This window comes from Panicum virgatum, chromosome 9N (assembly GCF_016808335.1).
Source record: "Panicum virgatum strain AP13 chromosome 9N, P.virgatum_v5, whole genome shotgun sequence".
Lineage (NCBI taxonomy): Eukaryota > Viridiplantae > Streptophyta > Magnoliopsida > Poales > Poaceae > Panicum > Panicum virgatum.
In genome coordinates this window covers 8,922,953-9,061,376 of record NC_053153.1, presented here as the reverse complement: position 1 = coordinate 9,061,376, position 138,424 = coordinate 8,922,953, and the positions used below count along the sequence as shown (strand labels likewise).

General features: G+C 47.7%; 17 protein-coding genes and 1 long non-coding RNA gene across 21 annotated transcripts; 9 read left to right on the top strand and 9 right to left on the bottom strand.

Annotated features, from left to right (window-relative positions):
- The first annotated feature begins 104 nt into the window (after positions 1-104).
- LOC120692455 (BEL1-like homeodomain protein 4) lies at positions 105-9,928 on the top strand. Its single transcript, XM_039975760.1, has 5 exons — positions 105-578; positions 881-2,235; positions 3,671-4,056; positions 5,244-5,304; positions 8,839-9,928. Exons 2-5 carry the CDS (start codon positions 949-951, stop codon positions 9,346-9,348), a joined length of 2,244 nt encoding a protein of 747 aa, XP_039831694.1. The 5' UTR covers positions 105-578; positions 881-948; the 3' UTR covers positions 9,349-9,928.
- A 5,814-nt stretch (positions 9,929-15,742) lies between these two features.
- On the bottom strand, positions 15,743-17,368 carry LOC120692917. Its single transcript, XM_039976307.1, has 2 exons — positions 17,081-17,368; positions 15,743-16,069 (listed from the first exon to the last, which is right to left on the bottom strand). The coding sequence occupies exons 1-2, from the start codon at positions 17,233-17,235 to the stop codon at positions 15,994-15,996; spliced, it is 231 nt and encodes a 76-aa protein (XP_039832241.1). The 5' UTR covers positions 17,236-17,368; the 3' UTR covers positions 15,743-15,993.
- Positions 17,369-25,509: 8,141 nt separating this feature from the next.
- Positions 25,510-26,269, bottom strand: LOC120691259 (protein MIZU-KUSSEI 1-like). The gene has a single exon (XM_039974294.1). It carries the CDS (start codon positions 26,267-26,269, stop codon positions 25,589-25,591), a length of 681 nt encoding a protein of 226 aa, XP_039830228.1. The 3' UTR covers positions 25,510-25,588.
- An 11,196-nt stretch (positions 26,270-37,465) lies between these two features.
- LOC120688684 (glutathione S-transferase T3-like) lies at positions 37,466-39,998 on the top strand. The gene is made up of 3 exons (XM_039971074.1): positions 37,466-37,971; positions 38,521-39,271; positions 39,354-39,998. Exons 2-3 carry the CDS (start codon positions 38,522-38,524, stop codon positions 39,996-39,998), a joined length of 1,395 nt encoding a protein of 464 aa, XP_039827008.1. The 5' UTR covers positions 37,466-37,971; position 38,521.
- Positions 39,999-40,588: 590 nt separating this feature from the next.
- Positions 40,589-41,793, bottom strand: LOC120688683. The gene is made up of 2 exons (XM_039971073.1): positions 41,418-41,793; positions 40,589-41,345 (listed from the first exon to the last, which is right to left on the bottom strand). Exons 1-2 carry the CDS (start codon positions 41,768-41,770, stop codon positions 40,589-40,591), a joined length of 1,110 nt encoding a protein of 369 aa, XP_039827007.1. The 5' UTR covers positions 41,771-41,793.
- A 15,542-nt stretch (positions 41,794-57,335) lies between these two features.
- On the top strand, positions 57,336-59,619 carry LOC120692253. Its single transcript, XM_039975514.1, has 8 exons — positions 57,336-57,391; positions 57,486-57,827; positions 57,905-57,952; positions 58,570-58,662; positions 58,785-58,838; positions 58,923-58,997; positions 59,079-59,324; positions 59,409-59,619. Exons 1-8 carry the CDS (start codon positions 57,338-57,340, stop codon positions 59,427-59,429), a joined length of 933 nt encoding a protein of 310 aa, XP_039831448.1. The 5' UTR covers positions 57,336-57,337; the 3' UTR covers positions 59,430-59,619.
- Positions 59,620-61,909: 2,290 nt separating this feature from the next.
- On the bottom strand, positions 61,910-62,867 carry LOC120692759 (STS14 protein-like). The gene has a single exon (XM_039976140.1). The coding sequence runs from the start codon at positions 62,773-62,775 to the stop codon at positions 62,176-62,178; it is 600 nt and encodes a 199-aa protein (XP_039832074.1). The 5' UTR covers positions 62,776-62,867; the 3' UTR covers positions 61,910-62,175.
- A 147-nt stretch (positions 62,868-63,014) lies between these two features.
- Positions 63,015-64,884, top strand: LOC120692643. 2 transcript variants are annotated; one of them, XM_039976021.1, is made up of 3 exons: positions 63,015-63,471; positions 64,267-64,365; positions 64,463-64,884. In XM_039976021.1, exons 2-3 carry the CDS (start codon positions 64,272-64,274, stop codon positions 64,603-64,605), a joined length of 237 nt encoding a protein of 78 aa, XP_039831955.1. In that variant the 5' UTR covers positions 63,015-63,471; positions 64,267-64,271; the 3' UTR covers positions 64,606-64,884. The 2 variants fall into 2 exon arrangements, with proteins under 2 accessions (XP_039831955.1, XP_039831954.1); XM_039976020.1 differs by having other exon boundaries at positions 63,130-63,471; positions 64,253-64,365.
- Positions 64,885-66,985: 2,101 nt separating this feature from the next.
- On the bottom strand, positions 66,986-71,399 carry LOC120687834 (zinc finger BED domain-containing protein RICESLEEPER 2-like). 2 transcript variants are annotated; one of them, XM_039969875.1, is made up of 2 exons: positions 71,194-71,399; positions 66,986-69,648 (listed from the first exon to the last, which is right to left on the bottom strand). In XM_039969875.1, the coding sequence occupies exon 2, from the start codon at positions 69,612-69,614 to the stop codon at positions 67,308-67,310; it is 2,307 nt and encodes a 768-aa protein (XP_039825809.1). In that variant the 5' UTR covers positions 69,615-69,648; positions 71,194-71,399; the 3' UTR covers positions 66,986-67,307. The 2 variants fall into 2 exon arrangements, with proteins under 2 accessions (XP_039825809.1, XP_039825808.1); XM_039969874.1 differs by having other exon boundaries at positions 71,198-71,399.
- Positions 71,400-72,610: 1,211 nt separating this feature from the next.
- LOC120691977 (GRF-interacting factor 1) lies at positions 72,611-76,238 on the bottom strand. Its single transcript, XM_039975187.1, has 4 exons — positions 75,870-76,238; positions 74,165-74,241; positions 73,496-73,580; positions 72,611-73,376 (listed from the first exon to the last, which is right to left on the bottom strand). The coding sequence occupies exons 1-4, from the start codon at positions 75,969-75,971 to the stop codon at positions 72,954-72,956; spliced, it is 687 nt and encodes a 228-aa protein (XP_039831121.1). The 5' UTR covers positions 75,972-76,238; the 3' UTR covers positions 72,611-72,953.
- A 10,844-nt stretch (positions 76,239-87,082) lies between these two features.
- On the top strand, positions 87,083-92,619 carry LOC120687557. The gene is made up of 2 exons (XM_039969571.1): positions 87,083-87,415; positions 92,027-92,619. Exons 1-2 carry the CDS (start codon positions 87,143-87,145, stop codon positions 92,393-92,395), a joined length of 642 nt encoding a protein of 213 aa, XP_039825505.1. The 5' UTR covers positions 87,083-87,142; the 3' UTR covers positions 92,396-92,619.
- Positions 92,620-92,778: 159 nt separating this feature from the next.
- Positions 92,779-94,048, top strand: LOC120688682. The gene is made up of 2 exons (XM_039971071.1): positions 92,779-93,270; positions 93,352-94,048. The coding sequence occupies exons 1-2, from the start codon at positions 92,779-92,781 to the stop codon at positions 93,970-93,972; spliced, it is 1,113 nt and encodes a 370-aa protein (XP_039827005.1). The 3' UTR covers positions 93,973-94,048.
- Positions 94,049-94,348: 300 nt separating this feature from the next.
- On the bottom strand, positions 94,349-95,851 carry LOC120688681 (protein ALP1-like). The gene is made up of 2 exons (XM_039971070.1): positions 95,530-95,851; positions 94,349-95,420 (listed from the first exon to the last, which is right to left on the bottom strand). The coding sequence occupies exons 1-2, from the start codon at positions 95,805-95,807 to the stop codon at positions 94,349-94,351; spliced, it is 1,350 nt and encodes a 449-aa protein (XP_039827004.1). The 5' UTR covers positions 95,808-95,851.
- Positions 95,852-99,216: 3,365 nt separating this feature from the next.
- On the bottom strand, positions 99,217-103,439 carry LOC120691587 (endoplasmic reticulum oxidoreductin-1-like). Its single transcript, XM_039974685.1, has 10 exons — positions 103,129-103,439; positions 102,884-103,015; positions 101,756-102,011; positions 101,551-101,661; positions 100,951-101,069; positions 100,754-100,858; positions 100,433-100,635; positions 100,223-100,346; positions 99,686-99,850; positions 99,217-99,590 (listed from the first exon to the last, which is right to left on the bottom strand). Exons 1-10 carry the CDS (start codon positions 103,315-103,317, stop codon positions 99,579-99,581), a joined length of 1,416 nt encoding a protein of 471 aa, XP_039830619.1. The 5' UTR covers positions 103,318-103,439; the 3' UTR covers positions 99,217-99,578.
- Positions 103,440-121,794: 18,355 nt separating this feature from the next.
- LOC120687255 lies at positions 121,795-122,542 on the top strand. The gene is made up of 2 exons (XM_039969243.1): positions 121,795-122,020; positions 122,115-122,542. The coding sequence occupies exons 1-2, from the start codon at positions 121,912-121,914 to the stop codon at positions 122,324-122,326; spliced, it is 321 nt and encodes a 106-aa protein (XP_039825177.1). The 5' UTR covers positions 121,795-121,911; the 3' UTR covers positions 122,327-122,542.
- A 136-nt stretch (positions 122,543-122,678) lies between these two features.
- On the top strand, positions 122,679-127,369 carry LOC120691148. The gene is made up of 3 exons (XR_005682120.1): positions 122,679-123,083; positions 127,110-127,190; positions 127,304-127,369. It is a non-coding gene; the product is annotated as an uncharacterized LOC120691148 (long non-coding RNA).
- A 524-nt stretch (positions 127,370-127,893) lies between these two features.
- LOC120691147 (folate transporter 1, chloroplastic-like) lies at positions 127,894-134,356 on the bottom strand. 2 transcript variants are annotated; one of them, XR_005682119.1, is made up of 11 exons: positions 134,037-134,356; positions 133,863-133,942; positions 133,209-133,285; positions 132,920-133,005; positions 132,561-132,654; positions 130,594-130,671; positions 129,791-129,901; positions 129,341-129,412; positions 129,220-129,240; positions 129,039-129,106; positions 127,894-128,438 (listed from the first exon to the last, which is right to left on the bottom strand). XR_005682119.1 is itself a non-coding variant. In XM_039974138.1 (11 exons), exons 1-11 carry the CDS (start codon positions 134,164-134,166, stop codon positions 128,306-128,308), a joined length of 954 nt encoding a protein of 317 aa, XP_039830072.1. In that variant the 5' UTR covers positions 134,167-134,355; the 3' UTR covers positions 127,894-128,305. The 2 variants fall into 2 exon arrangements, 1 of the variants encoding a protein (XP_039830072.1); XM_039974138.1 differs by having other exon boundaries at positions 130,594-130,667; positions 132,912-133,005; positions 134,037-134,355.
- A 1,062-nt stretch (positions 134,357-135,418) lies between these two features.
- On the top strand, positions 135,419-136,001 carry LOC120692034. Its single transcript, XM_039975242.1, has one exon. The coding sequence runs from the start codon at positions 135,547-135,549 to the stop codon at positions 135,835-135,837; it is 291 nt and encodes a 96-aa protein (XP_039831176.1). The 5' UTR covers positions 135,419-135,546; the 3' UTR covers positions 135,838-136,001.
- The last annotated feature ends 2,423 nt before the right edge of the window (positions 136,002-138,424 follow it).

The following is a 138,424-nucleotide window of genomic DNA, read 5'->3' as shown; positions in this document are numbered from 1 at the left end:
ATGAAAACAAGCGTACGACATCACCAGCAGCAACAATAATAACTTAACCACAACACAACAACGACCCCGATTATTAAACGCGGTACAAGCAAGGAGCGCAAAAGAAAAAGAGGATCCCAAAGGAGCAGCGAGAGGGAGAGGGACAGCGACGTCTTCCTCCACCCTCTGGCCTCTGGGGCTGGGGCTCCGCCCCAATTCCAATATCAGCAGCCGCGCGCGGCAGGAGGGATCAGCAGCAGCAGCGCCGGGCGCCTTGCTTTGTTTTTTTTATACACCAACCGGCCTCCCTCCCCGCGCGCCGCCCTCCTCCCTTTCGGAACCGGAAGGCGATTGCACAAGGCCGCCCCCGACCGGACAAGGAGGGGGAGGGGGGAGAGGGAAAAAAAATATAGTTAGTCACACGTAGCGCACAGGAGGGGGGAGGGAGGAGAGGGATTGTTTGGGAGATAAAGAGATTTCGGGAGACAAGGAGAGAGGGACAGAGATGGAGAGGAGCAGACGGTCTCGGAGGCAGGCCCTTTCACCCCCAAGCCCGGATAACGATGTGCTTGCTAGTTCCTTCTTCCTCTTAGGTTAAGGTAAGCGCAGCCAACGGGGAGGAGCTAGGGGGTTCCTCATCGCTTCGTCTCAGTTCGTTGCCCCGGCCGACCGATCGATTGCTCCGATCGATTCGGGGATGTTTGTTCATGCGATTCTGGGAGTGAAGGAGGATTTGTTTCTTCTTTTTCGATTTGGTTTTTTGGGAGAGTGTAATTCGCCGGTTCATCGGGTTGTTGGATTCTTTTTCTTTCTTTTTTTTTTTTGGTTTCGTGCCTTTTATTTCTGGTGCGTTTCTCTGATACGAAGCTGTTGCGGTTGCTGGTGGTGGTGAGCTGTGCAGGTAGCTTAGCTGCGGGAGGAGCTCGCGGACGGGATCCCGCCGACGATGATGACAGTGGCGCCGCCGGCATGGGCATAGCGGCGCCACCGTCTCAGCCGGGACAGACCACCACGTACGTGAGCCAACCCACCAAGAGCAGCGCAGCGATCTCCGGCCGCCCGGCCACCGCGAGTTCTATGTCCCACTCCCAGGGATTCCACCAGGGCAGCAGCGGCGTCTTCGGCTACCCCTCCGGTGGCTTCGACCGCCCGGACTCCAGCCAGGACCACCCGCAGCAGCACGTGGCGCAGCAGAGCCGCCGCGACAAGCTGAGGGTGCAGGGGTTCGACCCGGCAGCCGCCGCCGGGCACGGCCTGCTCCCCATCGAGGGCGACGAGCACGCCGAGCCCGGGGCCATGTACGAGCACGCGGCCGCCGCCGGCGCATCCAACATGCTCTCCGAGATGTTCAACTTCCCCGCGCCGCCGTCGGGGCCCTCCGCCACCGAGCTGCTGGCCAGCCAGATGAACGCCAACTACCGCTTCGGGCTACGGCAGGGGCCCGGAGCGGTGGCCGGCTTGTCCGGCGACGGCGGTTGGTTCGGTGCTGGCGCGGCGGGCCGTGCTGGCTTGGTCCTCGGTGGGGCCAACATGGGGTCGTTATCGTTAGGTGAAACGTCCTCCTCGAAGCAGCAAGGCAGCATGGCTGGCCTGGCCACCGACCCGGCCGCCGCGATGCAGCTCTTCTTGATGAACCCACAGCAGCAGCAGCAGTCGAGGTCGTCGCCGACGTCGCCGCAGCCGTCGGACGTCCAGCAGCACCACGAGGCGTTCCAGGCGTTCGGCGGCGCCGCCGCGGCCCCGTTCGGCGGCGGCGGCGGCGTCGTGGAAGGGCAGGGCCTGTCCCTCTCGCTGTCGCCGTCGCTGCAGCAGCTGGAGATGGCGAAGCAGACCGAGGAGCTGAGGGTCCGGGACGGCGTGCTCTACTTCAACCGGCAGCAGCAGCAGGGCCCGTCGGCGGTGCAGCAGCAGCTGCCGATGGCATTGCACGGCCAGGTGGGCGCGCTGGGGCAGCAGCTGCACGTGGGCTACGGCCCCGCCGGCGTTGCGGGCGTGCTGCGCAACTCCAAGTACACCCGCGCGGCGCAGGAGCTCCTGGAGGAGTTCTGCAGCGTGGGGCGCGGGCAGATCAAGGGCGGCGCGCGCGGGGCCTCGGCGTCCAACCCTAGCGCGGGCAAGGGCGGCGGCGGCGGCGCCTCCAGCTCCGGCGCCGCGCAGTCCCCGTCGTCGGCGTCCAAGGAGCCCCCGCAGCTGTCCCCCGCCGACCGGTTCGAGCACCAGCGCAAGAAGGCCAAGCTCATCTCCATGCTAGACGAGGCACGTCCACCACTCGTACCACCGTCTCTCCCCCTTCCCCCTCTTGCATGCATGGCTGCATGTTTGCTGACGCCATGGCAGCTAGCTAAGCCCCGGCCGACGACGCCGCCCCTCGGTGGCGGCGCGGCGGCGCTAGCTAAAGGTAGTTGCGGCCGCGGCGGTAGGTGTGGGCAGTGAGATCGAGCTAGTAGTACGTATCAGTACAACCGATGATCCAGAAGCGGCCGGTACGGGAGCTTGTTTTTTACCGCCAGGTCAGTCATCCCTGGCAGGTGGCCGCCAATGGCATGAAGGCTGCAGCAGCGGCAGGAGCAGGAGCCGCCGCCACACGGACTCCGAGAGGGATATGAATCTCCCAATCATAGTAACATCGATCCCGGCCCGTCCCATATGGCTCCATTTCTTTTTGGGCGGTTGTTGGTGCCGCTGCATTCATCGCCTCCATTTCTTTATGCTCCGCCTCCCCTCCGTCCTCTTCTCTCTCCGTATCCCCACACACACACTCTCTAGCTCTCTTTCGTAGCTTCTCCCCCCATTGCTATCATCGCATCTCAACATAGGAGTTATGTTACTGGCTGCTAGTAGATTGTGGTAGTAATTGTTTATGCCTGCCGTGCGTGGTCACTACCTAATTTTTACACGTAGTATAATACTCGGGTGAAAGCTGCAGTCATGCATCGATCCATGTTAGCATCAGCTTCTTCGAGCTGAACGCATCACGCCATCACATAAGCTAGCTGGTGCATGCATGCAGCTATCTCTATAGCCTGGAACAGCAGTCATGAATTACAATTGGCGCCGCTGCAGGGAGGAAGTACGAGAGGTAGTAGCTGCTGCTACATGTGTCACAAGATCCTATACTAGCAGCTGGTACTACTAGCTAGTACTACATGATTGGCGAGCTAGCTCGGGAGCTCATCAGCATCAGCTGGAGCGGCGGCTTGTTGGGCACATGGTGCAAGCAGGTCACGCGCGCGCACCGGTAGATGCGTCGATCTGGTGGCTGGCCGGCTCGTGCATCGATCAGCAGCAGCTCGGCTGTTGCCAAATGCCGGTGGGCCTCGGCTGCTTTTGTTCCTTCTACGATCCCCCCATTTCCTCATAATTGTGCCAGCGACACATGCAACGCCACGCCCATGCCTTAACTGCCGCGCCCGATCGGGTTTTGTTTCTTGCACTATTCGTGCTCTCTCCTCCATTGCCTTCTTCCATCCATCCATCGTACGTGCTGCTTAGCTGCTATGCTATGCTAGTAATAACTAATAAGCAGCCGCTCCAGATCGACCACCGATCCATTTTTCTCTCTTTTTTTACTATAAATAAGTTTTTTTTTGCTTGATGATGTTTGGAGAAGTATATAATTTTTGTTTTCCTCCATGATCTTGCTGATGATTTTATTAACAATAATTTCCGTTTGCTTATTAATTTGATATAGGTGGACCGTCGGTACAACCACTACTGCGACCAGATGCAGATGGTGGTGAACTACTTCGACTCGGTGATGGGGTTCGGCGCGGCGACCCCGTACACGGCGCTGGCGCAGAAGGCCATGTCGCGGCACTTCCGGTGCCTCAAGGACGCCATCGCGTCGCAGCTGCGGCACACCTGCGAGCTGCTGGGCGAGAAGGACGCCGGCACCAGCTCGGGGCTCACCAAGGGTGAGACCCCGCGGCTGCGCGCCATCGATCAGAGCCTCCGCCAGCAGCGCGCCTTCCACCACATGGGCATGATGGAGCAGGAGGCCTGGCGCCCCCAGCGCGGCCTCCCCGAGCGCTCCGTCAACATCCTCCGGTCCTGGCTCTTCGAGCACTTCCTACACCCGTACGTTTCTGCTTACTTCTTCTTCTTCGGTCTTTCTCTTCATGCTGATCGGTATCGATTGATCTCCATGACTCGATCCATGCATATGCATGTACTAGTAGTAGCTAGCTAGTCGATCCATGAGGGCATGCAGCCAGCAGTGCTCTCCTAGGTAGTCTCTCCCTGCCAGTATCACGGGCGTCTTCTGCTTTGCTTTTCCCGGCCCTCTGCTAGCTGGGAACCCCGTCGGCCCTCCCTCTGGCTGCCGGCCGGTTCGCTGCTACCTGTATGTGCTTTAGCAAAAGCAGTAATTTTTTCGAGATCCACGCTAAAAAACGCCATGCATGCCGGGGACTGTGCGCCTGTGCATATTCCCCCCCTTTTGCCCCCCTCCGGCCCGGGGTGAACTTTCCCGTCATTGCAGAAATTTACCTTTTCTTGGTTTTACTGCGGTGGTCAGTGCCCGCCCGCCCGCCTGCATGCCGAGATCCTGCTGCCTGCCGGACGCCCGCCCGCCCCCGCCTGCAGTCCATTCCATCTCGCCCTCCGCCGCTCGAGATCGAGAAGGCTGCCCGGCTGCTCGCTTTCGCGCTAGCTGCACGGATCACCGAGGAGCCTTTCTGCCGCGACGCATGGGCGGCCGGCGAGCTGGCCGAGATGATCGGGCAGCCGGCGGCCAGCCTCAGCTCCTTTTGCTCTCGCTCCATGCATGCCGGGCATCGGAATCCCGGATCCCGCTGCCGTGCTGCCATTGCCGCCAGCGCGAGGTCAGAGCCTCGCTCACAGAGAGGGGGGAATATATCGGCCTCGGAATCCGCTTCAGCTGCATGCGGCATGCAGATCGCTGGTGCCTGCGTGCATGGGTATCAGCGCCCGTCCGCGCACAAACATACGATCACAAACATAATGCGCGTATGTTTGGTGAACAGTGCAGCGCGCGGTGTTCCTTCCTGCGCGCGGCTTCTGCTGCTGCCGCGCGCGTTCGGGTTCAGCCCGCAGCAGCTAGGCTAGGCAGAAGATAGTGTGCATGCTGCCCAGCAGCAGCAGCAGCCAGCAGCCTTGGCGCTGGTCCTTTCCTATGTGCGCGGCGGTCGCTGCAGGTGCAGCTAGCGCAGTGTGTTTGGCGTGGTGTGGGAATGATTCTCTTTCTCTCTTAGCTTCTCATGTGTGTGCATGGCTGCTGCCCCTCTCTCTCTCTCTCTCTGCAGGTACCCGAGCGACGCCGATAAGCACCTGCTGGCGAGGCAGACGGGGCTGTCCAGGAACCAGGTGAGTTTGTACGCTTGCGCCCGGCCCATGCACAGTTGTTGGAGTCAGGCAGAGCTTGGATTTCACCGTGCTCGCCTACCTAGACCTAGCTGCTTGCTTGTTGTTTGCTGGAGATACGTACCCTACGCACACGCATGCACGCATGAGGGAGTGCCTATCGCCTACTGTTGAGAGTGGCAGTGGTTTACCTGTTTGTTGTACTCTTTGTTCTTGCTAGTTTGGATGCGCTTCTTTTTGGCATCCACTCGAGATAATAGCCCATATGTAGCCGTCTGCATGCGCATTGTCGTATGCGTTGATAGCTAGCGTCTCAGAGCTCTGATTGCGACCACTGGAATACTTAGGCTGGATGATCTGATAGAGTTACCTGAATGCTGTTAATTAATACAACTAATGCTTCAGATTAGTATATATAGCATCTCTTCTCGTATTTATAAAAGCTGTATAGCTGAAATGAGCATTTACTTGCTGGTAATAATTTGTCGACACCTTATCAACATCTTGGAATATGCCACTTTGGCCACCTTGTTGGAAATTAAATGGTTTCAAATAATATTGTGCATATGACACAAAATTAGATTGGAAATTAAATGGTAATAAGTCGATAACCCCATGCGTGCAACAACCTCTTACAAACTGACTAATAAATTTTATAGAACGACAGAAGGGACCCATTTATTTTCAGATAGTTTCTAGAAACTAACTAATATACGCATGCATATACCTAGTCTATATATAGATGCTACACATATAGCATATGACTGTACAAAACTCTTGAACTTAATTGTATCGAGAACTCGATTTAAATTGCTACAGGAAATTATTGAAATGCTGCATGAGTGTCCACATATTTAGTATGCACGATGCATTCGGCTGAACCCTACCGTACCCCAGCTCCTCATGTTTATGTTTTTTTTTATATTTCAGCTCTCTCTCTCTCTCTCTCTCTCTCTCTCTCTCTCTCTCTCTCTCTCTCAGTCTCTTTTGTTTCTTTCCTGCATGCACCTACGTGGTCCCTCCACAAGTGCCCCTCATGTCTACCAACTTAAGGGCACTGGGTCATTATCAACCGATGGCTGCATCGTAGAAACATTTCCTCCTCAGCACTTGCCCAATGTGACAGCGCAAACCTGGCCCCTCTTCAGCTCCCTTTGTCCCGCTATCCCTTCCTGCTGTCATCTCGAGTGAAATCTATGGGTATGGTGATTGGGTAACATTAATTTGTTATACATTAATTTGTTATAGTCACTTCATGTATCTAGGGTACAATAATACACATACATTATTGGGCCCGCTCCTTGAACAATTTTTTTACCTTAGATTTTGACACCATCCTCATGAACAAAATTAATTCCAGCAGCTTCACTTGTTGACGGTTATATATCTACTAATGTAATGGGAAAACTAAGTTTCTCCTTGCTTTCTACAAGGTGGCAACTGGCAACTCTTCTATCATTCGAACTTTCGAAGTCATCCAAAATAACCTATCATGTTACCTAGCTATATATATGCACAACATATGATTTCCATCCATTTTTTTATGCTTCATGTGGCATATTATTGTCGATATGGAAAGCAACTACACATGATGTAAACAATAGCTAGCCGTTTCTTGGAAGAAGTTAGTAAGGATCACCCCTTGGTTGCACCGTATGGACATGCTATATGCCACATATGTGTCCAACCATCAGTAGGTACACCATCTATTCCAAAGTTCAGATCAGCTAGCTAACTTGTTTAAGTAGCTAGTAATTGACCAGTCCACCTACTTTGATCCATATACAGAAAACTTTTCCTTATTAAATTTATCAGTTGGTCTAACTTTCACAGCAGATTATATTGTAGTTTTTAAGATGCTATCATTGATTGTGTCAACATTGTTGACATCGTTTAAACATCTATACTACCAACATAGCATTTAAACTAACGTGCACCTAATGATGGTACCTTTTCATGTAACCAACTACTATGCATGTCTTTCATCTTGAAGCAAAAATAAAAGTTAAATTGTTTGTATATTTGTCGTTGTGTATGTATATGCCTTTAATGCCATCTAATCTTGTTTCTAAATTTCTTGTTTTCAAACAATTGAATTCAACTACATCTTATGAATTTTGTTCGGGTGCAACTCATTAGATTTTTTTAGACACAACACCTAATTGTATTTTTTATAATATACAGTTAGTAAAATGCAATTTCTTCATGCATGTAAGCATATATTATAACAGTATAGCTAAGAATATATATAGTGATGTATTCATTATATAGTTTAATAATAATTGTAGTGTCTATATAAGTAATAAATCTTCAAATTTTTAAAAGGTGTGGATCCTTCGTCATTTCTTTCTCAATCAATGGTTCCTGGATCTTCTGTATGATATTGGATTTGATAAGTTGAAAACAAAGGGGCTAAATCCTTTCTTTGAGTATATTTTAAATATAAGTTTGAAGTTATTTCTGATGACTTGAGCAAAATATTCACCCTGAACCCATTCTAAGTTGATTCACTATCCTTGTTCGACGATTCATGCACAATGCTAACATTTCCAAAAAAAAAAAGTAAAATCAGCTAATGCATGTTTCATTGCTGCTCGTATGTGTAAATTATTGTCTTTTGGAGCTTTTGAAACTATTTTGCACCTGAAAGGACCTACCTGCTGAATATTGGATATGCCCCACCATCTATGCATTCCCCCAACATCATATAGATCAAATTCATACAAAATTATTTTTTCTACGATATCAATTTTAGTTTATCTAGTATTAGTGAAACCATCATAGGAGAGTACATACAGCAAACAAAAAAACACTACTAACAAACATTCTGCTTCAAGGAACATGTAGATCACAATATCTTTTTGCTAAGAACTATATAAGAGCGAACAAGAAAATCACTAAAACAAAGAATGTTCTGATAATTTTCTGCATTTTAAAATAATTTCATGATTCCTAATTTGATCTGACACTTTAACAGTTGACTTAGTTTAACATGGACTGTTTCAATTTGTTCAATTATAGCATCATTACTAACTAGTATATAGCATGGCTACAAAATAACTTGTGTTGACATTCGCACACAAAACTATAGCAAATGGAGCTTAATTAAGAGAACAAACTAGAGTGTAGTGATTCTCATCCAAAATATGAACTGTAAGAAAAAATTAAGAGTGTAGCATTATTGTAAACCCATGGTTATTATGTAACCATGGCTAATTACTTTATGTGTACTAGCTCTTCATTTAACCATGTGCAGGACATATGTACATACCCAGAAATCAAAACAAAGGCAAACCTGTGCAATATTACAAAATGAAGTAGCTAGATCCAAAACATTTGGACACAAAAGAAACAAGACAATGGCAGGATAAACCTGAGACATGACAGTGAGGACCGGGTAGCTAGAGCTAGATAAGCAGCTCCCTAGTAGCCCTATACGTCCCTGCAGCTAGCATACATGCACGCATGGCACCACAGGCCGTGCATGGACCCCTGTCCCTGCAATAATTTGTTTGCTTTCCTTTGGATCAACTCCAGGTCTCCAACTGGTTCATCAACGCCCGTGTCCGGCTATGGAAGCCCATGATCGAGGAGATGTACCAGCAGGAGTGCCGGGAGCTCGAGGGCTCCTCGGCCGGCGGCGGGGGGCCCGAGTCCGGCAACGACCCCTCGGGCGCCGACGACACGCACTCCCCGACCACCACCGGCGCAGTAGCGCAGCAGCTCCCGCAGCAGCACGGAACGGCGGTGCCCGGCATGATGCTGCACAAGCCCGACCCGGGCACCGCGGGTCCCTCGGCGGCGGACGCGGCCTTCGTCGGGATCGACCCGGTGGAGCTCCTCGGCGGCGCCGCGCACGTGGGCGGCGGCGCCGACGACCTGTACGGGCGGTTCGAGCCCGGGGTGAGGGTGCGGTACGGGCCCGGCGCGACCGGCGGCGGCGGCGGCGACGTGTCCCTGACGCTGGGCTTGCAGCACGCCGGCGCCGGCAACGCGGGGCCCGACGGCACCGGCCGGTTCTCCTTGAGAGACTACAGCGGTTGTTGATGCTTACATATCGCTACATCACCTTTCATGGCTCATGCATGCGCGCATCTATCGTGCATTTGGAACAGTACTGAGGAAAGATCAGGAGAGAGAGAGAGAACAGTAACCAGGAGAGAGAGAGAGAGGGGGAGGGGGAGAAGGGCTGAAGGAGCTAGACAAAGAGAGAGATGAGCATCTAGAAAGAGAAAATTTGCAAGGTGCTTGGAGGGTGATGCATGGGATGGGATATATGAATATGAGATCATTCACAAACCTCCTCCTCCGATCCTTCTTTGCCTAGTTCCGAGATGATTCTTAATTTACTTAGCTAGCAGATTAATTCCTTTTGTTAGGCATTATTGTTGGGGGGTTAAGGATAATTAATTTGTATACAGCAAAGGAAGCAGATAGGGAAGTGTATAATTGTTTAGTCACACTTTTTTGTTCTATGTTTTGCATTTGCCCGTTTTTGGTTCTGGTGTACCAATTTTTTTTTCTTGTACTCATTTATTTCTTTCCCTCTCTGTAACTAAACATAAGAGAAACACATGCATACATATGCATATACGTAAATACATATATTGGTAAATATTGGGATACATATAATATGCTCGATCAGATGTATGCAAAAGGCTATACAGGCCAAAAGAGGAACATATACTCCAGTACAAGTGTGGCCCGAGAGTTGGCTGGCATGTACGTCAATACGTGCAAATTGTGCGTGTCTCTTCTCTTCTGCCCCATCTTTTGGGGGAACCCATTGATGCCCCATGTCGGGGATGGATCGGAGCGAGCTTCCTTTCCTATCAGCGTAAAAACACCATAAAATCCTGTTCAGAAGACTTGAAACCTTTGGTCTTGGAAACTTCTAATTTCTGTGGAAATAGAGCGCTGTTTCCAGAGATCCACTAAAACAGAGAGCTGTCTTTTATGCAAAGAATCTTATAGAATTTCTTATTAAACTGTTAGACCATCAACCCGTGTGCCAAAAACGAGCTTGCAATATTTTTTAGTAGACATATGGATAATATATAGTATGTGGTCATCAATGGCAATGGCATGATGTTTTCTTATATATCGCGCTGCAAAGAATTTATGAGCGATAACAATTGCAGATTTTTAATTTTTTTTGTAGTAGTATTTGTGGGTAATTTAGAAATGGGTATTCGCATTCTTTTTTTTGGAAAGATCCGGACATGTTCCGGCGTTAATTGATAAGAAGAGAGCAAAGTTCGGGCGCCAGAGGTGCCCGATTTACAAACCTGCAAGAGACAGGTAGGGGCATAAGAAAAGCCCCACACCAAGACAAGAAACAGCAAAAAGATTACTCGCTAAATCGCTGATCTACTAGCACCGCCAGATGCTTGGCCCCCGCCGACATCCACATCATGGCCTCTTCTTTTATGTCATCAATAAGCTTACTTGCTGGCTTAAGGTCGCCATCAAAGATACGTCGATTTCTCTCACCCCACAATGTCCAAATGGTCTGTATGGCCAAAGAACGGGCGCCCTTGGCTTGTGGACCTGACAGCGCTCCATTCAGGTTGTGAAACCAGGAAGGTAGGTCATCTGTAGCTCGCTAATTCGCCGGATCAAAAGAGTGGCAGTGACACCAGTCCCCCACGGACTTCCACACCATGACACCAAGCAGGAGAAAGGGCATTCCGAGAACAGGTGCTGCGCCGTCTCCAGGTTTCTCACACAGAGGAGGTAGAAGTAGCTATTAGGCCATTCACGCATCAACAGGCGATCAGCCGTCCAAAGCCGATTCTGTAGTAGTAGCCACATGAAGAACTTGCATTTAGAGGGAGCCCAGATATTCCACACCAACTTCGGGAAGGTCATTAGAATGCCACCTTCAAATTGCATTTCATAAGCTGATTTGGTCGTATATTCCCCTGAAGCTGTTCGTGTCCATCTGATTGCATCCGGCTCTTGGTTGTTGCTGTCGAAATTGACCTCGTCAATGAGCCCCCACAGGTTGACAAACTCATCAAGAAGAGGTGTAGTAAGGTCATGAGACACATCTCTTATCCATTGTTCATTGAGCAAAGCATCAGCCACAGTTCGATTTTTCCTCTTGTTGTGCTTGTATAAATGAGGGAAAAGCAATGCAGGCGTCTTTCCATTAACCTAGCTGGACATCCAAAAACTTGTTGTGCGACCGTTGTTTACTGTGACTGTTGTTGTCGCCGCGAACAAGGCAACATCCATTTCATCAACCGGCAGTTCCATTCCCACCCAAGGTTTGTCCGACGCGACCAATTGGAACCAAAGCCAACGTAGCCGGAACGCACGACTGAAACAGTCGAGGTCAGTGATACCCAGACCTCCACGCTCAATGGGCCACAACAAACGCGCCCAGCTAACTTTGCATTTGCCGCCTTGGAGTTGCTGATTTCCCGCCCAAAGGAATCGCCTTCTAACCTTATCAAAACTCTTGATAAACTTCTTTGGTGGCTTGAGCACCGTCAGGAGATAGACAGGTAGGGAGCTCAACACTGATCTGACCAGGACCCTGCGGCCCCTTGGATTCAGAAGCTTGCATTGCCAGCCCGACAACTTTGCTAGTGCTTTGTCCTGCACATGTTGTATGTGCGACAATCGCAGACGACCCATCACGATTGGAATGCCGAGATAGGTAATCAGGAAGGTAACTCGCTGTCCTGGGAAAGCAGAGAGCGCACTGTCTAAATCAATATCCTGACATATGATAGGCGCCATCGAGCTTTTCTCAAGGTTGATTCGCAGCCCTGTTGCATCGCCGAAGAACTGCATAATCTGAACCACCATGTCCACATCGTCCTTGATCAGATTTATAAAAACCACCGCATCATCCGCATAAAGAGATAGGCGAATGTTGGCGTGACGCCCACGAAGTGTAGATAAGGATCCCTCTTCAGTGGCCCGCTGAAAGAGCTTCTGCAGAGTATCCATTGCCCAGATGAAAAGGTAAGGGGATAAGGGGTCACCCAGCCGTAGGCCGCGCCAGTGCTTAATCAAGGGTCCAGGGACCCCTTTAAGCAGTACCGAAGATGAGGAGGTTGTGAGTAACATTGCCAGCCAGTCCCTCCACCTGCAAGGGAATCCCCTCTTTTCCATCAATTCGAGCAAGTATTCCCAAGAGACCAAGTCGAAAGCCTTGGAGATATCCAACTTGAGCAGCAGAGCCAGCGTCTTCGTTCTGTGGTATGCTCTAGCAAGATTCCTCACATAAAGGAAGTTGTCTTGTATACATCTTTTCTTGATGAAGGCACTTTGTGAGTTTGAGATAAGTTTATCCATCAGCGGGGCAACTCTTAGCGCCAGAACCTTAGACACTAGCTTTTGGAAGGAGTGGATCAAGCTTATAGGCCAGAAATCTTTTACCCCGTCAGCTAGTTCTTTTTTCGGCAGCAAAGTGATGGTAGCCGTGTTCAGCTTGGGCAGTGGACCAGTATGCAGATTGTAGAGGCAATGGAAGGATGCAATCACTTCAGATTTTATGATAGGCCAACAGGTTCCGTAGAAAGCCCATGTGAAGCCATCCGGGCCCGGGGTCTTTTCAGTTGGCATTTGCAAAATAGCACTCCAAATTTCTTGTTCAGAGAACAGATTATCAAGGTCATTCAGTGGGAAGTGATCAAAGGCAAGTGCTTCCCAAATGAAAGTGCGAGTTATGTGCTCGTTGGAGCCCAAGGTAGAGTGATGAAAGATTACTGCTTCTTTAGCTTCATGAGACCAAAGCTGGTATCAGGAGACTTTGGGTTAATTCTTCTAATAAGGTATGCTGGTAATTTATAATCATATAGTAGGGGTATTTTGAATTTATAATGTTTGCAATAATTATTAGAAGAGCCCACCAAATCGATAGTCGGCCCCTTTTTTTTGGGAGAACTTCTCTCATTTCTAGATTATGCGTCTATAAGACGTGCGTTAGATGTAGATGTTGCATGAATGCCGATTATTCAACTTCATAATAAGACACGTACGCAGTACGCTGACATTGGAGGCACCATCACACAAGGTGGCTTTCGGTATTTATCCACATCGCCGCTTCACTGAAAGAGTACGTACTCATGGTGAATTTAGTATGGTGTGCATGACCTTGGCACCAACTTTGTACGGACGAGTGCGTAGTGAGTCCGAAGGTTTCCTACAAGTTCCTCACAGTGTTTCAAGGAGCAAAATTAAGCAAGCCAAGCCATAATCTTTTTGTCACACAAGCCAGCAACCCGTAGCAGAACGACGCGTGGGTGCCCCCAACTAATCGCAGATTGGTAGGTAGCCACCGCCATACTGGCACTGGTCGGGCTCTCCCCTCCCCTCCCCTCCCCTCACCCCACCAGCAAAATCTTCGCTCGCTTCCTCTCCGCGACCCGTGAGGCCAGAGACCGCAAGGGCACCACCGGGAACGCCGAAAGGAACAGGCGGCAGCAGCAGCAGCGTGCCGTGGTAGTGCACACGGGCACGCGCGGTGGCACAGCCCAATCACTGGCGGAGCTACAGCTCGGCCAACCTGGGCATGCACCCCGTGCCGCAAAGATTTGCAGCCGTATAAAGGCTGATCAATTGGCCGATCACCTGTTTAGCACTATATATGATCGGAGTGGCACTATCTATTTGCAGTTTTTTTTTGTTGCACGACATGCTGTGAGTGGATTTGTGTGCAAAAGGGTAGGTTGCTTAGGTTTTGATGCAAAATTGATGCAGCAAAATCTTGATGTTATCCTATTTTTTTCAACGCAAAATGATAAACTGGAGCACTTGTAGGGCACAACTTATATAAAAAAAACCAGTAGAACACACATGTGTGTACATATTAATTGTCACAAGGCAAATTGGCCCCTAGAAATTAATCCTAGCTCCGGCACTGAGCCCAATCAATTGGGACCGTCCGTCCGTTGGTCACCTCCCGCCTCGCTCTCGCGCGCAGGCCGGACGCGGGCGCGCGATCGCGCGGTGACGAGGCGTGGCGAGGCGCGGCCCGCACGGGCATGATTGGGCGGTTCAATGCTGGAAATGGTGGTTGGGCTCGGCGCCTGGGCGCCCCGTGCACTCGGCGCCCGCGGCGACGGGGCGGACAGGGATGCGCGCGCCAGTAGATTTGTTGCCGGAGGAGGTCAGGAGCAGGGCGGAGCCGTCCCATCAATGCGGCGGGGGAGGGAGCATCGGCGGGCGGATCGGCGGATCGCTCGCTCGCCCGCCCGCCCGCCCTCCTCCTTGGGGGCGCCTGGACGGCGAATCAGACGATGGATTGGACGGTCGAGGCGCCGGAGGATTGGCTGGCTGTCCGCTGTCGACAGGGAAATGGACCTCGGCGCGCACGCTAAACACCTGGGGGTTTAGGGTTGATTGGCCTGCCCTTGATTGACCCTTGCCGTGAGAGGTGACATGTCATGGGTTACCGCGCGTACGATGGCAATTGGCACTGTGTCCATGTCCGAGACCGCCGCCCTCTGAAGAGAAGCAGAAGCTTCTGATCTGAAGCGACTCTCTGGTACGGTGCCGGTGCTAGTCAAATTCAAGGACGTCTGACACAGCCTGGGTGGCGGCTTTCCATTTCTGCGCTGCACGGCGACCGGTCGTCACCTGCTTGCCCGGCTCTGAACGACAAGGCAGGCACGAACACGATCTCCTCAGATTTGCTGTGCCAACCATGCGCGCACTACTGCTCGGCGGACGGGCCTCATCGTCCACCCGCCCGCCCGTCCTCGCCGCTCCCACGCATCCACAATCATCTGCGAACCATCGGCACGATCATTGCGAGCCTAACCGAGCCAACAACCGACTTGTCCGGCGCTGAAGAATGCTAATGCAACCTCAAGCGATTCCATTCCCACGTTGCTCTCGCACAACACCACGGGGATGGTACTCCTACCCTACCTCATGACTGGATGATGCTAGGCCTTATTGTTCCTTTGCACCTTTGCAACCAGAATTCTAAAAAAAAAAACTCTGCAATGACCGTCCAGCCGAGCGGTCCGGTACCTGTCGCAGGTTGCGTCACCTCTATCGGATTCAGAATAGCCACTCGAGACGGTGACCTACCAGTCTACCACTTTGGGCAGTACTACTGCCCAGGACACCCTGACCACCAAATGTCCAAATAGGCATGTAACTTCCTTATCAATGTTTCTGTAAAGGGCAATGTCTAACAGTACAGGTCTACTAATAGGGTACCCAGGCTGCCAGGCACAAGCTTTTCACTAGGAGTACGACTTCGCAACAGGTTAGCGTTCAAAAGCACGCTTGCTTTCATTGAAGCTCTGCTTTAGCTGCACGCTTCCGATTGAGAGCAGGCGGCGGACGACCAGTAGTTGGCGTTGGCGCGACAGTTGCAACAAATGTCAGTACAGGAACCAACCAACCATATTTGAATTACAGAACCTAGTAACAATGTTTAACTAGGAGGAATCAAATAGCTACTATGTTGTTGCTGAAAGTAAAATGGCAGATAGCAAACATGCTTCATGTAAGGAAACAGTTATGTCTGCTTAAGGAATCCAAACACCAAAATTACCAGCAAACATGTAGATTAGCTAGGCACAAGGAAATCATAAAGAACATTGTTTAGCTGCTCCACAGAGGCCTACTTTCCTTATGTTCAAATGGAAACATAATTTCACCGTGCATCTACTTAAGGACTACAAGATTATATCACACCATTCACATAAACAACTCCAGTCAGTGACTGTCTTCCTTTGGCTTCTCCTTGGGGATCGTCGAGTCAAGTTTCTTTGGAGCTGCTTCTTTTGCAGACCTGCAGCGTTGTTTGATTTATGTAAGCAATCAAAGCATGAGCTGAAAGCATCCCGGTACTCACAAAAAAAAACTGAAAAAAAATCATAACATGCACAGTAACTATTATGTTAGTTGAAGTAGTATGGAACTATGGATCTTCTAGGTAATCAGGTTAAAAGAAAAAAGAAGCAATCGCTCCATGCTACTTTCAAACACCAAAGCTGCATCATACAACAGTTCCATAGCAGTAGGACAATACTAACTAAGATACACTTTTTATAAGTTGATGATGTAATGCAGTTGTTGTGTTTTCATTTTCTGAACGGTGTGAGCGACTCTAGCTACAAGTTAAACAGGTAACTGGAATTCACTATCAGAAAGCTTCAATATATCAATGGATTCTCATAAAATTGCACTATGAGATTAAGTGCTATTTTTTTGTTAGTGCCCAGCACACACATATATAATATCGTTTGATGATTCGACCAGAACCAAATGGTGGGTCAAACCCTTGGCCCAACCCAAGTTGTACTCAGCATTAGCTGTGCCAAACAAAACCCAAGCCAAATTAGAACCCCACAATAGACATGCAGATCCCCACAAAGGATTCCCAAATACAAGGTGCAACAATTCTGATCCACCACTGAAGTAACCACAAATGCAGATCCTCAGCTCATTACAATTGTGATCCACCACTGAAGTAACCAATCCATGATTGCCAGACAATTTGCAACAATCATACTAGAATCTGCCAGTCAAACAGCCATTCCAAATTCTCAACCGTCTTAATAGAACAAGCAACTTCATATTAATCAGCAACACCCATAATTTCCGATAGCTCTGGGCGCACTGCGATGTCAGAAAATTGGGGGCAGTTTGATCCTGAAATGACCCCTAAACCTAAACAGCGAATTCGATACTGGAGAGAACGCGGAGCAAAGTTAATCTCGCATTCCATATAAACCAGACTGCGGATAGCAGAAACGCAACGCCAAGCAAGAAGGGCGCGCGCACGGCGTAAGCGACTTACTTGGATGCGGCGGAGGCTGTGTCCTCCTCGAGCCACTGCCGGAGCTGGCGCGCGTTGCGGCGGAAGAGGGCGCCGGACCTGCGGATGTCGGTGGTGAAGAGGAGCATCCCCGCGCCCACCACCGCCACAGTCACGATGAAGTTGGTCAGCGCCATCGCTCTCCCGTCGAGATCGGGGGTGTTCCTGCCGGCGGCGGCGCTTACACCGGCGTGTGACGGCTCCGTGGGAGGCCGAATCTTCCGGGAACTGGGGGATCCTGGAAGGAATGGTGCTCCGCAGCGTGACTGGGCCGGCGTGACCTGGGCTGCGATTATTTTCTAGCAGGTGGGCTTCATGAGTTTCGGTTGCATCGGCCCAAAAGTGAGTGTAGGTGTATGGTCCAGGAAAATAAGCAAACCAAAATATGCGAGGGAAAATCTTAAAAGTATGCAGACATAGACACTCGTATATGTGCACGCACACTTGCTCTTATTAACGTATCCATGCAAAATCTATCCTTATAAATACCTTGAGGAGACTAGGATGGTACACCTTGAGACTAATGATGTCACCATAGTTCGACTTGCTGCGACAGGAACAATACCTACCATCGAAATAATCTGAAAGTATGAACACATGCTGAGGCAAAGATTCAAATTTGGGTGGGCAGATTCCACCATATGAAACCTAACTGAGTGCCATGGAAAAATTCATTACGAAAACTAATAAATATACTAAAGAGAATGATAAATACATTGTTGGACATTTTTCAGGATGTATATCTATACAATATATATGTAGCTCAAGTGGAATCTGCTACATATATACAGAGTAACTTTAAAACTTTCAAATCCATTTTATTTTCTGGATATGCTCCCCACAAACAGGCTGGGATATTGTGACTTCAGACAGAGAATATCAATAGGTTGGACAAATCGCTCTGGATGCATGTCATGTAGTGGCGGATCCACTAGCTCTGCTAGAAAACCTAGCATTAGTACGAGTCAGCAACACCTCTTTTGTACGGGTGGCTAACCGGTACCACTTGGCCGGCACTAAATAACACGTCATTTACTACTGGTCAAAATACCCCCCTACCTCCATGAAGTCTATGGAGCCCCCTCCCCCCCGGGGCACATGGTTCTCTGTACCGTCCATGGCCATCTTATTGATGTGTCGTAAGATGTTCAGGTGACTAATCAAGTAATCCTATGCAATGGCCAATAGCGATTGGACGTAATGTTAACTGCTCGATGGTATCAAGGAATTCCAGCCAAATTGGCTTGTCATTAGGCTTCACCAGCCTAGCCAGCTAGACCCATAAGATGATGAGTGGTTTGTTTTTTTTCCAATAACTTGTTTGGACAAGCATTTCATTAAGAATAAGAAAAGTTTGAATGTAGGAAACACAACGTACACACCTTATAAAAAGGAGAAACTTATTTATTTGATGAAGAAAAAGGAAGAATTCAACCAATTCAGACATCTACAACCGGGCCAGAGCTCAGCAACCCCTGTACACAACCAACCGGAAATATAATATGCATTTCTGCATAGATCAATGACAATGATTTTGATTAAATAAGCAAATAATTAAGCAGGCTTGGTGCGCTCTTCTCTCCTAATCCGGTTCTTGACTAGTTGCACGATGCGATAAGCATAATATTTTCTTTAATCCAAGCTTTGGTCTCTTGTCACATATTGGCATTAGAAGTCGTACACACAACCGATTTCGTTCAACAATCCCCACCTAGCCTTTTCGGTGTCCTTTTCCGTTTAGATTCTCAACCCATGCATGATTGCTTATCAAACAGCTAGCACACCTACGTACTATCATCATGCTGTTTTTTTAGACAATGACGATCATGATGCTATGAGTCACTCTAGTACCCAATTACCAGCTCTGATTCTCTTTTCTCAACCCATGATTGATTCTACTATCCCGTCAATGGAGGCTTCTAGCTAGTCTTCAGAGGCTATAGCTAGCGTGTTTTGAGATTAGCAAAAAAAAAGAAGTTTTTAGACAATATTTACGAGCTTTTTGTAATGGTTTGGGTGCATTCTCAATCTTTGTGCTCCCATCGATGCGTGGAAATTCGACGCTCCAACCAAAAATGCAAATCTTTTGCAATCAGCGTTCTGTGCTCAGATCACCTTCTCGAAATTGGCTAGCTGTTATTCATACGGGCACTTGTACTGGCAGTGCGCCATTGAGTGTCTATCTATCCCTTTCAAGCTCCTGCTGCGCCTTAAAACTGGCGATGTGACCAGCCTGTGCTGAAGATTCATCTAGCATGGTCATGGACTACAAGAATCGAGCACGTTATCGTACTGCCCCGAAGAAGACCATGGAACAGTTCTCTGTACGGTGTGTGGCGTGTTCAATGCTAGCATGGGGGGTTCGAGATCACAAGATCCATGGCCTCGAATCTTAGCCCTTGTTCAGTTGCAAAAACTTTTGGAATTTTGACATCAAAAGTTCACTGAACTTTTTCAGGCGGATGAAAAGACGATGCACAGACCATGTCGTGATCAAACAAGAGCAGCCAATGGGTAGTTAGAAAGGCGCCGCCATAGATTAAGCTATCTCCAGCTCTGCTAGATACCAATTCTTTTCGAGGTACAGGTCATCAACGCCTTGTTGTACTCATGCTTGTACTGTCTCTCCCAACTGACCTGACAGATCACACTTCACAAGCAACCCATTGACACGTACTCAGCTGACGAACGAAGCAAGCAACCCAACCAGCCTCAGCTTCTTCCCCTGCCTGTCATGTCCTGACCAAAACCAGTCAAGAGTTAGTCCGCCGTGGCAGGCCGAGACGCGAGTTCAGACGGGAAATCACCGCGCGAGGCAGGTGATCCCGCTGAAAAACTGGCCGTTGTGCTGCGTGCTCCCGACCTGCCGGCCGGCCAACGCATGAATACTGCAGGCCGGCAGGGTGGGGCGGCGGCTAGACGGAGACGGTAGCTCGCTCGCTCGCTCGCTGCCGCAAGTCATCAACCACTACCCCCTGGAAAGACGCATCGGCAAGGCAAGTCATTGGCTGGCCGGGGCCTCCTCCTCTACCTCTCTCTTCCTGACGTCCTGCCCCTTGGCCTGCTGCTGCCATTTGCATTTATATTTCCGCCCGTGCGATGCGTGGTTCCTTCGTGAGGCTCGGCCAGACATCGACGTCTCAACCATTTCCTCTATCTTTTTTATTTTTTTTTCTCATTTCATTTTTCATCTTCTCGGCTTACGTACACGTCCATTATTCGTATGGTCGTGGCCGCGCCTATTAATTCAGATTCTGAGTTTCAGACGCAGCAGCTTGCCTTGCTTTTGCTTGTTCCGTTGCTTTCTTCTCCCTTGCGTTTGCGTTGGGAGCTTGGCTGCAGCCTGCAGGGGAATCGAGAAGGCCGGCTCGGCTAGGAGGCGGCTGTGTGGCGTTTGCTTTTGCCAAGGGTTGGGCGGTTGGCTGGGAGCGTGTGATGTTGGCATGGTTCAATCAAATCGGGTGATCCTTGCGCTGGCGAGGAGGTTGTGGTGGTGTTTTCGTTTGATCTGATTGAGCCGTGCCAATATCACAAACTTCCCAAGCCTATAGCATCAGTTACGCGTACTACTGCTACTTTCTCAAGGTATGAAATTTTTTGTCATCCTGTACGCCGTGAAGTTTAGGTTTGGTGTTGCATCAAGTCCTTTGTATCATGTAGCAAGGAGAGAGATTGTTGCTGGCATTATCAGGTCAACTTACAAGCTATTAAGCTAGCAGTGTGCATGGTTGTCTATAGTTGACGACCTATGGTTATCTTTGCTATTTATCTAAGTGCGAAACAAGGCAAGATGGCATATGATGGCTTATATCAAAGTGTTGCAGTATTACAAAGAAATTTTTTCCGGTACTGTTCTTGAGATGACGATATACAGAGAGGACTGTAATCTGTGCTCGTGGTAAAATTGAACCAGAGCGTATCGAACTAGCTACCATTTCGATCGCTCTCTTCCGTAAGTAATTATAGTCCACAACTTCTCTAGAAGAGTAGGCAAAATATCTGCTAGACAAAGTTCAACTCAACAATAAACCAGTTTCCTATAACGTACTCAACAAGTACCGTAGAAAATACTTGACATGTAGGAGTTTGTGGAGCACACATTTGTATAGAAGTAAAAAACTTCTTTTGATTATAAAAGATTTCCCTAATTTGAAGACTTTGATGTCCAATAATTGTGCACCAACCAAAATGGCAGAAAATTAAAAAACCATCAATATTGCATGGCAGAACGCATCCTTATCTTACTTTCACACACAGCTACATCTCGATTTAGTAATCATTAATTTTTTCACAAAGCTTGGTGTAAAATTGAGATGAGAGGACAAGAGATTCAACATCCTGTATAGTGCCTGTTGACAGATGACTTGGGTCAAATGGCCCACCAGCCATCATTTGTATCCGTCATGCACCCAGGTTTGGATCTCAGCATGACTTGTTTTTGTTAAGTATTATTGCATATATAGTAGAAAAATAGTGCCAAGCATAGACACAACTCTGTATGTAATATGCCGTCTAGATGTGTGGACCTCAAGCGAAGACCCAACAATAATTTGTTAGTAGGCAACGATTCTAGACCTAATATATGACTAAACGAGATAATAGTAAATAGCTATGAATTTCGCACAAAGTTTCTTGCTGCTCAATAATTGTGTTAGTAAAGGGCAAAGTTGGCTGCCAAACTAACACTGTGACACACTTCTATGTGCACTCGTCCCCCCCCAAAAAAAACCCGTTTGCCTAACTACCATCACTGCCATTATGATAAAAGTTAGCCTAAAATACCCTTGTATCTAATTAAAAATTACCCACCAATGCCATTATACAAAATTAAATATAAAATACCAATTAGCTATGTATCAGTTATAAAAATATATTATTAATAAAAACTAAAGCTAACAACAATCAATCAAAATAAAAAAAATAAGAATAATTATATGCATAATATTATTAAAGCCCAACAAATCAAATTGTTATTACATGTAGATCATATTTGAATTGTTTTAACCAACAATAAGACATAATTTATGATAATGAACAGGTGATGTATGGTAAAACGATAATATAATCTTTAAATAAGGATACAACGACATGCGAATTTTTGAATTTTCAATACTAGCCGCGCAAATGCGCGGGCTATACTCCTAGTTATCTTATTATTTGGCCAACAAACGGAGCCTCCACGTTCGCTCTTAAAGCCTAGAAATTCCCACGTTAATCAGAGAAAAATAGAAAAAATAAAAATTACCCACCACTGCCATTACAATAAAAATTAGCCTAAAATACCCTTGTGTCTAATTTAAAATTACCCACCAATGCCATTATAAAAAAATTAAATATAAAATATTATTTAGCTATGTATCAGTTCCAAACATATACTATTAATAAAAACTAAAGCTAACAACAATCAATCAATATAAAAAGAAAATAAAAATTATTATATGCATAATATTATTGAAGGTCAACAAATCAAATTGTTATTATAGGTAGATCATATTTGAATTATTTTAATCAACAATAAGATATAATTTATGATAATGAACAGGATGGTGTATGATAACAAATAGTATAATCTTGGATACAATGACATGCAATTTTTTTGAATTTTCAATACTAACCGCGCAAATGTACGAGCCATACGCCTAGTTATTGTAAAGATAAGAAGGTAGAAGATTTTATTTTTTAACCTACATAGTTACACTAAAAAACGGACTACTGTTAAAAAAACAGGCCGACATGTCTGCATGTGCGTGTACTTAAGGCCCACCTGAACTCGTAACGGGCCGACGTATCTGCGTGTGCGTGTACTTAAGGCCCACCTGAACTCGCATCGGATCGAGCCGTGATCCGTCCGATGCGAGTTCACGCGGGCCTTGAGTGCATGAACACGCACACAGAGCTACTACACACAAAGCAAACTAAATTTCGTTCAACAGGTAGTCGAAAACTAGATTTTATCTACCAGTTGGACAAAAACTATAATTTCACAGATAGATGAAATCTAATTTTTTTCTACCCTAGTTTGACGAAATTAGGTTTCATCCAATGATTGGATGCAAATACTGTATTTTGTCGCCTCATTAGATGAAATATCGTGTTTTCATCCTATGGGTAGATGAAATTTAGATTTCGTCTGCCCCTAGTTTTGGTATTTCACAAGACTAGAGCATTATTACCTAATTAAAGTATAATTTCGTATTGAAAATTATAAAAATCAGAAATGATAGGCTGGGGAATGAAAAAGGCATTAGTGTGGTGCATATAGATAAAACTGTCATACTAGCAGGATTGCTTTGGCTTGAAAGACTGAAAAGAGCTATATGAACATTATATTGAACACCAACCAGCATTTTTTACCTCACCTAATAAATTCAAAAGTTTCATAACAATGCAGTTTGAAAGTTGAATGAATAAGTTCAAAGCTCACTTAGCATTCATTCAAACTACCGATCCTTATTCTAGTTTCAAAATGATCAGAATTCACTGAGGCTCTGTTTGGATGTAGATATTGGGGGGTTTGGAATTGAATTTGGCCCAATACCAAAGCAGCCATAGTATTGGAATCCTAGCAAGTAGCTCAAAGCCAATTCTTGTTTGGATGCAAAACCATGGAATTGAAATAGATGCAGGTGGGAGAATGACCGTGGGGGAGCTCGATGGCGGCGTCCATGGCGGGTGAAACTCGGCGCGGGGGAACTCGACCCTAGCCACGGCAGCTCCCCGCTACGTGTGCCGCGCACGACTCCCCCGCTGTCCTGGTTCCAGTGGAGCTCCTCGATGGCCACACGCTACTACTCCTCCGCCTCCTACAGCCGCCACGCCGCCACCTCCGACACCGCCGGCTGCTGATGCCGTCGCCGTCGCGCACCTCCTTCTCGCAGCCGCCACGACCTCCCACACCTCGTCGCTTTCCGCCCACACACCGAGGGGCGCGGCGGCGGCCGGCGCCCACTTCGTCGCCGAGGCAGGGCTTGCCTGCACGGGCGCCGTGGGGAGCTTGGGGCGGAGCCGCGACCGTCCTTCTCTGCCGGAGCCGCCGCTCACTTCCTTCTCCACGGAGACGCCGCGCCCTTCCTTCTCCGCCGGAGCCTCCGCGCCCGACCTTCTCCACCGGAGCCGCCGCGCCCCCTCGGGTCGAGCTCCATGCCGGAGGGTAGTGGAGAGAGAGAGAGAGATAGAGAGAGAGAGAGTGGGGAGGGCGATTTCCGCCCAATACGGAGTGGGGAGGCAGGACATTGCGAGAGGAGTTGTTGTGTGAAGCCGAATACCGTTTGGCATTGGAGTGAATGCCCAGCCAGCAATACCTAAGCCATCCAAACAACGGAGTTGAGGTGCCCCAATGCCAATTCCGAATTCCAGGCTCCAATATGTACATCCAAACGGTACATGATTGAATTTGTTAGCTTTGACAGTAGTTTTTTAAGTTGTGAATAAATTGTAGTAGCCAAATAGAATTTTCTAGTCCTAGTGGGTACCCACCACATTGAAAACCTCTTTCTGCAAAAAGAAAGAAAGAAAGAAAGAAAGAAATAAGGTCGATCAATACTTGTAACCTAGGCTGTGATTGCGTCCCTGTGGATTCACAAAGGCACAGTAGCCAACATATATGTAACTTCACGCCTGACTGCAACGCGCACAGCTATGTGGGGATTCGGTTGGTGTATTCGACATGATGACAGATCAGGTCGATTTGAAGCTTCATTCATGTCGCAATCAAATAATGCCTAACCTTGTCCAAGAATATGCCCCTGATGGTGGTTATTCACCCAAGTCCTTTTACGTGGTCTTGTCAGCCAGTTTGTCAGCTTCAGTTTTTGTCAAAATGCTCTAGTAAATCACCGGATCTATCATCTGCATGCACACAAGAAGCATTGACAACGCCCTAGCGTCACGTGGTAACAAAAATAAACTTGGTGCTTTTTACTAAGCACCACCCTGGAAATGAAATTAAAGAGAATAATGTTCAGAAGGAACTCTAGCTATATTCCGAAAAGGAGAGGTGTTGAAGCTGTCACTTCTTTTGGAAATTCATCTTCAAATTTTATATAGGCCAAGTCTCAGAGAAATGGATTTAATTTATAAAAGAGTCTAAACTAGTACTACTAGCTGCATTCTTGTTTGGGACTTGGGAATTTGTACACACGCAACATCAGTAGCTGACACAGCCAAAGGGCCTCTAGCTGACTTGGTTAGGGGAACCAGCGGCACTCCTCATGTCCTGGGTTCGACTCCCCGTGAAAGCGAATTTCAGATTGAGGTTAAAAAATCCCCTCGCCTGGCCCATGTCCAAAGCACGTGTATGGTCCAGCCTAACTCACAAGGCGACGGACCTTGTGTACGGGTGGGTGCAAAGGTTCGGGGATTTTCTCGGCCTGTGTGAGAAGGTCTTCTATTTAATACAATGCCGTGGGGAGGTCTTTCCCCCAAAGGTGGAGTTTTTTTTATCAGTAGCTGACATTACCACGATCTCCGATCGAAATGCTTACACCTCGATCAAATCCGATGGAAGAAGATGCTAAGGCCACCGTTGCCGCCGCCGTTTACTTCGGGCCACCCGATCGGCTCCAAGAGGTGGAAGGACTCCGCGTCGGGCGAGCCGCCGATCCTCTCGAACCTCCCGCGCAGGTACTCGACCCCTCCGCCGGGTAGCCGGCCTGCGCCGGCGGTCACGGCCCGCAGCTTCTCCAGCACCCAGCCCTCCGCGTCCGACGGCGCCTCCCGCCTCGCCGCGTACCCGACGCGCCGGCCGTTGCAGTACACCAGCCACTTGGACGAGGCGAGGAGCGCGCCGGGAGCGGCGGCGGGCGCCCACTGGCGCTGGTACTCGAGCACGATCCTGCCCGCCGCGGCGATGTCCGCGCCGCCGAGGCCGGACGGCAGGTCGAGCACGAGGAAGTGAACGTCGTCCGCTGGCTGCGGGTCCGCGGCACCCCCGTGATCCTGGAGGAAGAGGCGGACGCGGCGGTCGCCCGTGGAGGGCAGGAAGAGCGTGCCACGGACGACGGCGGGCTTGGCGGCCGACGGCGCCGGCGCCGGATGGCACGGGAGGAACGTGGACGCGAGGACGCACCGGACGTTGTTCCACCACGCGAGCCACGCGACGTGGCAGCTGTAGTACGTCGCCTCGTCCCCGGCGCCGGCGCCGTCTTCCACCGGCACGACTGCCGGCGGCATGTGGCTACGTGGGGCGCCCGCCGCGTTCCGGGGACCTGGCGCGAACGGCACTACTATATATGAGGAAGGAGAGTTTTGAATAGGGTTTTGGGGGTCAGAGTTAGTTGGGATCCATTCCGGCGGCAACAAACTCTCCGAGGTAACTAGTTGCATATAATGAGGTTTTGGTTAGCGCACAAGGACGGCGAGACGTCCGGATCGGAGAAAGGCACGCCGTGGCCGATGTGCGTGCATCCGATGGCGCGGACGAGCACACGGGCCGCAGTATTCGGGTGCATGGCAGACGGCGCAGCAATGCATGTACTGGAAACCGGAAGTTTGCCGTGTGCAGGGATCTTTGCCGAGTGCCAAATCACGGGCACTCGGCAAAGAGTCCCTTTGCCGAATGCCAGACATAAGGTACTCGGTGAAACACCGGCGCACGGCATATCCGAACTTTGCCGAGTGCCGACACTCGGTAAAGAATAAGCACATGTCAAAACAAACATTTGCCGAGTGCCGGCACTCGGCAAAGAATAAGCACATGAAGAAACAAATCTTTGCCGAATGCCTTGGGAACCGGCAAAATAGAAGCACGTGCACCACACGCGCGGCGGCCGTTCGCTGGTTGTGGGTTGGACTCACGGCGTTACTCGTTGCCATGTGCAGAATGTGAGACACTCGGCATAGCTGCTTCTTTGCCGAGTGCCACCGAGTGCCAACGTTGGCACTCAACATAGCGGCTTCTTTGCCGAGTGCCCACTGCGCAGTCTGCACACACAGCAGGGCAGGGGGTTCTGTCCCTCCATTTGTTATCACATTTCCTTTGTACCAATTCAAGTTTATAGTACTTTAATCAAATCTATAGAAAATATAGCATTTAATCAAATATATTCACTACAAAATATTTTATGGCGGAAAATATTAGTATAATACATGTTGAGTGTTAAACTGAATGGAACAAATTAATGAATACCATAGAGCAACAAAAATGCTAAAATGACCATTGATAATTTGGAAAAGTCAATAAATAGTCTAATCGTATTAGCGTGGTAATAATTTATTTACGGGTGAAACTTATTAATCAACATATGGCATGAAACAAATCGAAAAGGAGAAAAAATGATCAGGGTAACCCCAACCAAACACGATTTTGGGCTGAAATATATTGAGTCAATTCTTTCAAAGACATAATGGGTCGAATTGTGGAAAACGGACTAGAACAAAAAAACCATACAAGTGCAGTTTTGAAAGAACTCAGGGCCAATGGTAAGCTACTGATCGTTTTGATTAAAAGAAGAAAAGATGAGCGAGTGGCCGGCCGGAGGCCGGCTTCTACAGACTATGCGGACGCTAGCATTTCCGAGGATGTCTATTTATCAGGTTCTGTCGTTGGAATTAATCCAATCGCAGAGCTGAGCTGCCGTCCTCTGCCGTCACCCCTAACTAGTATCGCCGCCTGGCCGTGTCACCGACTTCTCCTCACCTCTGCCACCACCTACCACCCGCCGGGGGTCCTGTCCTGCTCAGACAGCAGCGCTCCCACGCCGCCTCGCCCTCCACCGGCCAAACCATCACCGCCGCCCGTCCTTCGGCGCTCCCGGCCCTCTCACCTTCTATGGCCGGAGATCATGGAGCCGCTGCCACCCCCGACAACCCCGAACCCTAAAGCTCTGACACCTCCCTCCACCACACCGGTCCCCGGCGACCTCACTGGCGGCCACACCCCCACCTCCCTCCTCTCCCCGGCGGCAGGCCCGGCCCTGGAGGGGGTCGAGCCGTGCGGCCGCCCCGAGCACCCAAAACATAGGGGCCCCAAAATGAATATACACAACATAGGTATTGTAGACTTGCAATTGGACTATATCCAAACTGCAAGCAAGAAGCAGCAAGCTAATCTCACACCGATCAATCGGATCAATTGATGATTGGCATAATAGATCGTTGCTCCATCACACATGACTCTGACTCCTCATGTCCTCGTATCGTCCTAGCTCTATGACTACTCGTACCGATCGGATACCAATCTCACATGTGTCATGCGATTCGCCTCTAACGCCGACTGCCGTTTGCCGATGAACTCGATATTTGTTTGCATTGCCAAGATGCACGGGCCACCGGCGACCGGCTAGGACTACGCCAGAGCCTGATGTGAATTGTGAAATTGTAAGTCGATCTGATACTAGCACCTTGCCCCCTTCATTGATCTTCCGTCTTCGAAGTTGGAATTCATCTATATGTTGTATGCATCTGCCCTCTATCTCTAGCATGATAATTTGCCTCTTTGCAATCTTCACATATCATACTGGAGCTAGAACCATTGTCCATCAAGATTCCCTAGCATTCGCTAGGGCAATACTAGAAATTATTGGATTAGATCAACATTAATGCCATCATCGATGATTTAGCATCGAGAAATGCTTGATGAAATCTTAAGGTAATATTTATAAATTGTTTGATATAAAACATTGCATTGGGCTAGTGTTATTATTAGTTCATAAGTATTATTTTGGGATGAACCTCTCCTTTTAGTTCTGCCCCGGACCTCCAAAACCTTAGGACCGGACCTGCCCGACGGCCGCTCCCCCTCCTCTAGTTCGCCGGCGACCGCTCCCCCCCCTCTTCTGGCCCAGCCCTTTCTGCGATGCTATCGCGGCATCGCGCGTAGTAGCGCACGATAAATAGACTCCACGACATTTCCAGTGTGGTTGTGGCAGGACCCGGATGGCAGGAGATGGGCTGGTGGCGAGCGTGTAGTGTCACTTGCGGTGTGCGTGACTGCGTGCTGCTGGTGCTGGGAGCACCAGCCATTTTACCTCGTTTTTTTCTAGGAAAGTCCTTGTTTTTTTCTAAGAAAAAAAAGAGTAAATTGCATGGCGGGTCTCTAAAGTTGTTCGACTGTGTCATTGCAGTCCCTGTACTCCTGACATGCGTTTTTAAGTCCCTCATGTTGGATCGGGTTGCACCCGCATCCAAAACGGGCACCCGCCCGCCCGCGACGGCCTCCACGCTGGACTCAACGTGGATCAGGCGCGGGAAAAGGCTCGTGCTTCCCCTTCTGCCAGCCCCCTGCCCCATTCACCCGCTTACCCGTCCCCCTCCCCCGCCTATCTCTGTCGTCGTTCTCTCCAACGCCCCTGCTGGTTCTGCGGTCGGCGGAGCTCGGTGGGGATTGTTGGCCATGGGTGAAGAGGAAGGTGTACCAGTGCCTTCAACCCCAACGCTACTGCAGGCGGCAGCGATTCGGAATGGCGGAGAGGTACGCCAGGATTCTGGAGAAGGCGGACCCAGCCCCTCCATATGGTAAGGTTTGCATCCTAGGGTTCTTGGAATGTTGGTCAATTCGTTGGTTAGGGTAGGGGACGACTACTCTTGTATGAAATGTAGGACCTTTGTGGTAGGGTTCTTGGGTTTAGGGTCTGAACCCTAGGTTTAATTTTGCTGTTTGATTTTGCCCTTGAAATGTAGGTGGCAGTGAGAAAATTTTCACACTCCAGTTGCATCATGGTGGTTTTTTCGTTGGGTCTGGTCAGTTGAGGACCTATGTTGATGAGAAGATTAGTTGGTTTGATTATCGCAACCTGGATAGTTTATATCCGCACTGGTTTGAGGATTTCTTGCAAGTTCTAGGTTACAGTGATTTCGGCAGTTTGAAAGTGTATTGGCTATTACCAGGGAAGGATCTGTCAGATGGGTTGAGACTGATAAAAGATCGTGCAGATAATGATGCTATGAAATCAGTTGTGGGTAGGGCCAAAACTCTGGTAGTGTACGTTGATCATGAAGGCACGCTGGCTGATGTAAATTGGGATGATGTGGTTGTGAACCCCTCAGCTGAATTACCCAAGGTTTTTAGCCCAGTGAAGGTACAACATGTTGAAAAGAAGGAAGGTGAGACACTCTCAGATTTCTACAAGAACTTGAGAAGCAGTTTGGATGAAGAACAGATTTATGAAACTGCAGCATATGACATTGATGGTAACAGTGAGGATTCAGACTTTGTGGACAGTGACAATGAGGTGGATCAGGGAGATGATGACTTGTTTGTTGATTATGTTGAGGATGATGTTGTTTTTGAAGGAGTAGGTAAAGGGAAGCAAATTGGCAGAAGGTCTAATCCTGGACCCTCTGAGCAAGGAGACATTGAATCCAGTGATGATGAAGATCTGCAAGCCTCTAAAGATGGTGTGGATGGGCAAATTAATCTCAAGATCAAGAATTTCAGAACAGAGGACATGGTTAACCCTACATTCAAGGTTGGAATGGTGTTTGAGTCAGTGGGGATGGTGAGGAAGGCAATAACTGAGTATAGCTTGAAGAATAGGGTTGATATTAAAATGCCTAGAAATGATAAGAGGAGAATTAGAGCACGTTGTGCTGATGGCTGCCCATGGTCCCTGTATGCTTCCAAAGACAGCAGAGTCAAGGCTTTCATGATCAAGACATATTTTGGGCAACATAATTGCCAAAGAGAGTGGCAATTAAAAAGGTGCACCTCTAATTGGCTTGCTGAGAAGTACATTGACAGTTTCAGAGCTGATGACAAGATGAGTATTACCAACTTTGCTAGAACTGTGCAGAAGGAATGGAATCTTACTCCTTCTAGAAGCAAACTTGCCAGAGCAAGGAGGCTAGCTCTGAAAATGATTTATGGAGATGAGAGTGAGTAGTACAAGCAACTCTGGGATTATGGGCACTAGTTGAGGAGGAGCAATCCAGACAGCACATTTTTATCTGAGAACTATTGACAGTCACTTCTCCACTTGTTACATGTCTTTGGATACTTGCAAGAGAGGTTTTCTTTCTGGGTGCAGACCTATCATTTGTTTGGATGGCTGCCACATCAAGACCAAATTTGGTGGCCAGATACTCACAGCAGTTGGCATTGACCCCAATGACTGCACTTACCCAATAGCAATGGGTGTGGTTGAGGTGGAGTCTTTGGCAACATAGAAGTGGTTCTTGCAGACTCTAAAGGATGATTTGGGCATTTTTAATACCTATCCCTGGACAGTCATCACTGATAAACAAAAGGTACCTACCCTGGACCTACATTCTTGTTGTTTTCTATTATTGTACTGATAATATATGCTGAGCGCTTATATATTGTTGCCATGGTCTCATTCCTATAGTGGAGCAAGTTTTTCCTGAGTCAGAGCACCGTTTCTATGTGAGGCATCTTTGGGCCAATTTCAGAGATGTTGGTTTCAAAGGAGACATCTTAAAGAACCAATTGTGGACTTGTGCAAGGTCATGCACAGTGATCAGGTTTTATCACAATATGGATCTAATGAAAGCAATTGATCAGAAAGCCTATAATTGGTTAGAAAAGATGCCACCTAAGACTTGGGTAAGAGCTTTTTTTTGCTGAATTTCCTAAGTGTGACTTGCTTCTGAACAACAACTATGAGATTTTCAACAAATACATTCTTGAGGCAAGGGAGATACCTATCCTTAGTATGCTGTAGAGAATGAAACAACAATTGATGACTAGGTACTATAGTAAGCAGAAAGAATGTGAGGCATTTGTAGGCAACATTTGTCCTAAGTTCAGGAAGAAGGTTGCAAAAAATGCAGAGTGGGCCAATGTGTGCTATGCACTTCCAGCAGGATTAGGTGTCTTTGAAGTGCATGAGAGAGACAAGCAGTACATTGTGGATATTGGTTCCAAGGAGTGTGCCTGTAGGTGATGGCAATTGACTGGCATCCCCTATCAACATGCCATCTCATGCCTAAGACATGAAAGAATCCCAACAGAGAGTGTTGTTCATGAATGTTACTTAGTCCAGACTTTCTAGAGAGCATATGAAAGTATTATCTTCCCTTGCAAAGATATGACAACTTGGGAGAAAGTTAATGGTCCTCCAGTGCTGCCACCTGTATATGTCAAGAAAGTAGGAAGGCCACCTAAGTCTAGGAGGTAGCAACCACATGAGGTTCAGGGAAGTCATGGCCCAAAGATGTCCAAGCATGGAGTCATCATTAATTGTGGCTACTGTAGGGGAGAACACCACAATGAAAAAGGCTGTTATCTTAAGAAAAATGTGCATAAGGCCTGAAGACTACATCCCAGATGTTCCTCCTGTTGATACACAACCCCCTCATGATGAAGTCAACTTGCCTAATGATGAGGTTTAGAATGACCAAGTCCATGAAGAGATTAGCATGGATGCCCTTGGAAGTCAGCCTAGTTTTTTCACACAAGAAGACCAACAAGGTTCAAGACAGGGTGCAATGTACACAGCAAGCACACAACATGCTTCCAGCCAGCCTGCTATGCTACTTTCACAGATGAGTTCAGGCCTATTGTTAGCGTAATAACTAGGAACAGGGGTTGTTAAGCCCATCCCTAGTAACTGCACCAAGGGTTGCCACTCTCGCGCCTTCCGGTCGATGTGATTGATGCACCACTAAACTCGATCATGGTGGATAAACTCCAATTCTCTCTAGAAGAAAACAAGGAAGAATTAACGGGGCAGAGAAGGTAGAGGAAACCCAGACACTTTTTTCATGAAGCTTCTCAATCTTGCCTTTGGAAGCATCAAACGGGCCAAGGTCACGGCCATCGTTCATATCTGCAGCCACACACAAGCATACGAAAATGTCACACCAGTCTCACCGCCCACCATCAGTAATAGCAGAGAACAACAGAAGCATCGCGGCCTGCCATCGTGGTGAGCGAGCGGCGCTGCTGGGAGGAGTGAGTAGTGAGTGACTAGGGGCAATGGAGTGCATTCCTATTGGAATGGCAGAAATGTAGAATGGCCGGGCAACGACCGAGCATGCTTACCACATATGATGCTCCTGATGATAGCGGCATACTGCGACCAGAGCGAACTCCTCTCGGAGCTGCTCTGTCCCCAGGCATCGGCAAGCTTCTTCCACCACTCCTCGCCGTCGTCAGTGGTGGCAGCAGCGTTGCACTCTGTCCCCGTGCCTTGATCCATGGTAGTGTCTCGCTTGCGAGCGGCAAATCACCTGATGGGGAGGGAATAAGGGATGCTTGAAGAAATATGTAGAGTTCTTGTGTTTTGCCGTTTGCAGGTCAGCCGTCGGTGGCTCAGACCCTAACTTTCAGTCGATTCCCACACTGGCGACATCAGGTGTAGCACCGAGCTGTTGGCAGCCAGCGACACCATCGTGGGGCAGAGCAGCGTGTGCTTAGCCGCGCTGAGCTGCACATAGTTGGGGTCTAGCTTCTCCATTATGGCGTAGAGGCCGGCGATGTAGCCCACCATGGAGTCCTCCCCCACCAGGTGGACGGCCTTGGCGACCAGCAGGGCGAGATGGGAGAAGAGGAAGTCGACAACCTCTGTCTCGCCTCTGCGAACAGCACGCACTACGTCTTCCGTTCGATGTGATTAATGCACCGCTAAACTCGATCACGGTGGATAAACTCCAATTCTCTCGGGAAGAAAACAACAAGGAAGAATTAACGGGGCAGAGAAGGCAGAGGAAACCCAGACATTTTTTCCATGAAGCTTCTGAATCTTCCCTATGGCGGCATCAAACGGGCCAAGGTCATGGCCATCCTTCATCTCTGCAACCACACACACGCATACGAAACGGAACACCAGTCTCACCGCCCACCGTCAGTAATAGCAGAGAACGACAAAAGCATCACGGCAGAAATGTAGAATGACCGGGCAACGACCGAGCACGCTTACCGCATATGATGCCTCTGACAATGGCGTACTGCGACCAGAGCGAACTCCTCTCGGAGCTGCTCTGTCCCCAGGCATCGACAAGCTTCTTCCGCCACTCCTCGCCCTCATCCCGCACTCCCTTGCCGTCATCTACGGTGGTAGCAGTGTTGCACTCTATCCCCGTGCCTTGATCCATGGTAGTGTCTCCCTTGCGAGCGGCAAATCTCCTGATGGGGAGGGAATAAGGGAGGCTTGAAGCAATATGTAGGGTTCTTGCGTTTTTCCATTTGCAGGTCAGCCGTCAGCGGCTCAGACCCCAACTTTCAGTTGGTTCCCACGCTGGCGACGTCAGTTCGAGCACCGAGCTATTGGCGGCCGGCGACACCACCGTGGGGCAGAGTAGCGCGTGCTTGGCCGCGCCGAGCTGCACGTAGCTGGGGTCGAGCTTCTCCACCGCGGGACAGTCGAGACGAGCTTGCAAACAAATGCATCTTGAAAAAATAGACTAGATTTCATTCATCTTGGGGTTTCCTCTATATAGAATAGAGGCGCAAGCACCTGCTACATCCACTGCACAAAAGCCTAATCGCTACGGCATCCTCTCTCCGATAGACATATGAGCTCCGGCAGGATCCATGCAGCGCTCGCGTTCCTTCCGAGGGTCGCGAGCATCTCCATGGTCTCTTTGTCCAGACGGATCTCCTCATCACAGAGGAAGGACGCATCGGCGCTCCGAAGTCCTCATAGTAGGGGCTCGCTGAGGATGTCTTTGACATCCATGTAGTCAAGGAGTTCGCGCGCCGGGCCGAGGGGTCCATTCAGCGTCGAGACGGAGTCGTCGAATTCACCCCGCGCGTTGCCGGAAGGGGGTGTTGGCCTTGAAGTTGAGAAGGTTGTGGCCGAGTAGGCGCTCGGAAACCGCGTACGCCATCGCGGCCCCCTGACGTACGCTATGCCTGGAAATCTACAAGATGCGGGCCCGGACGTCATACAGGCGGGACTCCAGCGTTGGCCCCTGGGCAAAAACGGAGTTGGCGGCTGCGGTCGCCGCACGCGTAGGGGCTCCATCCGTCTCATCAACTCTGCGAAAACATAAAAAAGATACGAATCGAGCAACGAAACCAAGCAGGATCAAGAAGAAGAGAAATAACTAGGAAAGTGGTTACCCACCACCCGGAGATCCGCATCCTCCTGCGCCCGAAGGACGCGCACCTCGGCCTTGGCGAGTGCCGCCCAAGCCGCGTCGTGCTCTTGGCAGAAACGGCGAGCGTCCGCGTCGGTGAAGCCACCAGCGGACTCCCCCGAGGAGCCACTCTGGCTGCTGTCGCCCTCATCGTCGCTCCCACCGCCGCCACTGCTAGAGCCGCCAGGGCCATAGACTCCCAGAGATAGGGAGATCCCCCTGCGAGAAGCACAAGATTGGTCAAAATCGATCGATAGAAGAACGAGCCCCAGAACCACAAACCCCACTCACTCCTGCTGGAGGAAACGGGAGCACTGAGGCTGGCGGGAGGAGTCCTCCTCTTCCGGATGCTTCCCACACGACATGCTTGCCTCCAGTAGGAAAAGGGGGCGATCACAAAGGCTAGGGTGAGAACGGAAAGAAGCAGGGCATGGAGGCGAGGAAGAAGGAAGAAGGCAAAGCGGGAAAGGAGCAACCGATGCCCCCCCCTCTATTTATGTTTGCACTTTTTACCATGTACAATACACTTTTTACCAACGTTGGTTCACATGCGAAGCCGGGCGGTGAAACATTTCATGAAGACGAGGAGGCGCCCTTGTGTTCACCAACATACTGTTGCATGAAGACGAGGAGTGGCAAACTCAAGCGTCGATCAACCGGTGTGCATCTTTATACTGCTGCTGCAACCCCTGCGGGAGGAGCGGCAAACTCAAGCGTCGATCAACCGGTGCGCATCTTTATACTACAGCTGCGACCCCTGCGGTACTATGAGCTGAGAGTGAAGATGGCAACCTCGATGGCCGGCGGGCTGGCGGTCGGCATCGACCTCAGTACGACGAACTCGCGTGTGGCCGTTTGGCGGGACGGCTTTGCAGAAGTCATCGCCAATGGCCAGAGCAAGAATTCCACGCCGTCCTGCATGGTGTTCACTGCCACTGGTTGCATGCTCGTCAGTGATGTGGCTCTGAAGTCCACCAACACCATCTTTGGTGAGATCTGCTGTACATATACACAGCAGTTGTTTCATCGTCACTCGTTTATACTTGCCTTCTTTTTAGAAATCCTAATTATTCTTGATTATGGATTGAAAAGGAATGTTTTTTAGCATGATTGAAAAAAGAATGTTATGATGAATGTGTGAAAAAGCAGACTGCTCGTATTAGAAAAAAAGGGAAAAGATCCTAATTCATGCAATCCTAATTATTTTAGATTTGCTGCCTCATCAATCATTTTTTCCACATCTTGAGTTATTTACAAAATATTCCATAGAGTTAAACTATGGAATGCTTTTGAGTAGTCCTCCCTAGATTTGAATTATGTGGGGTCATCTTTGGAAGTGACTGCATAAACTAACTATAGTACCTCCATTCTTTTTTATATGTTGTCATTAACTCGGCGTCCGCACAGAAGACGCTGGGCCGCGCCATTCATCGAGGTGCCGCCGTTTGACATGCTGCTGCTGCTGCTGCTGCTACTGCCGGATGATTTTATCAGCCGAATCATCCTTCACTACATTGAGGATTGGGGCGCACGAGGCTACCTGACCGTTCATAAGGTCTATCCCACCTTCCAGGCCATCTGCGACTCTCCGAAGGTTCTCCGGCACGTGTCGCTCCATGACCTTCGTGAGCTGTGCCGGCGTTGTGTGCTCGACGTCACATCGCACTTATAAGAGCTCTTCTTCCTCGCCGACCATCTAGAGGCCATATGCTACAAGGGGATGGTGAGGTTGGTGAGGCGGATTGATCCCACCATGGGGCCGGTGCTCGTCAACCAAGCCACTGTTGCCGGGGACTCCACCGTGTGGCTTACTTCTTGGCGATGTTGCTGTACCGTCGGAACCCCACGGACCCCGAAGCGCTGGCGCTGCTCCATGGAATCAGCGGCGGCCTGTTGCTCACTGACATCAGCTGCGCTATTGGGTCGTGTAGGACCTCCGCTTCATTGCGGATCGGTTCTGGCTTCGTAGCCACGAGGTAGAGCTACACGTCCAGGATCTCGACGTCTGCGCATGGGCGGAATGCAGGCGCTGGGGGAATGGGACCTTCATCATCCGGTACTGCAGCGCAGAGTGCCGCATCCATCATGAGTTCGACCTCTGGACGCAACTCTTCCGCTTGGACGAGCGGTTGAGGTACGCCATCAGCAAGATATAAGATGCAGTCATGAGTTCGACCGGAGTGAAGAAGAAAGAACTGTTAGGAGGCTTTTTACTCTTTCTATTTAATGAACTTTTATTACCTATGCACTATGTACTATATATATATATATATATATATATATATATATATATAATGTTTCCTTGCTACTTTATCATCAATCTCGTTTCAATGAACTTTGAACTTTAGTTCTTCTAGTGGATTTTTAAGAGATGTGGAGATGGTTAGACTATCCGCACCCCTCCCCTCCACCGGTACGGCATGCAGATGGAGGTGATATTTAAAGTAGAAAGCAGTGCAGTCCACAGCTCCAAGCACACCTCCACGCTCGGGAGAACTCCGGGCTACGCCAAAGCCAGAGTTGTATGCGGATCCACCCCAAGCACTGTGCTCATTTACTTTCCCCACTCCCCAACGGCTCGCGCGGCGGACTGGAGGTCTCCGAGGTGGAGCGGGCGACGGCGCAGGCGAAGGCGGACTGGAGGTCTCCGAGCGGGCGACGGCGCAGGCACGCAGGCGGAGCAGGCGAAGGCGGCGGGCCGGATCCGCGACGGGCGGTCGTCGGCGCCACATCCCTTCTCCGGGTTCGCGCGGATCCACCCTGGAGAACCGACGCAAGCGGCGGCGGAGAGCAAGGAGGGATTCGAGGCGCCGGCGGCCAGATCCAGCGCGAGCTCCAAACTCTTCGGGTGGTTCTTCTTCCTCCGGGTCGCATCGGCATCGAGCAAGGCGCAGGTACCCCAAAGTTCTCACCTCCCCCTCGACCTCCCCCACCCCCTTGCTTCATCATTAAGAGGAATGGATAACCATTCAGCACCATCTGCTTCATCAAGAATTTCTGCTCTTCCACAGAAATCCTCCACCATGTCACAGAACTTAACAATTATGGCCCCCTTTTTGTTATTTAAGACCAAAATGAATTCTAGGGAGCATATTACAATTCATATTACAATATATGCAATTTAGTATAGATATACATTCCATTTGAAGTATATTTTCTATGAAGCATCTGCTTTAAGGCTGACTGTTTCGGGTATTTTACTGATTTTCCATGTGTATCTGACTTGATGATCCGTGAAACAGCCATGGAAACTTTTGAATGGAGAGTTTAATTGTTGCAAATTACAAGCAACCGTCTTTTAAGTGTTCTTATAATACAGCTTTGGTTTTCTTGTGGGCACCTGATGCTAATAATGACTGTGAATTTTCATTCTGGATGTGCCAACTATGCCCTTGTATATTGAAATAAATCACTATGTTGAATATGTGGCCCTCTATTTTCAGGATGGATGATAACCAAATGCAGGGCCCCTGGAATGGAAACCAAGTGAACCAGCATGACCCCAGCCACACCCCTCGTGCCACTACAACTCCTTTTCAGGGCCAATGGCACCCAAGCCAGTTTAGCCAACCTGAGGGAAGGCAAAACCGAAGTGCAACTCCACCTCCTTTTCAGGGCCAATGGCACCCAAGCCAGTTTAGCCAGCCTGAGGGAAGCCAAAACCAAAGTGGCACTGCACTCAATTTTCAGGGCCAATGGTGGCCAAGCCAAAATAACCTGGCAGAATGGAACCCTTACATGCATGGGTTCATGTCCGGACCACATGGTTACTTCCCCCAAAATGCCATGCACCCACCACCAAATGCAGCTATGCGACCAACACTGCCACCTCACTTAGACAATTCAGGTGGAGATGATGAGGTTGTAGTTATTACTAGTCCAGTAGGGGCCTCTAGGAGAAAGGAGAGGGGCAAAGTGAAACAGGCAAATTTCACACCTAAAGAAGATGTGAACCTAGTTAAGTCATGGCTGGAGATAAGTTGTGATCCGGTCGTTAACACCGGGCAGAAGAATGAAAATTTTTGGGTACGTGTGATTGAGCGGTATGATACACGGCGGGGGGACTTTCCTATTAGAAATGATCGTTCTCTGCAAGGACGCTGGGACAAGATAAGAGCTGCATCGAGCAAATTTGCTGGTTACTTGGCTGAGGCCCATCGGGTGCACGCTAGCGGCACTTCAGACGCTGATAAGGTACCTGCCCTCTCGATTTGTTTTTGGGTATTGCATTGGAGAAGAACATCCATTGGAAATGATTGTTTGTCTCATGTTTCAGACTACCATGGCTGCTGCGACGTATGCTGATGTGGAAAATACTAATTTTCCATACATGCACTGCTGGGAGTTCTTGAAGGACGAGCCGAAATGGCAAGACCTGAGGCCGTCGAAAGGGAAGCCTGTGGCACAAGAAGCTACTGCTGATAACTTAACCCCAGGAGTGATTCCAATTGATGTTGAGAGGGAGGATTCAGCAAGGGGGCCGGCAGCAAAGAGGCCAATTGGGAGGGATGCGGCCAATTCTAAAGGTAAAAAGAGTTGTTCGACATCGTCATCTTCAAAGTATGCATCGAGGATGGAGGACCTGTCTTTGCAAAGAATGAGTATGTGGAGAGATGAAAATTCAAAGAAAGTTGAACGATTCGACACCATGAATGATATTGAGTCGAAGAGGTTCGACAAGCAGTGTGAATATGATGATTTCATGAAGAAGCTTGAGGTAGAGAAGGTTAAACTGCAGCGGGAATCTGTGGAGCTCCAAAGAGTAAAGTCTGCGAGGCAGGAACTCATGGAAGATGAGCGCATTCTGAAGATTGACCTTGCTGCCTGTACTCCAGAGCTGCGGGTATTTTACCGGTCTCGGCATGCGGCGATACTGAAGAAGTATGCTGCAAATGAAGGGGGTGAGGAGCCGGATAACTGATGGTGATGTAAGTTCGCAGAGCAATGTATTTGTGTCATGTTGTTTGTATGTCGGACACCAATTTATTTGTGTAATGTTGTTTGTAAGTCGGAGACCAATTTATTTGTGTAAATTTGTTTGTAAGTCGGAGACCAATTTATTTGTGTAATTTTGTTTGTACGGCGGACACCAATTTATTTGTGCTTACTTTACTTGGATTCATGGCTAATGGTGATGACCGCGCATACATATATTAAAAATACTTACTAACATACTACCATTGCTACAACAACAACATTTCGATCTTACATAAACCAACATTTTCAGACTACTAGCACATAAAGAATCCACCTTCAGTTACCTCCTTGGGAGCCTAACCTCGCCCACTGGTGCTCAATCAGGTCGTACTGCAATTGGCAATGAGCAGCCACGTTTCGAAGCTTGTGGTGCCGCTGAATGAATTGCTCCCTGTCCACAGAGTTGGTGTATGGCACTGCAAGCTCTCCTACTCGATCAAAGTTTATGTTGTTTGCACCTCGCCCTTCATCTTCGATTATCATGTTGTGCAGAATGATGCAAGTCATCATGATGCTATGTATATTATCAGCACTCTAGCCATATGCCGGACCACGCACCACTGCCCACCTAGCCTGGAGAACGCCAAATGCCCGCTCAATGTCCTTTCGAGCTCCTTCCTGGCATTTAGCGAAGTGCTTCGTCTTTGGGTCCATTGGGTGCCGGACGGTCTTGACAAACGCAGGCCATTCGGGGTATATGCCATCGGCAAGGAAATACCCCATGTCGTACGTGTTCCCATTGACAATGTAGCTAACAGGCATTTGCTGACCCCTAAGGTATGCCGAGAAAATTGGCGACCTATGCAGCACGTTTATGTCGTTGTTACTGCCGGACATCCCAAAGTAAGCATGCCAAATGTGTAGGTTGTGTGACGCAACTGCCTCTAGGATCATGGTTGGATGAGAACCACGACCTGTGAACTGTCCTCGCCAAGAAGTAGGACAGTCAATGCTACCTAGCATCCCTGGAAACCCACGCTCCTCTCCGGTGCGAAGTAGACTAGCTACATCAGATTCATTCGGCGCTCTAAGGTAGTAGGGGCCAAATTGATGAATGATAGCATCACAGAATTTCTCAAGCGCCTGGCGGGCCGTGGACTCGGCTATACCGATATACTCATCAACGGCGTCCGCAGGCAACCCGTACGCGAGAATGCGGAGACACGCGACGACCTTCTGCAAACCGGACAATGGTTCGTTCCCAAACGCGTCGTATCTTTTCGTGAAGTAGTTGTCGTAGCTCGCAACGCTGTCAAGAATCCTGAGAACAACATGTCGTCGCATGCGAAACCTGCAAAATATTGTACGTCAATTACATAAACCTACGTTATTAGTACGGCCAAATTATGTTGACGTTCCGTACCTACGCCGAAACTGGAAATCGTTGTACACAGGCTTCGCGTCGAAGTAGTGCTTACGAATCCGCTCATCACCAGCTTCATGATCACGGGGTCGGATTACCTTTGGGGGCCTCGGACCGCGCCGGCTGCTACCTTCTTCGCCCGCCTGAAGTTGTGCCAGCATTGTTGCCTGCTCGGCATCATCGTCGAACAAAAATTCCGAGTCGTCGTTCTCTTCTTCCTCCATCGTCCACGCCCTGGACATCCAACTCCTCCCTGTAAACGAGCGGCGACGCATTTCTTCTCTGTGGTTTGGAATATGTGAGCTTGATGAAAGTGCCGTGGAGTGAGCCGTCGGTGTGATGTCGTGTGCCATATATTCACTCCTCGCGTCGCAAACGACAGCGGCACGTGACACATGCACATCCATGCATCAATATGTCCCGGCACCATGCATGCCAAAACCAAAGAAAAAGCAAAAGCAAAATCAAAGAAAAAGCAAAAGCAAAGAAAAAGAAAAAGCAAAAGCACTAGATGCTACTGGCTGTTGCATGCATGCGCTGCATGCTGCCAAACGCATGCACGGCCACAGCATGCACACCGCGCCCGTGTGAAACGAAGACCAACGCGCCCGTGAAACACCCCCGCGCCTGGCGAGCCCCGCGCGCGCAGCCGTTGGGCGGTTGGGTGGTGGTTGTGGTGGGATGAATATAATATGTGGTAGTGGGGTATAGAGTTAAAATGTAGAGTTGATGGAATGCGGGTGAAGTTGGTGTAGGAGGAAGAATCTCGCTGACCAGGCAGGAATATTCCTTTTAGAGTTGAAATTTAGGGGAGATGGGGTGTGGATAGTCTTAGACTCTGTGTGTTAAAACTCCATCTATAATAACTCTTGTGCCAACCTTTATCATGGTTTTCAGAGCTCCTCCCAGTCATCATTCACCTCCGGCAGTCACCCGACCCAACAATTTCAGAGTACGCTTCTGCCATCGCGAGTAGAGTGTACCTGGCCTAACGTTTCTCCGGGCAGGCAAGCGCAAGTGTGGGCATGATCCGCTGTTCAAGTGATGATCGGGCTCTGTTGATTTTTGTATTTTGCCATGCTTACAATGGGGCGGGCCCACCATGTATTCATGGGTATTCAGTAGAATACCCAATTTTTTATGAAAAACTTTTATGTATATATATAGTCTATAATACATATTTGTATGTATAGATGGAAAATAGGAGGAACACGTTGTATGAAGAACACGTTGTACAAAGAACCAACTTTCCACTTGGGAATTCTTCAGGGATCCAAGTAGCGTCTATGAAGAACACGTTGTACAAAGAACTAGAGACAAAATAAAAGTTGATATACTGGACCAGCAAGTGTCAGAATTGGTTTTCGTAGAATCATTCAAACCAGGTGGTTATTTACACACCTCCATTATGTACTTACAATGCAAGCTGTGGAGTGAAGAGTGGGATGATAGAATTTTTTTTATCTCAAAGGGCAGTTGTAATTACTTTTCTTGTTCTTTTTTCTTATGCATGATTTACATCTCTAGAATGAATTGTTATATCTGCGAATTGTTTTTTCCCTCTTGTAGTATGAATTGTTATCTGAATCAAGAAGTGTGTTAGAGCAGGAACTTTCCCCGTATGAACTTTCAATTTTTTGTTACATAGTTCTTTTATATTGCTGAGTATTACAATAGTATATTTCTCCCGTAGATATTTATCCCTGTCATTTTATAAAAGACATTGGTTCTTGCTTGTGGTCTCTTTCAAAGAAAATTTAATTTATGTTCTTGATTCGTTGCCTGGCAATGACCAAAGAACAGCGATTCAAAGCATTGTATCAACACTGTTGAAGTATTTTGAAGAATCAAGGGCTGGTTGTGAATACGGAATAGATCTCTCAAAGTACAAATTCTATGTACCACTGGTTAAAAAACAAGGAAACATGTATTCTTCAGCTTTACCAAAATGTTCTTTGCTGCTGCTGCTTACTCACTTTTGTGGTTGAATTATTTCAGCTATGACTGCGGTTTCATGTATTACTGTACATAAAAGGTTTCGATGACGAAGAGAAGATATGTAATATTAGCAAGGTAATTCTACAAATATAGCAGTTATTTCCTACTTGTAAATCCCATTGAATTAATTATGATTTAAAATTGCAGGATATGGTGGATAAATCTGGCAAAGAAATTGCCACAGATCTCATCTACAAGCCCCGAAACTGGACCCTACCAAAGAGGGCTACACCTGAACATCATGAAGATGAACCAAAGAGAGCTACACCTGAACATCATGAAGATGATTTTTGGTTGGTGCAAGATAGCTTCGCATATGACACGGATCATTTGAACTCTATACTTGCCACCCATGGAATCAATGTTGTTGCTTGTTCCAGGAATGAGGATTATGACAAGAACAAAGGAGATGGCGAGGATACAGCTAAACATGATGAAGAGGACGATAGTCTCAGGAATAAGGGTCATACGAAGACATATGAACGTGAAGAAGATGAGGGTGATGACAACCCTGTACCTGGAAGTCATGACGATGAGTATTTCAACCCTCTACCTGATAGTCATGAAGATGTTCATATGTTTGATGAATCCAAGAATGGTGAAGATAATGATGATGACAAGAACAAAGGATGTGTCGGCGCTAGGGTATGGAGAAGCAGGAGGAGGAGAATGTGGGAGAAAAGAGGAAGGAGCTGGAAATGTCAGAGGAGGAGGAGAATGTGGGAGCAAAGAGGAAGATTGTTAAAAAAACAATTGGCACATAAGAACAAGAAGAGGAAACAAGAGGTGAAGGATAAAGATTCCTCATACATGTATCCAGAAGGTAGCAGTAGGCCTCTGATGCCTACTGATAACTCTAACAACAAGGTTCAACCGCGGCATTGGCATTCAGATTATAAAGATGTGTTCAACAATGTCATAAAATTGTAAATTTCTGGAAACTTTATGATTATATTCTTGCAGAAACTTGCTATATTGATTTGTATTATATTTTTGATTGGAAAAGTAAGGAGCAGGTTATATTTAGTAATGGAGAGGTTGAATTGACTACTTCTCAAGTAGCAAAATCATTCCAGGGCGCTGAGCATGCCAAGGATCTTCTTATAGGATTCATGAAATGCCGACAAAGTCATTATGGCGGTAAAATAAACCAGTTATTTTTGCCACCACTACAGAGAGACATGGTAAGAAAATGTTGCTTTGCTAGAAAATTTAAGAACTATAGCAAAAATATTTTGTACTTATTGTTTTCCCCTAAGTGCAGAACGACCAAGATGTGGAAGAAAAAATCTATCCTGAACTACCCACATGTACCTCCGGTCGTAGCCACAGAAATGCCCCTATGTTTCCTTACAGATTTGTAAGTTGTGCATGAATACATGTTTGTTTGTTTTTTTGGAATCCCCAAAACTAAGATGTGTTAGATATATGTTTGTTTTTGCAGATATTCTATCTTGTACTGTTCTCCGGTAATTGGGTTGTGGTCTGCTTCCAGACGAAATGTACTCTGGCACAGATTGATGTTTTTTTGCTGCAATGATGACTTCGAAAACGTTCATAGTTTCGGTTTGTCTTTGGGCGAGAAAATAAACATAGCCTTACAAAAATGCGGATACGAGAACCAGATAATAGGGTTTAGTTCAAAACCAGAGAATAGAGTATCAATTGTTCCTTACTTTGTAGAACCCAATGAAACTGTTTTTGCATGCATGAGTTTTCTTGAAGCATTCGATGGTGCTACAAAGGAAGTCAAGAAGTTCAAAGAAGCACCGGTCGGTGATGGAACTTCCATTTTAACCTGCTATGTTCTGGAAAAAAAACTGCCTATAACATCCTTTCTCTCTATTTTATTTTTAATTTGCAGATGGAGTTCAAGGACGGGATTCTGCTTTTCCTTCTCAGGCACAAGGATAAACGAATGTGCCAGAAGAATTTTCACAAAGCAGTCCTGAGTAGGTTGGTTCCAAGGCAGACTTGGTTGTGATGTGACTACTTATGCTTGTGATTGCAGACATGTAGGTTCCAATGCAGTCTTGAGTAGGTTGGTTCCATGGCAGAGTTGGTTGTGATGTTGTAACATCCTGAAAATTCACTCAAATAAATTACTCGCTAAAAATATTTTTTCAAAATCTTTTCGACGCTGAGCTCGAATCATTTCAAATTCTTCTTCTGTTCGAGATCCCAATTCCTCGAAATCCTTCCCGGCGTTTTCACCGTCCGACACTGAAATCAATCGCCACCCCCTTTCCTCGTTCCACGTGTCGCGCTGCGTATCGTCCGACCGCCGCGCGTGCTCAACTGACCCCGCAGTCGCCGCCGCGAATCCCGCCGGCGCCCTCTCTTTTCTCTTTCTCTTTTCCCTCTCCCTTTTTCTTTTTTTCCTTTTCTTTTCCTTCTTTCTCCCTTCTTTCTCCCTCTCTCCTTTCCTGCACGCGCAGCACGACGCCATGCAGAGCTCGACGTCGGCTACCCCTCTGTGCTGCTCATCTCACTGCGCCGCCGAACCCACCTGCGCCGGCCACCGGCCACTTGCCACCGCCCTGCCTGCGCCACCGTGCCCCCTTGCCGCCTCGTCGCGCTCGCCATGGCACGAGAAGAGCTCGGCGACGCCGACCATCCGGCCCCTCGGCCCCACTGACCGCTGCCCTAGCTCCACTTGCGCCTGCCCTCTGCGCCGCTGTCAACTCACCATGCTACGCGCCACCGCCCAACGTCGCCTCTGCGCCACCGCCGATCCCGCCGCCATTAAGGCGCGTCCTCGAGCTCGCCGGCCGGCCATCGCGCACCTCTTCCCCGCCTTGCCCCGGCCTATAAATAGGCCCCTTGCGCAGCTCTCGGCCACCACAGCCGCCTCCGCCACCGCGCGCCCTCTCCCCCACGCCCGGAGCGCCGCCACCACCACCATCTCCGGCGACCTCCGCCCACCGTAGTGGCCAGGCCTCCCCACTGCCTCTCCGCCCAAGGTGAGGGCAGGGATAGGATCTCCTCGACCCCCGGCACCTCACTCACCACCACGCGCCCCCTCCCCATATCCACAGCACCACCGCCACACACGCCGGAGCCGGCCGCCGTGGCCTGGCCTCCTCGCTCCATCTCCGCTCGCCTCCCTCTCGCTTTTCCCCCTAGCACCGGCCGCCGCCGCGCCCTGGACTGCCGGCAAGGGCCACCGCCGGCGCCCTGCCCCCCCTCCTCTGTTTCACGGGAGGGAGGAGGAAGAAAGGGCTATTTTACCCTTAAGCCCCTCCCCTTTCTCCTTTTCATTTATGAGTCCTCCCCCTCTCTCTATGTTCTTTTCAAAAGAAGCCCTCCATGTTTTCCCTATTTAGGAAATAACCCTCCCCCATATAGATTTAATTCTAAATAAACCCCCGCCCATTTTTAGAGTAGCCCGGATATTTTCTAAAATTCCAATCAAGCCCTTGCCATCTCAAAAATAATTACAAAGAAGTCTCTATACCCTTATTTAGCCTCTAAACCCCTCTTTGACTTATCATTTCATGCGCCAAAAATCCTCTGTTTGCCCCGAAACTTTATACGCCATTTCTAATATAGTTTCGGCCGCGCTATTAGAGAATCTCCCAAAAATATTCTTCCCATATCCATATCTTAATTTTCCCTGATTCGAGCTCAACGATAAAACCTTTATTTCTTTTTTTTATTGTGTGCTTGTTTCTGTGTGCCGTAGATCACGAAGTGACCGAGGAAGAACCCATCGACGAGCAGTACCGCGAGCAAGAGTGCGAGGACCAGTACCGCGACCCCGAACCCGAAGGACAGTACCTCGATCAGGACTTCCCGGAAGGCTTTGCGAACGGCAAGTTCAATCTCATCATTTGATGCATATTTTGTCCCAGTTTTATAAACACAACCTATTGGCCTGTTTTACAAAACTGCATATACTTTTACTGCTAAGACATGGTTGGATAGCCACCCCTTGACTTGTTATGACCATTCCTTGACCACCTAGATTGATGTCTACATACGATTCGTTCTATGTGGATGTTAATCACCGCTAGAATTGCTTAGGACCTTATACTCATTCTACTACACATTAAATATGATTATTTATAAACAAAAATGTGTGCGTGCGAAGGGAAAAGGTGGATTTGTTGAAAATAAATAAAAGATGTGTCTCGATGAGATGGATGACATTTCTGTGTGAATTGCCAGAAGGTGTGCTCGTACCTTTGTGGTTGAGCAAGAAGGTTGGAAGATATCCATCTTGTCACAATTAAGGACCGAGTTGATGTGTCATCTTGCCTAACTCAACTATCATGCAAACCACTCGACCGTTGTATGTGGCAACAGCTTAGCATAAACCCCACTAGTTAGTCTGATAGTCATCAGGCGAGCTGAGAACAATGGGTGATCAAGGAGAAGGGATAAGCTCTGTGTGACTTACACCCCGGTTAAACCTCGGTGAAAGGTCAATGACCCCTTGGTGGATTCCGTGTTGGCTAGTCAGGTCTAGCTAAGGTGGGTAATGGCTTTGTTGGGATCTGCACCGACACTAAAGTGATCATGCTGTGGTACCCCATTTGTGGGTAAAGTTGCACACCTCTGCAGAGTTAAAACCTATTCGAATAACCGTGCCCACGGTACTGGGCGAGTTATGGTTTGGTCACATGACTAGCGTTTCTTCTGGGGATGGTTGGGATGGTGTGAGTTATTTTTGAAAAGTGTCCGGCAACAGAGCCGTGTGCTACGGTGGATGAGGAGTCTGATAGCAACTCTTAAAATCTTGGATCCTGTGTGAATCAACCCCATCGGCTATAAAAGAGTTGTTTTAAGGAAAATACGGTTTCAAAATAAACCCATGCATAAAAATTTGCTTTCCGCAAATCAAACCCTAGCCTTATCCTTGATTTATCCTGTGTATGTATTCTGTTTATACCCACTCCGTGGGTGCGGTTGGACTTGCTGTGTACGTTTGTACTCACCCCTTGCTTAATTTTTACAGAGGAAGATCCAGACTTTATTTCCGAGGACGTTGAGTAGGGGTTCCGTTCTGCACCCAACCATGCCTGTGGTTAGGGTCACCCGTAGGAAGCTTCGTATGGCGCAAGACTCTGATGACCTCTTCGTAGTTAACATTCTTATTTGGGTTTTAGTTGTTATCCTCGCGATAGTGGCGCTTCATTGCCCATTACCGCGTAGAGTTGTACGGTGATGTACCATCTGATGTAATAAATGTGTTATCAGCCTCCTATGACTGATATTTGTCTCATATTTAAGTCAACTTTTATGAGGGGACGCTTCAGGTGGTATCAGAGCCGTAGGTTGGCCGTAGGACGTGACCCCTAGGATTGAGACCTTTTTCAAGTCTTCCCACATTAGAACTTTCCTTGTTTAACCCATTTTTCCACACACACACACACACACACACACACACACTCACCGTTGACGCTTGCCCTGTTCCAGATGGCTGACAACGGATGGAGTGGCGGAATCTGTCACGCAGAGCCTGGCCTCTCTAAGTTATTGCTACTCAGCCTGGAAAGCGTCGGAGTTGTGGACCCACCAGAGTACATCTACCGGGAGTACGACTCCAGGGGCACCCTTCGGTGTGACATGATGATCTTCGTGGGAAAGAGCACCCGCTATCCTGACGTGGAACCCTGGTTCATCTCCACCACTGGCTTTTGCATCCCAGACACCTACCGCAAGGCCGCCCGAAAAGCCCTGCGATATCTACGTGTGGTTTACAAACATCATCTTCAGCGGACTCCTATGGGATTTTTTCCGCCTACTGAAGAAAGAGGACGCTCATGGATTGCCCGGATGAGAGGACTTGGAAGGGAAGAAGAAGAACTAGAAGATACGGTCTCCCACCTATCCATCTACCTCACCAGCTTGGACCAACTCTACCGCGAACAGGCGGCACAACTAAAATACCAAATCCACAGGGCAGAAAAGGCAATCCAAGAGATGGTGTCACAACGGATAAGAGCCGTACGAGCCGAGAACTCCCTAGCCACTCTCCAAACCCAAAGGCAAAACGATGAGGCACTCAGGACAGAAGCTGGGTTGCTAGAAGAAGAACCTGAAGAAACCCATTGGGATAAGGGCACTCAGACCGAAGATGAGGTGTTGGAGCAGTGTCTTCCACCAAAGAAGCGTCATATCCAGATCGAGGAAGAGTCCCCATGATAGGAGAGTAGTACACCTAAGCTAGAGCCGCTATCCTAATAATCATGTATCCATGGAAAATGTACCTCACCCTGTTGTAATAATAGAGACCATCTATCCCCTTTGTACCCAAGTATCTGTGCAAAGCTTGTTCACCCTATCTTTATTTTTAGATGGCTGAGGAAGAATGGACCAAAGGCATTTGCCAAGCTGCCCCCGGCTTCCCCAGCCTTTTGATCAATGCCCTGGAGAGCCTTGGTGTTTCGGAACGCCCAAGGTACTACAGCAAGGAGTACGAGCACCATGGTACCCTCCGCTGCAGGGTGATCCTGGTCATCGCCATAATTGACCGCTACCCCGACATCCAGCCATGGAGAGTGACCACCACCGGGTTTAGGTACCAAGACACCTATCCCTTGGCCATCAGAAAGGAGCTCCGTTATCTGTGCCGGATTTTTGAGGGACACCTCGCCCCCACACCAATGAGGTTCTTTCCTCTGGACGTCAGAACCCTAGTTTGGGAGGCTCGCATGAGAAGCCTGGAACGGCGCTGCCATGAAGAGGACCCCCAGTACCAAGTGGCTACTTACCTAGCCTCCTTGGATCAGCTCTTTGACGAGCAAGCCAGCATCCTGAGGGAGCAGACCCATCGGGCCGAGCAAGCAGAGCTCGCGGTAAGAATGCATCAGATCCAGGTGGCTCAAGCCGAGGCAAGAGCCGCAGCCACGGTCAGTAGTGAAGCAGTTGCCCAGGAGAGCCTCAGGCAGGCCCGGGACCGGCGTATGCAAGAATGGACCAGAAGTGAAATGCCAGTCCCGGCAATTGGGGAAACCCATGTCCTAATTGGGACGCCCATCATAGGATGGGGACCACTTTTGGGGACCCCACAAGCCCCACCCGAGAACCCTGAAAGGCCTACTGCCGCCGTTGAAGGAGAAGCAGCTAAGCAACCCCCCGGATGCATCCGAAGAAGCACCGCATCCAAAGAAGCACGCATGGGTCCAAAGAAACACCGAGTACAAAGAACCACGCCTACATACGAAGAAACACCTCATCCAAAGATGTCGGCGGTGGAATGGCAAGGGTCTGCTCTATTGGTCCGATTGAGTGGTCCGCTCTGATATGCTCTATTGGTCCAATTGACTGGTCCGCTCTAGGTGGGTGGGCGGCGCTAGGCCGAGAGGAGGGGCGCGGGCCCAGGTGGGTGAGGCTGGCTTGGCCAGGCCGAGAAAGCGAAGGGGCTGGCCGGGCTGGGCTAAAAGAAAGGAAGGGTATGGAAGGAGGATTTTTTTACGTGCATCTCTGTCACGGCTTTGGTAACCAGGACCATGCAGCAAATTATTTCCTTGGCCCTAAAAAAAGTTTTTCTTAGATTCTTGGCCCTTTTTTCCAATTTTATTATTTGGCCTACTTTTCACTTTGGTTTGGTTATTTGGCCCTTCTGTCAGCGGCAGTGTTGCACTCTGTCCCCGTGCCTTGATCCATCATAGTGTCTCCCTTGCGAGCGGCAAATCGCCTGATGGGGGGGGGGAGTTAGGGAGGCTTGAAGCAATATGAGGACGGTCGTGGTGACCGGCAGGACGAGGCGGCAATGGAGGAAGTCGACAACCTCCTTTCTCGCCTCCGCGAACAGCATGCGCTGCGCCTTTCGGTCGATCAGCAGCTTCATGCTCAGCCCGGTAGTGACGGTGGTGCCTGCCATCGTGGTGAGCGAGCGGTGCTGCTGGGAGGAGGTAATGCTGGTCACTTCTGTATGTTGCAACCTCCATTGTTCTGTCATCAGTAATACAATTTTTTTGCATGGTGCTCACTCAGCCAGCTACAATCGTCCTCCTGGCCCTCTTCCAGACTCCTACTTCATCAGTTCTAACCAACCACTGCCAAGGCCACAAGCTGCAACTACTACCACAAAGGAAGGGAAGGCAGCGACCAAAAAGAGAAAGGCTCCCCAGGAAGGCAAGGCTACACAACCAAGGGCAAAGTCTACAAGAAAAAACAAGAAGGACGCTTGATGACATGCACTACTACAAAACATTGATATTGTAACACACTCTTGTAACACATTCATCATTGTGTTACAGAGAAGTTTAATAGTAACACAAAACTATGTGTTACAGATAAGTATTGTAACACATTGCACATGTTCTATAAAATTGTGATACAGAAAATATTTGTAGTAACACAAAAGTAATGTTACACCTAGAATGTTACAAAGATAGTACTATTTAGTAACACATACAAAATAATGTTACAATTTAAGTGTTACAAAGAAGCCCTTCAAATTTTTTCCTTTTCACGAAGTGCCATGAATGTGATGGCACTAGATATCATCACGAGTAGACAATTGAGAATGTAGAAGAAATCACAAAAAGACTCGTTTGTTGATAGCAAGATACAATTATATTTAACATGAGGTTGGCTCAGTAGATGATGATAAGGCAAGGAGTATGTGTACAAACAAAACTCATTGAAAATATGAAAATAAAGTATATTGTACTATTTTTTATTACAAATCTAGCTTTTGCACTGTGATGAAAACAAACTATGATATATCTGCAACTCATAGCTATCTCCAGGTCTCATAGTTCTGCAATAAAAAGAGAGAAATTAGTAACTCCAAGTGTCACACATGAGGGAAACTTGGTGATGGAGGAATATGAGTTGTACTATAAACTTCGCAAAATCTATAAAAGATGAACATTGGCATAAAAATCTACATTATTGGCAGAGATAACTAGCTAGTAAAAAATTGTAGTGGAATCTCGCATTTATTTTATACAAATTACTTTTTACATTTGTATTTACATGATCATTTGATTTCTATATGAAATTAAATTCTAGAGATACTACTATTTTTAAATAATGTAGCTATATTCAGATCTTTTAAAATAATGAGATAACTTCTATATTGAAATAAAGAGGACAAATTATAGAAACACAAACCGTTGAAGAAACAAACTATGATTGGTCACTCAATCCACCAGTGCTAATATCCACTGTTGTTCCCTCAATGTCTGTTCTAACCCATTGATGTCTGATCTTTGCATTATTAAACATCTCTCCAAGGTGTGTGACATGGAATGGTTCAGTTTCGATATCATCTTCCCATTCATCACAACCAGAATCATATATATCTCTTGGTTTCATCTTCATGACCACAGACCACCCAGGATTTAATTTATCTTCAACATAAAACACCTGGTCAGCTTGGTTAGGAAAAATGAAAGGTTCATGCCCAATCTTTTCTCCAGTATGTATCAGGTGTGAGAAATTGACAAGTGTGTAGCCATATTTGTCCTTTTGTATTCCTCTTCCAGATAGAACATCAACCCATTCACATTTGAAAAGAACCACCAAAAATTTTCCAGAGTAGTTCAACTCAATAATATCAATTATCCTCCCATAGTATGTCACATCGCCTAAAATTGGTCTATCATCACTTGCACTAGCATAACTAGAAGTTTTAGCAGTCAGCACTACTCCACTATTTTGTGTCACCCCATCCAATCGTTTGGGCCCAAATCGAAAACCTCGACTGTTGAAAGCACGGTACCTTTTTGCTGCTTCAACAGGACCACGGGCTAGCCATCTGATGTCATCTTTCATACCATCAATGCCATTTTCCCTCTCGAACTACATAATCTGAACAACCATAAAAGTTTAGTTTTGTACTTGAATTCTAGATGCAAAGGATGTGAGATATGACACTTACATGGCCTCTAAACCATAGATGGAACTTCTCATTTTGTATTTTCTCGACATCTCTATGGCTCGCTCGACGGCCATTATGCATAGCCATGATTTGTTCAGTATGAGCCCTATAAGATACCTTGTAAGGAAACTTGTGTCATGAAAAAAATTGAATTTATATTTCTGAGTTTGGGATATATATCATCATCGGGGAGAAGACCTCGCAAAGCAACAGGCATAAGTTGTTGCATTAGTATATGACAATCATGACTTTTTAGGCCTGTAATTTTTGCTTGAGCAACATTTACATATCTAGAGATGTTACTAGAATAACCATCTGGAACTTTTATATCATGAAGGACCTTACAGAACTGTTGCTTCTCCTCTTTAGACATGTAGTACTTATCATTAGCCCTTTTGTGGATGTAGATCTGGACGAATGTTCATTTCTTGCAAGTCTTTTTGTGCCTGTAGATTGTCCTTTGATTTTCCCTCCATTTCTAAAAGTGTGCCATATGTATTTTCACAAACATTCTTCTCAATATGCATAAAGTCAAGGTTGTGCCGAAGCAAATTATACTTCCAGTAAGACAAACAAAAAAGGCCACCAGCACCCTTCCATGTTTTTGACTTTTCAAAGTCACGAATTGATTTTATCTTTTCCAAAATAGCTTCTCCAGAACGGGGTACTAGTTTTGATCTATGCTCTTCAGTTCCATCAAAAGAATCGGCATCATATCAAAACTCATGGCCATCAGGCAAGAATCGTCAATGCCCCATATGTAACATTGCTTGTACTTCAACCATTTGTAACTTGTTTCTTCTTCACAAGAAAGACAACCCAACTGGCTATTGGTACTAAACTGTGCCAATATCCCAGCCCCAGGATAGTCACTCACTGTATATAATAATACAGCATGAAGTTGGAACACGTCATCTCGATATGCATCATATGTAGGCATACCATATTCAAAAAGCTCATTTAGGTCATCATAAACTGGTTGCATAAATGTATGAAAGTCCTTTCCAGGGTAACCAGGAATTATTAAAGTAAGCATGAGAGAAGAAGCTCTCATGCATAACCATGGAGGAAAGTTATAGGGCACCAAGACAACAGGCCAGCAACTGTGGGTTGAATTACACTTCCCAAATGGGTTAAACCCATCATTAGCTATTGCAAATCTCATGTTTCGAGTATCTAATGCAAAGTCAGGATATTGAGTATTAATAGCTTTCCAAACATCTGAATCACATGAAACAAGAGGACTAAGAAAGTTAGTTTTGATAATTCACAACCTTCCCATAAAGGTTGATCAGCATCTGTAAGCAAATCAAAGAAAGCTTGTGTATCTGCATCTGGTCCAGCTTTAGAAGAACATGCAACATCAGGTTCATTTGTGTTTAGTCCATGGTCAGCATATCCAAAAGCTTCCTGGAGTACCTGGCGCATATTAATGTTTAGATTTGGAAGTTGTGACTCTGAATCCTTGGTAGCAGCGATATATGATGTTGTTTCCCCATGGCAACCCCATATGGTGTATCCACGCAGCATTCTGTTGCACAGTAAGTGATCATACACTGTATCCGTCTTTTGTAGCATCCTGTTAACACAATTGTGACACGGACATCGGATCTTCGCATCGAGCTTCTTCTCCCTGTATGCAAACTTGAGAAAACCTTCTACCCCGGCTATATAGTCATCACTTGGTCTTTCAGAAAGCAACAACTTCTTAATAGCTCTTAAGTCCATATGCTCTGCTTCTGAAATTTCACAACCTGGAATCATTATGAAGCACTGAATTTCCATTTGTAATAGTAGTTTCAAATTTAAGGCACTAATTAATTTAGAGAGCCAAGAGTTAACATTTACATGCCTCACGATTCTTGTATGCAGGGAAAACTAAGGATGGCAAATTACTACTAGAATCATCAACTAAAAAACATTATTGTTGAGTCAGCGGAGTATGAATTCCTTATCTCGGCCACATCCCAAGTAGTATGATTATGATTAAGATACTTTCCCCTCACATACATGGTAGTAAATAACCAGCAGATGTGGTTATCAACATTTTTAAACTAGTAGAAGTTTTATTCTCACTTGTATTTAATTTGTGCATGTGTGTCAGATGGTGACCAATCCACTAGTGAGATGAAACAAGTACTTGAATAATGCAGCAGTAAAAAGTAGCTGAGTCTGATCCAGATAACAAGATCAACTTGAGTCTTCTATTATATCATTCCAGTCTAATGTAGTACTTCTACTATGCACATTTTGCCAAGGAAATCAAGAAAATAAAAATTGCATCTAGTGTTACCTTACTTTTTCTGGAGAGATATGCAAATAGCAATGAGTAGTAAATAACCAGGTAAGATTAAAGCAATGACAAGACTGATTTTCAGAAATCCAAAATATTAGAATAGTTCTCAGATATCCACCAATGATGGTCACTTGACACTGCACTGACGTGAATCATCCAATGACATTCACTGGAACTTGCCCACCTCTATGATGTCTGAAACACATGACATTCAAGGAATTTTGGAAAAGCATTATATGAAAGGTTCATTCTCCCATTTCAAAGATGAGATATGGGTACAAAGGGAAATGGACAGAGATGAGATATGCTTCTTCAACTTGGTTGTGCTGATCGAGGAATATGGGTACACATCAATGGACTATCAATATTACAAGAAAAAGGATAATTTGGTTGCACTACAATGGGATACAGATGTGATGAAAATGCTTGAAGAGAACGAGAGCAAGAAGAATGTTAGCTTGTTTGTGACAAGATAGAGAATAGCCATCATAGCACCAACCAAGTCCAACAAAGAACCATCCAAATCTGCAGCGAATAAAGCTAAAGGTACTATGAAGTCAACATTTGCACTTTTCTGTATATGTTTCAGCATCCAAGAAAATCTTATATATTATCGGAATAGTAGTTATATCAATAACTCATCCAAGAGAAGTTACACCTCATCTGTTCATAGGCATTATATGACTCTGAACATGTTTTTACTTTTCCAACATCTGTTCATAGAGAAAAGTGGCAGAAAGAAAAGGCAGTAACTGAATATAATTCAATCCAAAGAACAATATGCCAATGAGGCTGACCACCAGCTTGCTGATGATGACAATTGACATCCAAGAAACACCAGGTACATATTTGTTTGGAATACTAATCAAATACCAATGTAACTGGGAGTACTAATGTAATCCTATTTTCAAAGGTGGTGACAATAAAGTAACCAAGCAAAAGGGAATAGTTTTGGCGCATGTTTGGGACTTACCAGAGGAAAACCGAATATTAGTGAAATGTAACCAGCTTGGGCAACCTATTGGAAAAGAAGGTGGTCTATTAGGGCAATTCTTGGGCACCATATCACGAAATGGTGGTTGTTGTCCTTTACATATCAAAGATTGGAGAAAGATAAAGAATGATAATGCTGAAACCATATTTCAATGCATTCAGGTATGCTATGTTTTTAAGATATTATGATATGAGCTCCAAGTACAGTCACTACCAGCCAAATAATTAAATTTACTCAATACCTCTATCTGATTTTAGACCAAGTTCTTGTATCCACGCTCATGTGAGAAGTGGATACTGAAGTCGATCGGTAGAGATTGGAGAAAGTACAAGGCAACACTAAAAAGTAAGCTATATAATCCAAAGAAAAAAGGACAGCTTTGTACAAGATCTGTCCAGATGATATTGATGAAGATCAATGGAAAGCCCTAGTAAAATATTGGAAGTCAGAAGAAGGAAAGGTCAGTAATATGCATCAATATTTCTATCATTCTCTTTTGTTTATAAACTGAAAGAATATTTATTAATTTGTTGTATGTACTACAGGCCCTTAGTGAGAGGAACAAATTAAGTCATGAAATGAAGAATACAACACATACAGCGGGTACAAAGAGTTATGCGCGTTGGTTCGAGGACTTGGTGAGCCCCTTTTTCTATTAATCTGCTATTAGTTTGAGGCCTCGGTTTGAGAACTATGTGTCATCTATTTTTTTTTCTAATCAATTTGGTATTGGAATTTTGTCTAGAGACAAGCTGATTCTGCAAAAAAAAAAAAAGAAACCACATAGAGCAATGGTTTACTTAGCAACTCACAGGAAAAGGGTGAAGGAAACAAATCAGCCTACGGTATGATATATACAGACAATGAAGTGAAAATCATGTCTGTAAACATCCTATTTTTACTTTACTTATCATTAGATCTGTTCCTTTTCACTTATAGGTTCAGTTGGAAAATCTTATTGAAAAGCAACCAGAATTAGCACAGAATAGTGAGGGGAGAGTTGCATGGGAAGGAGATGCACTGCATCAAGTATTGGGAAAGGAGAAACCTGGACAAGTACATGGAATGGGATTGCTTCCAATTCCTAAACAAGTTTACCGCAGAACAACACGTTGTTTCAAGGATATTAATATAGCTACACTGCATGGTTCATCATCTGATGTAGAGGCTCATATGTTGGAGGAAATAAAGCAACTCAAGGAGCATTCAAGAAGACAAGATAAAGTTATTGATGAACTTATAAACAAGAATATGCACCATGAGAGTGAAGAACCAACAAAGGTACCAATGTCTTTTACTGAACTCTATGCTTCAAAATTTTCTCAAATTTACTTTATGAATTGGTTGATCATTTTCAGGCTGACCACGACAAATTTCAGAATCATGTAGTGTCTTCCAATAGAAAGGTATTTTTTTATTTTCGTGCTTGAACATAAATGTATCTCTGGCTTGTAATATTGTTTTCAAATTGCAGAGAGTTCAATGTGCTGAACCAAACAATATAGATATTATCTGGCAACAGAGGGATGAATTGGTAACTAAATATCACTCCTAATGCAAACACCTTTCATATTTTCTACATACATGAATTGTTGATCCAGTTGTGTCCAACAAAATGGTTATCAAGTTGTTGCTTGTCACTTAACAACACCTTGTTAGCAATAATCATGTGCGTTCATGAAACTGTCCAGGTTTAAGTCTAAGAGCTGAGTCTTTAGTTGCTGATTCCCAGCTGCTAGTTAGTGAGAATAATAGCCAAATCAAAGTAGTAATGGCTATAGCTATTAGATGATTGTCCTAGGCTAATTTGAATTGTACGGTTGGGATCAAATAAGAGGAAAATAAGTCAGAAAAGGCAGCAAGCATTTGCAGCACCAAAACCAGTGTGTATGTGTGTGTTCTTTATGTGTGAGATCCGGTGCTACATATGAGTCTTCTTGGCTTTCACGCCTAGTATTAGCTGATTATATTTTGAAATTTTTATCTATTGTCTTAAATTCATATGTATTTTTGTTGAATCTAGTGTCAAGGTGATGCAAATCACTTAGATTTCTCAGATCAAGAAGCACAGCCATCATCCCCACAATGCTCTACTAATGATTTTAGACAAAAAGAGGTACACTATTCTGCCAAATCATTTATATGTGTTATATTAGCTAGGCAATGTTACATCCATTCAATAATATTATTGGACTCCATAACTTTATGTAAATATAAAAATGTTCACTTTGATTTCAGGTTGGTGTGCGTACACATCCTTCAAGTGATGCTAGAATAAATAGGAAAAGAAAGGTATGTAAGAATTATACTTCTTTATGAGTTATCCATGCAAAATATGTATCCAAAATTTGGCATGATGTTGTACCTATGATAAAGGAACAACAAGGAGCACTCCAAGATAATGCTACAAGACAGAAGTGTTCCAAATATACACGACCTCAGCGAATTAAGGTGAACAAACATAATGGTCATTCTGATTGAATTATCTTTACTCAACTAATGTTTGTTGATGACTATGTCAATTCAATTTAGGATGGAACCACAGTGATACTTAAGTCTGCAAGTTATCCAAATAAGGCAATCGTGGCCTATGCAACCATTTTTAGCTCTAGTCCAAAAGCAAATGTTGGTGGAGTTGAGATAGGAAAGCAATTCTACAAAGTGTGTATCAATCATCCTATTATACAAGATGAGCCATTAGTAAGGCCCACAAGTGAATACAAGAAAATTGGTGATGCCCATGCCAAAGGAGCACTGATTGCTTGGCCTTTGATTTGTGTATATTGCAACTAGCTTTCTACATATATAATTTCTCTCGGGAGCTTGTAATGATCATTTATACAACACTCATTCTCTATGCAGGTTGAAATGATCAATGGATGAATATATGTACTTGGATATGCACACACACATGGACCGTGAAGACAAGAATTTCAAGAATACTGCTTATTTTTTGCATTTCATTTCTTGTACCAAAAATTTGTAAATATTTTCTCTTCTTAATCATATCATTGTGTAAATATACTTTACATTATGTGAACAAAGACTATGTTACATTCCTACAATCAATGCAACTTTCTATTGCTACTGAAATCCGTGATTTGAGTGATTGTGCAATGTGTCATGTTCCCTCCAAAATATATATTTAGGCTATAGTGGGTTTGCATATGAATAATTGCTATTTACTTGAAATTTTAAATGTGTTACAATAGGTACAACATGTGTTACAGACCACGTGTTCCTAAAATTCCAAACTGTATCCTCACAAAGTGATACTAGCACAATGAAAAGTGTTACTAGAGATAAAAAATATGTTATAGTACATAATTGTTGTAACACTAACAAATATTCCAATAGATAACAAATTATGTTACAAAGTAGTAACACTTTTCTAGATATAGAAGAACACATGTCTTGTGTTCCAATAGATCAGATAGTAGTAACATTGGATATTGTAACACTAATGGGATATGTTACTAGGAGATCTAGTAACACATTAATTGAGCTATAGTAACACAAGTCGGTGTTACTAAAACTATGTTCTGTAGTAGTGATGGAAGAGATCTTTTGTGAATGACAGATGAAAACTTGAGCTTTTGTAATCTTTTGTGAATGGATGTGAAAAATAGAATCACTTGTCCATATCTTATATATTGTCCATAGGCTGCCTCAGAACCTTTAGAGATGGTGATTGTGGTCCCTGATAACATTTGGAGATGATATGTATGGTCTGCATTTGTCATCTCAAAACTGAATGTAATGGTCGAAATATTTCCTGAATGGTTAGTATGGTATGCAATGCAAACTGAATGTAATGGTATAAATTTGAGTCATTGCTCTTGACAGTTATGCAAACTGAGTATCACAATTTGAGTTGAAAACACACATCGCCACTACTTCTGCCATTACAATTCAAGATTGTCAAGCATTCTTACATAAACCACAAATGATGTCAAACACAGCTAACACACATGCCAAAAGTACACATTTCAGTAACAGAACAATTTCCCTGCCTAATCCTTCCAACCTAGTCATCTTCTGCAGAATCTGATCGTGCTCAGCTTGCATTGCTTTGGGGCTTCTTGGCACTTCATTTGCCTCCTGCTCTGCTATCACTTGGCTTGGCACCAGTTTCCGATTGCTGGCAAAAACGGGCTGGTAACTAGCACCCACATGTCCTTTGCTCATCAAATACTCCTCGTACTCATCCTACCAGCGCCAAAATTGACATCCACTTCCATCCCTCTGCACGGCAACACAGCAACTCAGACCAAAATCAACACACAGAACGACAGGCAAAAGTAGTTGACTTACCTGGCGACTAGGGCACACGAAGAAGAATCGCCCGAAGTTCTTCTCTGTCGCGCCATCTTGCCTTCAGCTTCCGGCAATGGCACTCCGGGCAAAGAATCAGTGGTAGGTCCGGCATTCCGCCATGGCAGCTTCCCCTCGCGACACTAGAGCTCGAATCGATACCACTGACAAATTGGGCTAGAAGACACGGGAGGAGCGTCGGGTGGAGGCGAATCAGGCCAAATCGAGCGAGGGGGAGAGGAGATGCACACCGGCGGATCAAGGGTTCCGACCAACGGTAAGAAGGAAAAAGGAAGGGGATGGGTGGGCAGGCGAATGGGGCAAGGGGGCGGAAGGAGCCACGTCGAGTCCAGCATGGAGGCCCACGTGGGCGGGCGGGTGGCTTTTGGATGCGGGTGCAACCAGATCCAACTTTAGGGACTTAAAAGACGCATTTCGGGAGTAGAGGGACCGCGATGACATTGTCCGACAACTTTAGGGACCCGCCATGCATTTTACTAAAAAAAAGGTTTCTCATGGCCTTTTTCCTAGTTCCAGAAAACCGTTGTTGTTCGTTATCCCTGCGCTCGAGGTTTATTCGCGGGATGTCACGGAGGATGCTACTGGCCTGGCGTAGTGCCCGCCTGATCACAATCCATGCCACGGTGCTCGTCGGCGCGTGCTCCCGTGTCCGTGGCGCGCCATGCCCGTGCCCGTGCCAAGACATTAGCCATGGGGCCAGCGTGCCAACTGCCAAGCCGATGGGTGAAGCTCGAGAGGCCTCAAGCATAGCAGGGGGCGCGCCGACGGCAAGCTGAGACTGATTCTCGTCGCCCGTGTTTCATTTCTGTGTTCTTGACAATGTTTATTTTGTTGTGTGTGTGTGTGTGTGCGTGAAAACATCTTGGCAGCAGGCAGCATATGCCAACACTGTGGGTTTAACAATATACTAGCAACGCCAAAGCCACTAAAGAAATGCCAGCAATTGGCAATCCACTCGCCGGAAAGATAGGTGCCGATCAATTCGCTTTTTGCCAATGTGTCGATTGCCCCATTCACGAAGCAAAAAATTCGTAAGGAACAGGAAGCAGCATCGCATAACAAGCGTCTCCCAGTGCAACACATGTTAACCAAAGCAGTTCTGAACACCAAGAACACCACCGGATCACACACCACCAACACAAAAGGCAAACCGTGACCGTAACGGAAAGGACTAGAGGCTAGAGGTACGTACTAGGCGTCTCTTACACTAACCATGCTGCATCTCGCTCCGGCGCCGGCGGCTCAACAGGAGGGAGCACCACCAACCTGACGCTCGCCACGGAGAGCTAGTAAGCTAGTAGGGGCTCTGGCCCTGCACGTTGCCGTGCGGGTTGTAGAGGCAGAGCGTGAGCGTGGCGCCGGTAGCGCAGGTGGCCTGCGCGCACCCGACCTCGGCGGAGCGGCGCCACACCACCTGCGTGTAGGTGCCGCACTGCCGCCCCGCAGCGCACGTGTTGTTGGCGTGGGTGTAGTAGCGCCCCTCCGCCACCCACAACGCCACCACCTCGGCGGGCCGCGCGCGGTAGCTCGCCCACCCCTGGTTCGCGCCGTAGGGGCTGCCGCCCATGTCCACGAACGCGCACCCGACCTGCCGCTGCTGCTGCGCCACCACCGCCGCCGCGGTCGACGCCAGGTCCGCGCTCCACCGCAGCGGGGGCACGCCCACCGCCGAGCGCGCCTGGTTGTGCGGCGCCAGGTACTCGTCCGCCGCCGCCGTCGCGTTGCTGCCGCTGCCGCCCCCCTGCTGCGCCTTGGTGACCGCGCCCGCGCGGCCCGGAGTCAGGGCGCGCGCGGCGTGGGCCGGCGCCGGCGCGGCGCAGAGCGCGAGGAGGAGGCAGACCGTGGCCATGGTCGTGGGGAGGAGGACGGGGCGGTGGCAGCGCGAGGGCGCCATGAGATCTGGAGTTGGTGAGCTGAGTAATGGGTCAGTGAATGAGCGTAGTGCGAGTGCGCACGTGACGCGACGCGAGCTTGTGCTCGGCGTGGTGTCGGCAAGCGAATTAAGAAGGGAGCCGGGCACCGGCACCGGGTGATGGCAACGCCTGCCCCGCGAGCGGGGCCTCTCTGTACTTGGTGCCGACCGCCACGGCGTGCGTGTCCCGTGATGTCCCGTCGATCTCGCTCGCACCTCGCAAGCGGCGCGAGAGATCCGGGGGGTTGTTGGTGCGTGTCAGCGCGCGATGTCGTCGCCTCGTGGGTGCGATCTTCCTGTCCCTCAAAGATCTGGATCAGCACTGTCCGACTGCGGAGTTGGGACGCCGCGGCCGCGCAGGTGTGAAGATCGAGCAGCACCCGTGCACGGTGCACACCTTTGCCGACCTGGGCTAGTCAGTCATGGCGCGACCCTGGCGTAGTGGGCTTTGCCAAAACCTGTATTTTTTGGTCCAGGATGTTCTGGGCCGAATTTGCGAGGATTCATGTTGACTCGTCCAACCACCAGGATCCAGGAAAATCGCCCAGAATCGCAGCACACCTTCGGCCTCCATTTCTTCCCCCACGAATCCTCGCGGCTGGCCATTCCACAACTTCTGCAAGATCCCCCGCCGCCTCCTTCCGCGCCGAGCACCCGTCGATCCGGATCCAGATTAAGGTATCTTTCTTTCCTTCCGCCTCACCTCGTTGTCTTTAACCTCCCTGGAACCGACTGGAGATGCGGTACATCCGAACCTTTGTTGATTTTTTTTTTTTTTTTGGCCCGCTGAGGTGTGAGGAGAGGAGGCCCTAGCTGTTCGTTGCGTTCGGCAGATCACATTTATGGCGGATTGATTCGGTGCTAGGGGAAGGATTGTGGATGCGTTTGTAGAGTTCAAACTTTGATTTTGGTGTGTTTGATCATTTCCGCTTGCTGTTTGTTTATCTGATCAAACAAACAGGATGCATTGCACATCATTATGCTTCTACCTGAAGTACAGGTTCCATATGCCATACATGGCAGATCAATTCCGTTCACTCCAATTCCATTTACCCCAAAATGTGCGCATGTTCAAACAGAAATTACTACCGTTAAGTTTATGATAATCGTCGATTGAGATTGTAATGTGGATATATTTCTATCACGTTAAGCCAAGCGAGTTCATAGTGGCACTTCTGATTAGGATACACTTTGGATTTAGCCATTTGTGTACCACTGTGAAGCTGGTGGTCTGTTTTTTTCCCCGGGGGAAAACAGATATGTTATCACTGTGCATGCGCGTGATGCATAGAGTTTGCCTTTAATTATCTTCAGTATTGTCAATTTGGAGCATTCAGTCTTATAGTTCGGTTGGGCAATGACTTGCTACAGCCTACAATAGGTTCAGCCGTTCAGGCTTGCCTCCAGTCTCACAGATGGTTTCTGCATATTTGCCAAATTTGTTAATTTGTACTTCAAGTCATTCTTGTGCAGAAACAATGGCGGCTGGCTACATTGTAGGTTCGCTCGTTGGGTCCTTTGCCATCGCATACCTGTGTGACACATTTGTCTCCGACAAAAAAGCATTTGGCGGTTAGTGTCACAAACTCGTCTTGATGAGCTTCTTTTAGCCAGGCTGTGTCTAACTTCTTGCAAGTTTTCATCTAAATTGCTTCATTCTTTGGAATAGGTAGCATTCCCAAGACTGTTTCTGACAAGGAGTGGTGGCAAGCCACGGACGCCAAGTTTCAGGCCTGGCCTCGCACCGCTGGACAGCCGGTCATCATGAACCCCATCAGCCGCCAGAACTTCATTGTCAAGTCCACTGAGTAGGTTAGAGAAGCTGGTCCAGTGTCTTGTTTGCACCATGAAATGTAGTTGTTTCCACCCTTTATAGGTCCTAAAAATAAATAAGATGAACTAAGGTCATGATAATTGATGGTTTTTTGCTTTATCTGGGAGCAAACATTGAGGCTTTCAGCTTACTTTTCTTCAGATGGATTCTCTTTCTGTAAAGAAACCACTTTTTTTTTCTTATTACCATTTGGTGTTCCTTAGATACCCAGCTTTCTTGCATTCTAATAAATTTCTGTCATTGATCTATGATCTTTATCTTCCTATGATATTGTTTTGGTAATTATCTGTTCAAGTTTGTGCTGTCATGTGTGCACTTTGTTGGCAGTGTATTGCTTAAAATCATGCTGTTATGCAAGACATTAGTGACAGTTCAAGGTTTTTGTCAGAAGGAAAAAACATTGGAAGTTCAATTCGTCCTGTGGAATAAAATGATAAAGAGGACCTGGAGTGTGTTTTGAGTTTTGACAAGTTTCAGGCTCTGCAGTGTTGTATGGAATCAAAATCCGAGTTGTTCTGGTGTCTTGTTGATGCACGTTTTTGTAACTGTGCTGTGTCAGGAAATTTTCAGCGGTACTCTGGTCCGGCATGCTTAGGGCTACGAGAATATGGAGAGTGTTTGTTACAATCAACTGAGTTGTAAACTTGAACAGTCTTGTTTTCTGAAATGAGGCAGGGATTAGGCCTTTCATTCTGAGCAAAAATGGTGTCAGTTTATCAGATTCTGTTCGAGGGCACGTTTACGTTTATCTTAGTATAATAATATTTTCTATAAATTTTTCTTTTTTGTCTATTTAATTTGTTGTTGGCTGTAGCCTCAGTTGTCAGTTGAAACGAGTAGTACATTTTTTTGAAAAAAAAATTGATGGGGAAATACTACTACTGTACTGTGGTTGAAATGAATAATAATATGGACTAAATACAATGAGACCTGATTGATCTGATTTCTTGTTCGCGAGAACAAAGAGAAAATACGATGCAGACTATAGCTAGTACTCCGTGGTAGCTGATGATATATGGACGATCATGCATATTAATATTATACCCATCCGTTCCAAATTATAAGTCGTTCCAAGAATTTTGGAGAGTCAAACCATCTCAAAGTTTGACCAAAATTATAGAGAGAAACACAAAGATTTATGACATCAAATAGACATACTATAAAAATATAACTATATCATAAATGTTATTATCTTGTTGTATAAATTTTGTCAAACTTGAAAAAAATTTAACTCTCCAAAATTCTTGGAATGACTTATAATTTGAAACGGATGGAGTATATGCCATGACCAATACATCATGGGGCTTTGGAGGAATTTGGCCCCTTTGAATTCGAAGTACGAATAATTGATAAGCACATTATAGATCAGATGAATCGTGTGTGACAACCGTGCCAAGTGCCAAGCCTTCCTCTCTTTTTTTTAGCCAACTGGATGCGGCAACAACATAGCACCAGCATCTTTGGAGCCCGTGGGTGCGGAATCGAAGTCGCAGCTCGGCTGTACTTAGCGACGCTTGGCTCACAGACTCGCAAATCGCAATGTTGACGCATGGATGTGTTAGGGCCAGCAGTATACGCATCGATGCAAGTGATCACCGTCATCCTACACGCTGCCGGCTGCCGTCGGCCGCCGCTACGAGTAGCAACACCGACCTTGTAACTATCTGCACTTTCTTTCATTCAGTGTGTACATCTCCTCCACAGCAGCTGCAAATGCAGGCAGCCACAACATCGCTTTTTTCAACAACCTTGAGATCCTTGATTTCTGCATCAACAGGAATGATTTCTACGCCCATCTCATCCAACCTCTGCACGCCCAATCAAAAGAATTCAAGTCAGTTAGGCACATGGCCTCTTGCAACAAAAAAAGAAGTCCACAGATTTTGGGTGTTATTATCTTGTTGACGGTGGGGTTGTGGATGATTTGATTGGTAAGCCAGATGCGCTCCTCGGGGAGGAACTGCTTGCGCGCCTCGTAGACGATGATCTGCATGGAGCGCTCGGCGCCCCAGCAGGATTTCATGACTCAATGGAGTTGTCGATAGAAGGAGATCAGCCTGACATCACCTTAGCTGGGGTCGGATGCAAGAACCAATGGTTTGAGAGTCATCTGAACACAAAGGGCAACATACCTGAAAACCGATGGTGAGCATATAAAAATTAATGTAGCCATTTCTACAGGTGCATGTTCAAAATTGATATCGAACAGCTGTACATAGAAGATGGTACAGAACCATGTTGATGCTTCTGTGCATTACGAAGTATATAAACCAAGTAGACACCTATCTGCATTTATGATTAATTAGCAAAAAAGAAAAGGACTGTTTATCCAACCATGGACAGCAGCAAACAATAGAGTATGAAAAGGTAAAGACAAGAAAAGAACGGCAGAGTAACAGATGCCAAAATCTGGTATAAATTACCACCTAATACACCCCGCAAACCACACACGCACAAAGTGTGCAGATTCAGACCACAGCTCAACTCAATACATTAAAGAACACTGGCAAGTTAAACTGAGTTCGACACGGACAAATTACACTAGGGCTCTAGGAGGTATTAAATAACAGTATCAAAATCTGTCTGCAATCGCTGCCTAAAATATGCCTACCGTTCACAGCACTCATAGTTACCACAAACTTATGCCTGCTCCAACAGGGAAGCGGTAACAACAATGAACCTACGATGCTTCCGTCTTGACCATCGCAGAACTTGGCACCTCGGTTGGAGCTGGTGAATACTGGAGCCAGTCTTTCGCGCATACAAGTGCCTCCACAATCTCCGGACGAAGAGAACTTCTGTAGTCATCAAGCATGCGGTTCCCAGTTCCAGCAGAGAATATAGAGCTCCCACTGCTAACCATCGACATCGGGATGGCCAAGATATCCCGGGCCATCTTTGATAGAGTTGGAAACTTGAGCGTGTTAAGTTTCCACCAGTTAAGGATATCAAACTCCTGGATACGTGGAGTGAGGGATTCCTCCAGGTACTGCTCCAGTTCACATTTTGCAGGCTGGCTACTTTGAATCTCAGAAAGGTACATATCGAAGTCAAGAAGACCATCACTAGTGGAAGGAGGATTTCCTTGAGTACCATTCGCACTGGCAGTCACATTATTAGCTTCCCCTTGCTCAGCATAGGCAGGGGTCAATGGGAGTGGCTGTGCCACATACTCCTTATACAGCTCATGGAGAGAGTCATTTACCACCTTAACATATTTCCCAGCCTCAGCACCATAAATTTTTGAGTAACTGAACTCAACAAGCTTCATCTTGAAACGTGGATCCATGACAACAGCAACTGCTAGCACCAGGCTGCAATCTTTCCAGTATTTGTCAAACCTCTCATGCATATCCTTGGCAATGCTGCTGAAAATGGGATCCTCATGTTCTGTACCATTTGCTAGCTCTAGCTGAATTTTCCAAGCTTCATGGAAAAAGATGTTTGCGGTAGGGTTTGCTGAAGCCATGATGCTATGTGCAGAGTCATATAGCAGTTTCAGGTAAGTACAGGCAGCCTCAACTTTCTTCCAATCCTCCGCTGAAGGAGCTTCATTGTAATTATCATCACGTGTCTCTAGTGTAGCGAAAGCCTGTTTATAGTCCAAGGCAGCCAGCAGCATCAGATAAGTGGTGTTCCACTGGGTTGTAACATCTAGACAGAGTGTCTTGGTACTGGGAATCTCCAGATTCAGAGCAATCTCAGCAAACCTCTCCTCACGGCTTGGAGAAGCTTTTATGAACTTGATACTCTCACGGATGTTGTAAATCACACCATGAATCGAAGCAATAACATCCTGAGCAACTACATTCATGATATGTGCATAGCACCTCACAACAAACAGCTGTCCCTTAAGCATGAGGTTGTTCTTATTGGAGAGGTGATCCCTCAGATTTGCACTGTAAATATCATGGGAAGAGCAATCATTATCCAAAGTGATAGTGAATAGCATGTCCTTCATATTCCACTCTGAAAGGCTTGCGATAATAGCTTCACTAAGTGCATTCTCTGAATGAGGAGAAGACACCATCATGAAGTTGAGCATTCTTCGGTGCACCTTCCATTCTGAGTCGATAAACTGCCCAGCAAGCGAAACATAGCCTAGAGTCTGACTGGTTGTCCACAGTCCTATAGTGAGGCTGATCCTTCCTGGCATGGTGCTGAATGCTTGCAACAGGTTTTCCTTTGATTTCTGAAAAACAGCATACACCTCTCCCTCCATTGTCTCGACATCTACAACCCTGAAACGGGGTTGCAGACTCTGAATAAAAGTAGTGAAGGGTAGCTGTTGAACAATGTGAAGTGGGTAGTCATGCAAAATAATCATCTTCGCCAGATAAGAGAAGCTCCTTTCCTGATCAAAAGTAGCATTTGCATAACCAGTGTATCTGTAGCGCCTCTTAGAAGGGCGTTCTACAGCACCCTCACCATCATTATCAGTGCCAGGGCCTCCTGGTGGTGGCAGTGCCAACTTCCTGTCTTGGTCTTTCATAACAGGACAGGAACCAAGGGTGATGTGCCTCTTGAGATGGCTAGTGCCTGCAATTTTTGAACCAGAACTATACGCAAAGGTTTGCTTGCATAAATTGCAGCATGCTCTTGAGCTTCCCCCTGGCATGTTTTCTATAGTGAAGTGCTCCCAGACAAGCGACTTCTTCCTCCGACGTCTTGATGTGGTTTGTGGGGTCATCTCAGCATTGATCAATTCATTACTGTGGATCATCTCATCACCATTGACCATGTCGTTAACTTGAACCAACTCATTACCATGGATGAGATCATTAACTTGAACCATGTCATTACCATGGATCATCTCAGTGCCTTGAATCATCTCATCCCCATGGATCATCTCATCCCCATGGACCATCTCATTACTATGAATCATTTCACTACCATGAACCATCTCATTGCCATTGATCACCCCGTTGCCATCGACCATCTCACTGTGATGCACCATTGCATTGTCAATGCTGTTCGGGTCACCCATGTTGGGGAAACAGGCCAACGGAACCTAAGAACACCTGTCAAATTGAAATTAAAAAAAATACATATCACGTGAGGTGTCTGAGCACGTAAAAGCACTGGGTTGTTTCATAAAACCAAAGGAACTCCGCAAAATAAAATCTCATAGGTAAACCGTCAAAAATGTCATTACAAAATGGACAGACAGCAGATATCTTACACGGTTTCATTAATGACAAGATCTGATTGTTTATGGCAGCAGTACCAGATAATAATTTTGAAACCAAGATTCAGAGACCACCAGAATGCAGACTTTTTCAAGCAAATGCTGAATGCATTATATGCTGGAGAGCAGTACTCCCTCCATCCCAAAAAACAAGACATTCTAGGATTCAAAATTTGTCCCCAAAAAAAAGTCATTTCACCCTATTTAGAAAGTGCATGTGCATGTAAGAATCAATTACTGCCAAATATAAGTAATAAATAGGGGTAAACATGGTTATTTTACCTTCTTGTTAATTTGTCCTAAAATTTCTAGAATGACTTGTATTTTGGGACGGAGGGAGTAAGTCGTAACAGAAAATGAATACAAAATCTAAGGATAGGCTGTTCCCTCTAGCACAACCACAAGGTACTGCACATAAACAGCTAAAGAATAAAATACCACTGATAACACAACATTCATGCAGAAATGCAACTGTCCCATCCTCTGCACAAGCCAAGCTCCTAGCAGAAACCAGCTATGCATCGAACCTAGCAGGGCGATTGGGCTTCGAAATCATCTCAACAATTCAAACATCACTTCCATTGGCTAGGCACAAGATTAACCACCCAGCAGCTCTACATGAAGCTTAAATTCTTCAGAATTTCATGTTCCAGCGCTTGGTAACATGTACTAGTACTATCTATCTCGATATGTCAACAAGACTTGAAACCGAGACGGGTATTGAAAACCCAGACGGGTACTGTTTCACTAACAACGAAACCAAACTGTTTACTGTCGAATCTGCAGACGACAACTAAGTCCTACTACTCCACACCAATTCAAGCCATGTCAAAACATTGAGTGGTTACCCGCAAAAAAAAACATTGAGTGGTTGTCTCTTCGGAGACATCCGATAAAAAACATTTATTCCCTTGGAAAATCGAGAAGACCATTCCTACCGTGAGGCGCTCGAGCTGTGCCCCCTGATGATTCTCTCCCCGGGAGAACAGTTGATTGTGCCACATTATGGACTCCCTTAAAACACGCCGCAATTTACTCGTAACAAAATATACAAACAAAAAAACCCACAACATCATAATTTTAAGTGTCGACTATAGCACTGATAAGGCCACTGGAAAAAAAAAGTCTCCGCAAAAATTGGCACAAACAATCCGTCTTTCGAAACCATTCCCAGGAACTGTCCAGCGAAGCGCTTGCTTCCCTGCAGATCCAACGAATCCAGCCTATCAAGGCAGAATCCGTCAGACCCATCCGAAGCGCAAACCGAATCTACACCACGGAACGAATCCAATCGACGAAGCTACGCGCAGCACGGATTTAGGAGACGACGGAATAAGCGGGAGGAGGAGAGGAGGGGTTTGGGAGTTTGGGGGCTTACGTACGGGGAGGATGCAGAGGGGGCGCAGCGGAGGTGATCCAACAACCACCCCGGGGGCTCGGTGCCGGTGCAGCAGGATTAGGGCTCGGCCCAAGAAGAACGAAGGCCGACCGCGCAAACCCTAGATCCTCTTGGGGGAAGGACTGGACGAGAGCGGGTAGAGAGAGAGAGACGGGAGGCGTCTGGTGTGGTTTGCGGGCGAGCCGAGCCGCGGGTGCGGGGATTTTTATGGGCTCGCGGCCCACGGCGATGGGCCTCGTGAGCTGGCGGTTGGCGCGATGGGTGACGCTGCCGGTGGGCCAGACGGGGGCCTCCCCGCCGCGTGGACCGGCTGGGACGTGGGTCCTTGCTTTCTTTTGGGCGGTTTCTGATCTCGTGAGGAGTTTCCGGCTTGTTTGTTTGTGTGCGCGAATTTGGATCGAGGTGGGGCTTGGTGATGGCGGCCGCAACACGGCGATGGATTTCGATGGCGTCTTGGGTTGGGCCTCCAACGATGGAAGGAGTCGTTGTTTCTAGGGTTTCCATGCGGACCGCCAGATCCATATCGTACGGTCCGAGTTCAACTTACCCCGTTTGTAGGCCGGAAGGGAGGGGTCTTGCGGGCTGCGCTTTGGGCCTTTGGCAAGTTAGATTCTTTTCCATAAACAATCAGATTCTTTTTCGATTGAGCTTGCCATATTTTTCTTAAGGTGAATAATAAATCTTTTTTTCATAAAAACCTCATATTTTGCTTAAGTTACTAAACTTCGTAGCAAAAGAAAAAACAGGTCCTAGACGTTATATATTTGAGAGCTGAGATTGTACAAGATTAATGCAAATCTCGTGTACATGTCACAACACAACCCTACTAAACTAAAAGAAGCCTTGGTATGTGCCTAACCCAAACTAACTTTGTCAATGCGTCTATCGTGCTATCAAATGCTGGCAGATATTGATCGAGAACCAAGAAGCCTTTCACACGTAGGAGAACGTTCTCACGGGCGCACTTGACTTCCCAAGTAACGAGATCCACGAGTGCTTATCTCCTTTTTTTGTGAACTCACCACCAAAATTGAGCTCATGTACTCTTCAAGTTTAACTCAAGATTCTGACATAGAACTGTATTCATAGTTTGAAAATAGAGTGAGTTTCACATGTATTTGCCACTCTTTAACCTTCAAAATTCAATTTCGATCTTAAAGAAGTTGGGAACTACGCAGATTGCCTCCGACTCTGAACACTGAACTCGAGAGTTCAACTTTCAAGCGTGTCACACACACTCGCACGATCCATCAAGAAACGGGACAAAGTTTTTCCGACGGAGATGACGTGGGGGAGAACATGGATCTGCTCAAAACAGCCTAACTTTTTGCAGATCGTGAGAAACCAATAGCTAGAGGGCTCCCCACGTCAGCAACGGAAGACATCCTAATTTGCAAAGGGTTAACGGCAGCAGTATTTAAGTTTTTGGTCAAGATCATCGAGTGAGTCCATCAACACTGCATAGAGTGTTGGCGCAAGAGGGCACCAGCAATGCAACGTTCCATACTACATCATCATCTTGGGCGAGAGAACCTGCCACGCACATCCAAAACAAGTGACCCAGCATGCATGCTGATGCTGGTCACTACCACCTCCAGGTTCCCATGGGGCAAACCTACCTTACCGACCACATACTAGCTACCACTACTACACTACTACTCTCCTCAGTTCTCAAAGCTACCTGCTAATCCTGCTGCTGCTGCTGCTGCTGCCGCCGCCGCTATGCCGGCGCCAGTGTCTTAGCTGCCTTCCTCCTCGGTGCCGGCCTTCAGGTACTCCCCGTCCCCGCTCTGCGCGCCGGAGCTGCCGCCGCCCCCCCTGATGTCCACCGACAGCGAGGTCGACCCCTCCTTGGCGCCGCTGCCGCTGCCAGGGCGGCCGAAGCCCGAGAACATGCCGGCGTTCATCATGCTGTTGCCGGCGCCGGCACCCGCGCCGCCGCCCATGCTGGCCTCGCCGTGGAGGATGTTGAACCCGCTGCCGCCGCCTGGGGCCATGCCAAGCTGGCCGTGCGCCGCCTGCTGCTGCTGAAGCGGCGACAGGGACGGGTGCGCGTACATCATGGAGGACCGCGCCGCCATCAGCGACTGCGGGCTCATCATCTGCCCCGACTGCGGCCCCATGTACCGCGGGCCCGGCTGCATCATCAGGTTGGACGGGTACTGCAGATTCCAGCCATGTCAAGTGAGATCGATCGGTGCAACGTTGATTTCACTAACGAAAAAAGCTTGTGTGTTAGGTCCGCAGGGACCAAGCCCACGAGCAGCGCTAGCATCAGTACCTGTGACAGCGGTGCCGTCTGTGGCGGCTGACTATCGGCGATGGCGGCCAGGTACATGAGGTTGTGCTGGAGCTTAGCTTGGTGCCTGCAAGACATCAGGTGGCAGACACAAGAGAACACTCAGCTTACATGATATACCTACTGTATAGTTCATTGCACAACGTAAGCATGCATGACTGTTGATAGATAATATTACAGAAGTGTCTTTTATCAGTTGTCACAAGTAAACATTAGACGTATGAACATGCATGCCATTACTTGGAATCATGATTGAGAAAGAAGCATCACGAGTTCCTTCGGTTGTGGAACAGCTATAGAAAGTGTGATGTGTGACACAGACATTACAGATCACAAAAACAGTAGACTGAACAAAACCAGTGCATGGTTGGTACTACAGAGAACTAATCACTTGATTTATCACGTGAACATTAGGAAAATATATTAATCGATGCCTGAGCTGCAGCAGACAAATCAGAATCAAAGTGGCAGCTATGAGATCATCTTTACCAAAGGAGTTCAAAATAGGCTTGCTTGATGCTGTACTAATGAAGGGTCATTCTTGTTCATGTTAACACAAGTGTTATCTCTACAGTTAAGTTGCTAGCGCCTATGTGCTACTACATCCATAGTGATCACGCAAGGAGGTCAGGCCAGTACTCAGTAACTCACCGTTCGCTCTCTTCCACCTTCCCATTGTTCTGGTTGTCGAGGATGGCAAGGATCAGCTGCTTGTTCTCATCCAGGTACTGCACAGTTCAGGGTGAAACCGTATTAGTGTGTCAAAATATATATCAGTAGATTAAGTCCCTGTCATCACTAACCACCAAGGCGATCCAAAAAAACATTAACCAACTATCAAACACTTAGCAGACCCGTACACAACCATTTGCTCCACGAATGACACCGGTTGTTTTAGAAAATGGATAAAGATCTGACCTTTTGCATCATCCAATGTATACGGCCATTGTCAACTATTACATCATCATATCAACGACATATTTGAAAAATTATAAAAGTAAAATGATCTAGATTATATGATAACTCATATCATTAACATAATCTAAAGAGAAATCGTCAGCCATTCTTTGCACTGACATAGATGGCAGTTCATCACCAATCAACTGCCTTTGAGATTCAATGATTGATACACGTTGGTTTCTCACTACAAGCGTACGCTCTCCCAATCTAAGGATCAATCATTGACTGACACCGGAGCATGCAAACATAGGCCATCGCTCAAGGCCAGGACAGGCAGCCGCAGTTCGGCCCCTGGCTGTTAGCATACCGCCGTCTGGCTGAATCCTTTTAAGGGTCTAACAGCCAAACTCCAATGGGCGACAGCGCAAGCGAACCTACATTCCTACCCACATGAATATGGACCAGATCATGTTCGCCTCACCTCCGCCAATGATGGCCCTGTGAGCCTGTCTGCTACTCAAAAAATATTCCTGAGAATTAAAAAAAAGTGCAAGCAGGCAAGATATTTGGTAGTAGCTTTTAAAGATTGCAAACAGTCAATATCTATGCAAATCTCACAGCTTTTCTATGTTTCCATTGATGGAATGTCGCACATGATGCGCCTGGGCAGGCTTTAAAGATTGCTTGGCAGGAGGCAGGCGGGCAGCAGGTCTGGCATCGTTACTGCTTGCGAAAAACAGCAGTGGGGAGGTATGATCATTCACAGCAGGTCACCAACCGGACCGAGCTACAAATGGTTGGGGACTTAGATGAGGGGATAATGGTGGTATTCAAATCGTGTGGGCAACTGCAGCGAAAAGAATGGGACCAAGAAGACAGTGGCAGTTTGAACTTTAAACTGCAGAGGAAATCAGAAGTCAGGGACCATCTGAAGATACATACATCTATATAAAATAAGCACGATACTAGAGCAGAAGAGATAAAAGAATCAGGTCGGAAGGCTGAGGTCTAACCGAACCCCCATGAACCGGTATTGCTCTCCAGTCTCAACTCTCAAGCAAGATCAGACGGCGAAAAGGTGTTTTTTTTTGTTAACGATTCACCAAAACCGAAAAGAATCGGCAGAAAAGATAAAAAGAGGAAATAAACCTGAAGATACAGCATAGGAACAAAATCAGGTAAAGAAATGAGGACAACAGATAAAAAGTGAAACTTTGCTTCGCCTCCAATGTCCCGACGCGCTTCTACTGAAGAATGGAAGGAAACCGAGCGCAAGCAAAGAAAAGTACAGAGAACAAAATCAGAAACGATTGAATGAACCAAGAAAGAAGTCAGAATAATCCAAAACCGTTGGGCGAGACAAGATCACGGAACCAAACAAAAAGGAGAAGATTCAAAGACGGAGGATATGCAAAGCGGGGGAGGGAGGGTGAGATTTGGTTGGGGGCATCACGACCTGCTGGATGTGATCGGTGGTGACAGCGGTAGGGGATGCGTAGCCCCCAATCATGCTCTGGTTCATCTGCATCAGGTGCTGCTGCTGCTGCTGCTGCTGCATTCCAAAACCGCCGCCGCTGCCAATAGCTTGCCCTCTCCGGCCTGCAGCAGCCTACACGACGCCGCCGCCGCCGCCGTTTCTTCTCCTACGCAGCAGCTTCTTCCCCTCCGCGGTTGCTTTCGAGCAGGCGGCCGGCGAAAAGGTGGAGACTGGAGAGGGGGAGGCTTCGCTAGGGGTTTTGACGGAGATGAGAGCGGGGGTTTTGGGGGCAGGCCGGTCGCTTGCCCTCCTCCCTCTTCTTGTGCTGTGCTTTTGGTTCCCTTCGTTAAAAAGAGGGAGGAGGAGTGCTCCCCTTGACGTCAAGCGGCCTACTTTTTTACTATACCATGTAACAGTAACTTTTGCAACCAAAAAGCTCGGTAACTTTCTGCGCCACTAGGGCAGCACCTGTGTGATAAAAGAATTGGGCGAGCGTTGATTCTTTAACGAATGACCACTAGTATTCTAGAGTAGGGCTGGATATCAAGTCAGCTCGGCTCGTTATGGCTCGACTCGTTATAGCTCGTTATACAAATGAGTCAGAAAGCTAGCTCGGCTCGGCTCGTTAGTGGGTCGAGCTAGCTCGTTTGGCTCGCGAGGCAGAGTATAAAAATATTTACATAGAGATGATAACCGTAAATCTGTAAAAAAACACATCACATGCATATTTAAAGTGAAATAAATAAAATAATGTGAATTTTACAATGAAAAATATAAGTATGTTATCATCCATGACCATGATCAATCATTATTCGTTGATCGTTTCCACTAATTCATACAATATTTGTTATTTATCTTGGCTTGTTATGGCTCGCGAGCTAGCTCGAGCTGTCTCATTATAAAACGAGCTGGCTTGTTATAAAACGAGTCGAGCTCGAGCCGAGTTACTAACGAGCGAGTCGAGCGAGTTAGCGAGTTACGAGTTTTTCGTCCAGCCTTATTCTAGAGCCATATAGGGCAAAAAAAAAGTCAATAATGATCGGAACATAGGGTTTTTGCTGTGGTTGGGTTGTGCGCGTAATTTATGTGTGAGCAGCACGCCGGGGAGTATTTATGTCTGGTCTGGCAGCAGCGTGACAGCGCTGTCATGCTGGCATAGAGTTAGGCTTGTTTAGATTCCAAAATGTAAAATGTAAATTTTTTATAAATTGTTTGTATGGTGTACTAAATGTAGTCAAAAAATAAATCGCATTACATAAATAAATTGTAACTCGCGAGACGAATCTAATGAGCCTAATTAGGCCGTGATTAGACACTAAATTGCTACAGTAATACTACAGTAAACAAGCTCTAATGATGAATTAATTGGGCTCGTTAGATTCGTCTCGTAGCTTACAAACGAGATTTGTAATTAGTTTTATGATTAATTTATATTTAATACTTTAAATATTGAATATTCCTTTCTAAAAACACAAAAATGCAAAATAGAAAGTGAACTAAACAGCGGCTCTCCGCTGGAGGCCCAGTCCAGGGACTGCGTAATCTGGGCGATTTGTGGTCAGGCTAGATTTGGTGATGCGGCTGATTAGGACAGGACCCGGCGCTGTACCCGATGCTCATCTATTTTAAGTGCAGAGTGCAGTCGATCATTCAAAAATTACTGCTTTATGAAATACTTCCTCCGTTCTAAAATAATATAAGTGTTGTTTTAGCATCTAAATTTTGTCCATCAAAAAATATTGTTAACTTATAATGAAATTATCTAATTAAAGCAATACGTAGTAGATGTTATCTTTTTAGTTCCAATGCACATGCATTTATTAAGGATCCAGAAGAGCAAATAAATAAGGTTTTGAATCACAATTGTTAGAAGTAATTAGGGGTCATAAAATTATTTCTTAGAATAAGTAACGTGTTCAAAATTTTCTAAAACAACACTTATTTTGGAATGGATGGAGTACTGCTCTAGGTTTACATTGTGTTTTTGTTCCTCGGGAAATCGGTTTGACAATTAGTAAATTTTGATCCCTGAAAGCAGTTGCAAGTATGCCTTGTTTAGCACAACTTAGTTTTTATTTATGCCAGCTTTTTTGCCAACCACAGAAGCACGGTTTTGAAGAAATTATACAGATAGAATGCAGGGTGTTTTTACATCAAAGAAATACAGGGTGTTTAACATCCTTTTTTTTGGGGGGCTATATGATAGAACCCAAACTCCCATGTCATCGAGTGGGAAGGGAAGCATTCACCAGTTTCATTGCCACACCCGCACCCATCTCTTGTAGATCCAATCTCAATGGAGTCGACGTCGTGCCCTAACCGAAGCCACTACTTGCCGACTTGGGTAGGAGTGGAGAAAATTAAGCTCTCTCGCTACAAACTATGCGATCTGGAGGTAGCTCAAGGCGGCGGCGGTGCCTCGAGACGATCGGAGCTTGGGCTCGTAAGGTGGCGCAACATCGAGGGGGCGGTGAGATCAGCATTAGGGAGGTTGATCAGTGGTATAAGTGTGCTTATTGGTCTCATGTTAAAAGTGGAGAAAATATAAGATGCGTATTTGAAAAGGAACTAGGCGTACAGCCCGCGCATTTGCGCGGCTAGTATTGAAAATTCAAAAAATTTGCATGTCATTGTATCCTTGTTTAAAGATTATACGATTTTTTACCATACATCACCCTGTTCATTATCGTAAATTAATGTCTTATTATTGATTAAAACAATTGAAATATGATCTACTTGTAAGAACAATTTGATTTGTTGAGCTTTAATAATATTATGCACATAACTATTCTTATTTTTGTTTTATTTTGATTGATTGTTGTTAGCTTTAGTTTTTATTAGTGGTATATATTTGTAACTGATACATAGCTAATTGCTATTTATATTTAATTTTTCATAATGGCATTGATGAGTGATTTTTAATTAGGCACAAGGGTATTTTAGGCTAATTTTTATCATAACGGTAGTGGTGAGTAATTTTTATTTTTCTATTTTTTCGATTAACGTGAGAATTTCTAGACCTTGAAATTCTTTTTTTCATTTTATTTTGTTTGATTGATTGTTGTTAGCTTTAGTTTTTATTAATAGTATATATTTGTAACTGATACATAGTTAGTTGCTATTTTATATTTAATTTTTCATAATGGTATTGGTGTGTGATTTTTAATTAGGCACAGGGGTATTTTAGGCTAATTTTATCATAATGGCAGTGGTGGGTAATTTTTATTTTTCTATTTTTCTTTGATTAACGTGGGAATTTCTATGTCTTGAGAGCGAACGTGGAAGCTCCGTTTGTTGGTCAAATAATAAGATAATAAATATACTTTTAGAGGAAAATAATAGAAGCTAACTCCGCCCTCGAGACCATCTCCAACAGTTTGAAATGCTAGGCGACGGGATCTCGAGAAGGTCGGAGCTCGTCCGTAGGGTGGCGCAAGCTGTAGGTGGCGATGTGAACGTGTGATCAATCAATAGCAAGGGAGGTTGGACTTTGATTCTTTGAAGAAGGCCTACGGGCTACGGCCCGCCGCCATCACACGAGTCTTTCCTGTCGCGGTACGAGTACAACTTGGCACTTGCCGCATCGAAACCATGGACGGCGGTGCCTGATCGGCGACGTGCCATGACGCCGGGAGCGCGTGGCGACGGAGCAATGGACGTGTCCCGCCGGCGCCGCCGTGCATGTCCGCATGTGCCTCGGCTCGGACGGGTTACCCGCTCCACGTGCCCGGGCGCCGGGAGCGGCTTGATCGCGAGCGCGGGGCGCGGGCCGCGGCAACGGCACCCTGACTGCGTTCGCCGGGCCAGACCAGACGCCACCACGCCCACGCCCGCGCGCGTGGAAAATCTCGCGGCCTTGTCGTATCCGCCGCTGCCTATTTTACAGTTTTTTTTTTTTGCAAAAAAGCCGTAAACGCATTAAAGTAAAACAGAATCTTGCTAATTTGAAGTACTAAATGAAGTCTATTTACAAAACTTTTTACATGAATGGGCTGTAAATCGCGAGACGATTCTAATGAGCCTACTTAATCCATGATTTGTAACAGTGAAGCTACAGTAACCATCCGCTAATTATTAATTAAACATGGATTAATTAGCATCATTAGATTCGTCTCGCGATTTACAACCCATCTATACAAAAAATTTTGCAAATAGACTTCATTTAGTACTTCAAATGCCCTCTTTATATCTTTACACAATTTTGCAAAATGAACTAAACACCCCTTGCTACTCCGCCGGAAAACTACTCGCAGGCTGCCACCAAAGGTTAAAGTTACAGCCGGGTTACAGCCCAGCCTCAGCGCCCCTCCCCTCTACCCTAGCCGCACCGCACCCACACGCCATCTCACCTCTCTCTCATCGTCTTCCCAGTTCCCACTCCCACGCCTCACGCATGCATGCACCTCCTTCCGCCCGCCTCCGCCTGCCCCTAGCTGGCGAGAGACCCCTGCCGCGTCACCTCTGACTCCTTCCCTCGCGCGGCCGCGCACGGGGAGCTGGCGGCCCTAATAAAAAGATTAAAAAGCGGTAAAAACCGTGGGGGTTCGTGCTTACCTCTGGCCTCTGGGCCTCTGGCCGAGTTACCACTTTACGGCTGCGCTCCGGGCGGTACGTGCGGTAAAAAAAAAAGTACGGGAGCCGCTCCAGTCAAAAAGATCTTTTGCCTTCTTGTGTGCCGTCTCGCCCTCTCGCGGACGGCCCTTGGACGTAGCAGCGGCAACAGCTGGGCCGCCGCCGGCCGGGCGCCTCCTGCCGGAGCATGAGTTCCAGCACTGTCCCGAGGGCGAATTGAACAGCGCCCGTCGGGTCGGACAACGTCGTCCAGCCTTTCTTTCCTCATCGCAGCGCGTCTCGTTTCAAACGCGCAATCATCCATCAAAAAAGCCTGAGGCCGAGCTGAGGCTGAGACTCAGACACCCACGAAGGCGGGTCGAGCATGCCAGCGCCGGAGCGGAGGTGGTGGTCGACTGGTGGTGGATCCGGCTCGGCTTCGCTCGGCTGGATTCGAGCGATCGAGCTGAAAGGGACGTGCGGCCTGGGTTGCGAGACGATGGTCCCTGCCCTGCCGGCGCGAGGGGCACCGCGGGGGCGCGGGGCTAGCCTTTTGACCGCCGTCCGATGGGTCGATCGATCAAGCAGTCGGGCAGGCCCAGCGAGCCAGCCACCAACAGGGCGCGGTGGTTAGCAAGTCCAGTCATCAAAAAAGGAGGAAGCACAGGCCACTAACAGTCCCTGATCGGGACCAAAGCTAGGTGTCTGCTGGACCAGGCCGGCTTTGGTGCGCGGGTGGTACACCATGTGACACGCCATGCCGGCTGCCGTTGATGTGGTCATCATCATCGTCGTCGTCGTCTCGATGGTGTTCCGCCGCTAAGACGGCTGGGTTTGGTACGCAGGCTGTGGCCTCGCTCTGACCTGCGTGCGTCTGTCTGGTGACCACGCCCAGCTCGTGCGTGTGACCGGCGGAACGCTGAAGAGAGTTTCAAGCCGAGATGGGTTCGTAAAACAAGTGGAGCGGTGGTGGTAGTACGTGCGTGCGTGTGGGGGAGCATTGAAGCCAGTTCCGGATGGCGCCAAGCGGCATCATCATCGTCCATCAAGAGGAGGAGCCTGCCTGCCGCCTGAGCCTGAGTGCCTGACCGGCTGACCCTGACTGAAAAAGCTACTGCTAGCACGAGAGGAGGGGCGAAGGGCGATAGCGATAGGGTCGCTCTGGCTATCTCTGCTCCCTGCGCTGCGACTGACTGCCACTGCATGCGTAGGAGGACATGAGCTGACGGGGGCAATGCCAGATTGCCAGTGGCATGGCATGGCATGGCATGCCGCGCAGGCAGCAGCAGCTAGCAGGCGCAGACCCAGACTGCGCCCAGAGGGCAGTGAAGTGCAGTGAGTGAGTGTGAATGCAGAGGCGCCGGGGCCCCAGCCCGCGCCCGGAGAGACGAGACCGAATCTTTGACCGCGCCCCACCCCCTCCTCCCACGGCCGCGGCCGGACTCCGCCGCTAGGGCCTAGGGCCATGGCTCGCAGCTCTCTGGGAGGGCGCTGCACCGCGCGCCATGCTCGCAGCTCAGGCGGCAGGAGCCATCACCCTATAGGTAGCAGCTACCGGCGGAACGGGGGCTCGCGGGGGCGGGGCTGGGGCTCGCGGCTAGCAGGCTAGAAGCGGTAGCGGTATGTACCGGCCGGCCGGCTGGGATGAGGCTAGCCTGGGATTAGGCAGGCATGCATAACGGAAATGGGCAGCTGCCTGCGCGCCAACGGCTGGCCGGACCCCGTCTGCTCGCTCGGTGCTCGCCTGTCAGCGTCACGCTCACGCAGTCAAGTCACGTCCGGCGTTGGTGCCCGTGCATGTGCATGTGCATGCCATGCCGCCTACGTACGCGCAGAGACCGTAGGTCGACCTAGCGAGTAGGTTCTTCACTTGACTTCTACATACGCGTACGGCCGCGATGGAGATTCATAGGCTGCCAGGGCGCATGCAGTACAGTACAGTGATGCTGCGCCGCCTGCGAGCTAGGAGTAGCTCCTTCCCGCGTTTAGGCCACTGCTCACTGTGCTGCTGGTGCATGCATTGCGTGGGCCCGGAAGGCCGGTACGCAGCTGAATGCGGACAGCGAGCGCAGCCGGGGAAGTTGTGGATCGTGTTACTGTGCCTTTCGTTGCGTGTCAGCGTGCGGAGCGTAGTAGCAGCGACTAGGCAATTAAGCGAGCGCCGTCTGTGCGGACGCACCACCGCACACGGCGACAAGCATGGCGTACGGCCCCAGCTGCCAGCGACCTCGCTCATCTCCGTGCGGTGACCTGGGGTCAACATGCACGCACGAACGCCCGCCTCTGGACGTTCTCCTCCTGGCTCGGCTCGTCGTTGCTGGTGTGGAGCTGCGTACCTGCCGACCACCGGCGTTGTGTTCGACCGTGCGCCCGGTCGGGGGCCGTACACGTGTGCATGTCTCTGTGAAGACCCGCAGCTAGCAAAGCACGTACCGGCAAGTACGGCGAGCACACAACCGGTTACCCCAGCACGCATGCGTGCGCTGATGCGCACGTACAGTGTACACTACTGCAGGCAAACAAATTTATCCTCACTTCAGCAATGAGATCAGACATGCTGAGATGTTAAGTTCAAAAAAAAAAGACATGCTGAGATGATGACACGTTGTCAGCCGAACAATTGAACAACGGTGGATCACCGGCGTAAGTAGCAAATAAAACCGGAAGTTTTCACGAAAACATCGTCAAAATCCGCAGGAAAATACCACGAAACACGCCTGCAGATGGTCAGTTTTCCTCCGGCATTTTTTGCTCGACCCTGGGGCGAGCAAACGCCGACCTCTGAATGAATTGCTCGCGCGCTCCAGATTACTGATGAACTGGGCGCCCGCGGCCCGCCCGTACGCCGTGCTGCGGAGGCAACTCGCGACCCGATCCCACTCGGTTCAGTGCAAAGCACGCGCAGACCAATTCCCGGTTTGACAATTCCATGTCCTTTCTTTTCAAAAACAATTCCCTGTCCTAGTTTATAATTTGTGTAAGCAACTTGATTTTCTGAACTTGTACAGGTAAGTTACTACTTTTAAGGAGAAGCTTGATTTTCCAGAAATTTGATGTTCTGTATTCTAATTTGATTTATTAATTTATTTGTGAGACAATAGTTAGAATAGGATATGGCATCTGTCTCAATTTGGGAGACTGAGCACCTCTGCATTCTGCAATAGTTCTCAAGGGAAACCTTTTCTTTTGGTTGGCACCAATGGACAAATGATCAAATCGAAAATGAAATGGAGATTGTGTTAGATACTGTGAACAAGCTACGATCACTTCGGCCATCATCAGATACGTGTTAGCATTGCATGACAGATGATGTGCCATAAAAAATGGTGTGACATTTGCTACTCTGTCGAAGGCAATGGCACTGGTTAAATGGTGTTCTACCATATCCTGGGCGAAGATGACCCAACTCCTCTTGATTGCGCTACACATATCGTCCATATGTGGGAGTGGGCTTGTGTTGGAGAGGTTAAAAATGCATTGGCTATCTACCTCGCTTTTCAGGTGCTTGGTGCTCTGGTTGGTGCTTGGTTCCATGCGCCGCCGCCGGAGCACGCGCGCAAGCTGCCGCCGCGGCCGGCGTAGCCTCTGCAGCAGCCAATGCGTCGCCGCCGGAGGTCGCGCGCAAGCTGCCGCTGCCGCCAGCGCAGCTTCTGCAGCAGCCCATGCGCCGCCGCCGGAGGACGCGCGCAAGCTGCCGCCGCTGCCGGAGAAGCCTCCACAGCAGCCCATGTGCCGCCGCACGGAGCACTCGGGGGAGCGCCCGCCGCCGCAACCTGGATCTGCGCTGAGCTCGCGCGCCCATAGGGTGGCATTTCCCGAGAGTGAGAGGAGGGGAACGGTGGCACATCCTCGGCGAGAAGAGGGCGACGGCCGAGCGGCGCAATCTAGAGGGACGGGAATCAGCAATGCGGACTGTCGCTGGTGGAGGCTGCCGTGACGTCGGGTGCGAAAGGTAGGGTACCTTGGAGGTGGTGGAGCAGACTCCGCCCTGGTGAACGTCGTGAGGAAGGATGAGTTTTTTTTTTTTTGCAATCCGGAAGTCGAAGAGGGCGACAGTGATTTTCGCTGGATGGGAACTGGGATGCGGAAGGGGAAGGGGCACGAACGGTTTAATTGATTGCGACTGTTCTCGATGGCTGTAGAAGTGGGTAGAGGATATCAAGAGTTGTTTGGTTCCGTCCGATTTGAATCCAACGATAGGAAATTTTTTTGATGACGTCGCCTAACCACAGCTCGGGGAATAACCTAGGTTTCGATTGTTAAATATACAAGCTCAAGCGAGACCGTTGGAGTACTAGCAGCCTGTTGCACTGCGAGAAGCCCGTTCGATCGGCAGGTGCGTACGTGCTGCGGAGGATCATGGCAGGCGTTGGGAAGCTGGGGCCGGGCGCGAAGCTGCTGCTCGTCGTGGTCCTCGTGGCGTCGGCATCGGGCGGCTCGGATGCCTCGAGGCCTCTGAAAGGGGGCCCAACGGCAGCCGGCGGGCAGCACGACTCAAACGGTGGTGGCCTTGCGGCGTCGGCGAAGCTGGCCGTGGTGAGCAAGGCGTCGGCGGGGCATTCTGGCTGCACCTTCGACCCGAACAACAGCGGAGGGCGCTGCCCGTGAACATACAGTACACTACCCTCATTGCCATCGTATTCGCATGCACCTGCTTAAAATTAAATCACAGTGTTTCTCGCAGCACTAACGAGCTGCTACGTCATGCCTGATTGAATTGATTGATTTGTTGCGGTTGTAAACTCGTTTGCTCGGTAATAATTTGAGTTGTTGGGCTTGTAAACCCTTTTTCATTTGTAAACTTTTATAAGGATAATAAAAATGTATACTGTAAATGTGAAAAAAATGGATGTATTGTTTTGAGGGAAAAAAAGAATACATAGGAGGGTACATTGCATCATGGTCCACGTCCACAATAAAACTAAAATTAGATGATACCCCGCGTGTTGCCGCGGGAATTTTTAAACAGAATTTTAAAGTGAAATTTGAAATTAAAAAACAATAAAGTGATTGCATGACAACATTCTTTAGCATAGATGCTATTAGTCATAGAAAATCGCTGCAAGATATAAATAGATGGTCCTAGTGGATGGTGATATGACGTCTGATATAGTGGGTTCCTAAATGATGTGGATAGTTTGCATGTTGAGATAAATAGAATTAATGACTTTAGTGGGTGGCATCTATATAGTATATATAGATAGATAGGTTTTCCTAATAGTACCGTACCTGTAGTTTACCTCTTGATCTTTTGTACAAGTCCAGATGGAATGTTGAGGGGGGCATTACCAAATACCAACCACGTGGCCGCGCTGAGTCAGTGTCGTCGCTAGAGTCTCCGAGCACGCTGTTCATGCGTGTGCTCGCACATAAGTCCCGAGAAATTCCTCTCGAAGTTGTGCGCCCATGACACGAGATAGGGGTTGTTTGGTTCTGGAGACTAAACTTTAGACCATGTAGAATTTTAGTATTTAGAAGTATTAAATAAAGGTTAATTATAAAACTATCTGCAGAACCTTATGGCTAAACTGGGAGACGAATCTAACGAGGTATATTAATCCATGATTAGCGGATGGTTACTGTAGCATCATGTAGCAAATTATGAATTAATTAGGCTCATTAGATTCGTCTCGCGAATTAGCACTCAGCTGTCAAAAAACATTTATAAACAGATTTTATTTGATACTATAAAATGATAAGATTTCTTTTGATGTGACAGGAACTTTAAAAAAATCCCTGTAACCAAACAAGCCCATCACCGATCCATCACATCTTGGGGGTGTTCCATACAAGAGGACAAACAAGTAAGGGTGTGTTTAGATCCGCGAAAATATAGTAGAAAAGGTCGCATCGGATACTGTAGCACACTGTAGTATTTTTTCGTTTGTTTGTGGTAAATAGTGTCCTATTATCGGCTAACTAGGCTCAAAAGATTCATCTCGCAACGTACATCAAAACTATGCAATTAGTTTTTTTTATTTACCTACATTTAGTACTCCATGCATGGATCATTTGCTATATTTAATATTTCGATGTGATGGAAAATTTGGAGAAATTCGGGGGAAGTGAACACAGCCTAAGAAAAAAACGAGGGAAATTTCCATCCCATCTGCAGAACCACAACAAGAATCCCCGCATAAACAATGCAGTTTAAGGACATGATGACACTGAGAAATGATCCTCACAACTTGCTTGCTGTTTGCATAGGAATTAGGATAGCCAGCCGGAGACCTGTGTCCCAGAAGGAGAGAGAAAAAAACACACAGTGGGCCCACAGATTCTGCATGAACTCCAGCTCCAAGGGTATCAGGACATGGATCACGTTGCCCTACCATTTTCATTATCGTAGCGAAAAGATCTCCCCCTCTCTCGAAAGCACACTGTGCTCCCACGGCGAGCACCACCATTTTGTGGCGTAGCATCCGAAGCAAAACTGTTTTTATTTCTGGCGCATGAGCCGTCGCCTTCCATGGCTTGTCAATGTCACGAGCCCGCCCAAAACATGCTGGTCCAGCGAGTAGTCCGTCAGAACATCACCGCCCATGACGATCCTGGGCTGGGGCCCAGGGGATCTAGCGTGTTTTAACCACTTCAGGGTCACAGCTCCATGCATCAACACAACACCTTGCTGCCAAGCGAAGCGGTGTGGGCAGCTGAGGCTTTCTCCAACAGCCGACGCATACGGGAACGCAAAGGCAAAAATGCATTTCGAAATGTACTGTAGCAGTATGCATCAGCCTCCAACAGAGGATGCATATGAGGGATCCATTTTGCGTTGGAGGAGACGACGCAAAAATGAGTACCCTCTCTCCTCGACGCATCGGCCTCCAGAGCAACGACCGCGCTGCAGAGATTTCCCCTCCGAGGCGGAAGAGGGTCTTGCTCCGAGGACAGAGTCGGAGCTACGGTGTGGTGCGGCGGTGCGTGGTCCGAGCAACGGTGGCAGGCTTGTCGGCGAGAAGAAGAGGAACGAGGTACGGTTGTTGTCCGTCTTCTCCATTCTTTTCCCCCACTTGTAGATTTGTTTGTTGATAGGACTATGGGATGTTTGCGATTTGTTGTTCCTGCCCTCGATTCCATTGATTATTGACTCGGATCGACAATCCTCTACTGATTTCACGATGCATTTTGGTACATGTGGGACGGATCTGACGGATCTGCGGCTAGAGACCGAACTATCCCTTGTTCCTCCCTTGGCCCTTCTTCGTCACTTCGTAGATCCAGGAAGCAGGCACCGAAATTGTAGTGCTGCTTGAATCTGGCTGCTATTGAACGCATGGTGGTTCGATTAGCCCAACGCAGCAGTAGATGGGTCATTATCGCTGTCGGTACCCCAGGACTGGGGTACCCCCTCTTGCTGTGTCTGGGCAAGGATGTTGTAGTTATCCTTAACTACAACCAAACAGCCGGACCCCTGCGGTCCAAGTCCTGTCCTCCCGACAATGGACCGGACCAGTTCCACGGCCGGGGAAGGTCCGGGGACGCCACGTATCCCAGGAGAGACAGGCGCTCAAGCGCAAGCAGCCGGGGCTCCGGACCCCCCGCATAGCAATCGGACCCCTCTCCAAGGGAAGGTTTCGGCGCCCCGCCTCAGGATGGTCCGGGGCCGACACGTGTATGAGGCCCTTGGTCTCCATATTGAGGCCCACCTACCTTCGCATTCATTGCGGTAGGTGGACGTCCGCATTGATATAGCAGAAGCCGAGGCGTTCGACTAGCCAGGGGACACTATTGATCGCGTATTACCAAGGTAGTGGGGGCACTGGCGCCGCCCACGCCGCGTCTGCCAGTCTGCCGTAACAGATGGATACGACGGCTCGGCTTCGCCCTTTATGACACTACGTAATAGCCTCAGCAGGCCACGCCGCAAGCTACGCTACTCCAACGGACACCTAGCTGACGGGACAAGAGAAGACCCCCCCTGAGTCAGAAGAGCAGCAGTACGCCTATCGGAGGAAAAGATTCGCTACCGCAGTAGCCACAGTCACGTTGGGCCCACCTGTCGGGGCTCCAACATCCTATGTATCTGCTCCCCCTTTGATCTATAAAAAGGGGGGGGGGGCGCTAGAAAACCTCAGGCTGGGCAAGAGCCAAGGCCAGCGGAGGATAGGTTCATACACACCACCAAGAACAATACATCTCCCAGTGGACGTAGGGTATTACGCTCCGGCGGCCCGAACCACTCTAAAATCGTGTGTTCTTGAGTCCTTGTCTCAGCGTAGATTCAGCCCCATCGCCTAGTACTTCCCCGAGTACTCCCTCTCCGGGAATAGGCGGGTGCGCTCCGCCACCCGGCTGTGGGTACCCCTAGAAACCCCACGATATTTTGGCGCCGTCCGTGGGGAGGACAGGCGTTGGCTGGATTTTCGGGCTTCTGGGCCGTGTTCATCCTCTGCAATGACGAGCGAGAAGATGAAGGAAGGCAGCGCCACACTCACTTCACATGCCATAGCACCGGCGCTCCAACGCCCTCGGTGCGGCGGCGCACGGCAGCGACGCCTGCTGTGCGTCGCCACTGCGACACCTCTGAGCCGGCGTGGCAGCGCGCAGCGGAGGCGCCGCTGCGCGCTGCCGCCCCTACGTCGACTCAAGGTTTTCTCTCAAGCAACGGCCACGCCTCCTCTGCGGTGGCATGGCGTCGACTCAAGGCTTTCTCTCAACATGGAGCCTGGAGCCGACGGCCATCCCGGAGGAAGTTGACCGTGTCGTCCTGCCGTCTCCAGCGCCGGGGATCCACCTCAGCGTTGCTCGGCGCTGCTGCAGACAGGACCCCGCCTCCTCGTGCGGGGGCCCCTGGCGCTAGCACCAAGGACAAGCCGGCGAACGACCGCACTTCTCCACGCGTCGCGCCGGTCCGTCTGCTGCGCAAGCGCTCTGGTTTCCATCGGCAACGGCGACAGCAGGGGGAGGGGGCCTCTTCCATTCAAAGCCAAAGAATTTGTCTCATGCCATGTAAGCATGTGACAGCTCTCAGGCAAGAAGGGGTCCCCCGAGCTCCCGAAGTGATGCTGGATGATGCGGTTCAGGCACGTCCAGGGCGCCTTCACCTCCGAAGAACACACTGTATAGCATGCAGCCGTAGGTTACTCCTAAGAAAAAAAAACTAAGAGAATTCCTCCTTTGTAATAGCGTGGCGTCTACGTGTGTGTCCAGAGCGGTCAAGGTCCGACCTTGTAAACCCGACCTCTGGCCCTATCACACAAAACAGGCAAAAGCGGTCCGGAGCGGTGGAGGTCCGACCTCGTAATCCCGACCTCCGACGTATACCGTGACAACCACAATAATAAAGGAGACTCTCTTTTTTAGTTTTACCTAGGCTCCACCCTGATTACATCTATTCGCCTTGGTTTAACTATTCTTCTCTCTTGACCGGAGTTTCCCTTATTGCTAACAATCCAAGTTAAGTTGCTGGCTTGTGGTCAGGTGGAGACACCCCTTCTAGCTGGAAGGCGGTCCGGACCCCTAGGGACCTGCTCTGGGGAAGTGGTATTTGTATCCTGGGGTAGAGAAGCTCCGCGTGGCTTAGCCTGGTAATGTACCCTAAAGTTTACGTACTTCACTACCCTGTTACAAGTACTCTAGTATCCAAGACTGCTGTCTTTAGAGGTCCCGGGCTCTCTTCTAGTATAAGGCTTGGTTTCTTTGCACCTTACTATGAGGTCCGGTAACAAGCTTCATCGGATTGTCAGCAACGGTCGCTCCAAGTCCACTCCGGTGGCCCGCTCCGTCGGAGACCGCTCGCCACGGTCGCTCCAAGTCCACTCCGGTGGCCCGCTCCGGCGGAGACCGCTCGCCACGGTCGCTCCAAGTCCACTCCGGTGGCCCGCTCCGGCGGAGACCGCTCGCCACGGTCGCTCCAAGTCCACTCCGGTGGCCCGCTCCGGCGGAGACCGCTCGCCACGGTCGCTCCAAGTCCACTCCGGTGGCCCGCTCCGGCGGAGACCGCTCGCCACGGTCGCTCCAAGTCCACTCCGGTGGCCCGCTCCGGCGGAGACCGCTCGCCACGGTCGCTCCAAGTCCACTCCGGTGGCCCGCTCCGGCGGAGACCGCTCGCCACGGTCGACAAAAGCCAGGTCCGGGAAGCAGTGCTTGCTCCCTGGGCGATCCGAAGTCTGTATAGCCGCTTAGCTTGGTTCCGTACCCTAAGCCTACACCTTCGTCGCCCCATGGAGAGCGCTCTAGTACCTAAACCTAGCAACGGGCATACCGGCCTCAGGGGTCCGGGATGCCCGCACTCTCCATGAGCTCACCAACGCAATCAACCTGCGAAGGAGCTCATCACGATGGTGGCCCCACCTACGGGTTCGTACCTCACCCGAGGTGGGCCCGGGGGCCACTGTCGGTACCCCAGGACTGGGGTACCCCCTCTTGCTGTGTCTGGGCAAGGATATTGTAGTTATCCTTAACTACAACCAAACAGCCGGACCCCTGCGGTCCAAGTCCTGTCCTCCCGACAATGGACCGGACCAGTTCCACGGCCGGGGAAGGTCCGGGGACGCCACGTATCCCAGGAGAGACAGGCGCTCAAGCGCAAGCAGCCGGGGCTCCGGACCCCCCGAGGAGTCCGGACCCCTCATAGGGTCCCGGACCCCCCGCATAGCAATCGGACCCCTCTCCAAGGGAAGGTTTCGGCGCCCCACCTCAGGATGGTCCGGGGCCGACACGTGTATGAGGCCCTTGGTCTCCATATTGAGGCCCTTGGTCTCCATATTGAGGCCCACCTACCTTCGCATTCATTGCGGTAGGTGGACGTCCGCATTGATATAGCAGAAGCCGAGGCGTTCGACTAGCCAGGGGACACTATTGATCGCGTATTACCAAGGTAGTGGGGGCACTGGCGCCGCCCACGCCGCGTCTGCCAGTCTGCCGTAACAGATGGATACGACGGCTCGGCTTCGCCCTTTATGACACTACGTAATAGCCTCAGCAGGCCACGCCGCAAGCTACGCTACTCCAACGGACACCTAGCTGACGGGACAAGAGAAGACCCCCCCCTGAGTCAGAAGAGCAGCAGTACGCCTATCGGAGGAAAAGATTCGCTACCGCAGTAGCCACAGTCACGTTGGGCCCACCTGTCGGGGCTCCAACATCCTATGTATCTGCTCCCCCTTTGATCTATAAAAAGGGGGGGCCGCTAGAAAACCTCAGGCTGGGCAAGAGCCAAGGCCAGCGGAGGATAGGTTCATACACACCACCAAGAACAATACATCTCCCAGTGGACGTAGGGTATTACGCTCCGGCGGCCCGAACCACTCTAAAATCGTGTGTTCTTGAGTCCTTGTCTCAGCGTAGATTCAGCCCCATCGCCTAGTACTTCCCCGAGTACTCCCTCTCCGGGAATAGGCGGGTGCGCTCCGCCACCCGGCTGTGGGTACCCCTAGAAACCCCACGACAATCGCTGTAGTAGCGTAGTGTAGTTACACAATGGGCATGCTGTGTGCAGTAGTGCGTATACCATAATTTTGCTTGATTTAACACTACATGTTGCATTAGTCTCTAGCACTGCACCCAGTTACGGTTCTTTTAGTTGGATTATAGCAGCAGTTTACGCATTGATATAGGACTTACCTCCCTGCTTCGTGTAGATGGACAATCACCGGGATATTCTGGACTTGACCATTCGCATGATGCAAAGGGCCTCCATTCACCTGATGCGTTTGAGTGAAGAACTGCTTGTGCCTGGGAAGGTGCTCTCCGAGGTCGAGCTTGTGGACCTCAAGTTCCGCATTGAGGTCATTGCAGATGGACTGGACAAGGACTCCCTTTCTTGCCAGGCCGCACTTGACGACGTGAACAAGGCTACTGACGATGGAAATCTGTCTGAGCTTATACCCAGCGATGTGTCATCACCTATCTCTCCACCACCACTCGAGTACTTGTCGGTGAAGGATCACATTGAGGAGTTCGGGGGCGTCGACTACGACAGTGACGCCATGCCCAATTTCAGTGACTAAGGCTGCTAGTGTACTTTGTTGGGTTGTAGGATTGAGAAAGTAGTATCTCCTCATGAAATAGGCACAAGTACATGTGTGGCTATGTAATCCCACTATAATAAAACTTGTGCCGTAGTGTTTAGTTGTTTCTGTGCTGAACCATATGGTTAGTAGTTGTGGACCTTGATCTGTTTAAACCTACGTTTGAAGTGTTGAGCTTAATGTCATGGCTTGCTTATTTGAATAAGCAAATATGTTTGTGCTATGTGGTCATTTAAATGCATTGACATTGTTTATGAATGTTTTGGCAAGGATGGAGAACCAACACTACAATAATGACCAGTGGGCTTATGATCTTGTTGCAAATATTGACCATCAACTTCCAAACTGTCAGGAGAGTCCGCATGTATGTTGCCAAGTATTTTTTTTGTTTGTATTTCCTTCTGTATGACCAAGTAATTTTCATATATGTTGGAAATTTGTCCCAGTTGGGTGCTCATAATGGGGTTGGCAATGAGGGAGGGACTGACACCTCCAATGCACCGGTTGTTGATTTGGAAGAACAAACACCAAGGCAGTCTCTTAGGAAACCACCAACGGTCCTGAAGAATGTCTCCAGAAGGGGAGGTGGTTTCACCAAAGAAGAAGATGCAATTATCTGCTCTGCTTTCCTGAATGTCAGTAAAGATGCTATTGTAGGAGTTAACCAGAGTAGTGGTGGATACTACAAACGAATGCATGAATTTTTCGAGGCCCACAAGCCACTTGGGTCCAACCGTAGCCAACTTGCAATTAAAGGGCGATGGGGGGTAATCCAAAACGCTCTTAACAGGTTCTCTGGATTTAAGTCAATAATTGATCGAAGGAATGAGAGCGGTAAGAATGAGCAGGACAGGGTAAGTCCATGCTCATTTAACATCAATTTATTTTTCTGCTGTTTACCATGAAATTAATATTGGATTTTGTCCTTACTTCAGATTGATGAAGCTGTGAAGATGTTCGAGGTGAAAGAGCCATTCAGCTTCATGCATTGTTGGTGGATTCTACGTGAGGAACCCAAGTGGAATGATCGGTTACTGGAATTGAACAACACACCACCGGTACATGTCGCCGATAATGGAAGCCCTGTGCAAGGCGATACTTGCAATGAAACAGAAGCTCCAGTCAGGCCAGGAGGGAGAGATAAGGCAAAGAAGAAGAGATCCAATGCCCTGTTCGACACCTCATATTCAAGCACTGCGGTGGAGATGTTGCAAGAGATGACCACCAGCCGACATGCTCGCTTGCAGAAACAAGATGTGCAGATGGCTGAAATTTTTAGCAGGAAGGATGAGAAAATCAAGATTCAGAAGGAGATGCTTGAAAATCAGAAGAGGGGAATAGAACTGCGACAGAAGCAACATGAAGAAAATCTCTTGGCCACGCAGAAGAATCAAGAAATTAGGCTCATGGAATCAGAGGCTCAGCTACTAAACGCAGAGGCAGGGATTATGTCCATGGACCTAGATAAGCTGGCACCTCATATTCGTGCCTACTACACTGGCATGCAGAAGCGTATAATGGAACGTCGTGGATTTGGGGGTTCATCAGAAAATTGAGAAGACGAATGATGTCTCATTTGTGTTTGTAACTTGTGAACTATGTTCATGGACCATTTGATCGTAATATTTGTGTGTAGACCGTTGTTTGTGAACAATTTATTTCTAATATTTGTTTGTGAACAATGTGACAGTTATGTGGCATATTAATTACTTTTCTAGGAACATGGCTACTAAATTCCAGTTGCTTGACAAAATACAGTTGTGTGACAAAATACAACTTCCCATGCTGTAACGTTATAGTCCAGCTACTACTAGTTGTGCTGACACTACCATCACCACCTAATCCACACCTATGCTACTACAACATTATAGTTTAGCTGCAACCAAAAGCCCGAACTCAAGCTGGACTTGTGCAACAATATTTCCCTTCCTCTCAATGCCCGTGCATCCTTGCAAAAGGTCCACTTGAAGTACCATACAACTCCCAAATGTGCTCCACAAGATCATTGCGTAGACTTGCGCTTGTTTCCTTGCTCTTGATGACACTGTATGCATCAATTAGCTGGGCTATAGCAGGGACGTTCCTGTTTTGGTTGATTGGAGGGTTGGCTGCTCCTGGCCACTCGGAGTTATGAAGCTGTGCCACATCCTTCCCTCTCTCATCTACAATGATCTTGTGGAGTATAACACAAGCCCGAACTATTGAATTGAGATCCCTCGGATTCCACAATCGAGCTGGGCTATGTAAAATCTTCCATTTCGCCCGCAGCACACCAAAGGTTCTCTCCACATCTTTCCTGCAAGACTCTTGTCTCCTTGCATAAACGTTGTGCTTCTTACTAACAGGAGCACTAATACTCTTGACCAATGTAGCCCAGTTAGGGTATATCCCATCTGCTAGGTAGTAGCCCATCGAATAGATGTTACCATTCACAGTGAATTCAACTTCAGGGGCATTGCCATTGGCAAGATCATCAAAGACAGGTGATCGATGCAGGACATTGATATCATTGTGAGACCCAGGGAGCCCAAAGAAGGCGTGCCATATCCTCAAGTCTTCTGAAGCAATAGCCTCTAGAATCATTGTAGGCTTGCCCTTATGTCCCTTGTAGACGCCATGCCAACCGCTTGGGCAATTAGCCCACTCCCAATGCATGCAGTCGATGCTTCCAGTCTTGCCAGGGAACCCTCGTGCTGCATTTGATGTCATCATCTCTTCAATTTCATGTTGTCTTGGTGGTCGCAAGTACTCTTCCTGATACACAGAGATCACCGTTTTCACAAATACCTTCACACATTTAAGTACCGTGCTTTCCCCCATCATGAGTACATCATCAACTGCATCTGCTGCTTGTCCATACATAAGGACTCTCATTGCTGCTGTGCACTTGTGAATGGGAGAAAAACCCTTTGCTCCAGCTGCATTCCGTCGCTGCTTGAAGAAAGAGTTTGCCGTTGTGAGTTCATCAACAATGCGCAGGAAAAGAGGCTTCCTCATTCGGTACCTGCCACAGAATCATTCGACACTCCCTAATAAGTTGGAATTCAACTTCAGGGGCACAAAACCATATCAATTATATGATATCAATACAGAAACCAAAAGCAACCCAATATCTTCGGCGAAATTGATCATCATCGAATATTGATTCTTCATCAAAATACTTCAGCATCAAAAGGCGCTCTGCAGCCGCCCGGTCACGCTTGTATATCTTGTGACCAAAGACAGACCCTCCCCAACAACGTTTCCTACCCATGGATGCTATGATTGCTGCAGCTTGGAGGTCTTCCTCCTCACTTTCCCCTCCCGATGAACCAAACATGGACTTGCTCAAATACCTCCAAGCCATAGCTATTAATCGTATAGAAACCAAATCATTAACTCTAGTATACATCGTGCAACCGAGCGATTCCACATCTAGTTCTTCGCATAAATCAAATGCATACCGTTCTGGTGCTAGTCTCCCGGCTGTGATGATGTGCGGGACGACGTCGGCGACTGCGGCTCTCCGGCCGACGAGGCGACGGTGTCGACGATGCACGGAAGGACCCAGCCCCGCCAGGTTCCCGCGCGGCAGCAACGCCCGCGCCAACACCAGGCGCCGCGGTAAATGCGTCCGAGCGCGGGAAAATACACTTGCCCCTGGTAAAAGCCCGCCAACCAACCGTCTCCCTCGTTTGCCTCTCCGTTTGCGTCTTCCGTTGGAGTGCATAATATTTGCATGCCGCTATCCACGGACACAGAGAAGTCATTCGTACAAATGGATACTCAAATATGCATTTCATTGTTGGAGAAAGACTGAGTTCAGGTTCAGCTGCGGTGGCATGGCACCCGGCGACTTTGTGCTCTGTTTTGGGGAGGGGGCAATCCTGGCGTCGAGCCCGTGACAGTTTCGAGCGCTGAGGTGACCATTCGTTCGGAGCAGGAACTTTGAAGGATTCTTGTGGATAATATAGTAATCGTGAAATCCATGTGGGAAAAAAAATCCTGTATTTTCGAGTGACTTTTACTTAGGGCGTGTATAGATGAAACACAAAATTTTTTTGCGATAGAATCTTACTAATTTGAAGTACTAAATGAAGTCTATTTACAAATTTTTTTGCACAGATGGGTTGTAAATCGCGAGACGAATCTAATGATACTAATTAATCCATGATCAATCCATAATAGTGGATGGTTACTGTAGCATCACTGTTGCAAACATGAATTAAGTAGGCTCATAAGATTCGTCTCGCGATTTACAGTCCATCCATATAAAAAGTTTTGTAAATAGACTTCATTTAGTACTCAATGCATGTGTCCAAACATTCAATGTAATGTTTTTTTTGTGTTTACGAGATTTACGAGTTGTGATCTAAACAGGACCTTAGTAGTGTTTTCTGTTAATCACGGCTAGCAGCAGCGCTGCGTCGTGCTGCCAATGCCGCTGTTTTGTAGGACTGTGACCTGCAGCCGGTCGATGCCAGCACGCCTACCCCCCGGGGCGGGCCTCCTGTGTGTCCCTTGCACGGCCGCGCACGTACGAGAGGCTGGCCGTCGCCGCCCGTGAGCGCGCTGCCGCGATGGGCCGTCGTCAGGAGGGTCACAGGGCCGTGCGGGCGCACCCGCTGCGCCGACACGCGCTCCGGACTCCGGTGGGGAGGGTAGGGGCCGTGGCATTGACCGGCTGCTGGGTAACGCGGCGTCGCCCGTGTCGGCGACCGTCCGGCTGGTCTCCTGCGGCGCGCGGCCGCCGTGCCGGCCGGCCGTTCACCGGCGACGCTCTGTCGCCGTCCGGCTTCCTCATCTGCCTGCTGGCTGCTGCGACTTCCGGAACTGTTACTGTTCTGCCATTGTTGGGATCTTAGACGCCCAGACACTGAACATTATGAAGATGGCAATAAAATTAGGTGATTAATTCCCCAATAATAATCAGAAAATTCAACACTTTACACTGTGGAGAGATGGGCTATTTATACCCGTAGCATTCGGCCGGATTTTACTAAACTGCCCCCTTTCAACTCATTTACAGCTCACTTACAACTGGTTTCAGGGTAAAATTACAAGGTTCGAGGTGTACAACTCCGACCTTCTCACGTAATCAGGTGTACAAACCCGACCTTCTCACGTATTCACATTTTTCACACACACTTGCATCATGCGAAGGTCTTCGTTTCCTTCGGGGAGTTCCGGGGGTCTCGGCCCTGAAGGTTCCGTCAGCGAGCGATCAGCCATCACCTTTGTTCCCGAAGGCGATCCCTTTTCCCGAAGGTCCCGGTCTTCGAACTTGCGCCTCTGAGCAACTGTTCGTCACCTTCGGCCGAATGAAGGCGGTATCCTTCGTCATCGAAGGTCTTGGTCTTTGCGCTTGCGCTTCTGGGCGACCATTCGTCACCTTCGGCATACCGAAGGAGTCATCCTTCGTCTCCGAAGGTCATGGTTTTTGAGCTTGCGCTTCTGAGTGTCCATCCGACACCTTCGGGTGTGCTTGACTTCCTCTCATTGGGACCTTGCAAACGAGTTAGGGAGCATTTCCGAGGGTGAGGGCTTGACCCGAAGGTCCAATCCCCAACAGCCATTACCAGAATACTAGTGCAGCTAATTTTTTTAACAATATTGTATACACGAAAGCTGTGTTTAGATTCGTAAAATGGTGGTAAAAAGAGTCGCATCGGACGCTGTAGCACACTGTAGCACCTTTCGTTTGTTTGTGGTAATTATTGTCCTATCGTGACCTAACTAGGCTCAAAAGATTCGTCTCGTCATGTACATCAAAACTATGCAATTAGTTTTTTTATTTACCTACATTTAATGCTCCATGTATGAGGCAAAAAGATTTGATATGATAGGTGAATAGTGAAGTTTGGAGTGAGAAATTTTGAATCTAAGCCTTGTTTAGTTCGTTTTACATGTAAACGTAAAATTTTTTTGTGTGAGAATCTTGACAATTTGAAGTACTAAATGAAGTCTATTTACAAAAAATTTTGCACAGATGGATTGTAAATCGCGAGACGAATCTAATGATGCTAATTAATCCATAATTAATCAATAATTAGCGGATGGTTACTGTAGCATCAATGTTGCAAATCATGGATTAAGTAGGCTCGTTAGATTCGTCTCGCGATTTACAGCCCAACCATGCAAAAAGTTTTGTAAATATTTCATTTAATACTTCAAATTAGCAAGATTCTTTTGCACTTTTTTGTGTTTACGGTTTTTTTGAATTTACGGGGTGGGAAATAAACAGGGCTAAACACAGCCGTAGGGATTTCTCGGAACAGTCTTTTTGCGACTGCATCAGTGGTGTTTATCTCTGCTCCAGATGTGACATATATCTGTGCAAAAGTGGCAGTCATATCTGTGCAAAAGTAGCCATATACAAGGATGCCTTCTGCGCCATGACTGACTACTGTGTAACCCACTAGCTCTTCCCTGCGACACAGCCGACATGTGCCAGGTCCATCGCCACGCTTCAACTCAGAAGGAATCTACTGTGCTGCCGGTGGTGGGGCTGGGACATCAACGTCTGCACTTCAAGCACCTCAAACATATGATCATCAGATCATGCTCATGTTGTCCGGCTTATGATTTACAGTTCTGCACAGAAGATTTAATCGACCATCTGAAAAGCAACAGCTAAACATTTTCCATCTGCATATGCACTGCAAAAGCGTTTAGCTACCTGAATCTCCAGCTTATTTTCCCCCTCTCTGCTCTGTACTGTGCCAATTGATACAACTACACCATCTCTCTGAATACATGTTTACACCTGCGGCCAGCACTTGGGCAATACCTCATGCAGAAGTCAGGGACTGCATCATATCTTTTCTAAAGGATTAATTCATATTTCTTTGAGATCGATTCACTGGCGGTTGTGTCATCACATTTCTTTTCACTTCTTTGAGATTAATTCAACAGAAGTGAAAAGTGTATGTTGCCATGTTGGGTTATCCTCTCTTCATCATGACGGTGAGAACCTTACAGCAAATGAGGTAAACTATACATCGAAAATTTTAAGGGCCGGAGCGAAGAAAAACTGGGTTAACTCTGTCATTGTATTTAGCTCCCAAGGGGTCTGTATCTCATTGTCTTGTATAGGGCTGCAACAGAACCACATAGGAATACATGTTGCTCTCTCGGTACATGGCCGGCATGTTCATGTAACTACAAATTAAACTCCTACATCTCAGACGAAGTCCTGCAGGCGAATCAAATAATGCAAGTTTACGAGGGGGGAATGTATTAAATAATAATGTGATATTGATGTTGGGGGGGGGGGGGGGGGGGGGATACCAGCTTAAGCTTCGGCTTGGGAACACCCTTTTGAACAGTTGGAGGGCTCTGCTCCTTAATGACCTCTTCAATTGATGATCCTTTTTCATGTACAAACTTCACAGATTCTGACAGCCTATTCAGAAGATTGAACAGTGCAATGACCTCATTTCTCTGCAGCTGCAACTGAGCAATCACCAGGAAGGAAGTATTGTTAAACCACTGTAAACATACAAAATGAGTTCAAAAGGTATACTAATGGTTTTAGAATAAAATCACATTTTTCTCAATTGAAGAAGAATTCACAATGCATTAATCGGCTCTAGTAGAAATTTAGCACAGAACTCACAGTGCATTCCTAAATAAATTTTTAAGACGATTCACATTTCTAGGAAATGTAAGCAACCACAAATTAAGTGCTAGGAACTCTAACATGATGACAATATTAAAAAATGAACAGTTATTTGTGCAAAGGGCAACAAATGTACAGCATCTATTTCTCACGACACCAGGTTGAAAAAGTGGTAATAGAATGAGACAGGGAAATGAATCACATACAGGCTGATTCAAGTTGTTATCTCCATCAACGGAGAAAAGAATTTTCAGTGCAGTTCCGAGACCAAGAACTTGGAGTTTTCCCCATAGTCGGCACTTCTCACAGCCAACGCAGTCCATAATTGCACTAATAAAGAAAATGTTGCAGTGGTAAGGAATCAAGTGGCATAAATGCATGTTATGAACTAAAAACAGTGAAAATATGCCACAAACCTAATGTTTCTAAATTGCTTCTGAATCTCTTGCTTTAGCTCAGGACCATTCTCCCCTTGCCAGAGTTTCGCTTCATCAAAAGGTTTTGGGCATGCAGATCTTAACTTGGGATGGTAAAGCAATTGCTTCACAAGAGATTGTGTTTTCAAGTCGTCTTCAGGATTGCCAGTATTGTACTCAGCCTGCTCAAGATAATCTGCTGCCTGAAAGATACCAAATAAAATCATTATATGCTACAAACTTGCAAGAAAAAGAAACCTGAGAGTTTAATCTTTCACAGTAGTGTGTAAAGCAAATGAATTAAATAAGGAAGAAAGGAACCTTTGTCACCGCTCGAAGAACAAACAGATATGTGAAATACAGATTTTGGACACGCTCTGGGTACTTCAGGACACGGTCATACAGCAAAGGAAGGTTTTGTCCCCACTGTGATCATTTATACATCAGAAATGGTCAAAACAATTATGAAACTTGGCCCAATAATCAACAAACAGATGGGTACAATTTTTGGCACATACCAAGTTAGTAGATTCATCAAGAAGATAATCGTAAGCAATGTGCACCGAAATTGAGGAGTGCAACCCTGAAATAAGCTTGTACAATGCCTTCTTCTCATGACACAGTTCTTCTGAGGGATCTGAACAAAAAAGGCGATTCAAAAAACTAGTGTGAATAATTTTACTGATGTGGGACTGAAGGGCTGAACTAGGATTCTCTATCATGTAGGACATCTAATGGCACAGATATGCAACTATAGGAATACACGGTACTAACAAATAACAGATGGACCAATATAAGTTATACATGCTGGATTTTTTTAGAAGACAAACTCGCTGCAATTGGTATATATAGAAAAAAAGGATTCAATCAATAAGCTCATTACCGATTCATTTAAAATTATGTGAACTCATGACATGGTAAGTATAAACACAGGAAGAAATTAAAAAAAATCAACAGGATAAAGTGCAAGCCACTAACACAACAAAAAATGGAGTACGCGTGAAATAAAATAGGCAGCTCAGATGCAAATGATTAGTCGGCACCTGACATAGTTGATCAAACTAATATAACTAATCAGACTGAGCATGTGAAAATAATCTAAGAGCACATATGCATACATTTTGGGCAGTTTTCTTTGTAAATAGAGTCCCATATTCTTCTCGCTGAATCACCAGTATAGCCAGTGTATCGTTCAGGATTCAGTTGAAGATTCACGTATGTCATCTCATCTGAAATGGGTACAACAATTTGCTAATTGTTATGGATGTTAAGAAGAAACAAAGAGCGTGCAATGAACATGATCAAGATAAAAAAATAAATTACTATTATCAGTCTCGTCATCAGATGTCCATGGATTGTCAGTTTCAACCCATCCTTTGAAAACCTTGGTGTCAAGGGTTTTATCAACAGCAGCCTGTGGTTTTCCTTCTTGACATATCATACTATCTGGAGAAAGTCCATTGTAAGGCTTCTTGAATGGTTCAGGGAACTCATTATCTGGGCACTCACAGACACTACAGTCTCTAAGGCGGCACATTCCATCATCTGGCCAAAAAGGGCAGTCACACCACAGTTTAACCTTACAAAACAAAAGGAAGAACACATTACTTAGAACAGGTGAACCATTGTTTCAAAATTTTATTTTAATGTGAGCACTTTGGTGGAATCACATATAGCTATCATATACAGTAGGCAGACTAACAAATTCAAACTACAGTCCATTATGCAAAATTTTACATTTCTAAAGCCATGTCATCAAATAGAATTTCATTTCCATTCCTCAATGTATTCGTATGAAATGGTGAAAGTAATCCAAGTACATATGGCATGAAAATACAATTTTACAAAATAGTAGCGACACCAATCACTTCCACTATTGCAATAAACAAAGGCTACAGCAGCAATAACAACAAAGATTGATACTATTCTCTGCTACAAATTTCCTATAATTAGCTCAACTTCAGAAAGGAATGCATGAATAGAAGACAAAAACTAACAAGATACTTGAACCAAGCATCCAATTAGGATAGCTCGGGATTATAATGTGCATTGTTGGCATCACATTTCCTAAATAAGGTATGCCGATCTTTACATTCTGATCAAGCAAATACCAATTTGATTCTATATCCAGCACAGATGATTATTTTTTGTTATAATCATTACTAATCAAAAGACAAAAATCACACAAGCAGAGCTAGTTTGATCCTAAGGTTCGAAACATTCACCTTTATATGGTAGAAAAATAATAAGCCACGCTCAAGTAACTAAACATAATAATCTGACAAGGGATCACACAGCTATGCACCCAATTCTCCAATCAAGCATGCCTGAATCCAAATTCTAACAACTCTAGCTCCCCACTGTAATATCACAACACACATTTCCAATAATGTGCCAACATCACTGATGAAGGCATTGAATTTTTTTTTAAAAAAAATCCACAATCCTCACCTTGAAGTACCTGAAGAAGGGCAACTTAACGAGTTCCTGCAGGGTCGGATGCAGGACCTCTTCATTGATAGAGTCCACCGTCTCATAGTCGCAGCAGCAGTCCTCGACCATCCCCGTGTACTTCCTCGCAGCCTGAAACGAACCGCACCACCACCACAGAAGTCAGAACCACATCAATCAAATCAAAGCCCCCAAAACAAGCCAACCAAATCGCAAAGTCGATGGAGTCATGGAGAGGTTCTCACAGGGCATCCGCAGCCTCCTGGCGAAGAGGAGGGGGTGCCCGGGAAGCTGCGGGAGCTCACGGCCACAGCAAGGACGGCCACGAGGAGGGCACCCGCGGCCGCATACCGCCACCGGCCGCCGCGTCGGCGGTTGCCCCCACCGGCTCCGGCCGCGGCGCCGTTCTCCATAGGAGCGGGCTTCGTGGTCATCAGCCACGCCGCCCCGGAAGCTTCCAGAAGCGAGATCTAAGAGGACTCGACTCGAACTCTCGAAGGAATTTTCGCCCCGTGTTCGAGTTGGGGCAATGGCGGTCTGGTCAGACTGGTCTGGGGACGGTGTGGGGCGTTGGAATTTAACGGGTGTTGGTATATTAGTGGGGACATTTAATACAGGGGTTTGATTAGGGGAATCCGCGTGTGCCTGCGAGGTGGGTCACATGAATTAGCACCTGCTGTTTTGGGAGGCAATTGCTAGGTGCACCCATGAAAACACGTGCAACTTTTATATAATATAAGAGCAAGTATACGGGCGAAATCCGACGAGGAAGTGAGAGAAACGGAGAGAGAGAGCCGGGCGGGCGACTTGTGACGCGCCTACTCTTAGCCGGCGGAGACGCTTGCGCGCGCTACTATTGGCTGGCTGAGCAGCACTGCATTAAATAGTAGTGGGCCCGCCTCCGGGTGCGCTGGCACCCTCCGAGCCGGCTGCCGGCTGGGAATATTATCCTTGCTCTAAATCATTTAGTTATATTCACATATATTGCAACTTTTATAATATCATTTGGTTATAGTCCTATAGAGAAGTAGAGTATTTATGTAGTAGTAGTGATAGCAAACTATCTTTAGTACAAAATGAGAAGTTAGTATGTGAGTAAATACTCATCTAAAATCCTATTGTATCTACTTATATAAAAAAATATCTGATAATGTAGAAAATTTACTAAAGTATTATTATATGGTAAGTCATTAAAACACCATATTAGGAGTGCGGCAGCATATAAATCCCAGTCTGCCGACACAACATTTTATATGTGCATATTATTTACCTATAATCTATTAAGTGAACCCAATTTTATAGGTATATATAGAAAATATGTTTATTTTTCATTTTATTAGGACAAAAGTTTCGACTAACTATCGATGCGCTATGTGCTAGAAACGACCATGTGAAAATATGTTAATAAAGTTAGTTTTGTCAAAGTTGTGTTCTAATAAAATGAAATAATTATTCAACTTTATTTCAATTAACAGTACAGTTCAGACACTCACAACACGCATACACTCACCCATTATAAACACACATTCGCAAAACCCTACCTTATGAGTATCTTTGAAGACTGAGCCGGTAAATTCTTAAAATTGACGAAGTCACCACAGGTTCCTCGCCGTCGACGGGAACGTCGCCTAACACTGAAAGTATAATGCCGTCAAATCCTGAAATATTCGCTCCATATGGAGCAGAACCTAGAATATGAAGTGCCATCGCGGCTCTTGTAATCAATGAGCCCTTTCTCAAATAAGCATTCTACTTCATTTGATTGAAAATGCAAGTTAATTTATTTTTTTCTATATTTTAATTTTTAACCGTCAATATCTAAAAATCTATTTGCATTGGCAACATAAATTGACAAGTTGCTCTTATTATAGGAAGCGAGATAATATATCTTTCTAGTTATTGCTAACATGCACTTAGGGCCTGCTTGGATTGCTACCAAACTTTTGGCATGCTAAAGTTTTGGCAAGCCAAAATTTTGACCACTATTTGATTGGGTACCAAAATTTGCCCACCTCTCATATTTACCCTATCAAAATATGAGAAGTTTTTTGCTCAACATTTGGCTAGCCAAAACATTGGCATACCTAAATTTTGGTAGCAATCCAAGCAGACCCTTATTTATGATCAAATTGAATTATGAAATAGATGGAATAATAGAAGAACTTACCATTTTACTCTCATGCAAAGCATAGCTATCTCGGCTGAGCCTTACTCGTGTAACGATTTCCCCAGCTACCATGTGCACATAGCCTTTACCTACGCGATTAAGGTGGGAACACGTGCGCTACAGGCTGGAAACCGCCGCTTCCGAAACACGGACGCGGATCCAACGGCTGGCGTCGGCCTACGGAAGATCGGACAGCTAGGGACGTCCCATTTGACGTGGCAGAGGGCCCGGGGGCCGCACCTTTGACCGTCGGCGTTGACCAACTATCCCACTCCACGTCAAGTGCTACACGTACGTCACACGGATCACTGACGGCGACGGTGGCATTTCTTCGCGTGCCACGCGACCGTTTAGCTTCTAGAAGAAGCAAAGATATCAAGACTCAAAAGTCTTCTTCAGCATTGTATATGGAACCTAGCCCACCAGGCCATCAATTGGTGGGCTAGTTTCTTCGCGGGCCACGCGACCCATGCTCGGCTCAGCCCATCAATAGATGAACCTAGCCCACCAGCCCATCAATTGCAGGCACGCACCGGCCGGGATTTTACCTTGCTGCTGCCTTGCTGGCAAGTGGCATTGCTACCGGTACACACTATTTATACTGACCACTCTGAAGTGATGCAGATGCATGCCTGTCAGTCTCGAAATGGAGCTTCCAGGAAACTGTGCAATCATGTGTCTGCATTGTCAACGATTGTGTTCTTGTTTATACACAGCGAGGCGAGATTTCACGTTTTGTTGCTTGCGTTGCCACCGTAACATTTTACTGAACATTATTCTGAAGTGATGCATGCCCTATTCTGAAGCTTCAGTCTTGACATGGAGCTTCCAGGAAACTGCGCAACCTAATGTCTGAACTGTTCAATGACTATGTTATGATAATGTGGTCCGGTCTTGGCTAGAACTAGTTCAGCTTCGGCAGCAGCAAATGGGGATTAGTTTGTTCAAAATTGTTAGCAAACAGAATTTGAACTTAAATCTCAATTTCTGGGTGGAGAAAAGAAAGAAGACAATCTCAGTAGATGGTACAAACTGAAATAGTTCGGGGAGTAAATTCAGTCTCAATTTTGTTCAAGAGTTAAACGGATAAAGTGGATTATCCAAGGCAGCAACGTAGGAAATTTCCCTTTTTTATTATTTCTCTTTACTAAGTTGTGGACTGGGGCATGGCGCAATGGTTTGCTGCTCGTCAACTGTAGAGGACTTTTGACCGATATCCTCTTCCATGTTGTAGCAGCTTAAGGTAGCCACTTGCTTTGTTGGATCTCTAGGCCGTGTGATCTCCGTCATCTTGTCCATGTGAACATGACGGTGAACTCAACACAAACCAAGAAACTCTTGGAGTTTGGGATGAACAATGCCCCAAAATTTACACAAAGTTGGGAAGGATGCAGTGTACATCTAGTGAAGGTTTCACCCTCTTTCCTTCAGAAAAGGTTCCACCTTTCTCTGCCAGTTATATAAGAAGCCCAAGCTCTGTGGTCTGAGGAAGTTCGGAGGGCGCAGTGTACTAGTAGTGACAAGCGCCTTCAGCCAGCATGGCCTCAATCAACTTGTCCCTCGCAGCCGCCGTCCTCTTCTCCGGTAGATATCTCTGCTCCATTTCATGAACTGTGTTCTTCCTCATTGCTCTAGTTTTTTTTTTCATTCCATCTCGTCGCGCTTGGCTCCTAGAATCCTCCTAAATTGTTGGTCCTGATCAGACAATTTGTGCCTTGTAAACCAGGGTTTCTGATACTTGGGATGGCAGTTGAGCCCAGCGGAGCCGTCTGCACTCTCATGTTGAAAGGAATCAGGTGCTCGTAGCCTAAGAGGGGAGGGGTGAATTAGGCAAACTTAAATCTTAAACTCAAAGCTCCAACTAATTTGCCCAATATTTAAACTAAAGCAAGCTATCTAGAAGTGCACTAAGGTTTATCTAGTGTAAAACCATCATCCCAAAGAGTTATGCAACCCAGAGCCAATCCTATCAAGAATCTACTCTATGAAAGTAAAGGCACACAAATGTTGCAATAAATAAATGTGGAAGCTTAAGTAAGGCTTCCTCCAACGGTTCCCCGCAAACGGCCCCCCCACCCTACGTTCGGGCTACAGGATTCTCCGTATTCGCTCCAACGGCGCCCTCCATTTCTTCCCCCCACGCCCGGTGAGGTTGCTCCTCCCCCCATGGGCGGGGGGCGTACGGACTCCCCCCACCCACTGGCGAGCCGTTGCTGGCGGTTGGCGGGCGCGGGAAGAAGTTCCGCAGAGGATGGGGAGGAGGAGGCGGGGGGCGGTGGCGAGCACGAGCCGGCGGCGGCGCTGCGCAGCAGGGGAGGGTGGCTCGCACGGAAGACAGAGCGCGGCCCCGTAGGCTGCTGCCGCCGGGTGCGGGCGGCGCCGCCCACCGGATCTAGCCGGGCGCTCGAACCGCCACCCGGTCGGCCCCGCAGATTGCGAGGGCGCCGGCCCTGAAGGCCGCCGCGCGCTGCGCAGGCCACCGCGCCGCCGGTCCCGAAGACCGCGAGGGCAGGACGCCGCATCGCCAGGCCCTGCAAGCCGTGGGCGCGGGTGCTCGACGCGCGAAGCACCGCGCGGGCGCAGGCGCGGGCCTCGGCCGCCAGCGTGAGCGCAAACCGTCTTCCCCCGGCGCGGACACGAACCCCAGCCACCGGCGCAAGTGCGGCCTGGCTCGGCCGCCGGCAAGTGGGGCTGGCCCCTGGCCACGGCGCAGACGCCGCCGTCCCGGCCGCCGGCGTGAGCCAGGGTAGGGACGCGGGCGTGGTTGCCCGCCCACTGGCTAGGTGCTGGCGCTGCCTATCTCCTCTGCTTGCTCCCGTGTGTGGACAAGAGCAGATAAGGGAGAGAGAGAGAGGAATGCCCTCTTTTCTTTTTTCCTGAGACAAGATAAGAACGGGCTCTGTTCTATGCGAAGAAAAAATCATTCCTCAAAGACCTGTAGGCTGCTGAGGTTCATTTTACAAGAAAAACAGCATTGACCCATTTTAGTAATGATAATGTAATACAAAGTGAAAATTGAACAGGAATGAAAATTTATAAAAAATTTTTTTGTAACCCCCAAAATTAAAATGCATGCATCAACTTAAATTATCACTGTTCATTTATACATATACGGATCGCGTACAGTTCATATACGTTGTGTTCGAATGTGAAGTGAAAATGAATAAAAAAAGGATAGTAGTTGGTTTAGGGAGAATGTATAGAGCGAATGGTTGGAGAGGAGAAATTATAGGGGGGGGAATCTTTTGGGGGAAGGTAGTAAAAAATAATAAAAAGTACATTTAGGGGGAGTTGGATGGGGTGAACCGTTGGAGAAAGCCTAAGGAATGAGAGAAAGCAAACTCTTGTGACATGGAGATTTATCCCGTAGTTCGGTTAGCCACAAATGCACCCCTACATTAACGTTATTGAAGCACTCACAAAGAGTATTGCTTCTCGGCAATCAAGTCTCTTCCGAGAACACTAAGTCCACGGTCACCTTGATCCCGGGTTCTACTAAGGAGCTTCTCCACCAAGGAATGGGGTCTCCACGTCCCCCGCACAAAGCTTGTCGACACCGCTCCACACCAAGTCGGAGGGTCGTTGACGTACCGGCGAGTCACCAAGACTCCAAGGATGGCCGGCTCACTGAGATACACTTTTGTTCACACAAGAACTAGAGCACAAGGCTCACAATCTTGCTCACTCACTCACTCAAGAGCTAAACTAGTGCTAAACCTAAAGATGTGATCACTAAGCACTTAAGTTGGCTTGGAGGTGTTCTTCAATGTGTCTAGGATCTCTCTGAACTCTAGCAACACCAAAGAGGCCGGGGGAACCCATATATATAGCTGTCGGTACCCCAGGATTGGGGTACCCCCTCTTGCTGTGTCAAGGCAAGGGCCTTGTAGTTATCCTTGACTACGTCCTAACAGCCGGACCCCTGCGGTCCGGAGTCCTGTTCCCCCGACAACGGTCCCAGACCTGTCTCACGGCTGGGAAAGGTCCAGAAACACCGCGTGTCCCGGAAGAGGCAGGCGCTCAGCCCGAACTACCGGGGCTCCGGACCTCCCGTGGAGTCCGGACCCCCGCGGAAGTCCCGGACCCCTCATGGGGTCCCGGACCCCCTGTATAGTAACCGGACCCCTCACTAAGGGAAGAAATCGACACCCCGCCTCGAGGGGGTCCGGAGCCGACACGTGTCTACAGGCACAGACACGTATAAAAGGTCACTTGGTCTCCATACTAAGCCTTACCCACCACTGCATTCATTTTGGTAGGTGGACGTCCGCATTGATGTAGCAGAAGCCGAGGCGATTCCTTGACCAGGGGGCACTATTGATCGCGTATTACCAAGGTGCATAGTGGAGCTGCTGGCGCCGCCCACGCCGCGCCTGTCAGTCTGCCATAGCAGATGGATATGATGGCTCGGCTTCACCCATTATGACGCCTACATAATAGCCTCAACAGGTCACGCCGCAGGCTACGTTCCCCCAACGGGCACCTTGCTGACGGGACGAGAGAAGACCTCCTTTCGTCAGAGAGTCAACAGGGCATGGAAGCATATCGGAGGAAAGATTCGTAACCACTGTAGCCATTTGAGTACTCTGCGCAGTATGCTGCACAGTACGTTGGGCCCACTTGTCGGGGGCCCAACGTCCTATGCACCCGCACCCCTTGGTCTATAAAAGGGGGGCGCCCGCTAGAAGAAAAACTCAGGCTGGGTGAAAGCCAAGACCCGGCAGAGGATAGGTTCATACACAATCAAGAACAATACTTCTCCCAGTGGACGTAGGGTATTACGCTCCGGCGGCCCGAACCACTCTAAATCGTGTGTTCTTGTGTGCTTGTCTCAGTGTTAGATCAGCCTAATCGCCAAGTACTTCCCCGAGTACTCCCTCACTGGGAATAGGCGGGTGCGCTCCGCCACCCGGCTGTGGGTACCCTAAAAATCCCACGACATTTGGCGCCGTCCGTGGGGAGGTCTGGTATTGGCTGGATCTTCAGGCTTCTGGGTTGTGTTCGTCCTCTGCAACGGCGAACGAGAAGATGAAGGAAGGCAGGGCGTCACCCACGCCACATGCCGTGGCACTGGGTCACCAACGCCCACAGTACCGCGGCGCACGGCAGCGGCGTCTGTTGTGCGTCGCCACTGCGACACCTCAGAGCCGGCGCGGCAACGCACAGCGGAGGTGCCGCTGGGCGCTGCTGCCCCTACGTCGGCTCAAGGTTTTCTCTCAAGCAACGACCACGCTTCCTCTGCGGTGGCATGGCGTCGACTCAAGGCTTCCTCTAAACATGGAGCCTAGAGCCAACGGCCATCCCGGAGGAAGTTGACTGTGTCGTCGTGTCGTCTCCGGCACCGCCCAAGGTTCTTGGTGCTGCTGCAGACAGGACCCCGCCACCAGGCTCGGGGGCCCCTGGCGCTAGCACCAAGGACAAGCCGGCGAGCGACCGCCCTTCTCCACGCTCCGTGCTCGTCCATACGAGCACCCAATCTCGTGCTGCGCCGCGACGGAAGTCCAGATTCTGCCGCAGCGAGCGGCAGGCGGGCTGGCTTCCGGTGGCAGACGACGACGGCAGGGGGCCTCTCCCATTCAAAGCCAAAGAATTCGTCTCATGCTACTTAAGCATATGACAGCTCTTAGGCAAGGAGTGGCCCCCCGAGCTCCCGAGGTGATGCTGGATGATGCAGTTCAGGCTCATCCAGGGCGCCTTCGCCTTCAACGACTATGAAGAATCCAGGAGAAGCGGTACCGCTTCCAACCAAAGAAAAACATGCTGTATAGCATGCAGCCGTAGGTTACTCCTAAGAAAGGACTAAGAGAGTTCCTCCTTTGTAATAACGTGGCGCCTACGTGTGAGTCCAGAGCGGTCAAGGCCTGACCTTGTAAACCCGACCTCTGGCCCTATCACACAAACAGGCAAAAAGCGGTCCGGAGCGGTAGAGGTCCGACCTCATAATCCCGACCTCTGATGTATACCGTGACAACCACAATAATAAAGGAGATTTTCTTCCTCAGTTTTACCTAGGCTCCACCTTGATAACACTTATTCGCCTTGGTTTAACCATTCTTTCCTCTTAAACGGAATCTTCCTTTTATTGCTAACAATCCAAGTTAAGTTGCTGGCTTGTGGCCAGGTGGGGACACCCCTTCAAGCTGGAAGGCAGTTCGGACCCCTAAAGACCTGCTCCGGAGAAGTAGTACTCGTATCCTAGGGTAGAGAAGCTCCGCGTAGCTTAGCTTGGTAATGTACCCTAAGTTTACGTACTTCACTACCCTGTTACAAGTACTCTAGTATCAGAGACTGCTGTCTTTAGAGGTCCCGTGCTCCCTTCTAGTATAAGGCTTGGTTTCTCGCACCTTGCTCTCAGGTCCGGTGATATCTTTCATCGGATCATCAGCAAAGACTCAAGTCCACTCCGGTGGCCCGCTCCGGCGGAGACCGCTCGCCACGGTCGACCCAAGTCCACTCCGGTGGCCCGCTCCGGCGGAGACCGCTCGCCACGGTCGACTCAAGTCCACTCCGGTGGCCCGCTCCGGCGGAGACCGCTCGCCACGGTCGACGCAAGTCCACTCCGGTGGCCCGCTCCGGCGGAGACCGCTCGCCACGGTCGACGCAAGTCCACTCCGGTGGCCCGCTCCGGTGGAGACCGCTCGCCACGGTCGACCCAAGTCCACTCCGGTGGCCCGCTCCGGCGGAGACCGCTCGCCACGGTCGACTCAAGTCCACTCCGGTGGCCCGCTCCGGCGGAGACCGCTCGCCACGGTCGACTCAAGTCCACTCCGGTGGCCCGCTCCGGCGGAGACCGCTCGCCACGGTCGACCCAAGTCCACTCCGGTGGCCCGCTCCGGCGGAGACCGCTCGCCACGGTCGACCCAAGTCCACTCCGGTGGCCCGCTCCGGCGGAGACCGCTCGCCACGGTCGACTCAAGTCCACTCCGGTGGCCCGCTCCGGCGGAGACCGCTCGCCACGGTCGCTCCAAGTCCACTCCGGTGGCCCGCTCCGGCGGAGACCGCTCGCCACGGTCGCTCCAAGTCCACTCCGGTGGCCCGCTCCGGCCGAGACCGCTCGCCACGGTCGCTCCAAGTCCACTCCGGTGGCCTGCTCCGGCGGAGACTGCTCGCCACGGTCGCTCCAAGTCCACTCCGGTGGCCCGCTCCGGCGGAGACCACTTGCCACGGTCGGCAAGAGCCAGGTCCGGGAAGTAGTGCTTGCTCCCTGAGCGATCTGAAGTCTGTGTAGCCGCTTAGCTTGGTTCCGTACCCTAAGCCTACACCTTCGTCACCCAGTGGAGAGCACTCTAGTACCTAAACCTGGCAACAGGTGTACCGGCCTCAGGGGTCCGGGACACCCGCTCTCTCCATGAGCACACCAACGCAATCAAGTTGCGTAGAAACACATCACGATAGTGGCCCCACCCGCGGGTTCGTACCTCTCCCGAGGTGGGCCCGGGGGCCACTGTCGGTACCCCAGGATTGGGGTACCCCCTCTTGCTGTGTCAAGGCAAGGGCCTTGTAGTTATCCTTGACTACGTCCAAACAGCCGGACCCCTGCGGTCCGGAGTCCTGTTCCCTCGACAATGGTCCCGGACCTGTCTCACGGCTGGGAAAGGTCCAGAAACACCGCGTGTCCCGGAAGAGGCAGGCGCTCAGCCCGAACTACCGGGGCTCCGGACCTCCCGTGGAGTCCGGACCCCCGCGGAAGTCCCGGACCCCTCATGGGGTCCCGGACCCCCTGTATAGTAACCGGACCCCTCACTAAGGGAAGAAATCGACACCCCGCCTCGAGGGGGTCCGGAGCCGACACGTGTCTACAGGCACAGACACATATAAAAGGTCGCTTGGTCTCCATACTAAGCCTTACCCACCACTGCATTCATTGTGGTAGGTGGACGTCCGCATTGATGTAGCAGAAGCCGAGGCGATTCCTTGACCAGGGGGCACTATTGATCGCGTATTACCAAGGTGCATAGTGGAGCTGCTGGCGCCGCCCACGCCGCGCCTGTCAGTCTGCCATAGCAGATGGATACGACGGCTCGGCTTCACCCATTATGACGCCTACATAATAGCCTCAACAGGTCACGCCGCAGGCTACGTTCCCCCAATGGGCACCTTGCTGACGGGACGAGAGAAGACCTCCTTTCGTCAGAGAGTCAGCAGGGCATGGAAGCATATCGGAGGAAAGATTCGTAACCACTATAGCCATTTGAGTACTCTGCGCAGTATGCTGCACAGTACGTTGGGCCCACTTGTCGGGGCCCCAACATCCTATGTACCCGCACCCATTGGTCTATAAAAGGGGGGCGCCCGCTAGAACAAAAACTCAGACTGGGTGAAAGCCAAGACCCGGCAGAGGATAGGTTCATACACAATCAAGAACAATACTTCTCCCAGTGGACGTAGGGTATTACGCTCCGGCGGCCCGAACCACTCTAAATCGTGTGTTCTTGTGTGCTTGTCTCAGTGTTAGATTAGCCTAATCGCCAAGTACTTCCCCGAGTACTCCCTCACTGGGAATAGGCGGGTGCGCTCCGCCACCCGGCTGTGGGTACCCTAAAAATCCCACGACAATAACCCTGCAAAAGAACTAGCCGTTTTAGAGCCGTTAATCTTTTTTCTGCGCAGGGCGTCGGATAATCCGACTATGTAGGGTCGGATAATCCGGTCACTCACAGTCCGATGTAGCCGTTAGGGTTTTCAAACTACTGACTTAGCACGGGTCGGATAGACCGACGCTTTACTCCGAGTTGGCGTCGGATTATCCGGTCTTTAGGCCTTTCCTTCTTCTGTGCTTGCCATGCTGACGTCATTGCTCCGGTGTGTTTATCCGACGTAGTGTCGGACGATCCGGTCCTTAAGAGAGTGTCTTGGTCCTGCCAACATGCTCTCTGATCAATCACCCGATGCTTGCCCCGACGTTGCCTTGACACGCGTCGGATAATCCGGCTGAACCGGTCGGATAATCCGACCCTATGGCGTCGGTTTATCCGAACGCACTGAAACTTCACCTCCCATGCACTGCACAATGCACCGGTGCACCTGGGTCGGTTTATCCGGTGCTGACCGGATGCTCCGGTGCTCCCTGTTCGGATCATCCGGTGCCACTAGAAACAGTAGAACTCATCCAATTCAATCTTTCTTTGAGTTCTTTCTTCGTATTTTGCTTTGCTAGGGCTTTTTACTTCAATCTAGGGACCGGATGAGATACGCTTGACAAACACATTAGTTTCAATGATTGCGTTGTCACTCGATCATCAAAATCACTCGAAATGGCCTATTATGGGGCCATGTTCGTTACAATCTCCCCCTTTTTGGTGATTGATGGTAACACAAACAAAGCAAGCATAAATTTGTAAAAATTGACAAATTGAACCACTTACACTTGCTTGGATGCTTACCACCATCCAATGTCGACTTGGTCTCCCCCTAAATCCATGATTTCCCCTTTGCTTCTCCCCCATAATTTCTCCCCCATTTAGAAGACATTCCTCCCCCTTGGGAGATACTTGCTTTGAGCCACATTTCTCCCCCTTTGGAGTCAAATCAACTAAAAAGGGTCTTGCAAAATAATATAGCTCAAAGGAAAAGATTAGTAGTCTAGGGAGTTAGTACCATGAGTCATGATCCAAGTATATGATATCGATGAAGATACCACTTGAATGAATACTAAAGTGGATCACAAAAATATGAAACTTGCATGATATGAGCTAAGCTTTCCACAAGTTGTGTGCACAAAATGATAATGTGAAAATCAAGAAAGCTTAGATCATATCATACACGGAGGTAGCTCTAAAGGATAAAGAAATAATAAATATACCAATTGAAAGAGTTGAAACTTGCATACCTCCGGGGGACACTTAGTTACCTTGGTTGTACCAGAAGTTGAGTGAGAGGCACTTGGGCACAACAAGGTGAACAAATATATGAACACATAGCCTATGAATTTAGATATGGAAATTTAAGTTCACTAGAGCATGACTCAATATGCATGAAAGCACAAAACTTTATCTAATCACTCTTATAGACTTGTTAATTCACATTGAGCATGAACAACGTTCTCTTAGAGTGTTAACTCCGGAAAGAGACTACAAAAGATAAACTTGTAAACACACTAGTCTCTAAAATCACAAATCATAGAATGAACTCCCTCTAAATGTGTGCATTTAGTGTTTGAATCACCAAGAAAAAGTATTCACATTGTTAATTACAACAACAGGAAGTTTACACTATAGCTTGTGTTCATGGTACAAAAATGAAATACATACCTCATGAAGTCCATGTACTATGAAGAGGTAACCTCGTGTAGCTTTCTACACACTTATCAAATCATGTAGGTTGCTCATGAGTTAGAGCAAGACATAAGCAACCTACCATATATAATACTAGGAGAATGCAAAGCATGCAAATAACCTAACAAGAATAATGGAGCTACATGATGCTTGAATTTGAAATCTAGCTACCATTACCTTATGGGGGACTTGGACACCAAAAGTCCAAGTTGTGAGCTTAGCTTCTTTGGCTTGAATCTTCTCATCATCTTGTGAGCTAAGCCTCCAAATCCTCCGATGCCGATCCTTGGGCTTCAAGTATCCTTTGGAACCCACATCATTTGAGGCCCCTTCATGTTGGCGATGACTTCTTTGGGCACCCAAATGGAGCGGTTTCAACTCCAATCCTTCTTCCCAACCTTGTGAGCAACCACTTTGCCATTGTCCTTTTTCTTGATCATATATATGGTGCTTTTGCTCTTGTTCTTCCGGTTGGGCTTGGTGTAGATGAGAGAACTCTTGATCGTGATCTTCTTCTTGTTCTTCTCATCCGGAAGCTTCTCCTTCAGTTGAGGGCGCTTGTTGGACTTGTGGCCTTTTGGATGGCACTTTGAGCAAGTCATGATGGACCCCTTCTCAAGCTTCTTCACCATGTCTTCACGATTATCTTGAGAAGGTTGGACATTGCTCTCTATGCTCTTGCCCTTCAATCTAGCCAAGTCCTTCATGAGCCTTTCCACTTCTTGCTTGAGCTCATCATTCTCCTTGGCAATGAGTTCATCACATGATTCTACAACAATATTCTCATTGCATTTCTCATTGCAAGGGTTAGAGCAAGATTTATCAATTAAATCAATGCAAGAAGGTGAAGCATCTACCTTAGATATTGGAATTGCATAGGGGATAGATTGCTCCATTTTCAAAGAGTCATTTTCTTTTGTGATGCTCTAAATTTTTAATTTGAGCTCTTCATGCTCCTTGCTAAGCAATTGAAATTTGCGTAACAAATCATCATAATTTGTGGCAAAGGTACCATTAAGATCATTAAGAGCATCACATTTTTTAGATTGTTTCTTAATTGCTCTTTGTTGCTCATGTACTAGGTCAAGAAGCTCTTCGTAGGAAGGAGAGTCGGAGTCATCATCACTTACATCGCTTTCCATACCTTTGGCCATAAGGCATATGTTGGATGATGAAGCCATACCCATGTTGAAGCGGGTGGTGAAGGTCTTGTTTGACTCATCACTTGAGCTTGTGCTTGATTCTTCACCACCACTTGTTCATTCACCAAGAACGATGAGTGCTTCTTCCTTGGGCTTCTTCTTCTTCTTTTTCTTGAATCTCCTCTCAACCTTCATGAGTTGATGGTGAGGCCCATCTTTGAGGAAGACCATGTACCCCATCATGTTGATCTTCTTCAAGCTTTTGTTCATGATCTTCACTTGCTTGAAAAGCTTGGGGGCATGACATCTTCATCACTTGATGAGCATTGGCTTTCTTCCTCTTAACTTGAGCTTTGCTTGATTGTCATCTTCTTCAACAACTTTTCTTACTTGCTTGTGAGAGCGCTATGTGTTGGTGAAAAAGGTGAAGCTCTTGGCTTGATGTCATTGCGAAGTTCATGGGCGGTCACCTTGTTGAGGACTTCATTTGGTGTCATTATTGTGAGCTCTTTCTCATATAGAATAGTTATCACCAAATCATAGTCCGGCCTTCGGAGAGAGTGAAGGATCTTGCGAATGAGCTCCAAATCATCAATTTTCTTCATCTCTAAAGAGTCAATTTCATTCACAAGAGTATTCAATCGTGACTTCGTGAGTACATAGATTCGGCATTTTTATGATCAAATTGCTTGAAGCTATTTAGTTTATCAATGAGAATATGATATCTTTCGTTTGTCACATCTTTTGTGCCCTCATGGTTCTCCTTGATAGTTTTTCAAAGATCCTTAGCATTTTCACAAGCAAACATACGGTTGAAAATTTTATCATCAAGAAAATTTAAGATTACACATTTTGTAATAGCACCAAATTATTTCTCTTGTTGACCTTTGTTTTTCATGCTTTCACTAGTTACTCTCCAAACATTTAGGCCCTTAGCTTGGAGATGTGATTCCATTAAAATCTTCCATCGTTGGAAGTCCGTGCCATCGAACTGTGGAGGAGGTCCTAAGGAATCCATCCCTTCCCCGAGCAAGCTAACTCACTAGGCGGTGAAGCCTAATACCGATCCTATGAGCCGGTAACACAAATTGCCAATGGAATTGACTTTTTTTTGTGAGAGATGTGAGTCCCGGCTCTAACACCAATTGAAAGGAATCGGGTGCTCGTAGCCTAAGAGGGGGAGGGGGTGAATTAGGCAAACTAAAACCTTAAACTCAAAGCTCCAACTAATTTGCATAATATTTAAACTAAATCAAGCTATCTAGATGTGCACTAAGATGTATCTAGTGTAAAACCCTCATCCCAAAGAGTTATGCAATCTAGAGCCAATTCTATCAAGAATCTACTCTATGAAAGCAAAGACACACAAAGCTTGCAATAAGTAAATGCGGAAGTTTAAGTAAGGGATGAGAGAAAGCAAACTTTTGTGACACGGAAATTTATCCCGTGTTCGGTTAGCCACAAAGGCACCCCTACATCCACGTTGTTGAAGCACTCACAAAGAGTATTGCTTCTCGGCAATCAAGTCTCTTCCGAGAACACTAAGTCCACGGTCACCTTGATCTCGGGTTCCACTAAGGAGCTTCTCCACCAAGGAAGGGGGTCTCCACGTCCCCCGCACAAAGCTTGTCGACGCCGCTCCACACCAAGCCGGAGGGTCGTTGATGTGCCGGCGAGTCACCAAAACTCCAAGGATGGCCGGCTCACCGAGATACACTTTTGTTCACACAAAAACTAGAGCACAAAGCTCACAATCTTGCTCACTCACTCACTCAAGAGCTAAACTAGTGCTAAACCTAAAGATGTGATCACTAAGCACTTAGGTTGGCTTGGAGGTGTTCTTCAATGTGTCTATGATCTCTCTGAACTCCAGCAACACCAAAGAGGCCGGGGGAACCCATATATATAGCCCTCCAAAAGAACTAGCCGTTTTAGAGCCGTTAATCTTTTTCTGCGCAGGGCGTCGGATAATCTGACTATGTAGGGTCGGATAATCCGGTCACTCACAGTCCGATGTAGCAGTTAGGGTTTTCAAACTACTGACTTAGCACGGGTCGGATAGACCGACGCTTTACTCCGAGCTGGCGTCGGATCATCCGGTCTTTAGGCCTTTCTTTCTTCTGTGCTTGCCATGCTGACGTCATTGCTCCGGTGTGTTTATCCGACGTAGTGTCGGACGATCCGGTCCTTAAGAGAGTGTCTTGGTCATGCCAACATGCTCTCTGATCAATCACTCGATGCTTGCTCTGACGTTGCCTTGACACGCGTCGGATAATCCGGCTGAGCCGGTCAGATAATCCGACCCTATGGCGTCGGTTTATCCGAATGCACTGAAACTTCTCCTCCCATGCACTGCACAATGCACCGGTGCACCTGGGTCGGTTTATCCGGTGCTGACCGGATGCTCCGGCGCTCCCTGTTTGGATCATCCGGTGCCACTAGAAACAATAGAACTTGTCCAATTCAATTTTTCTTTGAGTTCTTTCTTCGTGTTTTTCTTTGCTAAGGCCTTTTACTTCAATCTAGGGACCTGATGAGATACGCTTAACAAACACATTAGTACCAATGATTATGTTGTCACTCGATCACCAAAATCACTCGAAATGGCCTATTATGGGGCCATGTTCGTTACACATGTCCGCGTATGGCACGTACATCACGTGCGCCAACAGCCCCGGGAAGAACTTCACCGGGTTCGGCTGCGGCCAGTGTGCGCCGCGGGGCTGCGCGGGCTGCGTCGTCCACCTTGCCGGCGGCTCGACGCTGCGGGGCTGAACATGACGCCTTCCTCTCCGGGCGGCCTCGTGCGTTTGGGCTTGCGTTTCTGAAATATGATGGATGGTGTTCTTGCAATAATAAAGAGCAAGAGGATTAGAGGAGCTCGCTTGCTAGCAGCTTTCACTGTCCTGGCATTTTCTCTGAAATAATCTGGGATGTTGCAAGCTGCTCTTCAGCACTGAAATTGAGCTGACAGGGTACCGCATCCACATGACCTGAAAATCTGGATACTGTTTCAAATAAGCAAGTATCAGTTGCTTCTGATGAGACATGCATGCATTTTCTCTGAATCCCTGACATTTTAATCGAGTCCGATCCCCGGCCGCGTTTCCTGACTCGTGAGTTGCATGCAGCTGCTATACGACGCTTCAGGACAGATCGATGAGGCGATGGCACGACGAGCGAGTACAGCCGTAGGAGATAGCACCGCGAACAACACCACACATGAGTACATGACCTGCCGATAAGATGCATGCGTGTGCGCGGCGCCGGTGCTAACCAGCTCACGTTTGTCCCCTATATAAACCCGTCGACCCTCAGGCCCTGAAAACCAAACACGAGCGCATACGCAAGCTGCCAAGAAGAAAGAGATCAGAGAGAGAGATCATGGCCTCCATGAAGCTCCCCTTCACCTTCATCCTCCTCTCCGGTAAGCTACTAGCTGCTGGCATGTAGTGCTAGCGAGCACAGAATGACCCATAAGGATCTCGGTTCTTGCTCGGCTAAGCTTGGTGCCACGGCCGTGATTGACCGCCGGTGACATGCATGCAGCGCTCGTCGTGCTGGGCGAGGTCGGCGGCACGGAGGCGGCGTGCCCGGTGCGGTGCGTCCAGGCCGCCTACCTCACCTGTGCCAACTACCCGTCGAAGCAGCTCGGCGGGTGCGACTGCCAGTGCGCGCCCAAGGACGGCAAGAACTGCAGGCTCCACTTCCTGCGCACCGGCGGGACGTTCAACTGCCCGGCGCAGTAGTAGGCCTGCCTGCCTGGCTGACTCCTGACTCCCGAGCCATCAGCCATGGCCAATCGAGTGTTGGCCAAATCTTGTACACATCCTAGCTAGTTAGTCAAGTCGTTTTGCACTTTTGTTTGCTCTGTGTCTGTCACGTGCGTGAGCCCACGAGCTGCGTGGATGCCACGCATGTCAAGCTAGGCCGTGGTGAGAACAGAACAGCTCGCGCGCGGCGGACCGAGTTGGGACCGCGTGGGTCTTCGTGCCTCAGTTACTTCTTCTTTGTAATCTTTTTTGAAAAAAAACTCAGTGAAAGTAAATTGAAAGGATACGCATCCATTGCAAAAATCTATAGACGCACTTCACGGCAAAAGTCAGGATGCAAACACATTTTGTACAAGTTCAAACGAAAATGACAAATTTCCCAAAAACAATTTTTGTCTTTTATTTTTTATATTGGTTCCATCGCCCTGACGGCGGATCTAGGATTTCTAGTTAGAGTGGTCCAATTGAAACAAAAAAATTAGATATATTAATGAATAAGTTAATTGAATCTCATAAAAATATAATTTCTCACTTTTCATCTTGTCAATTCAATTATCAATTATTATATAAAAAATAACTACTAACAATTTTTCTGTGAGTAATAAATAAGAACAGATAAGAAAAATCTGAGAATAAAAGTGTTTGGATGGGTGTCCGGCCCCTAGATCCCCTCCTGCATCGGCCTCGCAAGGTCTCAATCCTCAGTATGTGATAACGTCGTGCGTGATATATTTATATCGGTCGATCGGGTTTCAGTCTCATCATCAGCTTTATATATATATACTCCCTGAGTATAGGAAAAAATAACATTATGGCCCCTCCCCTTGTTTGCGTTAAAAACATCGTACTTAGGGGTGTTAATTGGTGACCCTTAGGTGTACCTTCAATTCTTTTTAGTTTAAAGTTTTGTACTGTTTTTTCAAAATGAGATCTCATTTTAGAGAAGAGAATTGAATGTGCATCTAAGAGTCACCGATTGACATTCTAATCGTAATCGTAGAGCGCCCCTTGCTTATGTGGACGTGATTGCCCTTGCCTCTTCGATAGCTGCACCGCACAGTTACTCTACACCACGCCCCCTCGCGTCTTGATTCTCATCACTTCTTGGCATGCTAAATGTTGTCCTAAACGTCATTCTTTACCGGTATGTAGGGAGTATACTGCAAGACCATGTACCATATTTTAATTAGTAACATAAATGCTCACTAGATTCAGTGTGAACTCTAGGACTTTGACCAATCCAAGTGGTCTGCTCTGTATGCCGGACGACGCACCGTAATTAGTGGTGATGGCGCTCTTTGTCTGACAACACCAAACGAAGCAACCCGACGACGCTCTTTGTTTTTTCAGGCAAGTGGTGGCGGCCGCCGCTTCGCCTATCCGGCTATCCGTCCGGCAAACCCTCGTGGGTCCGTGTGGCGCGTACGGCGGGTCAGAGGAAGCGGCTGCGGGTCCCAAACCGCACGGCAGCCGGCGGCCGAAGACGATGAGTGGCAGGCAGGCTGGCAGCTCCCGATCTGCGGGCGTGTTTGGTTTGCCGCCTACGGCGCCGCACCGCGCCACACCTTCCGCGCCGCAGGTGTGGCGGCCGAATCGGCCGCCGCGCCTTAGGCGCGGTGCGGCGCCGTAGGCGGCAAAGCAAACAGACCTTGCATCTCCTCCTCATATACATATGCCCGCGAACACTCCCGTGCACGGCGCTCCTGCCAACCGACCGATCGCCATGGCTGCCGCTGCTTCATCCATGAAGCTCTCGCTCGCCTTCGTCCTCCTCCTCTCCGGTACGTACACCCCGCTCGCCCCAGCCCTGGGTGATGTGATCCGTAACGAAGAGGTGGCGTTCTGACGGGGGTTGATCTCGATGGTTTCTTCCAGGGCTCGTCGTGTTCGGCGAGGTTGGCGGCGCCGCGGCCAGGACGCCCAGCAGGGTGGACTGCTCGTTGGTCCGGTGCATCCAGGGCGGCTACATCATGTGCGACAACTACCCCGGCCAGAAGCTGGACGGCTGCATCTGCGGCTGCGCGCCCAGGAACGGCAAGAACTGCGTGCTTTACCTCCAGTCCGGCTCCGAACAACAGTGCGGCTAGCCGGAGTAGCGGCGCTAGCCGAACTGCGCGCGCTCGCCATGCTTGCCTCCATGGATGTATGTAATAAGCTTCAGGCTTAGAGAGTCTGGCTAGAATAATGCCGCCCCATGTATCAACGTGGGAGTTTGTAACACCCCCTCAATTAACCCCTTAATTAGGAGTGTTAAACGAAAATTTGAAGTTTCAAATTACTCACAAATGGATCAAATATGTCAAGCCCACGCGTTCCCTTCTTCCTCTCTCCCGTGCATGGTCACCGTGGCCAAATTGGCCACGGCGTCGCGAGCGTGCGCCGCAAATATGTCAAGCCCACGCGTTCCCTTCTTCCTCTCTCCCGTGCATGGTCACCGTGGCCAAATTGGCCACGGCGTCGCGAGCGTGCGCCGCTCGCGCACGCTCGCGACGCGTGTCCCCGCACATGCCGTCCTTATCTCGCTCGCAGGCCAGCTCGCTCCTCTCCCGAAGCCTCTCCATGCTGCCTGAGCCGCCCACGCCTCTCCCTCTCCTTCTCGCGCGAGCGCCGAGCCATGGCCGCCGCCTCCGCCTAGCTCGCCGTGGAGCTCCCTCCTCCGGCCTCCCTAGGCTCGAACCAACCTGCCCACAAGCTTCCTCACACCCCACCGGTGCTCCTCAGCCCGAGCCCGCCCCGAATCGGCCGCCGAAACCTCGCTGTGGTCGCTCACCGTCGCCGCCGGCCGCCTGCTTCCGTCGCCGGCCCTCTTCCGGCCACCCCAGCATCAACCGAGACCACCCAGAGGTAGCTCTCGAGTCCCTCATGCTCCTTCACCCCTCCCTCGCCGCAAGCAAGCCCCCCATGGCCGGAATCACCATTTCCCTTTCTCCCCTACTTCAAAATCGCGATCAGGGACCTTGTGCGACAATTGAAACAAGTTCAGGGGCCTATCTGCACAACCGTAGACTCATATGAATAGTGCTTCGAAGGGTTATTTTGCAATAAATTGGCTGAAACTTTGAAAAATCATAGTAAATCATAGAAAAATCAGAAAAATACAAACTAAACTTTGTTGGATTCCTTGTTCTAAGATCTACAACTTTAATTACAGATTGATCTTTAGTTTCTAAATAGTTTTTTCTCTAGTTTAAATATTAGTTTAAGTGGCGGTAAACTTTGAAAATACATAATAAATCATGGAAAATCATAAAATAGAAAATAAAGATGTTTTGGAATACTTGTGATTAGATCTACGCAATTAACCTATAATATCACATGTATTGGTAGAAAAATATTGTCCTAGAATTTTATTCATGCTTGTTAGGGATAAAATCATATATGTAGTTATGTTGCTCCTTTTTGCTGTGAAATTTTTATGGTAGATTAGTCATGTGATGCATGTGATGTGGTAAAAGTTTCAGATTTATTAGTGCATGTGTGCATGAGTTATTGATTTAACTTGGTTAGTGTTTAATAAATAGTTTATGAGTAATAGGAATATGCATAAATAATTATGCTTGCTGATAAATCATGAAAACTTCATGCTAGGGTTGTTTTCTATTGTTTTATCACTAGTAAATATTTTATGTTAGGAACATATAGATTGCTAATCAAAAATAATTTTTATTAGTAGTTAGGCCTGTTCTTTTAGAAATAATAGTTTCTTTACATATAAGATCATGATAAATTTATGTAAAATACTTTGTTAAGTATAATTACAGGATATAATTAGTAAGAATTAGTTTGTGCTATTAAATTATACTCGTGCAACTTATTTCGTTCCTAGCATGTGTAATTTATCTTGTTTTGTGCCATGTAAATATAACATTAGGTGTCACACTTAAATACACACCACCTTGGTTCTTTAGGTAGTTACTAATGCTTAGTTCTCTGTAAACGAGTGTCCAATGAGATAAGTTCAGAAGAGAGTAATTATCATGTTAAGTATCACTTTTACCGCCTAATAAATTTCACCTATGTTACTGTAGTTTAAGTCTTACATGTTTGTAACTAAAGGTACTTAATGTATATAGATGATGCAATTAACATGTGGTAGACTTCTTATTCTTGTGACGATATCCATGATGCCTTGTTAGCTTTAATCACTAGGGCAAGTAACTTCATAAGACAAATCTCAAGGATGAACTAGTCCTTCGGGTAAGGATGAGTGATCAACCTTAGTACGATTTGTACCTTACTTCTTTACGACAACGTACCATGCATTACTTTTTGGTCGTCCTTAGAATATGTGCTTGTGCCTCTTTTGTGCATGCATGTGCATCTATGCATATCATTTAGGTACGAGGGTAGATCAATTGAATGACGATTGGAACATGAAGATGGAGAAAACTCCAAAAGATGGTGTGTTAGTTTCTATCCAGAAGGTGGTGGATTATCTATCATGAAGCTCCAACCTACTAACTTATAGCGATACTTTACTCCTAGACAAGCCCCGGTACATGTCCTATTATTTTAAATTATGACTCACTATATATATTATTACTTGTGCATTATGTTTCAGGAGTTGTTTGGAACCCTAGTTGCATGATCCCTAGGTTTCCTTGAGTTATACTAGTATGTATAGGATGATAGAAATGCTATGCTTAATGGTTCCCGGTAGAAGTCGAGTGATTTCTTGTCACTCGCGAGATATAAGATGTTTAGAAGTCGAGTAATTTCCGGTTACTCACGAGATATAAGATATATTTATATTCCAGTACATGAGTTGTTGAATTTGATATGGAATAAATGGAGAATTGAGACCGGACGGAAAAAGATGAGGATATATAGGTATAGCAGCAGGACAGGGTTCCTGGGTGTCTTAGTCCCGTCTGTGTCGGTTAAGGACCATCCGTTGTCTGGCCCTGCTGATCATGTTTGAATTGTACTAACCGCATGCCGGGAGTAGGAGGTAGTCGAAACCGGTAAGCCGAGTACTGCCTTATTTCGAAAGTACAGAACTTCTACCCACCCCTTAGGGCAGTTGGGTGGCCGCGGAGAATTGGGATGCTATGTTTACTTTTGGTGGTCTCTCGTAGGGCTCGGTTGACTATATGCAGGTGGGGCGGTTCTGTAGTTCGAGGCGGGGAGGGGAATGGTTGGTTCGTATTGTCCGACGGGGCAAATACGTGCCGTGTTGGTTAGGTCCACCTTGCAAGGTTAAATCGGATCGATTCGTCGTCAGTCGCTCTCGGATATGAGCACCTTGATCGCAGCACCGCATCGTAGTAATGAGTTGGAATATGAATGATATATGAGGAGGATTATTTTGAATTGTTATTTAATGCTCCATCATGATTGCTCTAGTTAGGAGGCAAATATTACATGATGGTTACCATACAAAAATCCTGAGCTAAAATATGGAAAATAAGGATCCACTTTTAGTTGCTTTTTTGCAAAATAAACTATCAGCCAGAAAGCTTTGCATGTCTAGATATGTGGGCTAAGTATACCCAATAGTCGGGTAAGTCTTGCTGAGTATTAGTTGCTCAGGGTTTGTTGTTTACCCTATTTCAGGTATAGGAGCTAACTAGATTTCACATCAGTGGGCTCGATGTGGTGCATTGTCTTCACGTCTCGATAGCTCTTGACTTATTTATTTTATTTTATTTATTCTCTAGTAAAAATGCTCTGTAAGTTAGATTCTCTTCCGCTGCTATCTTTTCTTTTGTAAATTTAAATTTAAAGCTATTTTGTAAAAGCCTTAATATTATTTACTATTCAGTAAGATTTTATCATGCTGGTACCGTCTGCGCTCGCCGTCGTACGAGACTTCTGGTGTGTTTCGATCGGCCTGTGGGTTGGAAACAAGCTGTCAGGTTACACTAATTAAGCTAATGCGCCTGATGCGTTCAAATAATGGTCATTACGCTTAATTAAACCGTTTAACTTGGCGGTTCTGTCACATAGTTGTATTCGCTGAAAAAGATGAATAAGAACGGATGGTTCTTTCTTTTTAGCAAGAATGTGCATGGCTCTTGGCCCCTTGTGGTGTGCGGTTTTTCTGAAGTCGTGTGATTAATAAATGCTCTGTTCTTCGAGCAAAGCAAATGCATATATATGAGACAGATGCAAGCCATCATGGAGCATGTAAGGCTTAAGGCATAGAAGATGAGTAACGTTAGTAAAGCATAATTAGTGGGTGTTTTACCATATGGTTCTAGCTCCTAGATCTTCAGGGAAGAATGCACTGGGGATACGTCAAAGACTCTGCTCAGAAGTCAGAGGTCGTTATCTCTAGATCGGTGTGGCCACACTAACAAACTGTTTGATAGTTGATTAGTTGCTCTCAACCTAACTTGCAAGAAGATAGCGACGCGTCAGATTATGCTGCTTGACAGCTGCGTCATCACTTGTGTTGCTTGACTAATCACTCTCACTCTGTGCCGGGTACAGTATAATGCCTAATGGGATTCTGCTGCTTTATCTGGACTGGAATACCGTTGATACATAAAAAAATCTGCCTTGAATTGGTCGATTATTTTCTGTCAAAATGCATTAATAGAAAAGCAGAACAAGCTAATTTTTAGATTGATAATCTCTGTGCAATTGAAGCAAGATGAACGGTTGCGAGATGCAAACTTGTGTGTTGAGCGTATAAGACTGTAAGAGCACCATGTTACGTACAGACCCCTGTAGCTTCTTTCCTAAGGATGCTGTAGTTTTTTTGTGAAAGCATTCGGAAGAAATTAGTACATTATTTCAAAAAGTACTGTGCGATGCGATGAACCAGCAGCAAGCCATGGGTGTAGCATATCGTTGATCAGCACTTCAAGAAACAAACAAAGAGTGCTGATTTTTTTTGACTTGACCGTACCATCTTGGATCCAGAGCGCACTCTTGAACAGTGGATCACTACTTACTGCTTACCAACGAAGTCAAAAGGAGAAAGTCAGCAAAGGTACACGCAAGGTAGAGTCAAACCTAGATTTTGGCGACTTAATAAGTGCCCATATCCACCTTCACATGACCCAAATAATAGAGCTACAGTTTGCATTTTCTTTTTCTTTTTGCGAGGACAAAAGCTCGGGCTCTTGACCATTGACCAAAGCAGCATCCCATAAAAGTATACTCTGGCAGAGAGACCATACGTGAACACTGAACAGAAGTTACAGAACATGGCTACCATCAAGCTTGCTCTTCCGGTGGCTCTCCTGTTATGCGGTATCAGTCCTGTTCATGCCCTCTCCAGCTCTCCTTCTCTTCTTCCTCCCAATTCATTTCACTTATCGCCCCTCCGTCATGAGTGGCATGTTTCCTGGATAATGTGCAGGTCTCATGGTGATCGGCTGCTCCGTCCAGAGCGCGGAGGCCAATTCAGGGAGGGTTTGCGCCATGTACTGCCTGGATGCGAAGTACATGACGTGCCCGCCCAAGGATACCGAGCAGCTGCCGCCTGCGTGTAACTGCTGCATCGCCGAGAACGAGAAGAAGAGAGGCTGCACCATCTACCTGAGCAACGGCGGAGTGGAGAAATGCGGAGCCTGATAGTAGAATCCAATTTGTATGAAGAGCCTGATGATCGTGAATCCATCTTGTATGGTCAAAAGTGAGATAGATGTTGCTGTCCAATAAAGAGCAATTCAGTTATGGGAATAGGAGGCCTTTCCGAGAATAAATGAATGTATCATTGGAAAAGGTATCCAAAATCTTCACTGCACGGCGGAATCTACAGAAATCAGACAGTGTAAATGAAGATACAACTGCAGTGCTCAAATAAAAAATTACAGATAAATCTGAGCCAAAGTACATTGATTCTATACTCCAAATAAATCTGAGCCAAATAAAACAAAAAATGCTCCTTTTCCTCTACAAAATGCAAATTCCTCGAAACAAAATTTTTCCACTTTATCGTGTTAGACACAAGCCCACAACATCTAATGCTGCACATCTGTAGTCTGGGATGCTAAACGACCAAGATATGGACTCAGCCCTGAAGTGGAAACTATTGGGTATCACCATGAATTTGGGAGTGTTAAAACAATCACAGTATTCTTTTCTTCCCTTCTCTGTTTAACTTCGATTCACTACGTCTTCTCCTTGGCTGCTTTGAATAGTTTGATTACATTTTCATACACCACAAACGTGAGGGAAGCCGCAGGAAGGTTTTTCAGTAGGTTGGAGGTGATGCCTCTGTAAAATCCACGTAAACCTTCGTACCTGCAACAGGATAATTATCCAGCAAGCACGTCAGAACACCAATCCCTTAACAAATGTTACATTCAGAAGAAGAATAGAACTGACCTCGGTCTAAGAATAAGATTAAATTCAGAAATTAAAAAGGCAATATCCAAAATGGCATACTCAGCATAATTATTTCACTTTGATGTCATGTTACACTAAGTAGACGGGGCATTCAAATTCCAATATTAGGTGCCAACGCAGGAAAATTATGAACAATATAACTCCCTGTTGCTCTTACTGCCACTTTAAACTTCTCTATAGTCTTCTTTAAATATGTTTCGTGTTTTCCAATATGGAAATTACTGAAGGGTGACAAGTCTAAAGCAACTTCTATTTGCATTCAGAGGGAGAGAGGAAGTAGATAATCAGTAGGGAAAATTGTAGGAAAAACTTCAGAAACCCACAACGACAGGTACAACTAACTAAACACATCAAGTTCCAACGCAATAAAATGCATATATACTGCTAAGACAAGACAAAATCTGACCAATGTTCAGCATTAGACTATGATATGGCAATACTGTTTGAACATTCTGTAATTTTAGATTTAACAACACTAACAGAAGTCAGTCTCACTTTGCAGTTTCCTTCACTACATGCCAGCTATTCGAGTACTTCGGAGTACCATCACTCCCAGGACGTTGCTGGAAATAACACATCAGAAGAAATTCAGAGTTATAATTGTTGAGAAAATATAAAAATGAGAACATAAAAACAAAGGTACGCTGTATGGAAATGAAAGTTTCAAATCTGATACCTGCAAGCGGGCTCGGATGACCTGAAATTTACCAAAAAAAAAAAAGTTTATCAAGAAGAGGGAAGATTACACTTATGATTTTATGAAGTTAATACGAATAAGCACAAGGCAGAAAATTTACCTGATAAGGATAGGTAAGTAAAATAGCAGCTACTTTTGAACCAGCTCCAAGTGCCGCGAAGTCAATAGAATTCTGTTAAGAGTAGATAAAGGCATATCAGACTAGTTTTACAGATAAGAGATATATTTGTGTACAGATGAGTGGATACAGATTTTCTATTAAAAGAATTAATCTTCTGAGAAATAAATGTCTACCAATCAAATGTAAGAAAGTTGTGCAATAAGATACAGTGTAATATCAAAATATGGACTTTTTTAATCTTCACAGCTAATTTTTTGATAGTTAACAAATTATATGATAGTGTCAAATGAGAGGAAATGACATAAAAAGATTTGCATAAATAGCATCAACATCCTAGTTTAGGCAAAAGAAAAATATTAAATGCCAGAAATATTTATCCAGAGAAACTGAAGTTTATTGAACCATGTTAAACTAGAGATCAGTTAATACCAATGACTCCTCGCCTCCTCTATTTTCTGTCCTTGTTTGTGTAGTTTTCATAAATATCATGGCTTTGCGAAGTTCCTCGTAGGCCGTGAACTGTATCGCACCATGGGTGACCTTTCATGCATGACAGAATAAACAGACATCAAGGCATAGACTAGAATCGTTGACTATCCATGTCTGTAAAACAGACAAGGAATAAGTAATCATTCTAAACATTCTTTAACGCATGTAAGTGTAACATCACTAATTCAACTAGTCTAAAAATAATGTCCAATACAGAAACTCCTTAAAGAAACTTAAATCTACAGACCGAATTACTTTAGCACCAATAGAGGGACTAGAAGCAGAAATCTGACAACAACAGGCATACCAAACAAAGAAACTATTATTTAGATCAACTATTTGATTTTTTTTCCATACCCAGAACTAAGGATGATCTCTATCCATAGTACAATAATATGAAGTTCCGAGCACTGATGAGTACGGTAATATGAAGTTACAAACACTGATCATCCAGTTCAGGATCAGTAGGAGAATCTTATCTCGATCACACGGCCATATATTTGATGGGCTGCTTATATTTGAGGCTAAAATCTTGAAAGTCAAGTGATAATTGTGAATTTAGTGCTAACTTATGGAAACATCATACCCTTGGAGCACACAACTAAGAAATGCTAGAGAGAAGAGAAACTTTAAACGCAAAATGCTACTGCACTCCAGAACCTAGCAGTTATGAGTATAGTTGTAGTTTTACAAAGAAATGTAGCATAAACTCAGCTAGCAGCTGATGAACAAGAATTACCTACCAGCAAAAGCCCAGGACCAATTCCTCTATAAAGTGCAAGAAATCCCTCCTCTTTTAGAATAGTTCTCAAAGCATCTGGCTTTAACAAACAAGTTTAATGTATAAAACCAAATATAGAAAAAGGGAAGTATGAAGAATAAGTAAGCTCAGAAATAATTCTTAGAAAGATGCATCAATTGTGTAGCAACAGCTGATCTGCAAAGGTAGTTAACTTGCATTAGGGTAGCATTACTTGTCCCAGAGTGATAAAGCAGCAGTGGGCAAGTTATAGTTACTTTCTTAGGATATGAATTTATTATTATTTTGTATCTTATCTAGTAGGTTAGTATTTAGATTGATTATATCCATAAAAACTGTTAGAAGAATCCTCCGTACAAGGAGGCCTACTCAAATCGCTATTGTCAAGTAGACTCCATGTGCTACACCCTTACAATTCCAAACAACTCCACATCACATGAATTATACTTCAGATGTGTCGGTACCCTGCAATTGGGGTACCCACTCCTACTGTGCCAAGACTCGCGTAGTTATCCGTAACTACGCCCTAAGGAGCTGAGCAGCCGGACCCCTGAGGTCCGACTCCATCTCACCGGACCAACGGTCCCGGACCTGCTTCCCGCTCGGGGACGGGTCCGGTGTCACCACGTGTCCTAGAGGTGGAAATGCTCAGTACCTGTGGCCGCGGACCCGGACCCCCGCAGGTGGGTCCGGGACCTCCACGTGCCATCCGGACTCCCGCAGGTGGGTCCGGGACCTCCACGTGCCATCCGGACTCCCGCAAATGGGTCCGGGACCTCCACGTGCCATCCGGACTCCCGCAGATGGGTCCGGGACCTCCACGTGCCTATCCGGACCCCCGTGAGCTCTCGGCTCAGCTAGCTGATCGGGAGGGGTCCGGAGCCACCGCGTGTCACGCAGACGCGGGCGCGAGCGCAAGCCTTCCGCTGGAAGCTCCCTCACCCACCCGCATTAAGTGCGAGTGGTCGAGGCAGGCTCTGCTGCCTCTGGGCACGGGGCAGCTTTTGTCAATCCACACTGTGGATCGCCAGTTACCGAGACGGCTCGTCAGTTACCAAGACAAGTATTAAAGACTTGGCGCCGTGCGCATGGGCGACGAGTCATGATGACCAGCTACTGACTGGAGCAACAGTGCACGCTGCTACAGTGGACTGAGTCAGAAGTTCGGCGCTTCATCATGACCTCGACGCGCGGCTGCATAGGCTAGACTCTAATCTGACAGGACAGCTCAAGACCATCCCTGGTCAGAAGCTACGCACAGAAGCCGACGACAAGATCTCCGGATCTGAGGCATTGAATGCCAAAGTGTAGTTTATAATACATCGCCGGGTCCACATGTCGGGGCCCCGCTCAGTGTACGTGCTCCCCTTGGACATATAAAAGGGAGAGCACACCCTCCTTCTAGCAAAGAGATCTCTCAGACAGACTCTAGGCACTCCAGAGCACACGGAGACGCACGCTGGACTCAGCTCCAAGCTCTCCACACACACCAGCCCGGGTGAGCTCGCTCACTCTCGTGGGAAGGCAATACAACACACAGTGGACGTAGGGTATTACGCTCCGGCGGCCCGAACCACTCTAAATCCTGCTGTGTTCATCGTGTTCTTGAGTGAGATCTAACTGGGACTAGCTAATCCCCGAGTACACACCCTCTGGGCTAGGGCGGGTGCCTTCCGCCACCCGGCCGTGGTTGCAGCACCACGACAAGATGGATATTTTGCTGAATTAGAAACAGCAGTTCCCTTTTTCAATCCATGTAAATAGGCATAGTTTCTAGAATCTGCCACAACTGACAATGAGCACAGGCTATTCAACTGATGAACAGAGCACAACCAGTATAATGTGTTATTGCAAATTGCTAGACTAGGCTTACACACATATATACAACAACATGAGCACTTATACAACATAAACATAAGTACTTAAAGAGTTAAAGGAAGCACATATTACCAGAAAAACCAGAATATCCTGAAATATGATGATTAGGTGTTTGTAGTTGCAGCCTTGTCTTCACCAGCCATATGGGATTTGTAGACAAGGACACCTGTGTAGTGTATAATAACAATACAACTAGTTTCATGAATAAATGCCACGCTTAAATGATGAAATAAAAGATGAGTGAATAAATAACACTACCAATGTCAGTAGTCAGAAAAATCATAAAGGTAATGCACACTATAAAAGGACCAGTTAATTTTGACAATTTAATTGTAACATTTGAATCTTAGATTAAACAATGAAAAACATAAGCGAACCAATAATATTGATCCTTTTAGAAAAGATAAAAGTCAACGTACGAACCAAAGCACCTGCTTCTGCAGCTGAGATGAGATGTTGGACTGGATGAAGCTGGTCATCCTTCTTCTGTAAGTATCTTTGTTTAGCTCTGTTATAACTGTATAAAAAAACGCAATCGATGTCAAATGAAATACTAATAGACATATATTGTAAGGAGCGTTCAGATTCCTAAAAATTAAGCATTACAATTTGGCAACCAGCAGCTTAGATTTTTACCCGAGTTTAATTTAGGGACACAAACACATTGAACACACCACACCATGCCAAAATTGTTCAAAGAAAGGAAATAATATAACTTACAAAAAGAAATATAGCCCCCAGGATACAGTTGATCCAAGAACTGCAGGATAGAAGCCTGCATAAAGTCCTCTCAGACCCTGCAAGGAGCCAGTTAAATCAGAAATAACTTCTAGTGCTAAATCAAAAGCTCTGAACAACCTAATTTCTTAGGACCACAGATCTTACAACAAAACATTTCAACAGAATCAAGAGATGCCATCAATGGATTTCTGAAAGGTTGAGTTTCTAAGAACCAAATTTCTTAGCAATTTCTTATATGTACAGTGGACTAGTTACCTGCAGTAGGTTGCATTTCATATGTAAACTACACGGTTGTCGGTAAACCCGCCTAAAGTGTTCCATGTGTATACGTCTAAAATGTAACAACTGACATTATTGCATATTTGTTAGCATGCAGCTATCGGCAAGCATAAATAAGCACCTGCCTGACGAATTAGAACTCGTTTTTCAATCAAATTAGAGTGAAACTGAGCAACAGGTAAGCAATCTCACCGTTACATGGTAGGCAAGTGCAATTCCAACTTTTTGGGACGAATCACATAAATAGTTTTGGATATGGGTATCCTAAACTTTTCTGTCAGGCAAAACTGTAAACTACAATGACTTAAAAATTCCTCCAAGCATCGTTCAGAAAATTGTGGTAGGACTTGATACCTCTGATCGCGTGATGGTGTACACGGCGTGCGCGGTGTTCCTGTACGGCGGCACCTCGGACCAACCCCTCCCGCCGCTTACTGCACGCGGATACGAGAGAGAACACGGTTACCGGTCGCCGCTCCGCGTCTCCGTCCGAAGCCCTAGAGCCTATGGTCCGAGGGGAGGGGTTACCTTGGAAGCGGGTGCGGACGACGTCGAGCGGGTGGAGGACCGCGACGGTGGTGAACCCGGCGGCCGCTCCGGCCGCGGCGTTCTCCCACGTCAACGCCTCCGCCGCAGGCGTCGAGCCCCCCGGCGGCATCTCCGGCTAGAGGTGGCCTCCTCCCTCGCGCCTCTCGCCTCGTGGTCTCGGTAGGACGGTAGCCACGACCGCCGCCCACCGCCAGATTGTTCGGGAAGTCGATGCCGCCGCGGCCGCCTGCGCGTGCGTGGACGAACAGCAAAGCGTCGTGCTCTGCAAAGTTTTTTTTTCTCACTGTCTGGATGTGCCCGACTGGGTGGCGGCTGGTGATTTCTGGGCTGAAAAGGTTATTTTGATTTGGGCTGACAATGTTTTATGGGCCGGACCGGGAAGATCGACGACGGTTCATCATGTAGCCAACTTTGAGCCCATGTTTCAAATATGGAGTAGTGTTAGCTTTGACCTTTTTGGTTTTTTCCCAATTTCCCCGTTTAAATTAAAGAAACTTCCCCCTTTTGAGAGGAATTTAACGGAATGGTATTGGTGGTTCTAGAAGTATTTTTGCGGATCAAATCATGAGAGCTCATAGGCTCTCGCAAACAAAAATGTCGCACAGGCGTGGAATACGGCAGGTTCCATGAGCCCTTCGTAGCTAGTGCCGCATCCCCGTGCCAGTGCCTCTCAATTTTTTTTTCTCAGAGACCGCTCGAGCGAGGCAACGATACAGACCTCACGCAACCGCAGGAGCACGCGCCGGGCACGCGAAGAACATTGTGAGCGCCTCAGCGGCTGCTTTTCCATGCGATCGAATTGCGATTCATTGATCCGGAACGGGATTTTTTTTTCTCTCGGTGACGCAAGATATTATGATCACGACAGCCAGAAGCACACACTATTTACAATTTTACATCCTCGGCCGCCGGCCGCCGGCCGCCGAGCGGTGAAAGGGCCAGAAGCACAAGCACTGAAGCAGGGGCACGGCAAAAGGAGGTCACTTTTGGTGGCCAAACGCCCCCAAAATCCCCCCGGATCTTCAGTCCACTCCGGCGACCGAGTGCCCTGCGAGTACGCTTCCGGCTTCCTCCTCCGTTTCTTTTACGTGGTCAAGGCGAGGCGCGTGCACGAAACGAAGGCCACGCACGACGACCCAACCGCGCCCAAAAAGGGAGGGGCACGTTTTCCCAGTCCACTCCGATCCCTACCGCGGAAACCCAGCACGAAAGGCACGCGAAACGCCACCACACCTGGTCGCCGCCACCGCCACCCACCCTGACCCAGCCCAACCTCAGCTCCTTCCTTGGCCACGCCAAGCCTCGCTGCCTCTGCCTTCCTGGCTTCCTGCCCCAGCTATAAAACCGAGCGCGAATCCTTCCCCTTCTCCACTTGCCCCACAAAGCACACGAGCCAGCAGAACCAAGCAAGGGCTACTCTCTCCGACGACCGGCCGGCGGCGCGCGGCAGAGAAGGGATCGCCCTCGGGCCTCGGCCATCATATCCGGGATGTCTCGGTACGTGGAGATGCTGGACATGGGCGTGCGCATCGCGGCGAGGTTCCACTCGCACTGCCCGCAGACGGCGCGGATGTACTACAAGCCGCCGCAGGGCCAGGCGGCGACGACGTCGGGCGCGGCGGAGGACGACGCCAGGGCCAGGAGCTCCGGCGGCCTCCGCGCGGCGCCCGTGCGGCGGCCCTTCGCGGCGGCCGCGGATCTTGGCGCCAGCGGCGATCGGACGGGGTTCCAGGTCCGCGACTTCGACACCGCGCAGGTCGTCGTGTACGAGGTCATCTGAGGGAGGCTGCCAGAGAGCGAGGTTTCCGGCCGGCTTTCCGCAAGTGCTGCGAGAGGTTTCTTGCGAGATGAAGAAGTTTTTTGGAGGAGGGAAAAATTTGTAAATGTGTACTCTATTCTTTGATTTGTTCACTCAACACGGAAAAAATCATTATTGAGCAAACATCACGAGCGTGTTGCATTTTCCTTTGGTTGATTGGTTCGTATTCTGAAAGCGGTCGAATACACTGACGAAATTGAGCTCGATCAGAGTTCAGAGCGGTCCTAGCTCACGTAGCCCACTCAGCCTCAACAGTGGCGGTATCTAATGTTGTGAATTCTACTTCCATAATTGACCTCGTTAAGATAGTCTGCTTGCAAGACTTTTAGGAAACAGTTCCACCACCAAGTGTAAATACGTATCCACTTGTGGTCTTTATCTCATCAGCATCAGAAATCCAGTTTGAATCACTATATCCTTCTAGTACTCTTGGATACCCCGTGTAGTGAATTCCACAGTTCATTGTCCCCTTTAGATAGCGCATTACTCTTTCAAGAGCCTTACAATGATCATCTCTCGGGTTTGAAACAAACCAGCTCAGTTTGCTTACAACAAATGAGATGTCAGATCTTATAGTACTAGCTAAATACATCAATGAACCAATCATCTGAGAATATCTCAGCTGATCTCGTATTATCATTTTGTTCTTTCTAAAAATTAAACTGGCATCATATGGTCCAACCACCAATGGATGGATTGCAACTTTGGAAGTTGGAATTGACTAAAGATTTGAGCTTGTATGCTCTTTGCCTCTTTGGACGGAAGCACGGATCTATAGGCGAAGGTACGAAAGCTAGTGGCGGAGCTAGGATTAATTCCTAAGGGGGGCATTTTGTCTTGTGACAATCAACATGTATATATGTACACAAATGTGTGTGCTATTGGTTTTTTTTATATAAGTTGTGCTTTATAAGTGCTCCAATTTATCATTTGCGTTGAAAAAATAGGATAACATCAAAATTTTGCTACATCAATTTTGCATCAAAACCTAAGCAACCTGTCCTTTTGCAAACAAATCCACTCACAGCACGTCGGCACCAACTAAAAGAAACTACAAATGAATAGTGCCACTCCGATCATATATAGTGCTAAACAAGTAATCGGCCAATTGATCAGCCTCTAATCGCCTGCAAATCTTTGCGGCAAGGGGGGCCATGGCCCAGGTTGGCTGAGCTGTAGCTCCGCCAGTGACGAAAGTCCGATAGACCTGATGGAAAAAAGTATGAAGCGAACGGACCAAAGGTCCGCTGGCTAGCGGCGGCAGTGGCTGCGCTGCCCGCCCGGGTTCGAGCCCTGTCGGGGCCGAATTTCCGGGTGCGCACCGGGGTTTATCCCCAGAGGGGTACCGGGGTGTGTGTGTGCGTGTGTATGTGTGTGGTGTGTGTGCGTGTGTAAACCCCGGCAGTCGCGTCCTCGGATTTCCCGGCAGCTCATCTGCGTTGAGCGCGCGGTCAACGTGGGTGCCCAATTGAGTTCTTAAATGATTACCCAGTGCTTCTGGGTGCTTTCAAAAAAAAGTATGAAAAAAATACGTTAAGGTTATGAAATGACAAACTAGCCGGTGCTCAAAGACTTGCACCCGCAGCACATGCATCATGCATGCTGATCCCCCACGGGAGCAGGAGGCCAGGAGCGGGACACACAAATATGCTGACACCCGCCAGTGACACATGCTTCTCAGCTAGGCGACGGGGCAGGAAATAAGAGATTCAGAGTAGCGCGCCTGTGCGAAACGATCGATTGCTCTGGAACCTGAAATCTTTCTGGCAGCGACGCACGATAACGACCGGTCCATCCATGGCCCTTCACCGCCATCCGAGTGCGTGCGTAACGTGTTGGCGCTGCGACCACGCTTCCTCTCCACCATTTTTTACGTGGCCGCCGGGGTCAGAGCTAGCGCGCCAGCGCACACACGGGAACGGAAGCCATCCCGACTCCAACGCAGAAGGGCACGTTTTTTTTTTTCTTAGCCAAGCCAACTCCTCGCCGCGCGGGAGCCCCAAACCCGCACGAAAGCCACGCGAACCAGGAAGACGCCACACCGGCCGCCCAGCCAGCCAGGAGGTCCTCGCGCCGCGCCCGGCGGCCGGCGCCCGGCGCCCCAGGTATAAAGGCGGGTCTCGAATCCCCTTGCCCTCCTCGTGCCCCCAAGCGCTCCCGACCGAGCACACTGTACGCGGCGGCCGGCGGCGGAGAAGACACCGGCGATCGAGATGCCGCGGTACACGGAGATGCTGGACATGGGCGTGCGCATCGCGGCGAGGTTCCACTCGCACTGCCCGCAGACGGCGCGCATGTACTACAAGCCGCCGCAGACCCAGGCGGCGGCGACGCCGTCCTCGGCCGGCGACGACGCCACGGCCAATCGGAGCTCCGGCGGTCTCCGTGCGGATCCTGGCGCCGGCGACCCGTCGGCGGGGTTCCAGTTGCACGACGCCGCGCAGGCCGTCGTGTACGAGGTTATCTGAGGAGAGATTCTGCTGCGATAGGTGTAGGTTGGGAAAAATCTGCAGACATGTAGTCCGTTCTTTGACGATTTGGTGGACTG

Excerpts from the sequence above, each read along its gene's own strand:
- LOC120692455 (XM_039975760.1), top strand. The coding sequence starts at position 949 with ATGGGCATAGCGGCGCCACCGTCTCAGCCGGGACAGACCACCACGTAC. Across the intron at positions 4,057-5,243 it reads TTCGAGCACTTCCTACACCC|GTACCCGAGCGACGCCGATA; the intron begins GTACGTTTCTGC and ends CTCTCTCTGCAG. Across the intron at positions 5,305-8,838 it reads CGGGGCTGTCCAGGAACCAG|GTCTCCAACTGGTTCATCAA; the intron begins GTGAGTTTGTAC and ends GATCAACTCCAG.
- LOC120692917 (XM_039976307.1), bottom strand. The coding sequence starts at position 17,235 with ATGGCGCTGACCAACTTCATCGTGACTGTGGCGGTGGTGGGCGCGGGG. Across the intron at positions 16,070-17,080 it reads ACAGCCTCCGCCGCATCCAA|GTCTGCAAAAGAAGCAGCTC; the intron begins GTAAGTCGCTTA and ends ACAACGCTGCAG.
- LOC120691259 (XM_039974294.1), bottom strand. The coding sequence starts at position 26,269 with ATGCCGCCGGCAGTCGTGCCGGTGGAAGACGGCGCCGGCGCCGGGGAC.
- LOC120688684 (XM_039971074.1), top strand. The coding sequence starts at position 38,522 with ATGGATGATAACCAAATGCAGGGCCCCTGGAATGGAAACCAAGTGAAC. Across the intron at positions 39,272-39,353 it reads GCACTTCAGACGCTGATAAG|ACTACCATGGCTGCTGCGAC; the intron begins GTACCTGCCCTC and ends CTCATGTTTCAG.
- LOC120688683 (XM_039971073.1), bottom strand. The coding sequence starts at position 41,770 with ATGGCACACGACATCACACCGACGGCTCACTCCACGGCACTTTCATCA. Across the intron at positions 41,346-41,417 it reads GATTTCCAGTTTCGGCGTAG|GTTTCGCATGCGACGACATG; the intron begins GTACGGAACGTC and ends AATATTTTGCAG.
- LOC120692253 (XM_039975514.1), top strand. The coding sequence starts at position 57,338 with ATGGTTTACTTAGCAACTCACAGGAAAAGGGTGAAGGAAACAAATCAG. Across the intron at positions 58,663-58,784 it reads ATGATTTTAGACAAAAAGAG|GTTGGTGTGCGTACACATCC; the intron begins GTACACTATTCT and ends CTTTGATTTCAG. Across the intron at positions 58,998-59,078 it reads CACGACCTCAGCGAATTAAG|GATGGAACCACAGTGATACT; the intron begins GTGAACAAACAT and ends AATTCAATTTAG.
- LOC120692759 (XM_039976140.1), bottom strand. The coding sequence starts at position 62,775 with ATGGCGCCCTCGCGCTGCCACCGCCCCGTCCTCCTCCCCACGACCATG.
- LOC120692643 (XM_039976020.1), top strand. The coding sequence starts at position 63,299 with ATGTTGACTCGTCCAACCACCAGGATCCAGGAAAATCGCCCAGAATCG. Across the intron at positions 63,472-64,252 it reads CGATCCGGATCCAGATTAAG|TCATTCTTGTGCAGAAACAA; the intron begins GTATCTTTCTTT and ends TTGTACTTCAAG. Across the intron at positions 64,366-64,462 it reads CGACAAAAAAGCATTTGGCG|GTAGCATTCCCAAGACTGTT; the intron begins GTTAGTGTCACA and ends TCTTTGGAATAG.
- LOC120687834 (XM_039969875.1), bottom strand. The coding sequence starts at position 69,614 with ATGGGTGACCCGAACAGCATTGACAATGCAATGGTGCATCACAGTGAG.
- LOC120691977 (XM_039975187.1), bottom strand. The coding sequence starts at position 75,971 with ATGCAGCAGCAGCAGCAGCAGCAGCACCTGATGCAGATGAACCAGAGC. Across the intron at positions 73,581-74,164 it reads AAGGTGGAAGAGAGCGAACG|GCACCAAGCTAAGCTCCAGC; the intron begins GTGAGTTACTGA and ends GATGTCTTGCAG. Across the intron at positions 73,377-73,495 it reads AGACGGCACCGCTGTCACAG|TACCCGTCCAACCTGATGAT; the intron begins GTACTGATGCTA and ends TGGAATCTGCAG.
- LOC120687557 (XM_039969571.1), top strand. The coding sequence starts at position 87,143 with ATGCATTTCGAAATGTACTGTAGCAGTATGCATCAGCCTCCAACAGAG. Across the intron at positions 87,416-92,026 it reads GCGAGAAGAAGAGGAACGAG|ATGGACAATCACCGGGATAT; the intron begins GTACGGTTGTTG and ends TGCTTCGTGTAG.
- LOC120688682 (XM_039971071.1), top strand. The coding sequence starts at position 92,779 with ATGTATGTTGCCAAGTATTTTTTTTGTTTGTATTTCCTTCTGTATGAC. Across the intron at positions 93,271-93,351 it reads GTAAGAATGAGCAGGACAGG|ATTGATGAAGCTGTGAAGAT; the intron begins GTAAGTCCATGC and ends TCCTTACTTCAG.
- LOC120688681 (XM_039971070.1), bottom strand. The coding sequence starts at position 95,807 with ATGTATACTAGAGTTAATGATTTGGTTTCTATACGATTAATAGCTATG. Across the intron at positions 95,421-95,529 it reads GATGATCAATTTCGCCGAAG|GTACCGAATGAGGAAGCCTC; the intron begins ATATTGGGTTGC and ends ATTCTGTGGCAG.
- LOC120691587 (XM_039974685.1), bottom strand. The coding sequence starts at position 103,317 with ATGACCACGAAGCCCGCTCCTATGGAGAACGGCGCCGCGGCCGGAGCC. Across the intron at positions 101,070-101,550 it reads CAAAGAAAACTGCCCAAAAT|ATCCCTCAGAAGAACTGTGT; the intron begins GTATGCATATGT and ends TTTTTTGTTCAG. Across the intron at positions 100,636-100,753 it reads TTCTTCGAGCGGTGACAAAG|GCAGCAGATTATCTTGAGCA; the intron begins GTTCCTTTCTTC and ends GGTATCTTTCAG.
- LOC120687255 (XM_039969243.1), top strand. The coding sequence starts at position 121,912 with ATGCCCGCGAACACTCCCGTGCACGGCGCTCCTGCCAACCGACCGATC. Across the intron at positions 122,021-122,114 it reads CTTCGTCCTCCTCCTCTCCG|GGCTCGTCGTGTTCGGCGAG; the intron begins GTACGTACACCC and ends GGTTTCTTCCAG.
- LOC120691147 (XM_039974138.1), bottom strand. The coding sequence starts at position 134,166 with ATGCCGCCGGGGGGCTCGACGCCTGCGGCGGAGGCGTTGACGTGGGAG. Across the intron at positions 133,943-134,036 it reads CGTCCGCACCCGCTTCCAAG|TAAGCGGCGGGAGGGGTTGG; the intron begins GTAACCCCTCCC and ends ATCCGCGTGCAG. Across the intron at positions 129,902-130,593 it reads TTGGTCCTGGGCTTTTGCTG|GTCACCCATGGTGCGATACA; the intron begins GTAGGTAATTCT and ends CATGCATGAAAG.
- LOC120692034 (XM_039975242.1), top strand. The coding sequence starts at position 135,547 with ATGTCTCGGTACGTGGAGATGCTGGACATGGGCGTGCGCATCGCGGCG.